At 50.8% G+C, this 142,511-nt stretch overlaps 1 protein-coding gene across 1 annotated transcript; it reads left to right on the top strand.

Annotated features, from left to right (window-relative positions):
• The first annotated feature begins 63,707 nt into the window (after positions 1-63,707).
• On the top strand, positions 63,708-139,884 carry SLCO2A1 (solute carrier organic anion transporter family member 2A1). The gene is made up of 14 exons (XM_028518324.2): positions 63,708-64,106; positions 99,282-99,419; positions 104,539-104,701; positions 120,028-120,255; positions 121,133-121,231; positions 122,701-122,837; positions 124,659-124,734; positions 125,237-125,401; positions 126,412-126,601; positions 128,319-128,484; positions 130,798-130,961; positions 134,385-134,449; positions 136,840-136,963; positions 137,888-139,884. The coding sequence occupies exons 1-14, from the start codon at positions 64,011-64,013 to the stop codon at positions 138,006-138,008; spliced, it is 1,932 nt and encodes a 643-aa protein (XP_028374125.1). The 5' UTR covers positions 63,708-64,010; the 3' UTR covers positions 138,009-139,884.
• The last annotated feature ends 2,627 nt before the right edge of the window (positions 139,885-142,511 follow it).

Raw genomic sequence — 142,511 nt, 5'->3', positions numbered from 1 at the left:
ATTTTTTGGTCAAAAACTGCTGAACACTCAATGCAGTGTGGGCAGGTGCACTCGTAAATCACCCATCATAAAATGGGCAAATGCATTGAAAGAGTCTTCAAGAAAAATTTGCTGAAGCTGAACACAGCCTCTCACAACAACACCAGCTGGCACACTGACACAGATGGGTTCCTAGAAAACTCACCTATTGGGAGAAGCCTATACTACAAGGGGCCTGCCCTCCAGAAGATAATTCCATTTTGGGGAGGGTCCCCTTGTTATGTAAGAAACCATTGCTTCACCCATGGTTGCAAAGATTTATTCCTGTGCTTTCTTCTAAGAATTTTATAGTAAAACCATAAGCATTTTCAAATAAAATAGAAGTACATAATATTTACATCTGTTACCCACCTTGAGTTAATTTTTACATGTGGTCTGAGGTAGGGGGTCCAAATTTATTCCCTTGCATGTATATATCCAGTTGTTTCCAAACCATTTGTTAAAAAGAATATTCTTTTCCCTATTTAATTTTTTGGCCACTTTGTTGAAAATCAAATGACTGTACATCTTCAGGCTTATTTCTGGGCTCTCAGTTCTATTCTATTGATCCATATGTCTGTCCTTATGCTAGCACCTCACTCTCCTGATTGTTACAGCTTTGTGCTGAGTTTTGAGATCAGAAACCGTGAGTCTTCCAACTTAATTCTTTTTCAAGATTGTTTTAGATCCCTTGTGTTTCCTCATGAATTTCCAGTTATCTTTGTTCCTGTCAATTTCTAGAATAAGTTTGTAATGATCGCAGAGCATGCTCTGTATGTTTTCATTCCTTTGAAATTTTTTTATGGCAAATTTTTGTAAATAATCCTTTTATACTTAAAAAGAATGTGTGTTTGCAGTTGTTAGCTGCAACAGATATGTCCATTAGATCAAGTTTGTTCACAGCTTTGTTCAAATCAGCTCAAAAGTATTGTTGATTTTAGTGTGCTTGTTCCATCAGTTCTAAATAGAAATATATTAAAATCAGCTAAGCCAGTTTTCTTTTAGTTAATCTTTACATGATATATTTCTCTCCTTTTTACTTAACATATAACTTATAAACAATATTAATTGTATTTTTAGTTAAATAGTCTGACAATTAACTGCTTTTATATTTCATTTTAGATCCACATCTGTGTGCTTACTGTTTGCCCCAGGGATCCCATACTTCATTCTCCTTTCTTTTCTTGTTTTTGACTAGGTACACATTTTAATATTTTTATTTCCCCTCAACTAGCTTCTATGCATATACTCTATTTTTACTCTGTTCGTTGTTACCCAGGCAATTATAACATTCACCTTTGATGTTATCAAAGATGAACGGCAATACCTTTGCCCACTTCCTGGACAATGAAATGACCTCAGAACATTTTAGTCCCATGTATCCCTTTCCCATTGTTATCAAATACAGCCTGTTCCACTACAATGTTTTTTAAATGAGGCTTAGTGTATACATGACTGGTAAACAATGATGTCAGTATAACTCAGACACTCTGCTAGTGTGTGTGTGATTTTCTATAGCACATGAATGTTTTAAAGCCACAAGAGGCAAGCTACTTTATAATTAAAACAAAGTTTAATGTTATATGAAGACCTCCAGGGAAAAAAGCTAAAAATTCTGCATACGTGCCTAAGTTTAGTGCAAAAACTGGCTGTTTCAGTGGCTTTCAGAACCTCTAACCCATTTGGTAACTTTATCTGCGTAGCTGAAAGTACAGATGAATAAGCTACAAACACATTTCCTTCTATATTGAAATAATGTTTTGATTGACTTTTTCTTAAATTGTATTTTTTAAAATTTTTCATTGTTTAGCACCCAGCAAGTTGACTTTTTTGGTGTGTAATCCTTTGAATTTTGATCCAAATATGTATAACCACTACCATAATCAGAATACAGAACAGTTCTTTTCTTTCAACATTTTCAAAGTGTTCTTCCATTTCCTCTGGCCTCTCTGGGTTCTGATGAGAAATCCATAGTTGTTTGATTAATTGCTTCTCCATAAGAAATGCATCTATCTCTTGGTTTAGTTCTCAAATCCTTTGATATGCACTTCAGATCCATGCATGCACAGTACAGAAGTGAGCCTAGGATTTCATAAACTTCCTGGGTTTATGAAATGTCCTCATGGGTTTATGAACCCCACCCATGGGTTCAAGGGTTGTCTTCCCAAGCTCCTGCTTTTCCGTAGCCTTCCCCATACTATTTGTTTCCCTGTGGCTTCCCATTGTAGTCGTCTGTTTAGGAAGCTAAAGCTAGGGCTTTAGTTACTCCACTTCCCACTCTTGCACTCCTGTCTTGGGCCAAGTGGCAGAAGGACAGAGGGGAAAGTACCAACAGTGGGGGCTTAAGTACTCTTTGGGGATTCTCTTGGGATCTCAGATACTCTGATAAAAGAGTAAGGTTCCTTTCCCTCAAAGTTTTAGGTTCATCTGTATATTCTTTCCTGAGAATTGACTGTTCATAGGTTTTGCTAACCTTTCCATTGGATGGCTTATCTTTTTTGTTTCTTCTTTTTACTATAATTCATTATATACTCTGGATATTATTTACAGTCTGATATGTTCTTTTTTTAAAATACATGTTACTGATTGTGCTATTACAGTTGTCCCATTTTCCCTCCCTTAATTCCCCTCCACCCTGCATACTCACTCCCACACACATTCCCCCCCTTTAGTTCATGTCCATGTGTCATAAGCTCTTTAGCTTCTGCATTTCCCACACTATTATTGCCCTCCCCCTGTCTACTTTCTACCTACCATCTATGCAACTTATTCTCTGTACCTTTTCCCTCTCTCTCCTCCTCCCACTCCGCTGCTGATAACCCTCCATGTGATCTCCATTTCTGTGGTTCTGTTCCTGTTCTAGTTGTTTGCTTAGTTTGTTTTTGTTTTTGTTTTAGGTGTGGTTGTTAATAATTGTGAGTTTGCTATCATTTTAGTATACATGCTTTTTATCTTCTTTTTCTTAGATAAGTCCCTTTAACATTTGATAAAATAAGGGCTTGGTGATGATGAACTCCTTTAACTTGACTCTATCTCAGAAGCACTTTATCTGCCCTTCCATTCTAAATGAAAGCTTTGCTGGATAGAGCAATCTTGGATGGAAGTCCTTGCCTTTCATAACTTGGAATACTTCTTTCCAGCCCTTTCTTGCCTACAAGGTCTCTTTTGGGAAATCAGCTGACAGTCTGATGGGAACTCCTTTGTAGGTGACTGTCCCCTTATCTCTTGCTGCTTCTAGGATTCTCTCCTTCATTTTTACCTTGGCTAATGTAATTATGATGTGCCTTGGTGTGTTCCTCCTTGGGTTCAACTTCCTTGGGACTCTCTGAGCTTCCTGGACTTCCTGGAAGTCTATTTCCTTTGCCAGATTGGGGAAGTTCTCCTTTATTATTTGTTCAAATACGTTTTCAATCGGTTGCACTTCCTCTTCCCCTTCTGGTACCCTTATAATTCGGATGTTGGAATGTTTAAATATGTCCTGGAGGTTCCTAAGCTTCTCCTCATTTTTTTGAATTCTTATTTCTCCATTCTTTTCTGTTTGGTTGTTTCTTTCTTCCTTCTGGTCCACTCCATTGATTTGAGTCCCAGTTTTCTTCCCATCACTATTGGCTCTTTGTGCATTTTCCTTCATTTTACTTAGTGTAGCCTTCATTTTTTCATCTAATTTGCGATCAAATTCAACCAATTCTGTGAGCATCCTGAGCACCAGTGCTTTGAACTGTGCATCTGATAGGTTGGCCATCTCTTAGTCACTTAGTTGTATTTACTGTGGAGCTTTGATCTGTTCTTCCATTTGGGCCTTTTTTTTTTTTTTTTTGCCTTGAAGCACCTGTTTTGTAGTGAGGGGTGGAGCCTTAGGTGTTCACCAGGGTGGGACAACCCAGTTACTGGGTTGTGATGCTATATGTGGGGGCAGGGTCCGATATGGAACAATGGCACTTGCTTTGCTCACTGTCAGATTTCAGTCCTTTCCACTGCTTTCCCCAAGCAAACTGGGCCTTTCTGGTGCTGATTCCCAGTGGGTGGGCTTGTGTACATTCTAGGACCCCGTGGGTCTCTCCAAAGAATTCTCCTGTGAGTCTGGGAGTCTCTCCCAGTACCTCAACCCCCACAGGTGTTTTCAATCAGTGCCCTGAGGCTCTATTTCCTGGTGCTGGGACCCTGGGTTGTGCAGTCTGTCTCACTCCCCAGTTTCGCCTGGTTTATCTGTGCGCAAATGTGGGACCACCTGGTCAGCTAGCCTCCTTGCACACAGCGCCTCCCTTCACAATTGCCGCCTCACTGGGTCTGCCCATTGCCACCCTGGGCCTAGGGTCTGTCAGCCGCTGCCTGTGCTCCCAGGGTCCACCTGCTGCAGTCTTGTGTGCCCAGTGCCACCACTTTTTGTGCTGCAACCCCTCTCTGCCTGGCTGCCTGACTCTGCTCCTCCTACTGGTCTGGATGAATGTGTCTATTTTAACTCCTTGGTTGTCAGACTTCCATACAGTTCAGTTTTGTCAGTTCTGGTTGTTATTTTGTTTCTAAATCATTGTTGTCTTTATTTTGGTTGTGCGAGGTGGCACAGTGTGTCTACCTGCACCTCTCTCTTGGCCAGAAGTTCCATCTTGATTGTTCTTGATGGTTTATGGCCCTGCAACAATGCGGGCTTAATCATATTCTTATTGCTTGGGTTTGATTGACCTGTGTAATTAAGATCAAAACAATACAGTCTATAGTTTTTTCTATTTCCACTTCCTTCTACAGCTCCAGACCTCAGGTATTACAGAGCCTGATATCAATAGATAATCAGAGAGTTAGGCTGGAAAGAACAGGATGGAGACTTATGGGAGATGAAACTGAGGCCTTGGACCAGAAATCAATATGGAATGACTTTATTAAGCTCTCCCACCCATACTCCAATCATCACAAAAAATGTATCCCATCTACACTGTGTACTCACCAATACTCTTTTGCATATTGAAACAACCCTGAAAGATAGATAGGAAAAATATCAATGTATCCATTTTATTGATTGAGAATTATCATTGTGATTGGCTGCAACACACCTTGTCCATTCATTATGCATGCCTCCTGTGTGCTTGGTTCTGTGCCCAGCCTTATGAACTGAACAGGCTGGCTCTCTGAGGACCCAGGCATGGGAAGGAGACAGGCTGTCAAAGGTCCACAGGAATGATCAGGGCTAATGCAGGTGATGCCAGGGGAGGGGATGGTGATGGAGGGTAGGAAGGTGGGCAGGCTGACTGAGCCCAAGGCACTCTTTGAGGGATCCAAGGCCATGAACAGGGCCTTAAAGGGTAAGACAGTGTTACAGGAGAAAGGGAGGCTGAGGCAGGAAGATGTTTAAGCAGAGGAAACAGCACATGTGGTGTGGAGCACAGCTGGATCCAGGTGCCTACTGGCTGTGGTAGGATGCAGGGCAGAGGAGCTGAGCTCACTGAGCTGGTGCAATAGCTGGCGCTAGGGTCCTGGGTGTCTGTCTCTACACCCCTGGCCTGTGTGCCTTACGCACCCTGAGCAGTCTGGAGGTCTCCATCATCAGACATGTTTGAAAAGATTCTAGGTGTCTCCCCATTCAACTAGAAGCTCTCCATTTCTCTTTCTGTGGATCATTTCTCTTGATCCTGGAGCCCTTTGACCCCTTCCCCCCACCCACCCCATTCTTGGGACAATCCTCCCCCTAGACATTTTGGATTGTTGTATGATAGAAGAGTCCCTTGGATTATCTGAGCTCTGTGAGTCAGGTTTTTGTTTGATTGTTTTTGTCACTTGCCACCAAAAGAGTGTTGAGGAACCTCTGAACAACAACCTGATATCCTCCAGGGCAAGGCATTTTTGAGAACAGCTGTTTATCAAAGGAGGCTTAGGTCTCAAGGTTCAAGTGAATCTAGGATGTCTGGGTATCCAGAGCAGGCCCAGGTAATGGCCCAGCCCCACTGCAGGTGTGGAGGTGAGGAGGCGAAAAGAAGTGCCCAGGTTCACACAAGGGAATGGAGGAAGGTGAGTGCAAAGTTGACCTTGAAGGCCAATGAACGGTCTAAGTTTTGACCAATCATATGGGTAAATCTGTCTCTCCTTTTGAGGAGCTAATAATCAGGGAGGGGAAGCAGAAGGTAGAAAATGGGGACAGAGAAGTCCTCCAACTAGAATTTGTTTAAGGGCAGACAGGTTGAAGCAGAGAAGCTGAGGGCTGAGTATCAGTAGAGAGCTGGGTTCTGTGACCACCAGGGCCAAGACCCCCAGGGAACACCCGTCCAAACGAGGACTCAGGCCCCTTTGCCCCAGGTGTTCCCCTGTTGTTTACCAGTGGCACTTGGCTAAGCTTAGCGAAGGGCCTGCTACGTTCCCAGCCGCTGGCTTTGCTCTTTTGCAGACTTGTTACTCTAAGTGTAGTCTTTATTCTGGCAGTATTAGCATAACCTGGGAGTTCCTCTGAGTTAGAATCTGGGTAATAACAACATTCTTGGGTGAAATTGCCTGCGTGTTAAAATTTAGGATGTACTACCCTGGGAGAACTTTGAACCTTACCACATGCTGCCTTGCTTTTTGGTTAGAGGTTCTATTGTTGTTGTTGGTTTGTTTTTTTAGCTCAGGGTCCTCATGGGAACCTTCTCTCAGCAGGCTAAGACAGAGCCAGTCAGTCTGTCTGTGTGCAGCAGGGTGGGTTCCTGCGCATCAGGTTTTGAAGCCAGCCTTCGGAGGGGAGCAACTGATGCTTGCCCCAGAGTGAGACTGGGGCCGAGAGAAAGTTCAGAGCAGGCAGGGAGGCAGTGGTCGGGAGGAATTGGCCATGGTCTCAGGAGCTAGAGGGATGGGGCAACCTCCCAATGGCCACCGACACCACCAGGAGGACACCCTCAGTCTGAGGACAGTCCCACCAGGCTTTGTGGGGCTTTTTCAAGGAGAGCCCCTTTATAGCAGGGGCTCATATCTTACCCCCTGCCTGTGTTTGAGACCTTTGTCAGAGCATGGCTGCCATGTAAAGGATGGAGACAGAGAGCAGTACAGCTCATGAACTAGAAGAGATTTGAGTGATGTCTAGGTTTCCACGACACGGTAGTAAAACTACAAGTATCTCCTTCTCCTCTGGGGAGACCTAAAGCTCAAAGACTTATCTATTTCACAAAAGCCTTCTCGACCTTCACTGCATTAAAGCCAGCCCCAACCCCAGCCCATTCCATTCCATGGCCCCCACAAGAGTATTACCAGGAATTCTGTTAGGTCAGGCACTGTGAGTCACAGCTCTGAGTACTAGTGCTCTTGGTGATCATGGCCCCTCGTTGGAGAAGTTTGCCCTCAGATGGTTCTTGTTAGCTCTTGGCATCTTGTGATACCACCCAAGCAGTGAAAAGATTTCCAGATAGATCTAATCATGGCACTGAGGGACTTGTTTGGGTCCTTCTTTTGGTCAAGTGTCAACAAGTCAGATGGTAACAGAATTACTCTGGTGACCCCAGGGCCATGCCTTCTCATCGGACATATTTGGAGTCTATACAGAATATATAGACTGGGTTGACTGACCATCAGCCTCCACCAAGCCACCTGGGATGCATCTGCTTTCTGACACCCCCATCTTCTCAACTCTCCCACAGTCCACTCTGTGCTCCTCTCATGGTCTTTTTGCTCCAGCTGTCAGATTCTCCCTGTGATGGAGCTTATGAGGGGACGAACCAGGGAGGGGGTGTGATCTTGCACACAGAGGTGGGGGATGAAGGACCACCCTCTTCCTGGGCCAGGCTTATAGAGGTGCATCCATAAGTCAACAAACTCTCCTGTGGCACCCCCAGGGGCATCCCTCCTGCTGACCTGCTCCCTGCCTGTCCTCTGCCGAGAGCTGGCCTTGGGACAGCCTGGGAGTGCAGCTCTGGGTGTAGACCATGTGATACAGAGAAGTAGGCCTGATACGTGGCAGGTGCCTCTTTTTATCTGAGTTTACGTCTATTTACTGTACTCAAGATAATACCTCCTGTTATCCCATCAGCCTAGCATGGTAAGGGCCAAAGCCACAGAAGGGAAGTAAGTTTGACACCTGTTCTAGGAAAGGGATGAGCAGGAAGAAAACTGGAAAACGCTGCCTGTCCACGTAACAATCCTGACTGCCGTGCAAGATAAACGTGGAGGTGACTCATTCTTAGACAGAGGGTTATGTGTGTTCTCATGCTGTATGCAGGCAGTTAATGACTTGCCGGCTTATTAGCTGGAAGGTCCATGAGGGTGGGGCCTGTGCAGACCACACTGGGTTCTCTGCACCAGCAGTGTGCCAGGTGCATACTAGGTGCTCAATACATTTGATGATGGTTTAGTAATTAAGGAACTGCTGGGTGAGAGAGGGCTCTACGCCAGAGCCCAAAGGGAAAGGTATTGGTGAGAGCAGTTCTGCCGCAGAACTTTCTGCTTGGGCAAGGAGTCCACGAGGCTTTTTAAATTCCAGCCGAAGGCCCACTCCACACAGGGCACCACGTCACCCACCCTTAGAGGCTGCCCTCCTTCTCCACATTGTCTTCCAGCTGTCAGACCTGTTCTGCTGTGTCCCAACTTTCAATGGCTGGAGACAAGTTCCATACACATATAACAGGCCCTGTATGTGTGGGTGTCCTCATTCATTGACCAATTCACTCATCTTTTCATTGAGCATTCACTGACCCTTTGCTAGGTGTCGGAGGTAGAGGGACAGATGAGGAGGTCTCAGAGTCCAGAGAGCAGCCACAGGACTGTGTGGCAGCACTGACAGCAGCCTGGCAGGATCCGTAGGCACCATGAAGCTGCCTATACAGCCAGCCAGACGCTGTGCTGGTAAATTGTTCGGCATGTTGCTGATTTGTGCTGGATTAAGTGAGGAAGGAGGAGGCCCTCTGCAGGACAGTCAGTTCTCAGAATGATGTGGACGTGAGAGCTGGAGAAGGCCAAGGGGGTTCTAGTCGGGGCTCTCCTGGATGCAGATGCCTGCTTGCATGGAGCCTGGCAATGCACTTCTATATGGGGGAGGAGAAGCCCAGTTTGGTGTCATACTATAGTGAGCACCTGAGAGGCCAAGGTCAGAGGCTCCCCCTCTGGTCCCCAGCATTGGAGCGACCTCTGTCTTCTGCTTCACCCTGTGCTCTAGCCTGGCAGCAGGATAGTTCTGTACTGAGAGGAGGAACTGGGGCTGAGAGGTCTGGTTCTGCTCCAGGTACATACACCCTTACTAGTGACTACAGAGCCACACCCTGTCTGAGACCCATTTTTCCTCTCTAAAGTGGGAAAAGGCCATGTACACAAGAACAAGAAATGGAGGGCAAAACAGTATGGTGCAAATGGTAGAAGAGAGGGTGGCAGAAAGAGCCAGGGAATTGGAGGAGAGAGGCTTCCAGGCCCAGGTTCAGCCACACGTATCCTGTAGCACTGGGTGGCTGGCTACCACTCCATCCCACCCTCGAAGATGTCAGTACTCAGCAGGTGAGTAGATGGCTGCAAGGAGATGGGAAGGCTGGCAGGTCAGTGGGTATGAAGGTAGGCACTTTGACAGTGCTGGGTAGTCACCAAGGCGTCACCAAGGCATTTACGTTTCCTTGCAGGTGTATGGGAAGGCTGCATTTCCCTGTGCCCCTTGCTTCTGGATGAGGCCATGTGATTAGTTCTGGCCAATGGGATGTCACTTCCTGGCCCAGCTTCTAGAATTTCCCTCAATCTCCACAGCTGTTCTCCCTGTCTGTGAGGTTGTAATCTGAATGCACAGGGCTCAGCAGAGGTCCCCAAGGCGATGGAGAAGCCACAAGGTGGAAGGGGCCACCCAACCAGGAATACCCACTTTGTTTATGTGTGGGGGGAAGCCACTGAGATTTAGGTTTGTTGTAGCTGTTAGTCCACCCTGACTGATGCAGAAATTGGTAAAGGAAGTAGTGTCTTGCTGAAATAAAATCCTACAATCTGTGACACTGGCTTAGTAGTAAGTGGTAAGCAGTGAGGAGGCCATACTGGGGGCTGGAGAAATGAAGATCCATGTTGTTTGAGAAAACCATTTGACGAAATGACCTCTTCTTGAAATGTGAGAAGACCACTTGCCTAATGAGTCCTAGGTACCAGGGGAAAGGATGGGGCGCAGAATCTCAGTATGTGTGGCTGTTACTGGCTGTGATGACAAGGTATTGCCATGGCCATATATATTCAGGAAAGACTTCACCAGCGTAAAAGTAGAAATGAAAGGAAGTTGAGAGATTCTGGAAACTTGGCAACTGGAAGGAAGGGAAAGGCTGATATTTTTAAAGCCCTAAGCAAGAAGAAATGGGATTTTTAAAAACTTTGAGCAACAAAGGCTTAGTAAAATGAATTAATTGAATAAAACACTCAGGGCAGCCCTGGCCAGGTAGCTCAGGTGGTTAGAGCATCATCCCTATGCACCAAGGTTTCAGGTTCAATCCCCAGTCAGAGCACATGCAAGAATCAAAGAATCAATCAATGAATGCATAAATAAGTGGAACAACAAATTGATGCTTCTCTCTCTCTCTCTCTCTCTCTCTCCTCCCCCCTTTCCCTCTCCCTCTCCCCCTACTTTCCCTTCTCCCTCCCTCTCACCCTTCCTCTCTCTCTCTCTCAAATTGGTAAGATAAAAAAACACTCAGGGCAAACATTGTAATTTTGGCCTTTTTGTTCAAGCTAGATGTGCTTAAGGTAGCTGCCTTTACATGGAGAGAGAAGCAAGCCAAGGAATGAGAAAGCACATTGAGATTTGAGTTCTGTGACCAGGAAAGAACCTTGGTCATGATTAATACATGAAACTGAAAGCAAATAGATTGGCAGCCCTGTAAGTGTGTGGAGGAATTAAACTTTGTAAGCTTCCACAAGCCCAAACAAAAAACAGCTTTGACTATTCAGGACTTAATCATCAGAGTGGCCATGGCGGAGCAGTGGAGGCAAGCCTGATACCCACATTCCTCCGCACACAGAACCTCCTGGGGTGTCCTGTCTGTCAGCAGCCAAGGTGTTGGCAGCAAGTGCCAAGAAAACAGGCACCACGGACTGACCATGTGGGCTTCCCACAAAGCCTTTGGGGATGTACATCTCTGCTCGGGTCACTAATGGACATTTTAAATGTGTAATATCAAAAGGTAAATATTTGTGACTTCTGATTCTGATGAAGATGGATTAACAGACCAGATTTACTTCCACCCAAAATAACTAAAAGCTGGACAAACATTGGGTTGACCAAAAAGTTTGTTCTTTTCCATAAGAAAGCCCTAGTAGTGCTTAGTTGTCTTTAACTTCATTCAAACCAATTTTGTTAGATTGTATTGTGACAGTTGTCACATCAGCATGCATTTAAAAAAGTCAAAACTGGTGAATTTTGTGTAGCCATTTTAATACTGAAGATGGAAGAAAATATGCAACATGTTCAGCACATTATGCTTTATTATTTCAAGAGAGGTAAAAATGCAACTGAAACACACAAAAAGATTTGTGCAGTGTATGCAGAAGGTGCTGTGAGTGATCAAACATGTCAAACGTGGTTTGCCAAGTTTTGTGCTGGAGATTTCTCGCTGGACAATGCTCCATGGTTGGGCAGACAAGTTAAAGTTGATAGTGATCAAATTAAGACATTAATTGAGAACAGTGAACATTGTACCACATGGGAGATAGCCAACATACTCTAACAATCCAAATAAATCAAGTTATTAGTGAAAATGAAAAGTGTGTCTTCTATTTTACAGAAAAAACTTAAATGGACTTTTTGGCCAACCCAGTACAAGAAACAATGTCATTAAAACATTGGATATTAGGCAGTGAAGAACAGTCCTGAAAGATAGGAAGCAAATGAGATGAACCCTATGATAGCCCCAGCTTAACACCTGGAGGGGAACTCAGGGAGAGTTTAGCAGTGTCCTCAAGTTGAGAAGATAGAGTTGGGAGACCAAAGGGACTTGAGTTTGCAGGGCAGATCATCAGAGAGGAGGAGCTGCACAGAGAGAGCTCGAGAAATCTGCATAAGTTCTCTGGAGTATTCAGCTGAGTACTAGCCATGCATGTATATAAGGAAATTTCACAAAGCAGAGGAAAGTGTCACTTAAAGGACCAGAGGAAACACCCCGTGGTTCACAAAGAATAATGCCTATTCTCAGCATTCAGAGAGGAAAAAATTCATAATCCACAGGACAACAGATAGAATTTACAAAACAGTTTGCCTCAGTAGTGGGGAAACACTAGCCCCAGAACAAACACTATTCTGGTCCTATAGAATAAAGCTTAAAGCAAGATCTGAAGACTTAAACTGATTCCAAGTGACTTAATCATGCCCTGTAGCAAGAATCAAACATGTATAAGAATACAAAAACATCTAGTACCCCCAAAAGTTAAAATTCAAAATGTCTTTCGCACACTCAAAGATTTCCAGGCACACAAAGAAGCAGACATGACCCACGATGAAGAGAAAAATCAATCAATAGAAACTTACCTGGAAATTACACAGATGATAAAATCAGTAGGTTGGGACCTTAGCAGTTATCAGAACTGTGATCCATATGTTCAGGGAGACAGATGAAATATTAAAATGTTAAGTAGAGGCATAGAAAATACAAAGAAAATTCAAATCAAACTTAGACATGAAAACTGCAATGTACGAGATTTTAAAAATAACACTGGATGTTACCAAAGGTGGATTAGATGTTATGGAAGAGAGGAGACGTTAGGGAAGTTAGTGAGTTGGAAGGCAGAGCGATAGAAACTATGTAAAATGAAACACAAAGTGCACCAAGACTACAGACAGCAGCGGTGAGCTATGGGGCACCTCCCAGCATCCTAACGTATGTACGTGTGAATGGAGTCCCTGGAGGGGAGGGAGAGGAGGGCGGTGGAGGAAGGCTTTCCCCGCTTTACTGAGCTGCAGCTGGCGTGTAACATCGTGGAAGTGTGAGGAGCACAGTGTGTTGTGCTGACACGCGTACATGCTGCAACATGACCACCACCGAAACTGACCTTAGCTGTGTGACCGGAGCCAGCACCTTCATCCCATCACGTAGCTACCTTTTCATGGCTGGAACATTTAAGGTCTCTCTCAGCGACTTTCAAGTGTATAATACAATGTTATTAACAATAACCACCACATTGCACATTAGATCCCCAGAACTCACTCATCTCAAAATGGGGAGTTCGGACCCATTGGCCAACATCTTGTCCGGCCCCTCCCCAGCCTCGGGTGACCGTCATTCTACTTTGTTTTATGGGTTTGCCTTTTTAGATTCCACGTGTGAGTGAGATCATCCAGTATTTGTGTTTCTCTTTCTGACGTATCTCACTTCCCATAATGCCCTCCAAGTCTGCCCATGTTGTTCTCAGGGGCAGGATTTCCTTCTTTGTCATGGCTGAGTAATATTCCAATGTAATTACACACACACAATGAAGATGTGACATCTTCTTATCCATTTATTGTCAGCAGACACTGAGGTTGTATCTCTGAAATCCTGTTTTCATTTCCTTTGTATATGTACCCAGAACTGGAATTTCTGAATCATAAGACAGTTTTATTTAAAAAAAAGTTAAGAACTAATGGCCAGTTATTTTCTAAATTAGATAAAAATGACAAACCCAGATATTCAATAAATTCAATGAACCCCATGCACAGGAAACATGAAGATAACTACACCAAGATTCTTCATAGTCAAATTACTCAAATCAAGAGATAAAGAGAAAAATCTCTTAAAAGGCTAGGGGAATCCCTGGCTGGCATAGCTCAGTGGATGGAGCGCGGGCTGGGAACCAAAGTGTCCCAGGTTCGATTCCCAGCCAGAGTACATTTCTGGGTTGCAGGCCATAACCCCCAGCAACCGCACATTGATGTTTCTCTCTATCTCTCTATCTCTATCTCCCTCCCTTCCCTTCCTAAAAATAAATAAATAAAATCTTAAAAAAAAAAAGTGTCCTTTAAAAAAAAAAAGGCTAGGGGAAAAAGAGACATAGATTTTCACGTAAACCAGAAATAGTCACACAATGTCTTAAAGTACTAAAAGATAAGAATTATCACCCTAGAACATTTTACCTAGTGAAAATCTCTTTCAAAAATGAGTGGTGTGGCATCATTTAAAAGTAGACTATGACAAATATTATATGTGTGCTACAAACTCTAAAGCAAAAGCAAAACAGCATAGAGTTATCACTGATAAGTCAACCAAAGAGGAGATAAAAAGTGCTAAATTGATCCAATAGAAGGCCAAACAGAGAGAGAAAAGAGAGCAATGGCCAGATGAGCTCTGGCCCTGTTAGGGCAGAGAGAGCCTGTCCTGAGTAATACAGGTGAGTCAGTAGGCAGGTGGGGCACATGACGTCAGTGGCTGGGAGGTAGGCAGATGGATAGGTGATGAGTTGAGGGTAGTTGAGCAGGTACCCTTATCCCAAGGTCTCAGATTCTTCCAGAGCTTGGAGCCCTGGTTCTTGGTCCCTCATACTTTTCATGACTAATGACTGCTTCATTGCAGCTCAGTTTCTTCCCTGAGAAACATCTGGAAAAGGCTGTGTCATGAAGGATGCATAAAATTTAGGCTCACAGAAAGGGGAGGAGGTGGTGTTTCAGAAAAAAAGATAAAGCATAAGCAAAGATATAGAGCCAAAAGAATTGTTCAGAGACAGCTTGGGTGAAGGGAGGTGTAGGATCAGGAAGCTATGAAAGCAAAAACAAAGTTGAATGATGAACCCTTGTACGCTGATTAAAATGACTGCTATTACTGTTTATTGAGCATATACTATGTTCCAGGAGCTATGTATGCTAGAGGTGTGACATGTTTTGTAGCTATGCTCTGAAGTTGGTATTATCCCAACATTGTAGGTAGGTAGATTGGCAAAGAGAATTCAGTTAACATGGCTGCGCACATACGGAGGGGGAACGTCTCAGCTGGAGTTCAAACCCAGGTCGGGGTGACCCCCCGCTGGCCTTCTTTGCTGCCTCATTGAAACAACCTTCCTCCTGGGCCTACCAAGCTGTGGTTTGGGAGGTCTTACTGTCTTCAAGGTACCCTGCCTGGGGATCCTTTCCCCCAAACCCCCCAGCATTTCCGATCCTGTAGAAGGTATGCCCAGAACAGTGGGATTGGCCTGGGGGGCCCCTGGGGTGCGAGTCCTCAGACACTTACGCCACAGAGTGGGTACCAGCAAGGGGACACTGCTCTCTCCAGCCTATGATTACGTCCTCTGAGCCGAGGGTCCCCCTTCTTTTGAGGTCTCTGGAAATCGAGGGAAAGCTTTCTGCATTAGCTTTGAATCCCAGGTCTCACCAGTTGTACAATTCTGGACTAGACCATTCGGCTTCCTTTCTATTTTAATATGTATTGATTGATTTAAAGAGAGAGGAAGGGGGACAGAGAGAGAAACACTGATTTGTTGTTCCACTTACTTTTGCATTCACTGGCTGACCAGAGATCAAACCCACAACCTTGAAATATCACAACGATGCCCTAAACAGCAACTACCTGCCCAGGGCACGTTCACCATTCTGAGCCTCAGTTTCCTTGTTGGTAAAAGGTGAGTATAGTTCCTAGCGCTTGGGTGAGCAGGTGCAGCAAACATTTCACAAGCTGGATCGGCCCTAAGAGAGGCTGGGGAGGGTGGCTGCCCTGGTTACCCTGAACCAGGGCTCCAAGGTGCAGTGGGGGAAGCTTGGAGGGGGCACCCTTTAACCTCAGACAGCACAGGGCTCAGTTACCTGCTTTGCCACCGATGTACTGGCTGTGCCTGCACTTTGTACAAGTTTTGAACATTTCTGAGACTGTTTCCTCACCTCTGAAGGGGATGGTCGTAGGCCTACCGCAAAGAGGTGCCAGAGGGCTCAATGAGCAGGTGTCTGTTGAGGCCTAGAGTTAGTGCCCAGCTGGTGTTGGTGCACTAACACACCTAATGCCAGGTGAGGGGCAGGCTGCTGGTGTGCAGCACAGGGAGCTTCTGTCCTTGCTCCTGCCAGCCTAGGGCTCAGCTCAGCAATTTCAGGGTCAGCAACTGAAGAGAGAGAAGCAGGAGGGGAGTGCCTTTTTTCTTTTGTGGCTAAAGCCTGCGTCAGAGAGAATATTGTGTGTAGGGGGTGGGTGCCAGGTGTCATAACCCTAGGAGATGCTCTGGGGGTCTTAGAGGGATCCCTGAAATTGGCAGTGTCTGGCTGGGCCTGCGCCCCTCCTATAATTCCGATTGGCTCAGCACTGTGTCCTGTGACCACTCGCCTACTGCCTCTGGGTTCGCCTCTAAGAATTATTTGCTTAACACTCTTCTTTAAAAGCCAATTAAAGACCTATTAAGAAGAGAACTGATAACGGGGAGTGCAGCCCAGATGGGGAGCTCACCCTGCCATCACTGTTCACTGCCCCACTGTTCCCTGTGAACCAACACATCATCCTTGTGGTTTTCCAGGGTGAGGGGCAGAACTCTGGGGCTGCTGCATCTAGAAGGGCCTCTGATGCTGGGACAAACAGCGTATGCAATCCCACCCGAAGAACCCGAAGAACCTCAGGCGTTCTGTGAGAATGGCAGCTGACATTACCTCAGGGGCAGGACAGGACGGCAGAAGCCAGGGGCAGGAATGCACACATTGAGCTGTGTCCTGCACAGAGAGGCAGCCCCCAGAGCTATGTGGGGCTTTTTTTGCTGCTAGTATAATAGCATCTGACATCAGCTGAGGCCTGGAATGTGCTCAGGCCTGTGAATGATCTCACCTGAGCCCCTCAAGTCAGCACTGACGACATTCCCTCCTTCGTGGAAAGATTGGTTTGAGAGGTGAGGTGGGCTGTGAGAGGTGGAGGGACTCCACCAGCTGGGCTGTCGGAGCGGCCTTACTGCTACCTTGCCTTCCTAAGCCTGTGTGTCTGGGAGTTTCCCTCTTCCTGTCATCAGCACCTACAATGTGCAGCTGGCATTTTGACTGGACTAGTAATGAATCTGTAGTTCAAGTGGGGGAGAATGGACATCTTCATGATGTAGGGTCTCCCAGCCCATGAACCCAGGACAGCTCTTTGTTTCTCCAGGTTTTCTTTAGTTTCTCTCTTTTTTAAAAAAGATTTTATTTATTTTTAGAGAGGGAAGGGAGGGAGATAGAGAGAGAGAGAGAAACATCAATGTGTGGTTGCTGGGGGTTATGGCCTGCAACCCAGGCATGTACCCTGGCTGGGAATCGAACCTGGGACACTTTGGTTCACTGCCTGCACTCAATCCACTGGGCTATGCCAGTCAGGTAGTTTCTCTCTTTTTTTTTTTAAAAAAAAGGATTTTATTTATTTTATTTTTAGACAGAGGGGAAGAGAGGGAGAGAAACATCAGTGTGTGGTTGCCTGTCACGTGACCTCTACTGGGCACCTGACCTGCAAACCAGGCATGTGCCCTGACTGGGAATTGAACCAATGACCCTTTGGTTAGCAGGCCGGGTGCTCAATCCACTGAGCCACACCAGCTAGGGTGGTTTTCTTTAGTTTCTCTTAATAATATTTTGTGATTTTTTAGTAAATAGGACTTGTACGTACATATTTTGTTAAATTTATTTCTAAATATTTCATATTTCATAATACTATTATAATTGGTAATTTTCTTAAATTTTATGTTCTAATTCATTTCTGGTAATAGAAATAAAATAGATTTTAAAAATGTTTAATTTACTTGTTTTTAGAGAGAGGGGAAGGGAGGGAGAAAGAGAGGGAGAGAAACATCGATGCAAGTGAGAAACATCGACTGGATTACCTCTCATAGGTGCCCCTACCAGGGACTGAACCTGTAACCCAGGCATATGCTTTGACCAGGAATTGAACCTGAAACCTTTCATTTTGTGGGACGACGCCCAACCAGCTGAGCCACACCAGTCAGGGCAAAATAAAATAGATTTTTGCGTATTGACCTTGTATCCTGTTACCTCTCTATAATTCTCTTATTCCTTCTAGTCACTGTTTTTGGTAGATTTTCTTAGGGTTTTCAACATATATGAGCATGTCATCTGCACATAAATGCAGTTTTACTTCTCCCTTTCTAATTTTTATCCTTTTACTTCTCTTTTTTGCCTTATTGCCTCAGGTAGTAGTACTTCCAGTATTATGTTGAGTAGAAATGGTGAGAAATACAGCTTACAGTAATTATTGGCTTCTTTCTTACTTCCCTGCATCATGGAGTTATTAGGTCACATTTATTCTTCCTTAGAAATACACCAGCAGCCCGATGACCTCTCACGCACTCCCTGGAGTGGGCTGGGTACATGCATCTGCAGAGCCAGAAAGCCGGTCTTTCTCCAGTCTTGACTTCCCCAGTTACTGGCAATGTGTATGTGGGCAGCTCACTAACCTCTTTGACTCAGTTTTCTGACTTATAAAAAGAGCATGGTTATCACTCGTGGTTATAATCACACCTACTTCATTGTTTGTTGGTGTCAGTGAGGACCAAGCCCTGGCTCCTGGGAAGTGCACCTCAAATTTCTCTATCGAGTAGCCTCTAAGTGGTCTCACACTTCCAGCCCGTCAGTCTATTCCCAGCATCCAGATGGATCCCATTAAAAGCTAAGTCAGAACTTATCACTCTCCAGGTCAACACCCCATCCACCCACCCACCCACAGCAGTTCCCATTTCATTCAGAGCGAAAGTCAAAGGCCTTCCAATCACTCTTAATCCTGGGGGCGGAGGTTTCACGGAAGCCCCCACCTTGCTGCTCAGACTGCAGGGAGTGGACTGCAGGGTAGTGGTATCGCACAGAGAGTTGGGTGCGGTTTCGGGGGGGGGGGCAAATGTGACTTCCCTTTCCCATCGTGGAGTTGCCCTGCCCTCCAGGAAGTGGGTTCTTTCCCAGACCAAGCTCCTGGTTTCCGCTAGAGGTAACAGGGTCTGGCCACTGCCACAGGCCAGTCTTAAATGAGCGTGGGCACAAAGCCCATTTCCAAAGGCCAGACCAGCAAGCTGGGAAGAGGCCAGAGGGCTCAGCCCCTCTGGCAGCCAAGCTGGCTGACTTCTTGGTGAGAGTGGCATGTCTGGATGGTCCTGGGGTCAGAGCAGCGCAGTGGCTAGTCCCTTTGCTTTGGAGGAAGAGAGGTGTCTGTCTGTCTGTGCCATCTGTGGGTCAGAGTCGAGCCTGGTGTTTGAGTGTTCTCCCTCGATATTCGGGGCCCCAGAGGCTGCATTTGAAGGGCCCATGTGCTGGGTGCCAGGGACACAGTGATGAATAAGACACAGCCCTCCCTCACAGCCCTCATCGTCTAGAGGGGAGACAGACATGTAAATGGCCAGTGGGCAAGGACTGGGGCAGCAAGAACTCGGGGGAGGGGTCCCATCTGATGCTGGGGATATGGCAGGCAATCAGGGAAGCCTGCTGGGGGGAAGGTCAGGCCTAGTTTCTCAGGCATAAAAGTTGCACCAGTCTTCACTGATATAGTTAGGGATGGAGATGCAGAGGATTTCCTTTCCCACAGTTCTGATAAGACTAGTGCTGTGACCTACTTCTTACCACACCTGCACGGACGTCACCTGGCCACTCCGTATGAGTCAGCATGGCTGGCTGGAAGACTGGCCCAGAGTTGTGGCGCTCTCACCCCCAGCCCAGCAGAGAGGAACAGGGTCCTGAGGGGCACTGGGTGTCCACTGTGTGCCCCATGCCGGGCTGGCCCAGAGACGTGTGGTCACTCATTGCCTGTCTGCAGCACTGCTCTGCAGGTCAGTATTATTACTTCCATTTCAGAGATGAGCAAACTGAGGGGTTGCGTTTATCCCTGCGTTTTGTCTGTCCCTGGCCACGCAGCTAGAAAGAGGCCAAGGCTGTATTTGCACCAAGATCTGTCAGCCTCCAAAAGGTGAGCCCTTCCCGCAGAACTCAGGATCTATTTCCATGCCCTCAGATACTCCCAAGCCCAGAACGGTGACACTGGCTGTCTCCCTCACACAGCCTCCGACATCAAAGTCTGAGCAGCCAGGGCTATAACTCAGAGAGCTGATGTAGGCAGATTCTTATTCAGCCTCAAGGGGAGATTTGGGTGGGCCAGTTCCTGTGACAGACAAAACTGGGGTGGGGCCTAGGCCCCTCACTGCCTGCCTGGCGCTGTCATTGGCCAGTCACAGGGAGACAGCCAGACCCACCCAAAGCCCCTGCCCCAAAGAGGCTGCCCTCACTGCTGGTAATATACTCAGCACCCCCGCCCCCCCGTACTCCCCCCCCCCCCCGCCCCCCTTAAGGGCAGTTTCCTGGTCTCCACAAGCCCTTCCCCGGTGCTGGCAGTCAGGGGCTCTTATTAAATCCCTCACCTCAAAGCCCTGAGGCAGTCAGAATTCCTGTCCGTATTTTATAGAAGAAAAGGAGGCCCAGAGAGGTTAATTTTTCAAGGGCTCAGTGTCGGGTTTGAAACCAAATTGACCCTAAGTCTGTGTTCTTACCCCTCAGCCCAGTTCCCCCTGCCCCCTTTCCCGTCCTCTGACACCATCAGGGGCTGGGGACACAGTGCTCCAGAACAAACACCGCCCCACTCAGGGCTGTCCTCCGGGCAGCGGCCCTCTGCCCTGTGCTAGGCCAAGGAATCTGTGTAATCTTGGAGACAAGGACAGTTAGCAGGACACTGTGTTAAGGCAGGTGGCCAGGATGTCTCATGGCCAGAGGCCCTCCTGCCAGCCTGCCTTCTTACCACCTTTCCACATTTCTGCTCAAGAGAAGTTGGGAGCAGGGGCTGTTAGAGCTGGGCTAAGCTTCCCAGTCCTGAAAGCACAAGGTAATCCCCTGACCCAGGTCCTACTCCTTGCCTTTCTCCCTCTATTCATTCACCTTCTGTCACTCAGGCCTCTGTGGCAGGCCCTCTGCTGCTGCTGCTGCAGCACAGGACTCAGGGGTGGGGCAGTACAAGCAACAGGCCCTCAGGGACCCAGACCACTGAGAGGCTGGGACTGTGCATGCGGGATGCCGTGGGGCAGTGGGAGCAGGGCACTCTGGCAGAGCCAGCGTGGGGTGCCAGTGTGTGCATTTGCTAGTCTGACCCAGTATCCCTGCCTTTGGCTGGCCCCTCTTGGATCTGACTCCCGGCTGAGGTCCCCATCTCTGCCCTACGGGGACCAGAGTGGGAGGCAAGGGGAGTGTTGGAGAAAGGCTAGGAGTGTGAGGGGCTCTACGTGCCTCTGAGGGAGGGGCGCTGGGGTTGCTGGACTCGCAGGTGTTTCCCGGGGACATGGTGACCCTGCAGACCTCAACCTTCCTCCTGTGCTCCCACTTCGAAAGTGGGGGTGGGGGCAGCTGAGAGGAGTCGGGTGGCAGAGCTTCTCCAGGGCAGAGTTCTGCCAGCTTTCACACCCACGGGCCCTCCAGTGGGGCGGATTTCCTGTTTGATCTCTCCTCCCCTTTGCAGGGGCCTGTGTCCTGGGAGACCCTTTGTTTTTCTCACCTCTCCTGCTCCCACTGTGCGGTCAGCACACCTTCCTGGGCAGGAGCTTGGGTGCTGGGAGAGGGCTCCTGTAATCAGGAAGGTTTGGAAATGCTGGGATGCTGACAGGGAGCTTCCTGCCGGTCACCGCGCTGAGCCCTGGTGAGGGTGCCCCAGGCTCTGTGCCCTGATGCGGGTGTCCAGGTCTGTGCTCTGGTTCTCTCTGGCCCCTCACACATCAAGTTCTGTTACATTTAAATAGAAGCCGTTGGTGGTAGGACAGTGTCACGGGCACTGCAGTTCAGCCAGAGTGATTTCAGAATGAGTGATCAGGAACTGCCCGGCCCCTCTCCCTCTTCCTGGCGCTGCTTGCCCCGGCACACTGATGGCCTCTGAATGGGGGCCTGCTGGCCACCTGCCAGACCCAACTTTTACTTCTGCGAGTCCTTGTAGACTGTGCCCTCTTAGGGGACATCTGAGCCTGTGCTTTTCCTCTCCCACATGCTGTCACCCCCCACTATGTCCCCTCCCAATCCATGTGCACCTCCTCATCCTTCTTCCTTCAAGGGCAGCAGCCTGCAAAGGATGAGGGGCACTCAGGTGGTTCCAGCCTCGCCAGCCCACCCAGGAGGCCAGCACGTTGCAGGACCTGATGTGGGTTTGTTGCTGAGTCCTTTGGAACACACAGGAGGCCACCTTTCCCAGCAAGGGTGGCGAAGGAAGGCCCATCCGGAGACCCAGAGGAGGAAAAGTGAGGGTGGAGGGCTGGACCCATGCTGGTGAGGGGCTCAAAGATCATGGCCCTTCCCCATGGTCTGGGAGGACTGGGGCCACTTCCTTTGGAGCAAATGCACGGTAGGGTCAGGGGCCTGGCTCCTTCCCATGCTGTGTCACATGGCAGTGCCTGCAGGCTAGGACACAGGAACTGGAGAGAAAGGGGCAAAGAGAGAGAAAGGAGGACCAACATGAGTAAGCTGGGCCCAGGGGGGCCCAAGGGCAGGATTCCGGTGCAGGCTGGGAGGCACAGTGAGGGCACCTAGCGGATTCAGAGAGGAGCTGGGACAGCACCTGAGGGGCAGCCTCCTGCTGCCTGACTCCCAGCCCAGTGGGCTCCGGGCTTCTCAAGAGTGTTGACTCCCTTCCGATATTCAAAAATCTGATGTCTTTCTCATGATTCACAGTTCTTTTACCTTATCTTCATGCTAATGACTTCCAGAAAGTCAGTTAAAAGCAGATTGTCTACTTAGGTTTGGGCATGGGACAAAAATGTGTCCCACACTTTGTTTGGGGTGAAATTCCACAGCCTTTAGAAAATCAGCCTCATTTCAACAGGTTTCATTCCTTCTCACATTTGATGGACTGTTCTAATCCTCTCAAATACGTAATTATTCTGTTTGGATTTCCTCAGCTGCATATTTAGGAAGCCCAGGAATAGTACCATCTTGCTTAAAAATACATGCATTTTTTTACTAGGGAAAATTTCAATCACACACATAAAGAAAATAGTAAAACAAACCCCCATGTGTCCATGAGCAGCTTTAATAATTCCTAACATGTGACAGGCCTGGTTTCATCTCCGGCCCCCACTCCCACTCCTGACGCATGTCATTTCATCTGTGAGTTCTCAGCCTTTTTTCTTCAAAAACATAACCACATGCTACTGTAACACCTAAAAGTTCACAAGTATTCCTTACTATCACCAAATATCCCACCACGTTTAAATCCCCCAGTTGCCTTTCATTAATGGTTTTTACAGATGGTTTGTTTAAATCAGGATCCCAACACAGTTCACACATGGGTTGCATCTGGTTAACATGCCTCTAGTGCTCCTGTCCTAACCAGCAACTCTGCCTCCTACTGTGTTTTCTCCTGGTCATTTCTTTACTGAAGAACCCAAGTCATCTGTCCTGCAGAGTTGCCCATATTCTGGACTGGGTTGGCTGTGCCCTCTTGGGAGCATCAACATATTCTCCATTCCCTGCCTCTCCTCTGAATGGCAGTTAGAGCTGGAGGTTTGATCAAATTCGTGGGCAATTTTCTATAAGAACATTTCATAGATGGTGCAATTTAATTCTTATCCCAGCAGGAGTCACATAATTGTTGTCACAAATCTGTTGTCTGTTTTGGGGAAACATTCCTGATAGAGTGATGCATCGTCCAATTTGCCATCAACATTTTAGCTAGTGGTTTTAAAAGACAGCCACTAATGACCATTGTTCAGATTCAATATTATATTAAATTATGCAAAATGATGATTTTCACATTTTACTCATCCCTTCTGAATTCATTCAAATTTTTCTCTAAAGAACTTTCCTACATCAACTATTGAGTTACCCTGAAATACAGTGTATACAGAAACTGCAATAAATTCTTAAAAAATTTTTTTTACCAATTTCCAAACTAATAAGCTGGTATTCTAATAACTGCCCATGGTGACTGGTGAAATGGTAGGTACCTGGGACCTTGGTTTCCTAAGAGCCACCAAGGGAGCCTGCCACACTTTCAGGGAGGTCAGCAGAAGACACACAACTCCTGGGTCTGAGACCAAAGACATTTACTCATCAAGCAGCATGAACTTCATATTCAGGTCAGTTCCCCTTGTTTCCCAAGTCCCTGGGTGGATGCTTCACATGCAGTAGGTTGCATCAGAGCTGAGAAACACAGAACTTTGAGGCTGAGGACTCACTGTTGTGCTGCAGGGAGATATTACTCAGATCTGAGGGGGAGTTTGCTCTCTGCCAATGGAACACTGATAACGGGCCTGGGGGAAGAGAGGCCGGGGCCTCCTGTTCCTCACACTCCCAATGAGAGCACGTAAAGGTGCTGAGGACCATGGCCTGAATCCTATTGTTTCTGTCTTTGTATTATGTATGAACTCAGTTATTTTTATTTATTTCCTTCCTTCTGTTCCAAATCATTGATTTGAATCCCAGCTTCCTCCCCTTCACTATTGGTTCCCCATGGATTTTTCCTTATTTCACTTAGTGTGGCTTTGATTTCTTCCCTTATGTTTTTGCCGTACTCAATACGTTCTCTCAGCATCCTGATCACCAGCGTTTTGAAGTCTGCATCTGATAAGTTGTCTATCTCCATTTCTTTTTTTTCTTAAAGATTTTATTTATTTATTTTTAGAGAGGGAAGGGAGGGAGAAAGAAAGAGAGAAACATCAATGTGCGGTTGCTGGGGGCGTGGCCTGCAACCCAGGCATGTACCCTGACTGGGAATCGAACCTGCAACACTTTGGTTCGCAGCCCGCGGTCAATCCACTGAGCTATGCCAGCCAGGGCCTTCTCTATTTCATTTAGTTCTTTTTCTGGGCTTTTGTTCTGTTCTTTCATTTGGGCCATATTTCTGTCTCCCTCCAATTTGGCAGCCTCCCTGTGTTTGTTTCTGTGTATTAGGTAGAGCTGCTTTGACTCCCTGTCTTAGCGCACCTGTTACATCGTATGGGGTGGAGCGCCCCTCAGCTGTTGCCCTGGTGGTGATTCCCAGAGTGGGTGTGTTTGCATATGTTCTAAGTCTGTGCAGGCCCCTTAATCAAACTCTCCTGCAAAACCAGCAGTTTCTCCCACCGCCATAAGCCCCATTGGTTTTTCCAACCAGAAATTGTGAGGTTTTATCATCCCAGCACTGAAATGCTGGGTTGTGTGGGGCTGGGATTGCTCGCTTCCAAGGTGTTCCTTCCAATTTGTATCTACCATGCCTGAATGTGGGACTGACCGCTCTGCTGCCACCACCACCACTCCACGCCACACCTTGTCCTCTCCACCCTGACTCCCCACCTCCGCCCCTCCTGCCTGTGTGGATGAATTTGGCTTCTTGAAATCCTTGGTTGTTGGACTTCCATACAGTATGATTTTCTGGCAGTTTGTTCTGTTTTGTGGTTAGTTGGGACTCTTCCTGTGGTTGTGTGAGGAGGAGAAGCATGTCTCCCTACACCTCCATCTTGACCAGAAGTCATATTGCTGTATTTTAAAGCCACTTTGATAATTCTCTGTATGGCTAAGCCACCAACTTGATATCCAGCTAGGTTCATTTTTTTAAATTTTATGTTTTATTTTTTTCTGTGTGCATTTCTCCTGAATTAATTTTGTGTAAGTATTCTGTAAAACATCTGCGTGATTCAAAGTCAAAGCTGTAAAGTCAGGTAAGCTCAGAGAAATTCAGCGTCCATTCTGTTCCCCTAAACCCTTTACCCTCCCTCCCCATACAGGAGACCATTTGCATGTTCTCTTCAGCTGTTTCTGCTTTTGTTTTAAAAATATAGGCAAACATGAAATGTGAATATTTCTCAAGTCCTTATATACCAACTCAAGATATTGTATTATACACATGATCCTGCAGCTTGCCTTTTTTCATTTAACACTGTATTTTGTACCCGTAGATTATACAGTGTGTAGAAACTCTCCTTACTCCTTTTTATAGACACATAGCGCTCCATTACACTGACATGCTGTGGCTTATTAAACCAGCCCCCAGTTGCTGAAAATGTGGATTTCCTGTCTTCTGCTGTTATAAGAGTGTCTCAGTAAATCGTCTTGCAATATGTCATTTTGTAATTTTTGTTAGTATCTTAGAGGTAGATTCCTAGAAGTAGGATTGCTGAGTGAAGGCATAAACATGTAATTTTGCCAGATATGGCCAAGTCATTATCATTGAATATATTTAAAGAGTGATGTGGTTGTTTTATTTAAACTCAGATTATACACACACACATATACATATATATACATATATACACACACACTCATATATATATGTGTGTGTATATATATATACATATATATATATATATATATATAGAGAGAGAGAGAGAGAGAGAGAGAGCAATTTAAGCATATGATAAAATACTTTAGTGATGCAGACCCCCGCTCGTGGGGTCCACCACATTGTAGATGAGACATGAGACAAATTCACATGGACTACCGAGTCCTGTGGAGGGAAAGGGACATCATGGCTTTTCTCTCAAGAGGAGCAAAATCTGTGGCTCTTGCCATGACCAGACCAGCCTTTATTGAGTTTCCCCACCCATTACATGATGGTCCTCATTTACTATGCACAGGTTGGCTTTAGGTGGTTACCTTTTACAGAAAACAAAGGAGATGATGCCACCAATCACATCACAGAAGAAGGATATTTGCAAATGAAAAGGGAAAAGTAGTTGAACTGGTTACACCCATCTTCGGAAAGTTCAGCGTGGATTTTAGGAAGTTACTTTGCAGTAAATGTTTGCTGCCTCAATTCAGGGTGAGGGAGTTTTAGCAAAAGCAAGTCTCAAAGTGGCCTAGGCACATTGCAGGCCTGATTCCCCATGGGAGAACCTATCCATGGGTCCTGTGCATCTGCAAGTGGGAGCTGGGCCCACGCCACACAGAATGGTTTCCTACACTTTAGAGTTTAATTTCGAGAAAATACAAAGCTTTTCAAAAACATTTTAGGGTTTCCCGAGCAAAATTTTGAGACAGGTGGAGTAAGAGAGTGTAGAATAACTGGTTTCCATTCGTGCTGCTCCTGTGTGAAAGGTGAGGTTTTGCTGTCAGGTAGACCTGTGTCCCCTGCCCCCTCTCTCTGCTGGCTGAGTGACCCTGCACACATCTTCAACGTCTCTGCAACTCGTGGGGAAGGCACTCTCAGATAGTGTGAGTGAGCTAAGGCATGTGCCACCTGGCACAGAGTCTGGAGCAGGTGGACCACCATGTGGGAAAAGTTATAATTGCCTTGTTCTCGCCAAAACCTCACTGCCCCTCCCCATCCTCATGGGTCTGAGTGGAAGAGGCAGCTATGTTGGGGCTGAATGATCAGGCAGTAGGTTGAGCAACTTGTCCTGGTTTGCCCCAAACCTTTCTGGTTTTAGCTCTGAAAGTCCCATGCCCTGGGAAGCCCCTCGGTCCCAGGCAAACTGGGATAGTTGGTCACCCTCTTGGAAAGATGGGCGTGTGATGAGGGCTGCAGGAACATCTGACGGAAGTTGGGAACAGCTCCATCCGACTGTTCTCAGAAGGCCACATGGCAGAACAAACAGCCACAGTCACAGGGGAACCAGAAATGATTTCAAGTTAAAAGGGAGCCCTCACCTTGAAAAGCTGAACTGCCAGGGAAATGCAGGGGTACCTGGTTCCTTTCTTCTAGTCTGGGGCTGGGAATAGCTTTTCGTAAGGCCTTTAGATTTTGGGTATTGACTGTGACGGAAACCCCCCTTGCTTGCCCCAGAATGGCTGAGGTTAATACTTTCTTGCTAACAATAACAAGATGTATAGTTAGCCTACTCACTGTTATAGAAAGCAATCCCATGAAACCATGTTTAGTCATCTCTAGTCACTGGGGTAAGTCATTGTTTAATATTGACCAAACAAGTGAGAACATTAGTAACTGACAGCCTGGGATTCAGGATTCCCTGCAGGAATTTTCATGCCAGATTTGTGTCATTCGGCTCCAATTATTTCAACATTTTCATAAAAGAAAAATGTCCTCCCATATTGCTGGATGCCCCAAGATTGCCAAGAAGTAGGCCCACTCAGCCCGAAAGTGAGGGAATGCGCCAGGACCCACTGACCCGCCTCTGCTGTTCTGGCTGCTGAGCCTCCCCAGGAGCACGGCCTGCCTCAGCTCTCTCACTGCTGCTGGGGCCAAGGAACAGTCTCAGGGCGGGGCATGCCAGATACTCAGAGGTCTTAGTCCTGATGGACTTATAAGTGAGTTATGCAACCAAATCTCGTTGATTGCCTCTGAAATTGTAATTTCATGTTCAGTATAGTTTACCAGTTCTTCAAGGGCACTCTGTCCTCGGGAAGGGCCTGCAGTCGCTTATGGCCCATTATTCATGCCCCTGCTTCCTCTGATCTGACCATCCACCATTCCATTCTCGACCCCTCCCCCCGCTGCCCAGTTTCAAGCACCTTGTGTCCCATCATCTCTGTGGGAGATGTTTGGCCACTTGTGGTGGCCTGCCACCCGACAGTGTCCAGTAAAATAAAGTGAGTGACACTTTCCCACCTTGGGCAGCCCTAATAGGGCTCACTGCAGGCCTGTGCAGGATGCCCACTCCCTGCCCAGTATCACCCAGGTGCAGCTGAGGTGGGCACCACTCCCTTGAAGGGTACTTCCTCTCCTGGGACCTTGATTCCCCAACAGAAACATTCAAGCAGTGAGCAAATATTTGGACTTCAGCCCCCTCCACCTGTGACTCTGGCAGAGGCTCAGATGTGACCTGGCTCTCCAGGCCCCCCACCTCCCGGGCTCCCACCTTCCTTCCAGCCGGAGCTGGTGGTGTGCCTGGGCCTGCAGCACTTAAGTGCCTCAGTGGTGAGGGAGGTCTGTGAGCCACCACTCTTGGGAGCTTGCTCATGAAGCAGTCTGGTTACTCCGAGTTTAGGAATTTAAATTGTTTTGTATTAATTTTTTATTTTCATTAAGTAATATATGCATATATAAACCTGGAACAAAATTCAAAATGTGTATTAAACCCTGTGAAAACAAAGGCTGTGTCCCACTCTGGTCCCCCACCCCAGGCCAGCCCCGCCTTTGTTTCCTTCCAGAGGGAATCTGCACATCCATTGTTATGGTAACTTAACATCACAAACCGACTCCACCTACCTACACGCTATTCCCTCTACAAGCATATCTCTTAGAGTCTCAGAGGTTCTGATGGGAGGAAGTAGCTGGGTGTTTTGCTGGCGAGAACAAGTACACACTCAAAGGGACTTGTTTTAAGGTGGGAGGCTGACCTGCAGGGCTCTACCACCAGGAGCTGGGGCAGCCGGTGAGTCACCCTCCAGGTCTCCCAGTGCCGCTGCCTGCCTGCTGTTGGGAGGAACAGTTTCAAAGTCCATTGCTCTATGTCTCATTCAAGTGTGTCTTCTCTGTGAGTGTGAGAGTGCGTGTGTGTAAGTGCAAAAATGCATGCGTGTGTAATGCTGTCTGCATGCGTATTTCTGACACCCTCACCTTGTGCACAGTGTGAGAGGGTGGGGAAATCAGGCCTCGTTGGCCTTCTGGCACTGAGAGCAGGGCCGGCAGACAGACGGCAGCTGCTCCAGGGCATCTGACCATCTCTTCCTGGTCCCCCAGCACAAATCCTACACTTTAGCCAAGCTCAGCCATTGTTTCCCAGATTATCAGTGGTTGTTCAAGAAACAGTTTGTTGTTTCTTGTTGGATTTTGTTTCTTCTACCTGGAATATCCTCCCGGGTTCATTGTCACCTGTGGAAGTCACGAGCACGCGTTCTGGCCCTCCTTCTCTGGAATGCTTTCCCAGAGCCTCTGGACCAGCCAGAGGCCACTGAAGGCCTTCCTCTGTCTCGCAGAGGACAGCCTGGACCCCAGCACTTACTCACAGCGACCTTACCCTGACCCTAATCCCAACCCTGACATTGATGCCAGAGACACAACATTATCTGGGTGGCACCATTCCACCCCGTCCTGATGGGTCCCATGGCACCTGGAGCCAGAGGGCCGGGATAAGCCTGGACCCTCACCCCCAGGTCTGCTGTCTTTCCATGGAAGCCGTGCTCTCTGAGCTGGGAACCCTCAGCGGGTAATTTCTTTTTCTTGCTATCTCCTGGTTAGTCTTTTCTCTAAACTCCTGAGAAAGAAGGAGCTGGAGGCTGATATGAGATTGGCCCCTGGATCCCCGCCATGCACTCACGTGGCCTGACCCCATCAGCTGTGAGCAGAGGAGAGAGATCACGGCTGTCGGGAGCTGCTCTCTCGGCACTCATTCATTTAACCACCACTCACTCAGCTTACTGATGGGGCTCCTTCCGTGGGCTGCTGGGCGCTGGGGATAGAGCTGTGAACAACACCATGTCCAGGCCTGAGGAGCTGATGTTCTAGGGAGGGAGACCAAGGATAAACAGATAAGCAATAAACATATAGCTAATGCATCAGCAATGCTGTGAAGCACACAGAGGCTGTGAAGGCGTGCAGTGGGGTGGACACTGCTGGTTTGTCGGGATGGTCAGGGAAGGCCTGTCTGGTGAAGGGGTCCAAGTAAGGAGGACTGTTTGGAAGCAGAGCCAGGGGTGGGGGCAGAGGGAACAGCTGGGCTGTGCTGGGGGCCTTTAGGGGAGAGGAAGGGCCCCATGGGCTTGGGAGGAAGGAGTGAGGGGCAGTCATAAGAGATGAGGTTCAAGGTAAGAGTGCTTGGGTTGGGGTGGAGCAGGCAGCAAATTGTTCAGGCCACAGAAAGGACTTTGGATTTTACTCTGTGTGTGCCGGGAAGGGTCCTCTGGACTCTGGAACATTCTAGAAGAGTGACAACATCAGAGTTACATTTTAAAGTGACTGTTCTGCAGCTGTATAGAGAATGGGTTGTATATGGGGCAGAGGCAGAAGCTGGGAGACCAGTGAGGAGCCCACGACAATGACCCATATAGGAGAAGATGATGCATGGGCTGGAGGAGCAGCCAGGCAGGTGATGGAGGTTGGCTGATTCTGGATCAATACTGAAGGAAGGAAGAGCCAGCAGGAGGTGTTGATGGATGAGGCGTGGGGAGTGTGAGAGGGAGAGAGGAACCTGTGGAACCCCAAGGTTTTTGTCATTGGCACCCGGAAAGTAGAGGCAGGGAAGGCGGTGGGAGAGGCAGCCGCTGAGATGTCAAGGTCAGACCCTAGGCGAACAGCCATATGTTGGTGGTGGTTAGAGACACAGGCCTGAGGAAAACCCAAAGTCTGGCTCCCATCCGGGGCCCACAGTGCAGTAGAGCCCCCACTGGTGTAGGGCACCTTGCAGGGCTGCGCTTGTCCTCCCGACAGCCTGACCAAGCCTGTCCTATCTTGGCAAGAACAGCATCCATAGCAAGTCAGCCCAGTTGTCATAGTTAGACCAAAATTCTCCAATCTGATACTAGACTCTGCTAGTTAGCTACTTTGCTAATTGCTCACTTTGGTTATAAAGAAACAGCCCAGCTTCCATCCTCAACTGAAGGACATGAGGAATTCTGACACCCGCCATTGTTGTGGGAAATGGCCACACTGTGTCCTTCAAAACAGCAGAGCCCACTAAAATGTAAACAGCACCCTTTCCCCTTGGGTGTCCTGGCTGGGACATCCCTCACCCCTCCCACTAGGTCTCTGCACATTGAATATATTCTCCAAGGGGCGGCTCCTCCCCTGAAGTCAGAGGTCAGGGCCGAGCCCAGAGTTCCTCTAGCTCCCAGGCAGGACTCTGGCTTCCGGTGAGGAAGTGGGAGGGCCTTTGCAGGTCTTTCTGCAAGCCTGGGGAGCACAGAGATCCTCAAGTATCTGAGTCTCTGGACACTGTTGCTTGAGGCTTTCTGGCCACTTAGCCATGCCTCCCAAGAGGCTGACCACTGCCTGGTGGGTGCTTCTGCCCTCCTCCTTGAAGAATCATGTCAGGGCTGTGGACCATGAAGGACGACAAGGACCCAGTAATCTGGAGGCCAACAGGTGTCCTCCAGTGGCCACTTCTGATTGGCAGGCTGCTGGACTCTGCAGGAATATAATGATATGGTGGCTACCATTTACTGAGGACTCACCATGCATCTGACACCATTTTAAACACTTGGCATGGACTACATCACCTAATTCTTACAGCTGCTACTGAGGTAGGTGATGATGTTGTTGCCATTTTACAGTTGAGGAAATCTAGGTTTGCTGGAATTGGGCACTGGTCACACAGTCTGGGTCACACAGTCTGGGACTGGTGGGGCCAGGGTGGAAGCCCGTGCAACCCAATGGGACAGCCCTCGTGGGGATGGCTGCCCTGGGCCAGGTAGGGGAGTACCAGCAAGTGGGGCATCAGCCGTCTTGGCACCACAGCACAGAGGTCTTGCAAACACATGAGAGCCAGCTCCGGGTTCAAGGGCGAATGGGGACAGTCCCTGCACTCGGAGAGCTCATGTCCTAGCAAAGCAAAGACCATGGGCTAAGCCCACCACCCTGACCAGTGCCCCAGCCCAGTCATTGTTCTGTAATGTCCCCGCCATGGGCAAGAGTGAAGAAATGACTTCCGCTGGGATGCTAACAGTATGGGCTGAGCTACCTGCCTTTTGGGGCTTGGACACTATAAAAAAAAAAAACCTTCTGTATCTTGGTTAACTGTGAACTTGAGGGTGGGGGGTGAATCCTGAGTGCTATTGACTGTTTTGCTCACAGGCCAAGCATGGGGACTGGCACATTGTAGGTGTATGGTAAGACTCAACTGAACGAATAACGTAGATCATTGAGGGCAGGGGGAAGGGAGCTGCCATATCATCCATCAGCATGGCCTCCCTGCACCTGGGTCACCTACGTGAGGCTGCTGAATGCACAGGTGGGTCCTGTTGATGACTCATGGGGGCCTGTCCCGTGTCCTTGGGAGGGGGTGGTACTTTTGCAATAATCCCCAGTGTTAGAAGCCATGGATGACTGTGCCTCTGAGCACCAGCCCAGAGCCCACCAATGAGGCTCTTAGAGGAGTGCATGGGAGGTGGGGGAGGTGGGGAAGCCTCTGAAGATGGACAGGAAGGCTTGAGGCCCACTCCAGGCAGTGTTCAGACCAGACAGAGGACTTAGAGAGGGGAGTGTGCCTATGATGTCCAGAGGCTCTTTCAAAGCAGCCAGTCTCCTGTGAACAGATGTTCAAGACTTTCTCAGGTGTGATGTACCCAACCCGGCCAGGAATGGCAGAGCACACAGGGCCAGGGCTCTCAGGACAGCCCAGCCTACCTTCCTGCTTTCCAAAGGGGTCAGTCAGGGAGAACTGCAAGCCTTAGGAGACACTGGGAATAAGTCTTGCTTTCATCCATGAATATTTAATGAACACCTATTTTGTCCATGCACAGAGCAGATCAAGCCCCTGCTTGCAGAGCCCACACACCAGAGCATGATAAATCCCCTTCCCCCCATACAGGGCAAAGGCTCGCGGGAGGGGCTGTGTCTCTGCTGCAGCCGAGAGGGCGAGGGCTGCTGGGGAGACAGATGGGAACTGGAGAGGCAGGCCGTCAGCAGTGCAGTGAGGCGCAGCCCGGCCAGCGGGTCACGGACTCTCTTCGCTACAGATTTTTGTTTTTAAAGAATCTTACCTGGAACCCTATATAAACAGCGTTTTATTAAAATAACTTCATTTGATGTCTTCCTGATTGTGGTATTTACTTACTAAGTCCATGGTGAGATCAATAAGGCAGTTTTGATCAATATAATCACTTAAAACCCAGGGTTAGGGAAATCAGCCAGAGTCTTGTGCAACCTAGGTACCCAATGACTTCCCATGTGTCAGGGTTTCTTCTGCTCAGCGCCATTAACATTTGGGGCCAGGTAGTTTGTTGTCATGGAGGCCTTTCCTGTGCATTGTAGGACGTCTAGCAACATCCTTGGTCTCTAGCCACTAAATACAAGTAGCAACATTCCCCTCAGCAGTGAGAACCAAAAATGTCTCCAGACACTGCCAGGTGCCCCTTGGGGCAGGAGGTGGGGGGTGGAAAAATCGCTCCAGCGGAGAGCCACTGCCGTCTGTTGTGATTGCAAAAGTACCTGCAATTGGCAAGAGGGGGTTGTTTGTTTGTTTAATCAGCTCTCTTGACACTTCTAGGACCCCCTTTAAATTAAATACAAGTTTCACTGTGAGGTCTGCACAAAAAGCAAGTTAACGAAACGGCCCAAGTTAATGTGCTGTTGGCAGTTCTCAATGTACTAAATTTGTATGTGTTCCATTTGTGTGGGTGTGCTGTTTTTATTAACAATTTTGAACAACAGTTAAATCTTCATATTAAAAGCATTCAAACCAAATGTTGGCAGACCCCCTAAGCAGGGGTGTCCACCCCCATGACCCACAGGGCCAGTGCAGCCCAGGATGGCTGTGAATGCTGCCCAACACAAAATCGTAAAATTATTCAAAACATTATGGGATTTTTTTGTGACTATGTGTTGCAGTGCATTTAATGCGTGGCCCAAGACAACTCTTCTCCCGGTGTGGTGCAGAGACACCTCTGCTAGCCGTCTGGGAGGCAGGTCCGAAGACTCCAGGTTCAGCGGCTGTGAAGAGGCCAGAGCTGCTGCTGGTGCGGGCTGGGGAGGACAGGGTCACTGCAACTTCTTTCGCCCCAAAGACACCAAGGTTTTGTCAGACAAAACCCGCAGGAGGCAGGGAGGGCACTCGGAGGACTGGGGGCCTCTCAAGACAGGACCCCGAGCTGGAGACAAGACAAAGAAGATGGACTTGGGGGGGGGGGGGGGGGGCGGCGAACAGAAGGAAAAAGGGCCTGTTGCCCCATGCAGTTTTAAGAAAGGGCCCCGTAACCTTGGTGATGCAGGGCCAGGAGGTTAAACCCAGAATAATCATAATGAAACCAATCTGTTTGCACTATCTGATGCTTCCAGAAATTCCTGGGAGCAAGTCCAAGGTAGAGAATCCCAGCGGAAGTGCTGCTGGTTGGAACGGGGAGGGTGGCGGTGGATGAGGGGGCGGAGGAGGGCACCTTTCCCAGCTCCCCAGGGTAGGGGGTGCTGGCCACCCTGGGGGTGGTGGGGTGGGGGGCCTGCAGGCTACAGAGACGACAGCTGGCTTTAATATTCCAGAGAAAATCGTTCTCCACTGGAATCAATTTGTTCTCCCTTCTCTGAAATCAGGAGCCAATCCCAAGGCTTTTTCCTGCAAAGCTGGGGTAAATGCGGTGGGACAGCCGACCACAGGCCAGTAGTACTCACCACACCCGTGGGATCAGTAACAGACACAGCAAAACATGGCAGAGGCCCTACCGGGGAACCGACAACTACCCATGGCCATGGTCTCAGCTTCTGGGGCAGTTCCGGAGGGAGCTGGGACACGCCCCCCAGAGTGCAGGGACCTGGTTTGCAGGGCACCCTGGGTCCCTTTCTCACCTCCTTCACCGCAGTCACTTTGAGAAATCTCGTTCTTGTAACACGACTGACCGCTTTCCACTGTCAGCTTTGGGTGCTGAGAGAGACCTCAGCGATGTCTCAGTCCAGCTCCTCATTTAACAGACGGAGACTCTGAGGCCCAGCACCATGTCTTTCTGAGGTTGTGACCCAGTGTCCTGACCACCAGCTCAGTGCTCTCTGAAACCACTGCCTGCTTACTGCAGGGGGAGGGCGACTGGTCCAGAGCGTCCCAGCTTTACCCTCCACCCTGCTATCTCTGATGCACACACACGTGTGTGTGTGTGCACGTATGTGCTCGCGCCCTGGTGTGACTGAGAGAGTGAATATGGTGCCTAGACATCTGTAAACAGCTGACTACCACTGTATGGACAGACACTGTGTGACGTGCTGGGACCAGGTATGGGCTGGAGAGGGGCTGCGGGCCAGGGTGAACGCTGAGACTCAGGCAGCCTTGCATGGGACCCTGGAGAGTCCCTGGTGCTCTGTGACTGGAGTGGTGCTGGGTAGGGGCCGGCTGGTCAGAGAAGGTGACCCAGGAAAGGTCCTCAAAGGACACTCAGAATGTCAGTTGCTAATGAGGGGCCTGGAAACATCCCCTCCCCCTGACACACACACAGCACAGGAGGAATAATGGCTGCCAGGTGAGAAAAGAGAAAAATTTGGTGAAGGTCCAACAGTCCATGTTGACTGTGGGGTAGGGTTTATTTGGGGAGCAAAAAGTCAGCTGCCAGACATTGACTGAGCACCAACTGTGTGCAGAGGCTGTGCTAGGCACCAAAGACAAAGGTAGAAGAGTCTTGAGAGTTTTCCAAGCATCAGTTCCCTTCCTTTTTCCAGCACACTCGCAGAAACCCTGCTCTGACGCACCTAGGGTTCTGAGAAGATGAGGCATGGCCCATGCCCTGGAGAACTCACTGACCTCAGGCAGACACAAACAGCTGCCTGGGAGGGCACCTGCCTCATTCCAAATCCCTAACCCTGACTCCCACAGGCCCACTCCCAGGGGTCCTGAAGCCTGCATCCTTGAGCATCCCCCACCCCAGGGAGTGTCTGAACTCCCAGCACGTGCGTGTGGACTCCCTGTGCCCATGGAAGTTTTTCAGAGGACTCCTTGAAAGCCACCAGCCCTCCTGCAAACCCAAGCCTTGGTCTGACAGGAGAAAGTTCAAAGCGCAGCCTGCCCGCAGGCAAGGACCCCTGGGCAGCTGCACCCACCCTCAGGGGTGCATAGGAGCTCTCCAGACTTTGCCTGGCTCATTCCTCTGTCCCCGCTGTGCCTCAGGGCAGAAGAGCCCCAGCTCAGCAAATTGCTGCTCCACACTGAAGGCTGTCAGCAGTGAACCTCAGGATCTGCACCCACATCGCCGCCGGTGACCGGAGACTGATAAGAAAGAGTCTTGCCTCCCATTTGGAAAGCACCTTACATGTTCCCACCTCAAACCTCCCCTCTGGCGTTGGCAGAGAAACTATGGTTTCCATTGTGCAGAGGAGGCCACTGAGGCTCGGAGAGGGCAAGTGGGAGTCTGGACTCCCCCTGAGGCAGTGGGCCCCCTTTGAGGTAGGTGGGCTCCCTCTGAGGCAGGTGGGTCCCCTTTGAGGCAGGTGCTCTCACAGGCTGAGGCCCTGCTTTGCAGCTTTCCTCACAGCCTCACCTTTTCCAGCGGGGGGAGGGGGACATCTCTCAGAGGACACATGTGCCCTGCTCCTTTGTGACAGGAGTGGTTTCCGAAACTAACTGTAAAGTTTCCTGGAAGGCGCTCCAGGGCCTGTGACTTCAAAGGCCGTGCAAGGCCCTGCTCAGGAAGCGCTGAGCCTATACTTCCCCAGGATGACCCATGACCCACGTGCTGACCCTGGCCTCAGGGACCTTTCCCTCCTCATTAGGGGCCGATGCTGGGGAGGGTGGAGGATGCTCTGGGAAGAGCCCAAGCCCTTCTGGGAATCTTCCTAAGAGATGTGGACACTCCTATGTGCCCTGCCCAGTGCCGGGCCCCACTCCCCCTTTGCCTTCAGCAGGGCACTGGCTCTGGAAAGAATGCATCTTACTTAGCTCCTGAGTCTTGCAGGAGGCAAAGGTCAGCACATTCCAGGGCTCAGCCTTTCCACCCCAGAGCAGATGGAAGGCCTCCATCTCCCCCTGAGCTGTGCCAGAAGCTGGCAGTGGACAGGTGTGGGGACCAGCAGCCTCCTCTCTACCAGGCAAAGTGCTTGCAGCTGCTGGCCTCAGCTGAGCAGGAACTGACCTGGGAGCCCCCTCCCCAAGGGTACAGTGGGGACCCCCACCACTGCCTGTTCCCAATGCCTGGACCCCAGTCGTTGAACTGGCTGGGGGAAGAGCTTGCTTCTCTGCTAGTGGACAGGACACACAGGTCTTCGTCCTGCCTCCCTCTCTGGACATCTCCAGTCATCCTGCTTGGTCTCCCTCGAAGCACACAGGCCTTCTCTGTTCCTCATAGCCTCTGCCCCACTCCTTCGTGGGCCCTGGGTGGCTGGTCCCTCCCTCATAGGTTTTGGCCCCTTTCCCCCCAGAGTGTTCCTCATGCTCAGGGTCAATGACCTGAAGTTGATCGATGGACCTCCCCTCTCCAGCCACAGGGAGGCTAGGACAGTGCCAGGCCAGACACAGTAGGAGCCACTCTACTGTGTTACTGGGAAGTTGAATGTTTTAGCAAGATTGGGGTTTCCAGAAGGTGCCGCAGTGAGACCCTGCACACACCTGGGGTGGGAGGAGGCATGCAGGGCCCAGAGAAGGTCGCATGGGACAGGTCAGGGCAGGGGAGCTTGTGGGGCCCACACAGAGTGCAGGCTGAGGTGGGGTGTCAAGGGCGGCGCTGGGTGAGGAGTTCAGAGGGGCAGCTGGTCCAAATGGTAGGAAATGTCGTCCAATAGGTTTGACGGGAGAGGAGAGCGCTGTGGAGGAGACAGTGCCCAGCAGGAGACAGCCAAAGCCTCTGTGCAGTGCCAGCAAGGGTCTCCACCTTACCGCAGAACTTCCTCCTCTCGGGGAGATGGCAGTGGGTTCAAGTCCACTCCCCACCTTCTCTCTGGAGACCCACATTCCTCATCTGTAATGTGCAGATGACAGACCCAACTGTCAGGGTTACTGGGAGGCCAGCTGAGGGAAACGCCTTGGAAAGGTGAATCACACGTCATTATGCTTTTTCCTTCCCTGCGGAGTTGCAGGCCAGAAGGGAGGCTGGGGGGAACGGAGCCCTCCTGACCCATGGAGAGTGGTCATCACTATCTGGGCAACCGCCATTCAGCTGATGGTAAAAGGTTGCAGACTCTGCTCCTGTGACTCATGGCTCTGGGAAGGAAGCAGAAGCAGGTTCCTGAGAACTGTGCAGAGGTGGGGAGAGTTTCTCTTGTCCTCCCACCCTGTCATTCACAAGCATGCAGCAAGCTCTCCCAGGCACCGGGCACTGAGCGAATGCATGCAGACGCATGACACAGCTCTACCCTCCACAGGCTCCCACTCCGGGGCCCAGCGAGGCCCGGCCCTGAAGGGAAGCAGACTTGGGAGTGAGGCTATAATTTTCTCGACATCTGACCCTAGTGACCTTTTAGTGTGGGAGAGCCAGGGCCTAGTCATCACTTCCACTTGCTTTCTGGAGATCCAGCCACCCCCTGGTTTTCAGGTCTGCATGTCTCCAGCCCAGACTCTCCGAAAATCCAGACTCCCACAGCCAGTTGCCCCCATCCTTTCCCACGTGGGGAGCACTTGATGGCTTGTACATCCAATCTGTCCACCGATCGAGTCAGCTCTACCTTAAATAGATGCAGAAACAAATCGATAGTGGTGGAAAGCAGACCTGTGGTTGCCTGGAGTGTCGGGTGAGAGAGATGACAAAGGGACACCAGGACACTTCTGGAGGTGAAGGAAATGGTCAGTATCTCTACTGTGGAGAGGATTTGATGGGTGTGTAAGTATGTCAGAACATCAAATTGTACGCATTGTGTGCAGTTTAATGTACAGAATGGGATGCAACTCCTGCAAATAATAGGACGAGGAGAGTGAGCACCTCCGTACTTGATTCAGGTGTGCAGCTGACAGAGGAAATCTTTTCTTCCCTCCTTGGAGGGAAATGCCTGGTGCCAAACGCCGTGAGTTTGGAAGAACGTTGCAGAGGAGCGAGGGGACCTAGTCTCAGCCCAGCTTGTTCCTTTCCTAGCGGGGGGCCATGGGCCACCGACTTCACCTCTCAGACCTCTGGTTTCTCGTCTATGAAGTGAGACAAGGATACTGTAGACTTCAGGGAGTTGGAAGGGTTGAGGGAGAAAGCATGTGTGAACATCCTTGTGGGAATGCGGGGCTGCCTTTGTGGGTGGGGCAGCTCTTGCTGGCGGCTGGGATGCGGAGCTGCTGGTCCTGCATAAGACCTTGCTCACACGGCAGGTGTTTGGGGTGAACTGTATCCCCTGAAGTTCACATGCCCAGCACACCACACAGCACGATTATACCTGGAAACAGAGTCTTTAAAGTGGTAATTAAATCAAGCGACATCACTGCCCTGACCCACTGGTGTGGCTCAGTTGGTTGGGCATCATTCCTCAAATCAAAAGGCCACCAGTTTGATTCCTGGTCAGGGCACATGCCCAGGTTGTGGGTTCGGTCCCTGGTCAGGGTGTGTATGGGAGACAACTGGTCAATGTTTCTCTCTTACTCTTTCTCTTTCCCTTACCCTCTCTCTAAAAATAAATAAATGAAATCTTAAAAAAAAAAAGAAAACAAAAAAACAATCAACTAACCAAACAAAACAACGTCATTAGTGTGGGCTCTAATTCCGTATGACTAGTGTCTTACAGTACTAGGAATTCAGGACGTACACACAGATAGAAGACCACACGTCAAGGAGAGAGGTCCCGGAAGAATCCAACCCTGCCAACACCTTGATCTCAGACTCCCAGCCTCCAGAATTGTGAGAGCATGCATTTCAGTTGCTGAAGCCCAGCCGGCGGTGCTCTGTGACAGCAGCCCCTGGCAACGAGCAGGGTAGGTCTGGATGGGATTCAGCGAGCGGTAGCAAGCCCTGAGAGCCGAGCTTGTCTGTTCCTCTCCTTCTTGGAACTCCTCCAGCCCACACACGCATGCACACGTATGTGCTCAACATGCACACTTTGGCCCCAGACATCGGTCCTCCCCTGATGGAGGAGGACCCCAGTGGACCCCGGTGGTCCTCCTCCACCTCCCTGTGTCCACCCCCTACCTCCCCGGGCCTTGGAGGTGTCTGGCTAGGTCCCTCAGCCTGAAAGTAGCTCAGGAGGAGTCCTGATGGCCCCTAGGGGACCACCTCTGGGCAGAGACCCTCAGGGGCACACTCTGTTGAGGTTCCACGAGGAGGGGTTTCTGGAAGGATCTTGGTCTCATTGAGTGAGATAGAAGATGCCGTCTCTGCTGGACTTTTTTGTGTGTTTTTTTTCTTCTGTCAGTTGGAGGAGAGAAGACGTCTATACCCTCTGGAACAGGCTGGGCAAATGCCTAGGGCCCTGTGCCCAAACCCCTCTCCCATCACACGCTCTGGAGATCCTGTCAGGGTGTACCAGGCTGGCGGGGGCGGGGAGTGTTTGTGTCAGGAGGTTGCCTCCAAGCCACAGCAGCTCAGATTACACCCCCCTCCACCACCCTCTGAAAGCTGGGGGCCCCAGAGCCACCAGGGGCATCCTCACTCCTCTCCCTAGGGACGCCGACCGCTGGGCCAGCTCATTTCCAGATGCCCCTTTGCTTGCACTGGGCTTTCTTAGTCATGAAATGCACTGGGGTCTGCTGGCCTCCCCCAGAGCCACCCTACCCTGTCCCCGTTTCAGGCCACTGTGCCCCCTTAACTGCTTCAGTTCACAATACAGGAGAATGGCCAGGGAAGTGAGACCCACACATCCACGTTGTGACCACTGACCCTCCCTGAAGGACTTCCATGTTGGATGCTGGGGCAGAAATCCTGTGAAACCATGGAAGAAAACCTTGTTTCTTTCTTCTGAAAAGAAAGGGGGAGAAAATAAACAAAACAAGGTTTTTCTCAGCAAAACAAGGCCACCCACGCATGCTCCCCTTCCAACTCTAGGCCTGCCTGGCGAACTGAGAGCTGGCCGCGCTCCTGCAAGTGTCACCCTGCAGTAGTGTTGGAGGCGACCTCCTCGAGGGACCCACTGCCGACTTAGGAAAGGGGAGCTCGGGGTCCAGGCCAACAGCCCCCCAACCTGGCACATGCCCCACACCAGCATACCTGGGGCCTGTGAGCAGAGGGGTCTGAATTCCAGCCCCACAGCCTGGCTCCCTGTTGCCTGCCACATTGAAGAAGACTGAAGGTCAGCTGCCCTTGGGCAACTTGGGGGACAGGCCCCGGAAGAACTAACTGTCCTCTCCAAGCCCAGGCCCCATAGTAGCTGCTGGCACGTGGGGCTTCAGATCCACAGGCAACCTGTCTGACCTTGGACTGGTGCTCAGAATTCAGACTGTAGCTTTGGGTGTGAATATCTGGTCTCGATCAAGCTCGTTCCACGAAGGGATTTGGACTTTCGCTCCTTCCTTCATGCTTCTCCATAAACATGGTTGTCTTCTAACAGAAGCTGGACAACACGCAGATGTCAAGGTCTGTGGCCTCTAATCTGTTTGTGCAAAGGGTCAAATGAAAATGGGCTTTTCCTGACAGTTCCAAGGGTGGATTAGCAGCCTGGGCTTGTGGGTGTTATAGGGCTGAGTGACCTTGAGACCCCATCTTCTGTTTCTCTGGCAGCAGGAAGGCACCCCCGCCCTGCATGTCCGAGGAGTCCCCAAAGGCCCCTTAGTGCAGACTACCCTTGGCACCCCGAGCTGTGAAGTCCCAGGAGAAGGAAGCCACATGCGCCCTAGGTCTGCCCTCATTTTGGCCAATCCCATGAGGATGCCCAAGTTCACTAGAGCCCACTGCCAGGGAATTTCCTTCTGCTTCACATTAAAGGGAAGGCACATAACTAATCAGGAATATATTTTAAATGCCTCTTTAGGGAGTTTCCTCACTGACACCACATATTAGCCCTCTTCGCCTCCTGCTTTGTTGCCTGTTCCAGTGGGATTTCAGAGTGATGTCCCAGGAATCAGAAAATCCTAATTTTGAAAAAATTCAATTATGCTTATTAGATGAATCTTACAAAGTCAGAAGATGAAAAACATGTTCAGTAAAGCTTTCCAATAACAGCATTTGAAACCACACTGGACATCCTGTAGTCAGTAGAGTGTCTGCCCCACCCGTGGGGGCTCCTATATTGACCTACAGTGGCTGGCTGCCCCGGCTGCAGCTGTCTGTCCCACCCAAGGCAGCTGCTCGCTGGTGAGAAAGAGAGGAGCTGAGCGCACAGTCTGGCCAGCGCAGTGCTCTCAGAGTGGATCCACACTGGCTGGAAGAGAGGGAGAGGTGCTGCAGAGGTGTGGGGGAGTCATCGTGAGAGAATGGCAGATCCAGGGTGGGAGCCCCCAACGCCAAACTCAAGGGGCAACAGCATTGGCTTCGCCTTGGTTGAGCAGTTCTCGTGGGCTGCATTTACACTGCGTGCTCTGCACTATCAGCTGCACTACTAGCTGTGGGGCTTCGGGCAAGGCACAAACCTCTCTAAGCCTCCTCCACCTCCTCCTCCAGTGGACAATGGTGAGAGCCTCTTCCATAAGGCTTTGGGCATCTCATGATGATACACACAGAGAATCTGTCACAGGCGGGCCCAGGTAACCAGGTTCTTGGTGATCGTGGACAAAGGATTGAACCAAACACACAGAGAGTTTATAGCAGAAAGAGAGAGCAGATTTATTAAGCAATAGTACACTCCACAGAACATGAGAATGGGCCAACTCTGAGCAGAGACTGACCTCCGGGGCTGGAGGAATTCTGTTCTTATAGGGCAGATATTTCCTGGCTGCTTTGGTGGGGTTTTACTGGGCACGTGCAAGTAGTTATATTACTTTGAAGCTACTGTGCATGTGCTCTCCCGTGATTTTCCTTGATTGGCCACTGGGGAAGGGGGTCCCACAATGTTAATTTATTATAATGCTATTATAATGAAGCAGGGGTCGTGTGGCATCTTCTGTGCAGATGCATTCATGAGTCACCATGAGTCAGTGCTTTTCCAGGAAGCGGGAATGACCAGTCTGAGAACAGGGTCTCTGTCCTGTATCCATGTTCTTTATCTTAGCCTTGGGGCATCTCTGGAGTTTCCTCCTTCCAGACTCTCTCCTGACTCACACCTAGCACCATGCCTGGGACCCAGGCAGGACAAGCACTCAACAAACACTCGCTGTCATCATTGTTAAGGCTGCTTTAGTATTAAATCTAAACCTGAGCCCTGACTACAGGGCACTGCTGGGGTCCTGCTGATGTATCTCTGTCTGTCTGTCCTTTCTTCTTCTCCAATAAACAGCCATCACTCTATTAACATGAGCATGTCTGTGTTTCTTGCAACTTGGAAGAGCCTCTTTAACATGGAAATACAAAGAATTGTATCGATTTGCAGAGCCCAGGAGGCCAGGATGCCTGGCTCCCCCAGCTCTGTGTGTCAGACACGTGGGAGAAGCAGCGGGCAGGGGGTGGCTTGGTGGGCAGTGAGTCTCAGTGCCCGTTGGGTCAGTGCCAACAGTGAAATGCAGTTATGATGCCGCCCAGCTGGTGGAGACAGGGCACCGATGTCCTGGTCCATCCAGAGAAGGAACAGCAGCACCCCAGGGGCCTCATGTCCATCAGCAGTGAGGCCATGCATCTCTGTGAGTGTGTGTGTGTAAGTGTGTGTGTGTGTGTGAACTGGGCATGAGAGTGGGCAGGGATGGACAGGTGTGCTTGTGCAAAGATGGATGTGTGTAAGGGCAGGGCTGGACGGATGAGGAGTGGGTTGTCTTGTGCCTGGGAGAGCTGGACAGGGAGCCCTGAGTGTGTGTGCCCGAGGATGGGTAATGTGCACATGAGTAGTGCAGTCTTGTGTGCAAAGGGACATGCGTGTGACTACATGTGTGTGTGGCAAATGTGTGAGGAAACAACCCTTTGCCTGCAGGGGCTCAGCTGGCCTCAGTGCTGAATGGGCGCAGCAGGCCCACTGGCCTCCTGGCTGACAGGGCTGCAGTGATGGCCTTTCTGAGGCCTGCCGCATCCCAGGAACAAGAACCGTGCAGGAATGAGGAAGTCTCAAAGGTTTCTGTGTGTTTTCATTTCAAAGGACACAAAGTAACCTTTGCATCTCACTTGGACTTGCTACTGCTTCTTTGTCCCTCCCCCAGGGAGGGGGAGAGGTAACTTTAACTTTTCTTCCAGTTGTTTTTACTTTCAAATTTCCTTGATTAAACACCGAGAAAGGCGAGGCAGCGGCAGCGGGATGTGCCTGCACAGGTGCCGTGGGGAGGTCCTTGGCTGAGGGCCATCCTGCACGGAGACCGTGGGCTCAGGAACCAGCCTTGGGTGCATACCAACCAATGGCTGCAAGGGGCCCACCTGGCCGACCCTGGCAGGGAGGCTGGGACTTCCCAGGGCACACCACACTGTGGCTCTGTGGGCCCTCTCACTTGTGCTGCTGAGAAAACAGTGCCCAAGAGGCGGGGTTTGTCCAAAGTATCACAGAGATCAACACGGGAGCTGGGACTGAAGCCAGCTTTCAGGCCTGGTGTCGGTGGAGAACATCTGGCTGATTGGCCGACAGCAGGTAAATGTGGGAGCTGACAGTCTGTGCCAGACAGTGTGGCTCCCCACACCTTTGTCTACCCATGCGACATTTTGGACATACTTATTACTAAAAAAATACTTGTTGTTTATTGGAAATTCACATCGACATGGGTGGGCGGGCATCCAGCATTTTATCTGGCAACCCTCACCGGGTGTGTGCTGTCCAGCGTCAGAGGCTCTGCAAGGAACCTGTAACTAGTAGTAAAGAACTGAGGACTGTCACTGACCGACACGTGAGGACTGACTCGGCCTCTCCTGGAATCATGCCTCTGTCTTGGGTTCTGCAACAGGAAATGCACACAGTCTCTGGCCAATCTTACTGATGCTCAGACCCTCCGTGTCCTGGAGGTCACTTCAGTGCATTAGCTTATGTGGCAGTTACCAGCTGCGCAGCGCTCCAGGCTTTCTGCTTCTACCATTTCTTTTGCTTTTCTTTCTCTTCTGTGCTTATTGCTATGGGCTGAGTGTTTGTGTCTCCCTCAAAAGCACATGTTGAAACCTAACCTGCAAGGGATGCGTTTTGGGAGTGGTCATGAGGGTGGAGCCCTCGTGAATGGGATTAGCACCCTTTCAGAGGGCACACCAGAGAGCTCTCCTACCCCTTCCACCAATGAGGACACAGCAAGAAGACAGCTGCCTGTGCAGCAGGAAGTGGGTCCTCACCAGGCACCCAATTTGCTGGTGCCCTGATCTGGAGTTTTCTGCCTCCAGAACTTCGAGGAAGACATTTCTGTGGTTTGTAAGCCAGCCAGGCTGCAGTGTGCTGTTGTGTCAGCCCAAGTGGACTGGGACACTCATGAGTACATTTTTAGAAAGGACGAGGTAAGCTTGAAGATGAGAGTTTGGCAAGAGCACCCAGCTTGACATTGAACTTGGGCAAGGATGATGCTGTGAACGTCTTTGTGAGTGATTCCCACATAAGAGCAGAGCTGGACTTCGGTCTGACAATATCCAGGTTAATGACATCATCACACACATCTGTAAATTAAGTAATAAATAAGGTTTCTTTATTCTTAGCCTTCAATGACACTTTGAAGCCCAATTAATAACTTGTGGGCTGGAGATACACAAACAAAATCAATGTGTATAGCAAAATTATTCAGTATTTGAAAACTTAGATTAATCTTGTTCATTTATCCTGCAAATGGTCACATTTTAGGCTGATTTGTTTACTCATCTGCTTGTGAAATGCTTTGGGACGATTGCTCCAAAGATGATGCCTGCAGCACGCTCTACCCCGCTGCCCTGCCCAGTGTCTGGGGATGTGTCAGCAGCTCGGTCTGCCCTGGGAGGGGACCACGGATTGCATTCCTGCCTGCTCCCCAGCTTGGAGCAGGGCCAGCAGCCACATTTCCCTCGACATCAGCCTTGGCTGATATCACTGGCTCACAAACCTGCTAGAACCTTGTGCTTCTCCTCGTCAGTTTCCTGAGGCGCCAGGTCACAAGCTGGATAGATGTTGCAAACACTAGTGGGAAAGATCGGAGCGACACTGCCATTTATTTGTGCAGGCAAAGGGCCACGATGGGAGGGCAGCAGGCGGACCCGGCCTCAGCAGGCTGCATGAACAGACTTCCTGCCAGCTCTGCGCTCAGGGGCTCTGCTCCAAGAAGTCATTCTGACATCTGAGCTCAGAGAGGAGAACCTAGGCCTGTGACTTCGGGACACTCGGCCCGGTTGGACAGCACTGCCTGGCCCCACGCAGGCAGCATGAGCCGTGTGTGCCCCGCCTGGCTGGATGGGGGAGGGGGTGGAGGGGACAACTCCCATCTCCTGGAGCAACACATGGGGGTTCTTCTGAAACCAGAAAAGCCAGCATTCATGCTGCCTGTCACTACCAGATCCAGTAAGCAGAGACAGGGATTGAACCTTTATGGGTGCTTTATTTGGATAGTTGACGATCTGAGAAGATGGCAGGTTTGTACCCTGATAGATTGTCTTAAATTCCATTTTAACCGGGCCATTTTTACAAGGAGAAAAAAAGTGTAAGTAAGGGGATTGGAATTCAGGGAAAAAGTTAATCAGATAAAAAGCTGCAACATTCTTTCATCTGTGCCTTGGGCTGTGGTCTGTGTCTTGCCTTGGGTGGTGGGTGTCTCACCCTGGAGTACTCGGTGCCATCTTGACGGCTTGCAGTCCTCCTGGGGTACAAAGGTGGGATTGCTTATGGTCTCCTGGAGTCGGGGTGGGTCATAGCTTCGGTTCCTGAAATAATCACTTTTTACATGCATTGATTGCCATGCTTATTAGCTATTACCTGAAACTAAGGTTTTTCCAACATTTGAGTCCCCATCGTTTCCATGGCCCAGGACCTGGGACAACATTGCTCAAAGAAAGGAGGGACACTTGGTGTGATTTTAGGTACACAAACTTAGCATTTTTGTAAGTAGTTATGAAATTCAAGTTTATTCAGAACTAGAAAAATGTGACCTGAACTCCACAACAATCGCTTGTTATGCCACGGCACACTGTAGAGCGATTCCTTTAACTTCTGCCACATCATCACATTACTTAGCCACTCTGAGCAGGTGTGCGGTCTGCCCAGAGAGCCTGTGCCTTCCTTAAGTTGAGGGCCTGAGCTGTGTCACTGGAAACCTGGCCTTGAGAGCCTGGCCAACAAGGCGAATGAGCCCAAACAGAAGCAGAGCTGTGAGAGGATCTCCCCCACTCGGCTCCGTGAGGCAGGCTTGTTTTACACATTGGTGACTAAACCAGTTCTTTAAAAAACATTTTTCATCTGCCTTTTATTGACCCCTGACCCCCACTCATTGCCCTTCTTTGTCCTTTACGGCTCCTTTGAGGCCCCAAATCTTTTGAGGCTTGGGGACTGGGGGCACCATGTGACAGGACATCACAAGGAGAGGGGCACCTGCCCTTGTGGCTCCTGGAGCCTTAAATCTCCAGAGAAGGGGAGGCTGCCCATACATCCAAGTGGGGGGCCATCAGAAGGCGAGGTGGGGTCAGTGGTGGGAGGGCTGGGTTGGCTGGATGGACAGGGAGCCCGTGGCCGGGGAATCTCACTTGTGCCTTGCTGAGCGAACACTCTATTGTTCCCAAGTGCAGGATGGAAGACGATTTGTTTTTTGCCGCATCCGAGAACTTTAAAAAGGGAAGAGTTAAAAGAAACAGGAAGAACTCAGTTTAGATAAGAGTAGCTAGGATCTCATAAGATCTTCTGGAATGCGCAGCTTATCCTGGAATAAATGCATTCATTTATTCAACAAATATTTATTGAGCATCTTTTGAGTGCAGAGCCACGATCCGGAACTGCTCTATGGGCTTTGTGAATGTGTGGTTGTTTTGAATGATTGGATCAGATATGGGTCTCGGTAAGGAAGCCAGTACCCATTTTATTACAGTATTTACAAAAAAAAATGGAATATTTTTAGCCTTCATCCAAAGAAATGCAATCCCTGCCCTGGCAGCTTCATACGTTCAAGAACACACACACGTCAGCCCTCTGAAAATGAGCCCCCTCCTTCCTGCGCAGATATGATCGCCCCTGTAGACTGTGGGAAACAGGGCCGGCATTTGGCAGGGGTCTCCAGGTAAAGGCCCTTTATTTAGTCCTCAAACAGGCAGAGGGCAGAGAGGAAGGAGCTGGGTGGTTCTGAGTATTTAGTCCTCAAACAGGCAGAGGGCAGAGAGGAAGGAGCTGGGTGGTTCTGAGACTCTGCACCTGGGGAGCGATGCTGGCCTCACTGCTGAGACTGTCCTCACACTCCTAGCTCAGCAAATGGGTCCACACCATTTCCTCTCCCGGGCTGGCATCTGCTCTGCGTGGATAGCGCTTTTGACTCTCAGCCCCGAATGGGGGTGCTGGGGAGGGAGCTCAGGGCTGCTAGAGGAAACTGAGAAAGAACTCCAAATGTAACTGATAACATTCTTAGGCCTTTGCGGAAGCATGGCTTTGTGCTCTTTTAAAACACACATGGATGGGGCACAGAAAAAATGTAGCTGTCAAATAGGAACGTCTGGCCCTGGCCAGCTGGCTCAGTTGGTTGGATCATCATCATCATCCTGTACACCAAAAGGTTGCCAGTTCAATCCCTGGTCAGGGCACATACCTAGGCTGAGGGTTTAATCGTCAGCTAGGGCACATACAGAGGCAATCGATTGATGTTTCTCACTCTCAAACTCTCCTTCTCTCCCTTCCTCCCTCTGTAAAATCAAGAAACATATCTTAGGGTGAGGATTTAAAAAATATAAATAAGTTGAGGTTTTAATAAAAAGGAAGGAAGGTCTCCATCTAACCTGGGAGCAGGCAGAAGCCCCTCCAACGGCCTCCGTGCCACCGCCCTGCACCGCGCACACCCCTGATGATTTTCTGTACTCCAGCCATATAAGCAATGACCAAGGGTAAGCCAGAAAATGAGCCAAGAGTGAGTTCAGGCACATGAGCAGGCCAATGGTTCAGGACTCGCCCTTGTCCCTGAGCCACAGTGGAGGGCCAAACCATTCCTCCAGCTCAGGGCGGAACAGCCCATGTCTGTGAGAGCCCACTGAGGCACTTCCCTCTAAAACAGTGGTTTTCAAAGCGTGGTCACCAGGCCCGCAGCGGCATCACCTGGGAACTGTTAGAAACACAAATTCCCAGCCCCGACACCCCCCATCCCCAGGCCCCCTGCCTCAGAAGCCTAGGGACCTGTTCCAATGCACCCTCCCCTGTGAGAGCCACTGTTCTACAAGGACATCGAGTGTCAGCTACACATGAAGACACCAGATCCCAAGGTTCAGTGAGTGACCTGAAGCTCTGGATTCCCCCGGGGTGCTGCTGCTGCCTGCTGGCCTTTCTCTTTACCAGCGTTCCCAGAAGCTCCTCGGTGGTGAGAGAAGCCGAGCAGCAGCGGTGACTGGACCCTGAGACGTGCCCCTAGGGAGACCGCCTGGGCCAGCTGTCTGTATGACCCGGGACACTGTCTGTCAGGGACAGGTGGAAGAAGGAAGGCTTTGCAAGGTATACCAAGCTCAGGGAAGAGACAGATGGCCTGTTTGCTAGGGGTCTGAATCTTGCGTCATTGCCACAAGAGCTACACAGGATGTACTTGAGGTCTCAGACACACTGAAGTGGAGAGAAGCAGCTGGAGCAGAGGACGTTCTGACAGCTTTCCCCCCTCTTCCATCAATGGAGTCTGAATGGCTCCCCCCACCCCACCCCCCTTCCACTGTAGTGAAGCTGTCCTGCAGAGAGAAAATGGCCCAGACTCACAGCCCATGCAATCTGTGGGTGTTTACAAGGGCGTGAACACGTGGGCCTCGCTAACTTCCGGGGGAAATGGGAACCTGAGGGAGACAGAAGGAGTTTTAAGAAGACAGAAGGGGAGGGCAGCGTTTGAGGGTAGCATGAGGTGCAGAGAGGGGGCCATGTGGTCAGGTAAGGCCCATAGTGGGGAAACTGCAGTGTGGGCAGTGAGTCCCCACCCCTGACACCTAGCCTGGCTCCAGGAGGAGGAGTTACCTTAGTCTGGGATGCACGGTGCCATGAGCGTTATTGCAGCTGCTTGGCAGTGAGGAGTGTGCGGGTCTGGGGGAAGACTCAAAGATCTTGGAGTTGCTGGGGAGCGGAAGGGTGAGGAGGTCTGGAGAGAAGGGTGGATGCACTCAGCTCAACTCCAGGCATCTGGAAGCTGCCTGGGTGAGAGATGCGGAGGCCCCTGGGTGCAGGGCTTGGAGGGCAGAGAGGATCTAGGTTAGAGAGCGTTGGTGTGGATCCCTAGCAGCCACAGGTGGTAGGGAGCTGAGGTGGTGGAGTGAGACGCTGGATCGGAGCCCCGGAGCACTGGTGTCCGAGGGGTAGCTGCCGCACCACGGGTGCTGTACTGATTCTCAGGCCGGAGTGTGCAGCAGGAACATAGCACCATGGCTGAGAACCAGGCGGTGTCGCAGTGGCAGAAGCCGGAGGGTGTTGTGTAGACCTGGGAGAAGCAGCCAGGCCGTGGAGGGGCAGCACTGTGAGCGGAACCCAGGTGTCCCAGGCACACACGAACACAAATACGGCCCTCTGGGAGCTTGTCAAGGGCAATTCCACCAGGACGGTGAAACCTTGAAGCCAGAGCACAGCGGTTTGAGCCCTGAACAGTAAAGGAGAAAAACAGAGACGATCTAAGGAAGTTCGACCATAAAAGAGGACAAAGAACAGAGCAGTGGCAAGCGGAAGCCAAGGGGTGAAGAGTCGCTCTGTTATTACTGTGGGGGAACATGGAAACGTAAGCAAATTTGCTGCAGGGAGAAGTTCGAAATAGAAAAAGAGTTGAAGGTGCCAGGGCGAGGGAGGAAATGTGAAAGAGCGAATGACTGCCCCTGAAATGCGAAAGGGGGCGGACCCAGAGCACAGGCCAGGGGGTCGGTCAGTCTCAGACAAGAAGACAGACAGCTCCTCCAAGGACTTCTCTGGGTTCTAGACTGAAAGGAAGTGGAAGCAGGTGGGGACAGACGGGTGGGAGAATCCAAGGCGTTAAAGCACTGAGTTTCCTCTGTGAAGGGCGAGGTTGGAATGGGCCCAGAGTAGACTGCCTGCGTTCCAGAGGTGGAGCGGCTTCTGGGGGAGGAGGCGGAGGCCGATGTGACCGGGAGGTGAAGACCTCCAAAGTGGTGGAGGTCAAAGACTGAGGGTGTGGGGACAGGGGAGTGATCACGTGGTGTGGGTGGAGGCCTAGAGGAAGAGCTCTGGGTCAGAGCAGCAGCCTTGAAGGATGAGCAGAGGGACCCAGAGAGGGATGGATGACGGAAATGAGGGAGAGGCTGAGGGGACCTGACCTGGATGTCTGAGCCTCACAAGAGGCAGGGCTCAAGGAGCCGAAGCATGGAAGCATGGAAGCAGGAACGCAGGAGGAAGCCCCCAGGCAGGCACCCCACACCCGCCCCACCCACTGCCCCATCCTGGGTGTTGGAGAAGGAACAGCTCGGCTGAGGAGGGCACAGGGAGTGGGCCCTTGAGTGCTGCCATTCCAGCAGAGAGGTAGGTGGAAGGAGCAGAGGGGACAGAGGCTGAGGAGCTGGGGGATGGGGACAAGACCCAGGGCGTCTCTGTACTCCAAGGTTGTGGGTTCGATCCCTGATCAGGGCACATACAAGAATCAACCAATGGATGCATGAATGGGTGGAAGGGCAAGTTAATGTTTCTCTCTCTCTCTTCCTTTCTCTCTCTCCCTGTCTAAAATTAATAAGTAAAAATTAAAAAAAAAAGAAAAAGAAACCCAGAGTTCCAGGTGGGCAGGGAGGGGCTAGTAGACATAGGGCAGTGGGAGTGGTAGGTCTGGGAGGAAACTTGGAGTGGCCTGGGGGTGGAGGAGCTTGAGCCGAGTCCCAGAGCAGGCTGGGGCCTGGCTGTGGGACTGGGTGGGCCCAGGCTGGAACCACAGGGCTCAGAGGCTCGGCAGGGCTAGCTGATGCTCTGCAAGCTCCGAGGCTGGGGAGGAGGCAGGTGCAGAGGGGCCCTATCCCATTTCCTGAGTTATGCTGGGTACATCCCCCGATGAAGCCTTGGATGGCTACATTCTTGGTGCCCTCAATGCCCTCTTCCCTCTTTCGGCCTGGATAAGGCCCACCCATCTTAATGGAGGCCACACCCTCTCTACAAGCATTTCCCGATCATCCCGATGCGCATTTTTGTACGTATAGACTCAGATACATTTTGTGGGTCTTTTCTGATTATACACCAATCAAATATTTATCACATATGTTTTATGTGGGTGTTACTATGTCAATACATCATGCATATTATAAATACATAAAAATAGAAATTAAAATTATGAGACAGAAAATAGCTCCAAATAGAAGTGGTGATGTATCCTGCCCACCGCCCTCAGGATGGTCCTGGACCCTGACCAGGGTACACCAGCTCCCCTTCCGGACTGCTGAGCTGTGTCATGAGCTGCTGCGGTATGCTGCTGTCTCATGCTGCCTCCGTGTCTGCTTTGTGAACAAGAATCAAGTCATGTGCACAGCAGGTGCTCAGTAAATATTTGTGAAAGGGGTAAATAAACAAGCCACCCAGGAATGTTTGGGAGTACAGGGAGTATCCCAGCATGACCAATGGCAAGGTCTTTGGAATCCGATGGGTTGTATGTAGTTCAAGTTCCAACTCTGCCCCTCACTAGCCCCGTGACAGAGGGCAAGTTCTTAGGCTTCTTGAACCTCAGTTTCCACCCCCCCCAGTGAAAGGGGCTCAATGACTGGGGCCCCCGCAGGCTGTTGTGAGGATGGAGCACACGGCACAGGAACTGTGTTCTCAGTGATTCTCAGTGAGGGGACCACCGTGGAGCAGCAGCGCGTCCGCGCATGCGCCCGTCTGACGTGAGCGCTCCAAGTAGCCGAGCGCCTACACGAGGGTATGGCGTGAATGTGAGTTTCAGCAGAGGTCAAGTCTGGGCTGGACCAGGAGCGGCTTCCCTGCTGCCCATCCAGACAAGGGATTGATTTGGTTTCTGTTCTGAAAATGGTACTCATGGAAAATCGCTACGTGACTGAGTGATTACTTTCTCCTTTTGTTTTTCACCAAGTTTATAATATTTGATTCATTATAAAGCAATATCTATCATAAATATTAGAAAGATGTTGAAAAATAAGATTAAAAAAAACCCCTCATATTCCCACCATGGAAAGATCATCTTTATTAACATTTGGGTATATTTTCTTTTAGTCTTTTTTAAAAAATAATTCTCACCCAAGAATATGCTTACTGATTTTACAGATAGAGAGAGAGAGAGAGAAAGATCAATGCAAGAGAGAAACCCTCACCGGGGATCAAACCCACAACCTGGATATGTGCTCTGACTGGGAATTGCAACTTTTTGGTGAACAGAACGACATTCCAACCAACTGAGACACTCAGCCAGGGCTATTTTCTTTTAGTTTTAAAAAATTCACCCTGGCTGCTGTGGCTCAGTGGACTGATAGGTCCTATGAACTGAAAGGCTGCCGGTTCAATTCCTAGTCAGGGCACATGCCTGGGTCGCAGGCCAGGTTTCCAGTTGGGGGCGTGGTGAGAGGCAACTGATATCTCTCACACACTAATGTTTCTCTCCCTCTCTTTCTCCTTCCCTTCCTCTCTAAAAGTAAACTAATCAAACCTTTTTAAAAAGTTTCTACATATCAGCTTTTTGAAAAACATAATCATGAATATTTTGTGTGTGTGTGTGTAATCTATACATTTTTCTGATTTTTTTTTCTTCATGACAAGCGTTTTCCTCATCATCTTGAATTCTTCATGAACATAATTTCCAGTGGCTGTTTACATGCACGAAGCTGTTTCTCCATGTGTTTTCAGATCCCTCTGCCGCTTGGCCATCTCCCCGAGGTGCTGGGCAGTCCTGCCTGTGGCTTGTGCCTTCAGGGCCTGACCTCCTCCACACAAGGGGCCCAGCAGAGGGACAAGGTCTGTGTTCCGAAGACCTGGGTGCAAGGCCGCACTAACCTCTCACAGGATGGGTGAGCCCCTGACCTCCCAGCCTCAGTTTCCCTTCCTCGGAACAGGGGTAATAACAACCCGGCCCACCTTGTATGACAGCTGCGAGATTCAGTGAGACCCTGGCTCCGAGGCCACTCTGGGAATTGCCTGGTGTTGTCCAAACCTTGGTCTATGGATGCATCGGAATTCTTCAGATGCCAGCTCTAAGGGGAGGAAATCCAGCTCAATGGAACTTTAACCACAAAGAGGATCTAGTGGCTCGTAGAATCGCCAAGTCCAGAGGCAGAGGCCTGAGGGGACCCAGAGCCTGAAGGACATAGGCACAGGTCTCTGCCTCATGTTCCTGTCCCTTCAGTGGCCCCATCCTGGGGCAGAGTCTCCCCAAAAGCTCCAGACCCCAACACTGAGGGAGGTTCCCGCACTGCCACACATTGTCCTGACTGCTTCGGCAAAGGGCCCTCAGAGCCAGCCTGGCCTGGCGCCCTCCCACCCTGGTGAGGTCGGCCCACCCAGCGTCAGCACCTGAGAGCGGGGACATGGCACCGCAGAGGAAGGTCAGGTGCTTCTACCAGAAATGGTTCAGACTCAAGGAGGGGCCAATGGCAGATGTCCACTTCATGGACCATCATTCCTAACACTGGGGCCCGAGGGAGCTTCTCAGAGCCAGTGAGGCTGGGCACCCCTGGGAGATTTCATCTCTGCACACCGGTGTAAGAGAGCTTTGGTCTCCCCAGCCTCAGGTCCAAATGCTCCCTAAGCACCTTCCTCGGCCTCCTCTCCTGCTGGCTGCACAGGGAAGCTGTGAACATTCTCTACCTGAATCCCCAGCAGTGGGGCCACACCCCCAGGAGCTCCCTCCCTGCGACCCATGAACTGGGAGGAGGCCTGACTCCCAGTGACCTCATCAGGTGACTCAGCACATGGTGAACATGTCCTAGGGTGTGCTAGGGACCCCAGGCCCAGGGCCCTACAGACCTTTTATAGGCCCCAAACTTTACAGCTGAGAAAGCAGAGCTGATGTGGCTACCTGGAGGCGGGCACAGGGAGAGGACAGAGCTGCAGAACAGGTGATTATCAGAGTCCTCACTGGCTGCTGGGCTGACCTGGGAGCTGGGGCCGTCCCGGCATCCTTCCCCAACCTTTGTTCAGTTGGGAAATAAGGTATGAAAGTCATAAGCACGTCCCCACCAGCCCCTCATACCTGAGCCAGGCAGAAGCAGGTTCCTCTGACAGTTGGGATCCTGCTCAGTCCCTTGCAGTCAGCATCCAGCTTTCTCACCTGTGTTTGCACTTGGTCCCTGCCCTGAAGTCTCACAATCCAGCTGATATGGGGTCAGTCCACACAGCGCAGGAAGGGCGTGTGCGCAGCAGGCAGGATGCTTGCTCCTCCTCCTCAGTTAGAGAGAAACAGGCCTCAGGCTCCCCCTGGGAGCCAAGGAGTGGGTGCCAAGGGTGCAAGGGACGAAAACAGAGAGTGGGAAGCCTTTCTGGTGAGGAAGCTGCAGACCAGAGCATGTAAAGGGGTGAGACACAAGACTGAGGAAAGAGGAGATTCTTCCAGAAATGAAGGGCTGTGTCAGGTGGGAACGGGAGCCCAGACCTAGATCCAGGACGAGGGAGAGGGCACGGGGCAGGATACAGGTGCCCCAGGGTGAACATCAGAGTAACACAGGCCATGGGGAGCTTTAGAAAATGGAGGAGATGCTCATGAACCTCCCTCACTAGGGCTTCCCTGAGCAGACCCTGCTATGGACAAGGAAAGGGAGAGTTGAGGGTGGGAGGGAGGGGCACCTCTGAGCAGGAAATGCCAAGAGGACTTTAAGGAAGCCTGTGTGTGTGTGTGTGTGTGTGTGTGTGTGTGTGTGTGTGCGCGCGTGCTGCAGCCATGGACTTGGGCTCCCAGGAAACAGGGGCGGCACTCCAGGGCTGTGCACATAGAGGGCAGGAGAGAGGACAGCAGAGCCTGGGAGGAGGCCAAAGGGATCCTGCAGTTGCCCTCTGGATCCCCAGCTCCACCCCCATCATTATATGAGGGTGGGGCTCCAGCGAAGCTTGCTTAGGGATGAGTGCAGACTTGCTCCTGCCTTCTGCCACTCTGTTGCACCCTTTATGCCTTCAGTGACTTCTGGCCTGGGATGACAGGTGACAGCCCCCCTGACCCCAGATTCAGCTTCCCTAGGTGGGGCTTGGATTAAGTGTCTCCTCAGGCCCACTAAGGGGAAGCACCTGGGGAGATGCCCTTACGAAGAAAGCAGGGCCTCCTAAGGAGAAAAGCAGGGACAGCTGAAGAGGGGACTGGGGACCACAAGGAAGCACTGCTGAACTGGAAGAAAACAACAGTAACGATGGCGACCGTTACTGAGGACTTGGAGTCCAATTCTCTCCTCACACAGTTCTAAGAGGCAACTGTTGCCCAGAGAGGTTAAGTGAATTGCCCTAGGTCACACAGCTAGTAACTTAGAGCAGGGAGAGAACAAGAGGAGAACCCCCACTGGACCATGAAGTCCAATGTCTTGATTACGCAGGTGAGGAATCCAGCTCTCTCCAGGAAGGGGTCCATACAAGGCTTCCAACCTACAGTACTGGGGGCTGAGTTCCTTCTCCAGAACTAGGGGTAGAGGACACAGGTTTGGACCAAGGCAGCCACACCCCATGGCATCCTTGGGTCAGCTCCTGAGCTTGGCTGTCTGAGCTCCAAGGCTTTGTCTAGGTTACTGTGGTCAAGGGAGACTTCAGTGCCTGGGTAGACTCTACAGCTGGAATAGTCACGCCGTTCCCCCTGGGGTGCTGGTCTCCCTCTACAGGTACCCAGAGGGGTGTCACATGTGAGAAAGAAGAGACCGAAGAGGTGTAAATTCAGCATAAGGAATAACTGACTATCACAGAGGACACTTTCTGGAGGCATTCAGATTACACTGCTGGCAATCAGTTGTGAGGCAAAGAACTTTTGCAAAAAGTTACCTATCAGGCCACTATTTGTTCAATGCAGGGATGAGAGACTTCTCCAACGTTCAGTATGAGCAGAGGTTTGAATAACTGCTGGTTGCTCATGAAGCCATTCAGAGAGATATGGATGCACCTGCCTCAACATGGAACAATGCTTATTGTAAAAGAGTAGGAGATGAGCGGTATGCTATGATTTTTTTTTAAAGTAAAGATGTGATCATGGGAAAGAATTAGAAAAAATAGAAAATTGAAATAGTGATCTGGAGTAATGAGTGAACTGAATATTTTCTCTCTCCTAGGAGAGTTAAAAAACACAGTTTAAGCATTTTGAAAGAGTATAAAGATTGCCCTGACTGGTGTGGCTCAGTGGATTGAGTGCCAGCCTGCAAACCAAAGGGTTGCCGGTTTGATTTCCAGTTTGATGCCTGGGTTGTGAGCCAGGTCCCTGGGGTGGGGCACGCAAGAGGCCACCACACATTGATGTTTCTCTCCTTCTCTTTCCCTCTCCCTTCCCCTCTCTAAAAATAAATAAATAAAATCTTTTTTTAAGAGTATAAAGATTAACAAAGTTGAAAAACAAACATCATGGCAAAGAGACCAAGTGCTAATTTTCTGTTTACTTGGCAACATCCAGATGCCAGGATCCAGAGGGACCCAGGCCTGCACGTGGCCAAGGACAACAACTCAGGGGCTCGCTGAGTGTGTGTTGCGTGACCCTAGCAGGACCTGGAGGCGGAGGCGAAGTCCGAGCTCTGATTATCGAGAGGGTTGGTGATGAGCTCGAGATGACCTGAACGGAGTGGGTGGAGTGCAGGGGCCAGGGCCAGGCTGGAACCCCCCGCCCACAGGGAGGAGGCCGCTGAGACAGCAGATGTGGGAGAGGTGCAGGACCAGGCCTGCTGGGGGTTCTCATTTTCCTACCCCTGCTCACCTCCTGCCAAAGCAGTGAGTGGCATCCACTGGGTGGGGCGTGAAGCTGGGGCAGGACAGCCGGGCCTTAGGCAGTCTTTCCTCGAAGAAAATGGAAATCTCATCGCTGTGCACCCTGCCCTGTGCCAAGCATTGGGGGACCCCAGGTAACATGCAGGGGAACCAGAGTCCCAGGACACAGGACACCCTGGTGCCCCTCCCTCCCCTCACAGCATTCTCTTAGGGCAGAAGGGGCGAAGTCAGCCTCAGGCCCTGAGAGGGAGGCGTGGAGGGGATAAGGGCGTGTGGCCGATGCTGCAGGGGTGGCATGTGCACAGTAGAGAAGAGCAGGATGGAGAGCAGTTTTGGAGCTGGCCCCAGGAGGCCCCAGCAGCCCAAGCTCAGATGCTCATTTAGGGCTGGGCGTGGTGCTGGCAGCAGAGGTTCCAGGATGCAGGGGTGGGCACCAAGGTGGGCCTCAGACCCCCGAAGGGTCATCCTGTGGATGGGGTTGGACTGGGCCTAGCTGAGGCTGCAGCTCAGGCTCTGGGAAACAAGAGCCCCAGGCATGAGGCTCTGCACCTGGCTGCAGGGGATTGAATCCTGGCTCTGCCACTTACTACCAATGTGGCCTTCAGCAAGTCATTTTAGCCTCTGTGCGCCCCAGGTGCTCCAAATAGAAAATGGCACTAACACAAGTCACCCTTTTCCTTGGGTTGCTTTGAAGATTACACGTACCGACACTGCAGCAGTCCCAGGCACAGACCGTCAGCATTGCGTGTTTGTTAAGCATAAACTAGTGACCAGGGCAGCCCACAGGGACAGCCTGCTGCCCCCCCTCCTATGGACAGTGGCACAGTGGTGGAGCCCTTAGCAGTAACAGTCACTGCGGGACCCCTCATACCTGCCTGCTGGGGCACAAGGACCCAGGAGGCCAGAGTTAATCCATGATGACATTCAAGTATCCAAAGTGCCAACGGACCTGCACCAGCTGCTTCAGGACTGGAGAGTGTGGCCCGTGGACTGCTAAACACACCCAGGGGCCATGGGCAGCCACCAGTCAGGACAGGCTGATGAAGAGAGGTGGGGCGGGGTGGGGTGGGGGGTGGTCAGAGGGGATGAGCCTGGAAACACAGGCAGTGGGTGGGCGGAGAGTGATGGAGACAGCAATGGCCTAGAGGCCTGAGGACAACAAGTCCTCCCCCAGTCCCTGGGTCTTTCTGGAATTCATTTCAGCTCATTTCTACTTTCCTAAACATTTTTAAGCCACAGGATATTATGGGCCAAATGATGGACACAAGGAGGATTAACACAGAACTTGGTCCCAAGGAGCTCACCTCTGAGCCGAAGGAGAGAGAAAGGGTTGGTCCCGCCTGGCACCACAGCAGTGGCCAGCCCTTGGAGGTGGACATTAACATCTCCACCTTAAAGAGAAGGACTGAGGACCCGAGAGGTTAAGCAAGCCACCTCAGGCAACACAGCTGACATGAAGGGTGATCCGAATCCCCTATCTGATCGGAAAGTCTGTGTACTCAGCCGCCTCACATATTGTCTGCACCGTGACCTGTGATAATAAAGGGAAGAGCCCTGAGCCTGTTCACTCACCTGTAAAACGGAAACAATGACCTCTGGGTCCTGAGTGACAAGGGATAATGTGTGTAACAGGTCTGTACCAGTGCAAGACATGTTTCTACACTTGTGAAGGGGCCAAAACAGGTAGTCACAGGAGCTGCTCTGGAAGAGCAGATGCCAAGCACTGTGAGGCAGCAGCCCAGGCAGGGCCAGCAGCCAGTGCAAGCCTGGAGGTGTGAGCTGTGCCGGGACCAAGAAAGCCAGGGACAGTTTGGCAGAGAGGACAGCCTGAAGCTGCCCAGCTCCTCCCTCTCGTCCTCCTTCCCTCCGCAGCACCTGGGAAGTGGCTGGCGGCTTTCTCCTTTCCAGTTCCTCTTCCACCCCTTTATCTGGGCCTCTGCACACATCACCTGTGGGAAACTCTTGCCAAGGTCCTCAGTGCCAGCCTGTCACCAGCCCAGGGGTCATCCTCAGGTCTCATCTTACCTCCCCAGCAACCTACCTGTGTTCTTGGGACCTCCTTCTCTTTGAAACACCACTCCTGGGCTGCTATACCTCCCTCCATGGTGGACTCTCCCCTCCGTCTCCTTTGCTGGCTCCATCCCCTGTGCCACCCTGGATGTTGCTGTGGCTGGTCCTGGACCTATTTCTTGTCAACACATTCTCACTGGCAGATCCATCCATTCTCAAGGCTTACTCATTGCCTCTGTGGGGGGTGTCCAAGTTGCCACCTCTAGCCTAGTGTCCGCCTGAGCCCTGGATCCCCACACACCTGCCTTGCATGTACCCCAGGCAGTCTGAACTCAAAGTGAGCCCAGGGGACTCAGTGCATTCCCCCCATAGCTGCTGCTCCTTCTGGGCTCCTTCCACCAGGGGCTGGCCTCACCCATGCAGATCCTGGGAATCATCCCTAATGCCTCCCTCACTAACACCTGGATGTCCTCTCCTTTCAACATCTCAGCACCTTTCTCTCCTTCCCTGCTGCACAACAGGCATCATTTTAGCTCCTGGGTTTCCTTCCACAGACTGCCCCTTTGCACTCTTATCTAAATGTCAGAGAGGTGTCTGTGAAATGCAAATCTGCCCAGGTCACCCCCATTCAGAAGCCTTTAATGGCTCTCCTTGCTTTTCGAAATAAGACCTACACTTCATAGCATGACACTCGGTATTCCAGCCTCTTCACTGCACACCTTCCCACTGTCCCTGGGTCTCATGCTCCAGCCAGACTGAAACCATGGAGAAGACTTGCCTTCACCACATTCCTCCTAATCCCCTAGTCCTTAGGGCTCAGTGTGAGAGTCACCTCCTCCAGGAAGCCTTCGTGCTGCCCCAGGATGAGGTAGGGCTGCTTTGTGCACAACAGCTCTCTTCCTACACTGCACTGATGCTTTCCCTTCTCACTTCCCATACAAGACGATGCAGTCTTTGAAGTCAGGGATTGTCCTTGTGGTTTGTTTTTCTACAGTGCTAAGAAATATTTGCTGAAATCAAAGGATCTGGGAAGGGTTTTGGAAGCAGACCCTGAGGTGCCTTTAGGGAAATGGGTACTCCATGTGCAGACGCTGAAAGTCAAAAACAATATACTTTCTTCCCTTTCTCCTAACAGAGACGCAGGTTTTTTTGTTGTTGTTGTTCGGGAGGCAGAAGTAGCGTTAACTACATTCCTTAGCCTCCTTTGCACAGGGTAGCCACATGACCCAGTGTGGGCCAACAAGACTTAGTGAAAAGTAGCTAAGCATGTTTGGGGGAGAGCTGCTTCCCTGATGTAAGCACAGGCCTTTCCTATACTTCCTGTCTTTCATTTCCTTCCTGGAGTGAGGAGAGGAGGCTGGAGGTGCAACAGCCATCTTGGGATGATGAGCCAGCCTTGAGGATGAGAGCCACACACACCAAGGAATCCTGCAGGGGCCTCGGTCATGGCCACTCTAGACTAGCTACTAGCAGGCTTCTTATTATGAGAGACAAATAAATCTCACTGAAGCCACTTTGCTTAGGTTTCCATTACATTTAGCTGAACTCCACCCAGTAAAATAAAGGCAGGTGAAGGCAGATAACCACCTGCAAGCATTTCTGCATTGGCCCTTCCTTTGAAGAGGATGCTGGTCCTGACAGTGGGAGGAGGGCAAAGTTAATGGAGCAGGATGAGTTGAGGGTTGGAGAAGCTGCCCCTGCCTGGGATTCCATCAGAGGGCCCTGGCAAGGCTTCAGGGTTTGAGAAACAGGCTTCGGTCATGGCAGCCCTAATGTGCCTGTGACCTTGGCCTTCTTTCTTCTCTGCTTGGTTTCACTTGTGAAATGAGGCTGCTGGAATAGATAACTTTTCAAAGGGCACAGGGCTCAAGTCTGGGCTTTAGAGTCGGACAAAGCTGGGTTCAAGTTCCAGCTCCATCACTTAGTAGCTATGTGGTCTAGTCTTCCTGGCACTTTTTTAAGTTGACCTACATAGCACCATCACCTATGAAATCCAGACGGTAATAGCACCTGTAATTGTGGGGTGAGTGCTGGGTTCTGTGGAATCACACACACGTGGATATTCAGCAGAATGCCTGGCACAATCCACCGGGGATGTCACAGCCCAGTGCTCAGTACACTTTGAGTGCTCCATCGTGGCAGCTGTCCTTGTGTTCCAAGTTTTCTAAGAGGGCAGAGTGGTGACCTGGAGTTTCACGCCTACCCTGGCTCTCAGGCTGATGCCAGGCTCAGGAAAGCCTCTCTGGATGGCCTGTGCTCTGTGGTGGGTGAAGTGGCCAGAGGCTGCCCACTGGCCCATGGCTTTTCCTTCGGCACTGCATGCTGTTGTGTCCAGGGCCCTAGGACCACAGGACACGACAGCATGGTGGATGGGAGATAGGAGAAGCCCCAGGACACAGGACAGCCCAGACCAGGCCCAGAAAGGCATCAGGTGTTGGGTAGAAAAAGAAACCTATGTAGTCCATCCATCCTGCGGCCTTCGTTGTAACCAACACTTCCTGGTATTGATGGTGAGCTCGCTGGTGCTTTTCCTGCAAGTAGGGTGGGCTTACCAAGCTTGGCTTTGCAGGGGACTACGGGAATTAGGGGAGCTGGAAAAATACCCCTGCCACTGGCTTTCTTACTGCAGCTGCTTTTAATAGAACTTTCTTATTTTTCTCTTGAAAAGCCTCACCTATCTCTTTGACACACTGAGAATCCTGGTGGGAAAAAAATCTTGGGGAAAAAAATAAAGCCACTGCTCTACGCCAGCCCTGAAAAGGAGGTCAGTGGGGTGCGTCCGTTTGCTCGGTCACCCCCTCTCCCCATCTTCCCCGCAGCACTCCAGGCCAGCGCGGCGGAGCTGACACTTGACAGCGTCTGCAGTTTACCTTGGCTCGGGTCCACTGAGTCTGGCCCAGCCCGGGGCGGCCCCCACTTCTCCACCTTGTTACCGGCCCCCCTCGCCAGCGCAAAGAACAGTTTAAATATAAATCAGTCCTTGACACAAACAGAACCTCGGCGAGCCTCAGAGCCATCACCGGAACTGAGTGAGAGTCCAGGTTCTCTTTCGGCGAGTGCAAACAAGCAGAGACTGGCTCAGTAAATCTCCCCGAGTGCATCGGGAGGGCGCGCGGGGGCTCTCCTCTCCTCCAGAAACCGCGGCTCGCCTCCAACACCCCCGGCTCCCGTTGGCCCCTCCGGAACCCCTCTGTCCTTCTCTGGCTTCCTCCTGCCCCCATAGCCCTGCGGACCCCTTCTTTGCTCCCCTTCGGTCTCGCGCCAGTGTGTTCCCCCCTGCACCAACCCCCGCCCCCCCAGTCCCACCGGGGGACCACCCTCCTGCAGCCTCCTGCCCCTCCAGCCACTATCTCCCCCCACCCCGCACCCCGGCCCGCCACACCCCCAACCTCCTCCCCGCGGGCGGGACCTTCACCAGAGGCGGTCAAGCCTCGCGGGTCCCCGCAGAGCTCCTGGAGCAGAGACGCAATCCCAGGCCCGGAGCGAAGCCCAGTCAGGCGGTCTGCGGCGTCACACCTGTCCCAGCGGTGGCAGCCGCGGGGCGGGGGCGGGGGCTCACAGCGCCTTTGACAAGCTAGGAGAAGGAGGAGGGAGAGCGCGTTTCATCGTAGGCGGCGCCGGCAGCCGCGGCGGCCACTTATAAAACTTCTAGGCGCGCACCCTCTGGCTCAGTCCCTGCTCTGCGGACCTCCTCCGGCCACCGCAGTCACGCACGCCACCCCTCCGCCGGGCCGCACCAGCCCGACTCCCGGCCCTTGCTCTACTGGCCTCCCGCCCCGGGTCCTGCCGCCAACGCCCTAACCGGACCGGACAGGACGCCGCCCCGCGCCACCGCTGTCTTTCGATCCCGCCACAGCCCCGCCGTTGCCCCCCACCATGGGGCTCCTGCCCAGGCTTGGTGCGCGACAGGGCAGCGGCGCCTCCTCCCGCCCAGCGGGTCGCTGTCCCCGCTCTATCTTCAGCAACATTAAGGTGAGCGGAGAACCGGACACTGTCCGGACCCGAGCAGCGCCGGCGCACCTTTCCTGGAGCCCAGGAGGCTGTGGATGCGCCCAGGACTCCCCGCTCCAACTTGGGTGCCGCGCTCCGGGATGCATCCCCCGGATCTGGCACAGCGGGCGAGGGGACGCCTGGACAGGCGAACGCGTGCGGGGGGTGTGTGTGCGTTGTACAGGACAGTCAAGTACCTGCTTATCAGGAAAACTCTATTCAGATCTTGGCACCAGCCCAGGGAGTTGTTCTGTTCTTTGATCGAAAAAGAACGTCTCGTGGAGCACTTTTCGAGATCTCTTGCAGGCAGTTACTTCCCAAGGGGGGTGTGCTTGGAGGCGCACGCCCTACCGGGGAAGGCTGTGGTCCCTCCCGAACGGAGGAGGTGAGGGCCCAGCTCATCTGCGGTGGGCATGGGAGGGGATGTTCTCCTTCCTCGGGCTTTTCTCTCCCCAGGAGCAGCAGCATGGGGGCTCCGCTACCTCCCTGCCTGCAATGTTCAGAATTCCCCCAGGATGGCTCTCAGTCCCATGCATTCGGGCCAGCTCTCCAGGTCCGGACGTGGCCCCAGGCAAGCAGTGGGTTCTGACAGTCTGTTCGGTGAGGGCTAGAGGAGTTCCGGGGAGTGGGTGAAGGCCGGGGTGGAGCAGCTGCGTGGTGAAGACAGTTTCTTCTCTAGGGGTCAGGAATGCTGTCCACTCCCTCACTTGTCTAGGAGGACTCGAAAAGGTTGAATCCACCCTCAGGGTCTTTTGCCTGTTCTGGCTGGTCAAAGCAAGTGAGAACGCCCCTGCTGAGGGGGCAAAGCCGGTGAGAGTGCGGGGGGTTGCAGAGCCCACATCAGGGCTCCTCGGGGTCAGGGTGGGGATCGTGGGGCAGGGCAGTTGTTTCGGACAACCATACAATCAGGTGGGGCTAAGCAGAGCCTCCAGTGGGGCAACGGTGGGGGGACCCAGATGTGAGCATCCAACAGAAAGGGATCTGGAGGTCACAGTGGATCTCACCTACCATGTTTTGCTGTGTATAGTGCACGATTTTTGCCCGAATTTTGAGGGAAAATGAGGATGCGCATTACAGTATATGTGGGCATAATAAATTCATATTCCTGTGTATAATGCACACAGAAATGTGGGTGCGCATTATATATGGCAAAATACGGTATACGCTTATATTGTTGGCAGTGGACCAGGATCCTCATTCCTGATTCTGTTCTCTCCCCACACAACAATATATACAGGCTGAACTGATGCCATGGTTGGATATAAATAAGACACACAAATTTTGAGATTATTTAAGATAATCCTCAGATGTCCTCACCTTTGGCCAGACTTGGAGGAGAACGCTGTGTGTGGTTTTGATCCCACCATTTAAAAGAGTCTTGGAGAAGTTTCAACAGAGAGGGGCGGAAATTTTGGTGTTTGTAACTTAGGAGATGGGAGGAAATGGTGGGGGAAATGGTTGGGTGGTCTGAAAAGACAGGGTCTCAGGAGGGAGCCAGGGTGGGGGCAACTTCCACTATTTCCATGCTTAGACCCTCCCCGAGTCCCTAAAATAAATGCATGTGTAGCAGCAGTTTCTTTGAAGAACTGTAAGAATAAGACAATTTCTCACGTGCTGATGCTTTAGCCATGCGTGCCTGGGGCCTGGACCCAGGCCAATTGGCCTCCTAAAGTCTCATACCAGTTGAGAGTTTTCCTTCACTCTAAAACCCAGATTTTCTTAATTATTGCCTCTGTTGATCCATTGTAATTCTAAGAGTTTGACAAAGACTTCATTTGGTTTCCCGTAACAGTCTGAGACCAAGTACAAGGTTGGATAATCTTAAGGCAAATATAGGGCCTGGAATGTCATTGATTGAACTTACTGGAAGCCTGTTCTTCCAGGAGATGCTACTGGCCATCTAGGGGCTTTGCTGTTTGATGGGAGATTTTGTCCTCTCTGTGAGAGGTTGGGTGGCCTCCCTGCACCCTCCCAGTGGGGTACGTGTGACATGTGATGTATGTGACATGGGGTGGGAGAGAACAGGGGCACCCATCCATTTCCTAGGTTCCTTGTTGCTGGGACAGGCGTACCATTTACTTTGTGACATTTCTGCAAACCCCCACACACTGTATGGTTTAGGGCAGGAGTGACGAACTCATTTCCACCGGGGCCACATCAGCCTTGTGGTTGCCTTCAAAGGGCCAAATGTAATTTTAGGACTGTATAATGTAACTACTCCTCAACTAGGGGCAAGGAGCTCGGCGCTGCCGCTGGGTAGAAACAAGGAGGAGGGCCCAATTCAGCCCACAGGCCTTGTGTTTGCCACCTGTGCCCTAAAGGCTGTGCGCCCTGGCCCTCACCACCACACAGTGCACTCAGCTCCAGGTTGGCACTTGGGGACACCATGGGTATGCCTGTTTCCAGTGGTCAGGGCTCTCTCCAGGCCTGGTAACCCACACAGCCTGGCCACGACCAGGGCACTGCAGGGGCTGCAGTGTGGCTGCTCCCAGTTGCTAACAGGCTCCTACCTCTCCTTCTTCACAACTCCTCATCTAAGGAGCCCAGCTGCTCTCACTCTCGGGGTGAGTTTTTCTGCCTTCTTCTGCAGGAGTAAACACAAGAGCAGTTAATTTAGAGACAGCCTGTTGTCTCTGGCTTTGCAGGATTCTTAAAAAGTAGGGGGCCTGCTCACCAGTCACTGTCAGAGACAGCATTCGGCGTCCAGAGCTCTAAAACTCTAAATTAAAAACGGGTTCATTCAACAATTACTGGGGCGGTGGTTGAAGGGGGCGAGGTAGGAAGGAACCTTTGTGGCTAATTCATCCTGGCAGCCTCACAAAGATCTGTTTCTCCTTAAAATGAAACTTCTGGGGCCAAACTGAGGTTATCTTGTGAAAGGAGTGGCTGACTGATGACCGCTGCCCAAATTTCAGGCACTGACACACCCAGGGCCCCAGTGGAGTGAAACAGTGTATAGCCAGTGAGTAAGGGAACATCCTGTGGGGCCGGAGGGAGGGACAGGGAATAGCAGTGGGATGAGAAGGAGAGATGAATCTGGCCTGAGTGGCCCTGGTGACCTCTGACCTGGGAGGGGAAATGAGGGAGGGGTACTTGTCCCTGGCCTGTGGCTTTAGCTTCCTGAGGTCCCTGAGGCCCAACCAGGGGCTTACCCTCCCAGTTTCCAGAGGAAAGTGCTATATCCCAACAACCTGTAATGTGCGCTCAGGAAAACAGACTCAACAGGATGCTAAGGGCCAAAGAATTTCTTAAGTGAGCCCATGGGGTAAGACATGCCCTCTCCCCGTCAGGGGTGGTTTCTCTGACTCTGAGGACGGAATTTGTTCTATTTTCCTGGCATGTGTCCCAGCCTTGCCCCATTTGAGGGGGTACAATGGGAGAACAATGGGAATGGATGGGGTGGGGGCCACAGGTCACTTGGACCCCTTCCTCCTGTCAATGCTCCAGGCCTTTCTTAGCTTTAATTTCTCTCCTGGTGATGAATTTGTGACCTATGCTGCCACAGAACAAATACCACAGGTAGCTCATTCCATCTCTCTGATCATTGTCTTTTGCCTGTGACAGTGACTACTCTTCTTTCCACTCTGGGAGGCCCAGATGCTGGGATGTTGGGATGGGGTGTGGGTTCCCCTCACCTTCTTCTGTTCTGCTTGGGGGATAGGTTCTGGTCCACACAGAGGAAGATGGGTGGTCCCCCAGTGCAGGCCTCACCCCTTCCTTGTTCTCCGTCTCTGTGGTTTTGACCGCATCCTGCCTATATTTTACCCGCTCTCTGTCTGTGGAGGCGCTGGCCTGCAGGGAGCCCCAGTTATGTGCCAAAGCCCGAGAGATAGTAATGGCAGAGCTGAGAAGCCAGGGCTGTGCCTGGGTGAGTGGGCCCATCACAGGACCTTGTGTGGGGCTGGGCTAGTTCGGCCCTCATTCTGCTTTATAAGTTCACTGACGTGTCCCTGGGCACTGCGCTCTCTGTTTCTGTTGAAGAAGGTGTGGAGAAGTAGCTGTGTGCATTTGCACGTGTCTTTACCCCACAGGACCAGGACAGGTGTGTTGCCACTGAGGTGCTTGGTCTCCTTATGAGGGACCATGGGGGAAAGCTGGGTTCTTAGTACCAGGCAAAGCTTAATTTATTTCTGAGTTTTTTAAAAATTTATTTTGAAACAATTATAGATTCACAGGGAAAATCGTACTGAGAGGTCCTGTGTACCTTTCACCCAGTTTCTCCCAATTGTTCCATCTTGTAAAACTACAGGACAGGGCTGAGAGCAGGAAGAAGACATTGCTATAAAGTGTAGCTAGAGCTCCATGCCATTTTATCAAATGTGTAGCTTCATGGGCCCACCAGCCCACCACTTCAAGACATAGAACTATTCCATCGCCACAGAGATCTCCTTTATCGTCACACCTGTCCCCTTTTGGCTGCTATTCCCAATGCCTCGCAGCCACTAATCTGTTCTCCATGACTGTAATTTTGTCATTTGGAGAATGTTTTATAAATGGAATCACACAGTGTATGACCTTCTGGGATTGGTTTTTTAAATTCAGCACAAGGCCTTGAGGTCTGCCCAGGTCGCTGCATGCATCCACCATTTGTTCCTTTTCGTTGCTGGGTAGTTTCCCATGGCACGGACCTGCCCTGATTTGTCTAGCCAATCACCTGTGCAAGGACATCCTGGTTGTTTCCAGCTGGGGGCTGTTACAGATAAAGCTGCTAGGAACAGTTGTGACAGGTTTTTGTGGGGACATACATTCTCATGTCTTTGGTGTGAATGTCCGGGAGTGCATTTGCTGGGTCCCAGGTAGCTGCATGTTGATTTCTTGTTAGAGACACTGGCAGATGATTTCCAGAGTGGCCGTACCACTGTATGTTTCCCCAGCAGTGTACGAGAGATGCATTTTCTCTATATGCTTGCCGGCATTTGGTGGTGTCACTACTTTTTATTTTAGTTATTCTAATAGGTGTGTAGTAACTTCTCATCGTGGTCTTAATTTGTATTTCCCTAATGGCTAGGGATGTGGAACATCTTTTCATGTATTTATTTGCCATGTGTATATTCTTTTTATTGAAATGCCTGCTCATATTACTTTATTCATTTTTAACTGGATTTTTTAAACTATTGTTTTGAGAGTTCTCTACACTCATAAGTCCTTTGTTGGGCATGTAGTTGACAAATATTTTCTCCGAGGTGGTAGCTTTTCATCCTCTTAAGATCTTTCAAAGAGAAAAAGGTTTTGATGCTGATAAAGTCTAACTCACCATTTTTAAATATTCTGGATCCTGCTTTTGGTGCGATGTATAAGAACTCTTCACTGAACCCTAACCCCCTGAAAGTTTTCTTATTTTGCATTGAAATCTGTGATTCACTTTGAGTTAATTTTTGTAGAAGTGTGAGGTTTAGGTCAAAGTTAATTTTTTTTTTGCAGGGAGGGGCTATGGTTATCCAATTACTCCTGCACCATTTGTTGCAAAGACCAACCATTCTCTACTGAATTGCCTTTGCAGCTTGGTTGAAAATCAGCTGGCCTCACTTATTTGGGCCTGCTCTGGGTTTTCCATTCTGCTCCACTGATGTCTGTGTGTATCTCTGCCAATGCCACACTGTCTTGATTACTGTAGCTGTATGGCAAGTCTTGAAATCAGATAAAAGCTTGATTTTTATTCTGCAGTGTTATGTGTTTATCTTGTACATGCCAAATTTTATAAGCCATTCAATTTCCCTTCTACTGTACTTTGCCTTTTAGGAAGATTTAAGGACAGATTTACAGCTCGCTTTTAGTAATTGGATGGGAGTTTACACCTAATGTGTGTTCCAGCCTTTCTTCTGAACTTTGCTTAATGGTTATCTTTTCCTTTGAGCTTGATTTTTTTAAAAAGATTTTATTTATTTATTTTTAGAGAGGAGAAAGGGAGGGAGACAGAGAGGGAGAGAAACATCAATGTGTGGTTTGCCTCTCGCATGCCCCCCACTGGGGCCCTGGCCCAAAACCCAGGCGTGTGCCCTGACTGGGAAGTGAACCAGGTTCAATCTACTGAGCCACACCAGCCAAGGCTGAACTTGATTTTTAAGTTCCTAACTTGATTTTTATGTTCCTAACCTACAATATAACAGCCCACAAAGGAGGTATCAGCATCTCCATTTAAAGCAGAATTTTCCATCTGAAACCTTTTCATTCCCCGTGGGTGCAGAGTGCCAGTCAGTTCTGTAATCTCTAGCCCGGTGGGGCGGGGAAACCTTTGGGCCTGAGCTCAGTGATCCCTGAGGTCCTTTCAAGTTCTCAGATTCTCATCTCATTGCTGTTCTGTTGCTGATTGAGATGAGAATAGGAGCAAGGCCATCTTGGTCTGGGCTTAGCTGGGAGATCTGCCTGCTGTGAAACCTGGCGAAAGCAGAAGGTGCTGTCTGCCAGGTTGTCTTGGACCAGCCCCCAGCTCTCGCTCTCGGTTTGAGGGCCTAGATTCCCTGGGTGTGTCTCACTGTTTGGGATGGATTGAAGTTGACCAGGGGTGGGGGAAGAAACCCAGGCAGGGCCCAGCAGACTCCCCTGCAGGGCTGAAGGGTGGGATGATGTCACCCAGGGGGCAGCCGTCTTTCCGAGCTGAGCTGTTTTCCTGCCCTCTTCCCCCTGTTGCATGGAAATGTTAAGGATGCCCAGGGGGAGACCCTGAAGGCTCTGACACAGCACCATCCCAAGACTTGTGACTTTTGGGACACAGTCTGGTCAGCACTGGCACTGAGCCCCACAGGGCTGTTCCCTCCACCTCTAGAAATGTGGGCAAACTCACCCTTTCCTGCAGACTCAGCATGTACCTGAGTCCTCCCAGAACCTGGAGGCCTGATGACAAGCCTCACTGTGTTTACCCAAACATCAGGAACACCTATTTATTTACGTTCTGAGCAGGGCTCCGCCCCACATGCCCTTAGGAGCTGTGGCCGAGAGCACACAGCCTAGGTGAAAATGCCAAATGCCGATGTCTGGGCAGAGCCAGTGTGGTCAGACGGCCCACATGACGCCCTGAATCCTGGAAGGGGGTGAACCAGTGTCCACACAGGGGCAGGGCAAGGGGAGGAAGCGAGTATCTGGAAGTGTGGCCTGATGAACCGTGACTATGACATTTCTGTGATAGTTTGTTTTATTTTTGCTTTCCAATTATTTTATTGTATTCTGTTTCTATTTTTATTGTGGTTTTTTCCATTACCATTTACCCAGCCCCCCATACTCTCTTCTGCCTCCACACCCTCCCCCCTACAATCACCACACTGTTGTCCACGTCCACGAGTCTTTTCGCTCAACTCCTTCCACCCCCAACACCCCCGCCCCACCGCTGTCAGCCTGCTCTCCGTCTATGAGTCTGTCTCTGTTTTGCTTGTTAGTTCGGTTCTTGATAGTTTCTGTTTTATCTTAAAATTAAATGAATGTTATAGTTTTCCCACAATATCTATATGCTTCCAAGTAGTATGTTGTCTTTCCCTTCAAATCTTGGCGTAACACCAATGCTCCAGGAGGCTGTCGTGTGTAGCTCGTGGCTCCCAGGTGCGGCTCCCAGGCGGAGCGTACCCATTTTGGGAAACACATCACAAGCAGACGCATGTGAGAACTAGTTTGTCCGGTTAGTTCTCCCAGCCAGCTTGTTGGGTGCAGAGGGGACGGGTACCCAGAAAGTTTAAATGGGACAGATGCAGGGCGTGGATGTCAGATAAGTCCTGGGCTGGGCCCCGTGGGACACCCCAGATCAAGAGTGTCCTAGAGAATGCAGTGAAGCCCCTGTGGGCCTGGGGGGAGGGGAAGGTGTCCAAAGGGAGGGGTAGGAGGGACAGCAGGGATCTAGAGTCACATTTGTCCTGCTACCCGCTGAAGAGATTTGCAAGATTGCAAGGTAGGATTAAACTGACCACTTTCTGAATCTGTTTTACAAGCCATTCCTGCCTGCTGCCTCAGGCCTTTTCGAAATCGTTCTGTTTTGCCTGTGAGTCATAGTGCCTTAGAAGTGGTGGCAGCTGAGTGTTGGTGCTGCAGCCCCGGGCCTCCCTCGTGCATAAACCTTTACTGAGTGTTTCCCATGTGAGGCTCTTTACCAGGTGTCACTGTTGCCACATCACAAGCAGGCTCCCTCAGAGGCTTCCAGGCTTCCAAGAAATAATTGCCTCTAAGTCCCCTAATCCCCTGTGCGACCAGCTGCCAAGATTTGCCCAGGACTGAAGGAAGGGTTCCCGGGACCCAGGACTTTGAGAACTGGGAAAGTTCTGGGCAGATTGGGACGCATGGGTCACCCTACTGCCTCCTTTCGTGTGACATTTTACCAGAATAGAATGCCACCTTCTGACCATGGGGTGGGGGAGGCCCCCAAGGAGGGTCAGGACGGTCCTGGGAATGGAAACAAACCCCAAGGATCTGTGGCAGGAAAAACGGGGGGCTTCCCAAGAGCAGAGAGCGACAGAGCAGCAGGGCCGTTTCTCCCTCTTGTGTGTGTGGATGGGGAAGGCCTCCTGCCCCGTTCTGCCTTCATTGCCCGCCATGACTTTCATGACAGTCTAAACTTTTATCTAGAATCTATGCACATGGTGAGAAAACTGAGCTATAGAAAGGGGGTACTCCCTGGCTTATAGAATTATTGAATTTTAAAATTGAAAGTGACTAGAAAGCATGTCTGCTCAAAGAAGCAGGAATCCTCTGCCTACATAGCCCCTGTGATGGGGAGCTCACCACATTCCAAGGCAGGCCCAAAAGCTAACTGGTAGCACCACAGGCTTTAACCAAGTCTTCCCTGTGCTGAGCTGAAATCTGCCCTTGATCTTGCATGGAAATCCCCCAGTCTGAAGCTGGCAGAACCCCCGTTTCTGGTCACTCTCCTCCCTGTTTCTCGTAGAAAGCAGTCTCCCTGCTCCCACACGCCCCTGTAACTGAGGAGCTGCTCAGCAGGGCTGAAAGGAAAAGCCACCCTTCTCTAAAAGCTGAACCAAGCCCTGAAGGCGGGTGTTACTGAGGGGTAGGTATGGCCTGGGACCTCTGTTGCCCCAGAGCACAGAACTTTCTTGGCTCCTTCTGATCACTGCCAGGAGCTTGGTTGTCACTCACAAGGAGACCCCAGGCTCAGGGTTTCCTAGGACAGAGGAGACCACCCTTCGAGCCCTGCAAGTTTGTTCCATCCTCATGGGCTCCAAGGCCGGCTCCCACCCCACCTCTCACACGCTTCCTCCCTGCCCCCACCTCTGTCTGTTCTCACTGCCCAGCTCTCACTTTGCCCTGATGTGGGGAGCTTCATGGAGTGTCCCCACCAAGCAGGAAGAGCCCCAGACAGGCTGCCGAGCCCACCCTTAGCTAGATGACATCTCTCTGAAGGAAATAAAGGGGCTTGCTGGGGAGACCATGTGCCTGGACTTCATCAGCAGAGGGCCCAACAGAGACCCTTACAGAGGGATCTGATTAATGCTAGAACATACATACCTGTGGATTCCAGCCTGAGCCCCAGCACTGCACCCCACATGTCTGACTCATCCCAGGCTGGAGGGGCCAAATGAGTGTAGAGCCAGCCTTGTCTGTGGAGCCACCTTCACCCCTGGACTTTGTCACTGACTTGTGAAGAGAGCCTGCAGGGCCTTGTCCTCCCCTCCTCACTAGCACATTGCTCTTGCTGTCAGGAGGCGGACCTCCTGGCCCCGCTGCAGTTCAAGCCTCCTTCTTAATACTGTGTCCCAGGAAAGCCTGGGCCCTCGATCAACCCGGGAATTTAACAAATACACGTATAAAGTTAACAAGGAGCGGAGGCAGGCATTCATCAAGCCCGTTTGATTGCCTTAAAGTTACACACACTCTGAAATCCCACCCTCAGCATCAATACATATTTAGCAGCAATTAGGATTTTCTGAGCTATCATCACAGAGATGGATGCATTTCACTAGGACACATGTATGGTAACTATATGGGGGCATATGGATATTTAGTTATGAATGCAAATGCTTTTGGGGATGCCCATTATGTGCCAAATTTAGTGAAGTAGTAAGTGGACAAGATTAGGTCCTTTCAGAAACGCCATCTGACTAAACCCTACCTGCAGTGCTAAGAGGTGTATATTGTCCACGTTTTGCAGCAGAGGAGATTGGGGGGCAGCCCATGGGAATTGCCACCTTGCACAGTGACACAGTGAGGGCTTGTGGACTCTGTCTTAAGACTCCTCTATGGCCACTGCCTACATCCCAGCACGAACCCCAGCCGAACCCCAGCCAGCTGAGCCAGAGCTTTACGACTTCAGTCCTTCGTGCTGACAGACACGGGCGGGGCTGCTTCTTTATCTTTACCATTTTATTTTCCCCAGCCAGAGTTTGGCCGCAGTAGCTTGAAAGCCTTTGCTCCTCGGGTTTCCTCGCTGGCTGCACGTTCCCTCACCCATGGCCACGGGCTAGACCAATGCTCCAGCTGTATAGCACACAAGCATTGGGCCCAGGGACCGGTGTGGGGTGAGGGCCACAGTCAACTGGCTTAGAAACACCTCCTGGAAAAATAAAGGGAAACTCAGTCAGCTGAGCAATGTTTGATCATGTGACTCCTTCACTCAGAAACGTAGAATGAGGACATGGCTTGTATATCTAACAGCTGGTGAGCCAGTAAATAGACCCTGGGACATCCATCAGGGGAATATTTATTTACAAATCATTTCTAAAAGTTTTATTGAGAAACTTTCAAACTTGCAGGCAGGGTTTATTCTATAATATTAAGTAGAGGTGGCAAGATGGACAACATATGTAGAGATGATCCATTTTTTTCTAATTTATTGATTTGAGAGAGAGACATCAATTTGTTGTTCCACTTATTTATGCATTCATTGGTTGCTTCTTGTATGTGCCCTGGCTGGAGATCGAACCTGCAACTTTGGTGTATCAGGACAATGCTCTGACCATCTGAGATACCTGGCCAGGGTGAGATGATCCAAATTCTTAAGAAGGCTTGAAGACAGTATACCGAAATGAAGATAGTTCTCTGTTTTAGAAGCCTGTAGTTTTGTGTTTCTTCTTTGTGACTTTCCATGTTTTCCATTTTTCTACCATAAATATGTCCTGTATTTAGAATTAGAAAAAACTACCAGTTAATGTCTGTGGCCACCCCTGCATCCCCCTTTGCTGGGTGCAGTGAGATAGCTCATTGTGGCAAGAGAAATGCCATGTAAAGCAGGAGGTGGCTAGTCTCCAGGTCCCTGAGGATGATGGACCAAGGATGCGGCCAGGATGGCAGCCACAGGAATGGGGTATCTGGAAGGGCCATTCCTGCAGTGCCTGTCATGGTCCCCACTGCCCTGATACACAGGGTCCAGCAGAAGTAAGGCCTGCTTGAGTGAGGTTGGTAGGGTAATGATATGGGTGTAATAATTTATAGCTTTAATTTGAATGTTTCACCTAAAATGCTGTATGGTGTGCTTGAGTGTGATATTGTTATGTTATAGAATTACATGCTTATGATTTTGTAATAAACGATTTTATAATAAAAAAGGGGGGCATTATTCATGCTGGACCCTGTATATTATCGCATTTGAGCTTATGGCTCCGCAGCAATGGAGGGAAAGTCAGATCACAATACTCTAACTCCTAAAGAGAGGTGACACTATGGAACATTTTCTCTTCTGGAAACAGTGAGAGGTGTTTGTGTCCAGGAAGCCCTTTCTGTTCTTCTGGTGCCCTCTCCCAGGGCTGGCTCAGAGTTTGGGAATCCAGACCAAAGCTCTGGCCAAACATCTCAGGGAAATGGGTGTATCTGACTGGCTTTGTGCCATTAGGGGGAGGCGCTGTGGACAGAGGCTAGGACAGGATCTGCTAAGTGCCACTTGGGGTCTGGTGCTGAGCCTAGAGTTTAGCACCTGGGAGGAGGTGGGGACATCCCTGGGTGGGCTTTCACCCAGCCACTTGGTGAGCCTTGATTGGCCACCCACTGTTTGCAAGACAGTGCTCTGCTCGTGTTGTAAACAGGTTTTGAACTCCGAGGCCAGGAATGGTGTCAGAGCGTCTGCATGAGACGGATCCATTTGTCCCCTCATTCACATGGCCTGTGATTATTGATCACCTACCATCAGCCATTGGAGGTACAGTAATGAACAGAACAGAACAGAATGGGCCATGAGAGATATACGAGGACTGTCCAGAAAAAGTCCAACCATTGCTAATACGTATGACTTCTGCATAGGGTACACAACCACAAATCAGACTAGGTTTCTATCTTCCAAAGGTTCCAGTTAGTTGGGATAAGATGAATCTTAAAAAACTATAGTGAGCTATGGTCTCCATCAACATGACAGGTTCCCACAGCATGGGACCCTCCTACCACAAATACCTAGGAATGTTACGGAAAACAGAACACCAACAGATATTTAAATACATAGCTGAGCTTGAAAGAAAGAGAGTGAAAGCTTTAGGTGCAAGAAATGCAGAATGAGTTGAACACCAAAACAGTGGGTGCACCAGCTGACTCTGCAGCAGGGGTTGGGCCGGGGGTGGAATGTGTGTGATGTGACTGGACCAGTAAAGAAACCCTGAAGAAACTCCTGGTGCATAAACCTGGGCCCCTTGGTGAAAAGGGAACTAATAAAAGTCTGCCCACCACCCCAGGGACAGCAAAAAGGCTTATCTCTAACGGGACCTCTGGGTGAAATAATTCCTTTGGGAAATCAAAACCCTAAGTCTTTGCCATATGGCAATGGAAACAGGATTTGTCCTATGCATGTGGTATGGGAATCTCTAAGCAAATAAATTAGCATAAACCATTGTTTCTAGGCTGGTGATAACACTGTGCCATCTGGTAAACACCAGAGTAGAACCACGCTGGAGGGATACTTCCACAATCCAGTCTAACTGGAATCCCCAAGAGAAGACAATGCCCATGGAAGAGGAGCTTACACAGTTTCACAAGAAGGTCTTGGCCAAGTAGCTTAGTTGGTTGGAGCATTGTCCCTTTATGCCAAGCTTGTGGGTTTGATCCACTGTCAAGGCACATACAAGAAACAACCAATGAATTAATAAATAAGTGGAACAACAAATTGATGTCTTTCTCTCTCTCTTTCTCTCTCTCTCTCTCCTCTCCTCTCCTCTCCTTTCCTCTTCACTAAGATCAATTTTTAAAAAGTTATCAAAGGAAACAATGCACCTTAAGCAAAAAGCAGTAGATATACAATGAGGAAGATTAGCACTGCAAGATTTTGAGATAATGGAACATTCTAAAGAGATTATAAAAATACATTAAAATGTTTAAAGAGGTACAAGAAGAAAGATAACACCAGGAAAGAACAAATGCTATGAAAAAGGAACAGGCAGATTTGAGAAAGGCATGAGAATTCCAATAATAAAAAATATTGACGTAGAAAATAAAAACTCAGCAAATGGTTAAATAGCAGATTTGAAATCCTTGATCTCATCTGCACTAACTGATAATTAGTGTGTGGAAGATAGGATTGAAGAAGGCTCACTGAAGGCAGCACAGGGGAATAAAGAAGCAGGAACTGTGAAAGAAGGGTTAAGAGATATTTAGACAGTAAGGACCAAGTCTAAGGTGAGTCTCGAATGAGTGAGAATAGAATGAATATATGATAGGTAGTATTGGAAAAATTGTAGAGAATTTCCAGAATTTGCAAAACATACAGTACCTTGATCTAAAGACGGCACAATAAGTTCTGATGGGAATTTGCCCCCACAGCACACCTACACATCTTACACTGAAGCCAAAGAACAGAAAACTTTTCATATCCACTAAATAAATTACAGCTTACTTGTAAGAAGCAATAACTAGACCAACAAGAGGCTTCTCAATATAAATTATAGATACTAGAAAATAATGGAATAATTTTCAGAATGCTAAGAGAAAATTACAACCAAATTGAAATTTTATAACTAAATATTTAATTCAAGAGGACAAAATAGAGATTTTTATACCAAGACAGAGAATTTAGTTATTGTGAATCCTCACTAAAACTATTAAAAGGTAAAATTCACAATGTAAGAAATCAAACACAGAAGGAAAGGGTAGGATGAAACAAGTGGTAGTAATTATTGATCACAGATAGAAGGAATATTGACTGGTGAAGGGCAAAAAATATGGAAAGGAAGATTGGAGTTAAAATCTGAAGTCCTAGGTTTGTTTGGGAGGAAAGTGGAAGAATTCATTAACTTTAGTCTTTGTTAAGTCAATTATATCTGTGAAAATGTATGGGTAATCATTAAGAAAAAATACATGGACTTTATACCTTCCAAAGAAGAAGGTAAAAAGTAGAGACCTAATTAAACTAACAGAAGCCTGGAACAGAGCTAATGAAAGGCAAAAAACAAACAAACAAAAAATGTCATGACAAGTAGAAGCATAATAAAATGAAGTAGATCTGTATTTCTCAGAAATCACAACACATGAAAATGGACTACTCTTACCATTTCAAAGCTAGAGAATCTCAGGCTGGATAATGAGGGAGGGGGAGAGATAGGGGGAGAGAGAGAGAATCTGGTTATATGCTCTTTAAAAAAAAGTTGAAAATCAAAGGACAAAAGAAGATATATCAGGAGAATGCCAACAAAAGAAAGATTTGTCTACCTTAACAGAAGAATGTTTCTAGAATATATAAAGATCTCTTGATAATCAATAAGAAAAAGATAAGAAACACATTAAAAAATATATGAAGGATTTGGGCAGGTGGACTGGAATGTCAACTGGGCTCTGTCTACCCTCTCTACTTTTCTCTGGATGTCACTGTTATTCTCTTCCTTTGTAAAACTTTGTCTTTTCCATGGCTCAGACATGTTCAACAACCAGCATACCTGCTGCCCTTCCAATGTGAAAAAATCCTGGGGCAGGATTCTGATTGGTTCAACTAGGTCATGTGCCCCTTTCTGAGGGGTTTGCTTCTCCTGACGGAGTGGGAAGGGTGTGTTTCTGGAACCATGTGATTGAGTAGGAGCCCTTCTTTAAAACAAGGGGGAGTACTATTCTCAAGGCTGAGAAGACAAGGCAATTGAGACTTCCTATGGAGAGGGAAAGAACAGACTCGAGATACCAGAAAGGAGGAGGTGTGGTCCTGCTGAGGGAAAAGAGTCAGCCTGAATGAGGGCATCAGTAGTGGGGAAGAAGGGAGGGTTTGGTATGATCCAGAGTTTGTATTACTCTTCTATTGCTGCTATAAGAATTCACCATAAACTTAGTGGCTTAAAACAACATGAATTTACTATTGTATAGTTCTGGAGGACTGAAGACCTAACATTGAAGTGTTAGTAGGGCCGTGCTTTTTTTTGGAAGCTTTAGTGGAGAATCTGTGTCCCTGCCTTTCCTAACTGCTAGAGCCCCCCACATTCCTTGGTCCATGGCCCTTTCCTCCATCCTCAAAGTCAACAACTTACCAACCTGAAATCTCTTTTCCTCTCACCCTTTTTTTTCTTAATGACATTCCTGCCTCCATCTTATAAGGACCTTTGTGATTACATTGGGCACACTCAGCTGATCCAGGATAATCTCCCTATTCTAGAGCCTTAATTTAATCACATCTGCAAAGTCTTTGTAGCCACATAAGGCAACGTAGTTACATGTCATGAGTATTAGGACATGGACATTGGGGAGGCCGTTATTGGGTCAATTTCAGGGGCCAATCAAACCAGAGCCAATAGAAAACACACACACACACACAGCACAGATGTATATGTATAGACATTAAGAGATTTATTACAAGGAATTAACACATAATTGTGGGGGATGGAGAAGCAAATCCAAATTTCACTGGGCAGGAGGTCAGGAAAGGATGATCACAGGCACGGGCTGAGGCTGCTGTCCACGGTGTCTCTTGCTCTCTCTCCTCTCTCTGTCCTGCTTCTAAGGCCTTCTGATCAATTGAATGTGGCCCATGAAGATTTTCTAGGATAACGTTCCTTACTTAAAGTCAAGTGATTATACATATTTTTAAATTACATCTGTAAACTCCTTCCACAGCAACACCTGAATGAGTCTGGCTGAATAATTGGTGACTCATCAAGAGCGTTGTCCCAGGTTCAAAGGACAGTAACATTCAGGACTAGTATGGGACAAAAAGTGGCAGCAGTTGATGGAGAGCCCCAAAAGGAGTGTACACCAATGGGCAATAGGAAGCCCCAGAAGGAGTGGTGCAGGGATTAGAGGGGCTCTGCTGATGTCACTGATGGGAGGAGGGTGTGTTTAGAGGTGAGCTTTTGCTAGGAGGCCTGGAATAGGGCATTCCTTCTAATCCTTCCCAGAGTCTGCAGATCCCATGGCAAGGGTCTGCTGCCCTCCTGTACATGGCTCAGATGCCCAGCATGTCATCAGTATCCATGTGCCCCTTCCTTATGTTGTCTTCCAGTATTGTTCTGTGACCTGCTGCTGAGAGGTCACATGCCCCTGGGCTACAGACATGAATTTACAGTGGTGTTGGGAAGGTGAATGAGCTCACGTCTGCTGCTCCTAGAGCTGCAGCTGGTAGTCGGTAAGTACTTGTTTAGCTAATCTTTCCTATCTAAAACATCTTATTGATGATTTCATGTGGGAGTCTCGAACCCTGCAGGTATAAATCCCAGTCAGAACCAGCCAGGTATGAATGATGAAACCACATCCCCTTGCACTTGCCTTCAAGAGCTCTAGGTGGGGCAGTGTGGAGTGCTCAGAGGAGCTGGGAGGTAGATGGAGGTGCACAGCAGGGCTAGTGGGGGCCTCGCAGCCAACCCTGACAGTACAGCCAGATGCTCACTGAGCAAGAAGACCCTGTGCCCAGAATCAGTAGATGGTCAAGGGAGAGCAGAGATTGTCTTAGTTTTACCTCTTTACTTTGGGCTAAAGCTTGGGCCTTGTCTCCAGGAAAGGGATGTCTGGAAGGAAGGATTAGGTTGGAGTTTAAGAAAACCTACTTGAGCCTAAGAATAGTTCCCACAGTGTGATCTCCATGCCCGCAACATCAGCATCACAAGAGAACTTGTTAGAAATGCAGATTCTTGGGTCCCATTCAATCCAAAACTGGAGAGAGGGCCAGCCCGCTGTCTCAGCAAACCCTGTAGGTAATGCGGATGCATCCTAAAGCCTGAGCACCTCTGCTCTGAGGCGAGTCATGTATCTGGATACTGATTCACATGCAGAGATCACTGAAGTGGCTGTGATATCCTTGTCCCCAAGACGTTCATTAAAATTGGGAGATAATCATCATACTGAAATGGTTCCCAGGAAGTGGAGTCACTCGTGTGAAGCTGTAACTGGTGGAAGAACTTTGGGGAGCATTCTTAATTGGCCAGTGAAGGCCTCCTGGAGCTTCCTGCTGTGTGTGGATGGGGGCCAAGTCAAGGGCTGTGAACCACAGGCTCCAGAGCCCTGCCTCTGGCCTGGAGGAAGGGGGATGGGGAGGATGTGGAGAACAGAACCTTCTCAGCCAGGAGGAGCCCCGAGGGCCACATGTTAGAATTCAGGGAATTTCCGGGGTTCTCTAGGCACACAGGCTTGCTGGGCTAGGCTGAGTTCCATGTCAGTCATTTTTTCCCCAGGTAGCCTGGTGATGGCAGATGTGCTCAGAGGGTGAAGTCAGTGGTGTTCTTGCTACTGATATTTATAGCTTAAAGTGAAATAGTGTAGGTAAACAGGGGATTTGAGAAGTTGGCTTGCTTTCCCCCTTGCCTCCACTCCTCCCCTCATTTCCTGTGTCTAGACTGAACATGCCATGCTCAGAGAAGACCTTGGCATCCCGAATGACCCCTCCCAGCAATGGGAGAAATCACTGTGGCCCACTCCCCTTGTGGCTCCCTGGGGTCCTTGGCTGTAGGGAGTGCCAGAGGGTGTGGGTACCAGGGAAGGAAGTACCAGTTGCTTTTATCTCCACATAGCTTTCTGGTGGGAAAGAGGCTAACATACCTTTCCTGACTTCCTGCCTTGACCTCTCGGTGTCCTTTCCTCGGTCACCTCAGCCTGGGGCTTGAGGAACTGTTTCCAGGGAAGGCTTTGGGCATTTTCTGCAGGCATTTCCAACTGAAGCCCTCTCTTCTCTCTACCTGAAGACTGGGTCCCACTCAGTTTCCTTACCTTTCCACATCCAGGCCCTGCAAATGCTCCTCCCTCTCCCCTCCTTCTCATTCTTCTGAGGAGTGGAAGGGAGAGGAAGGCAGACAGAGGGGAGGAGAGAGGGACCACCTTGGGAGATGCATAGGAAAGTCAAAGACATGAAGCTACAGAAGGTGCAGCCCTTTGTACAGAAAAGACCAGAAATGAGTTGCAATGATGGAGAGAGTAGAGTTGAAATAGAGGCTGGCCAGGGATGACCAGAGAAGACCAAGCATGTGGCCTGAACACCTGCATCCTGATGCAACCTTTGCTGACTAGGCCGCCCACACTGGGACAAGGGCAGTGGACTCCATGGGCAGACTGCTACCTATCAAAAGACTAGACAGAAGACTCCACGTGGATCAAAACATGTCTGTCATTTGAAATCAAACAGACTCCAGATCCTTCGTCTTTCACATCAGCATCAGACATCCCAGGGAACCTTGTCAGAGTCCCCTTTGTCCTCCTGATTCTTCTGCAGACTCAGTAGGCAAAGTTCCGCTGGCATCCCCCTCAGGCTCCACTTCAGGCGCCCCCTCCAAGAGGCTGCCTGCAGCTGCACCAGAAGCTAAGAAGGCAGGAGGTTCTGACCTCAGGGAGCAGGATCAGATGGGAACAGAGATGAAGTGGTAAGACGTCATCTCACAGCTGCAGTCTTGCTCAAGGAGTGCCAACATTGGGTGGAGCCCAAAGGGGATTTATTTCCAGGCCCCAGATGCAGCTTGTGAGTCACTATTTTAATTTGAGGATTGGTCCTTGGATTCTGTATGGTCCTTTCTTCCTGGACACCTGCTGCTTAGCCTGAAACGCAGGAGTGGCTCCCTGGGTATTTGCTTGGGTCTTCTCCAGCTCATAGTCTAACTTTGCCTCCCACCACTCACCCTGCTCCCCTCTGTCAGTTGAGTTCATGCTCCCTTTACCTTGCTCTTCAGATGCTCACTCACCATCCCCCACCTCTCCTCAATCATCAAATCATTGTCTTCTCCATAGCTTCTCTCCAGCCCCTGGTCAGAGTCTCCTTCTACTTCCTTCCAAGACCTTTCATTGACCTTTCTGCCTCTGGTCTGTCTTCTCTTTCCTCTATCTCTCACCCTGGTACAGAATGACCTTTCTGAAAAATGTTCAGTGTGCATTATCGCTGCTCAGAAATCTTCAGTGATGAATACACAGAGACAGTGTTCTCTTACTCCCCAAGCCTCTTTCTTGAGGTGGTTTTCTCCTCTCACGTAGCCGAAACTTTCTTAGACTACCCAGACCACTTTTTGAGCCCTAATCATACTTGTGTTTTTCCATTCTTCATCTTGTCTTCAGGGCCAAGGATGACCCCTTCTTCCCTTTACACTTTCTGACATTCCCCTCATCCTCAAAAACCCAGCACCAGCCTCACTTTCTCCAGGGCCCTGTTCCTCACCCTCTTACCGTCTCGGTGCCTCTAGCATAGTACTGTATTGCTCACCCACCATCTGCCATGTGACCTCAAGAGTCGCTACTGCTATGGTGTACATGCACCTCATCTATAACACGCTGCCTCCACGGGCTCTAGCCTGTTTGGCCGTTGGTCTCCCCTGGAATGTGCTTGGCCCATAATGATATTTAATAAGTATCTGCTTATGACATTATTTTAAATGTTTCTTTTGGGCAAAATTAGCAATAATGCACCCCTCCCCATCACCACATATACACCATCCTCAGGAAAATCTGTGAAAGTTGGCAGGCCAAGGGAATTGTAAATTGTGTCTGCACCTTCGCCAGAGAAGTGTGTTATTTCAGCTGTCACCAGGAAACACAGCATCCAGTGAAGAATAAGTCTTGAGTTGTGTGGTTTGAACAAAGTGATGTCTTCAGAAGTAGATCCCCGTGTAACTATGACTGCCCTGGAATCATAAGCGTGACAGCATTGGAGACAAAGGCCCACAGGTTCCTGTGGAAATGTGCCGGCAAGGGAGTGGCCTAGATAAGGGACTGAGAAGCTTTCCTGGAGAAGTCATGTTCAAACAGAGCTCAAGAGAGGAGTCAGAGTTAGGCAGTGAGGCAGGGGAGGGGGCAGGAGAGGGGGCAGAGGGCAGCATGCACAAGGAGTGGGAACCTGGTTGAAGAGGCTTGTATTCAAGGAATAGACCCAAGTTCAGTGTGACTGGGCTGCAGCTGTCTCCCTGAGGCAGCCATGCAAAATAAGGTGCTCTTATGGGTAGGTATGCTGGTGGGCACAGGCTTAGCATGAATCCTTAAAAGTCTAGAAAAGCAAATCTGTCTAGAGCCTTGACCTTTATAAAGTCTAGAAAAATTGTTGAGGAGACAGTCTCTGGCCTGTGGAAAAATACCGGTAGAGGGACTCTGATACTTGTGAGAATTTTCCATCAGCCCAGAAGGCAGAGAATTCTGCACAATAGCTTTGAAAGTCAGGAGGGGAAACAATTCCAGCTTATGGAGAGAAGAAGGAAGACCCCTTCCTTTCACGTGGGCTTCCTGTAACTACGTGGCTCACGCAGAGCAGAGGTCTGTGCATTTGGGGAAAATTCTCATGGAACTTGAGCATCAGGGCCCTCCAGCCGAGGATAGAAGGCAGAAGAGCCTGGGAATGAGAAAAGGGGACCCCCAGGGTGGGGATTGGAGCCCAAAGGCGGGACAGATCAAGGGTGGGAACAGGAAATGGGTGACCCACACAGGAGGCCTTGGCTGTCACGGTGTGTGTCCACAGTGAACAATGAATGAGTAATGGAGGAATTAGGAAAGTAGCTTGGACTTGAACAATTAAAAAACTAAAGCAACCTGCTTCCTCAGTCACCTGGAGAGCAGGGGCAAGCAGGAGCTGGAGGAAGAAATGTGGTGGGCTCAGGAAAGGCAAAGCAGGTTTCTGGTAGGATCAGCCGAGGACGTCTGGGCCAGAGGGACAGGATTCTGTTATGAACTAAACTTAGGGGATGAGGACCAAGCAGATCCCAGAGCCTGTCCCTTGTGCCTCCAGTGATTGCCAGAAATCCTTGGTGCTCCTTGGCTTATAGACACCTCTCTCCATTCTCTGCCTCCATTGTCCAGTATTTCTCTGTATCCAAATTTCCTCTTCTTCTTTTTTTTTTTGGTCCTTGCCCAAGGGTATGTTTATTGATTTGAGAAAGAGAGGCAGGGGGTGGGGGGAGCATTGATGTGAGAGAGAAATATCAATCAGTTGCCTTTCATACATGCCCTGACCAGGGATCAAACCCACAACCTAGATATGTGTCCTGACTGGGAATCAAACCTGCAGCCTTTTGGGGTCTAGGACGATGCTCCAACTCAGGGAAAATTTCCTCTTCTTATGAGGACACCTGTCATTGAACTAGGGCCTACTCTATTCCAGCATGACCTCTCCTCAATTTCATTACCTCTGTAAATGCCCTTTTTCCAAATAAGGTTACATTCATAGGCACCAGGTGCTAGGCCTTCAACTTACCTTTTTGGAGGAACACAGTTCAACCCATAATATCCACCACAGACGCTGGGCAGCGTAGGTGGGAGGGAATGTCCTCAGCCTTTTGCTCTAGTTCCAGGGACAGCGGGAGTAAGGTGGGAAGAGGCATGACATCAGGCATGGGGACCATAACAGAGCACTGCTGGGGGACCAGTAGAGTTGAGCAGGGCTGGAAGGGAGGGGGGCTTGTGGGAGGTGAAGTGGAGGTACACGGGGCCTTGTGGGGATACATATCTTGGTTTCCCTGCCCAGAGTCATTTAAGGTAATGTAATCTTTGAGTCCATATTCTTGGCATTTTGACTGCTGTCAGTCAGTGGGGAAACAGAGACAACCAAGTTACATGTGCCTTCTACAACCAGCAGGAGGTCAAGTGGTGGAATCTGGAGCTGAGCTCATAGCTTACAGTTGGGGAGGACATTTCATTCTCGTAAGTTATCTGATAAGAAAGAGATTTGAATGTTTCCTCGTGACATCCTTCCATCTACCACCAGAAAAACAGAGGGAGGGAATAATCACAGAAGTACACCCCTAGGTAGGGCCAGTCTGCTCTGTTGCAGGATGGGGTCCCCCCACCCTGAACATCTTATCCTGGCTGCCAAGGGCCTGCTCTACCCAGAACCGAGTCTTTAGGGGACTGCCATTGCTTTTGGGACGATGGGGTCTTGGGAGGGAGCGGGCGTCTGTGAGAACAGTCCATGGTTGTGAGTCCCAGGTTCCTTGGCAGGCAAGGGAACGCCAAGGTGACGGGGATGGTGTGTGAGAATGTTCCCAGGCAGGGGAAGGTTTCTCTGCCAGTGACAGGCATGGTACAGGAAAAACCCCCACGCCCACAGTGAGCACACGTGCTGGGAATGGCGGGCTGAGCGCGCCTATCTGTTGCAGGTGTGTGCAATTCCAGAATGCTGTAGCCTCAGGGGGCCCTCTGACACCATAGCCGTGAGCAGGGACAGTGTCGACAATAAGCAGGCCCGTCACTGTGTGGCCAAAGTCAAGGTTGACAAGCATCCATGCGTGTCTGTTCCCTGACCTCTCGTGGTAAGCAGCCTGCTCACCCTCCTCTCAAGTGTCTGCTGCTTTTGATTCTATTGTAGGTGCTTGGGGCTTTGTTCTCAGTCCTCCACTGTGGCTCTGACCGGGCTGGGTGGGCTGTGGTTTATGAGACACTCAGGAGGAGCCTGGGAGGGGGAGTGGAGTGGTCCACTGCTGCTGAGGCCAGGCTGTGAGTGGGTGGGAACAGGCTGCTGAGCCGGGGCTTGCCCTGGGGAGGCCTCCTTCCTCGTCCTGCAGGACCCCCGCGTGTTCCCTCCTCAGTCTTCTTGCTGGCAGTGCCAGGCAAAGGCCCAGATGTCCTGCCTCGTGACTCCTCAGAATGAGTCTCCAGCCTCCTCTGCTAAAGAACCAACATGGGCCCAGGGTTTCACTTCTCCCCATGGAGATATTTGGGAGCTCTGATGTGGAGCAGGCCTTGGGCATGGTTCTGACGGACGTGAAGGAATTGACAAGGCTTTGCTGAGTAGTTCGCTAGCCTGTAGAACTTGGTGGGGGGAGGGGACAATAAATGAATGCAGAAGGGGGAAATGACCCATTTCTACAAGGACTCTACAGTCCACTTTGGTAACTTTACATCTGCTTACTCACGGGTGACTAAGGAACCGTCGGTGTTGCTGTTTTCCCTTCGCACCGATTTGTTCAACAACAAATATTTGCCCAGCGGATTGCCTCTTCCTCATAAAGCAGCAGCTGCACTTCTGCGGTCGTCTCCCTCCTCCACCCTGCAGGCCGACTAGACAGGCACCTGTCGGGTGCCAAGATTGCTGCACTCAGGGTGGTATAATTGCAGTCTGGGCTCGATGCCCTGAAGGAACAATAGAGGACGTGTAACAGGAGGGACTTTCTTTGCCGCCAGAAAGATAGGTGGGTAGAAGCTGTCCAGGGAACAGGCAGGAGTGAAGGTGGAGAGGATAGTTCCACCCCCAAAGGCTCTGAGGCCACACAGCTCTCACACGGCCATGCGTTTTCCCCTCAGCTACAAACTCCAGCTGATCATCAGCACAGATGAATGCAGGCGGCTTAGTGCCCAAGAAGACACCAAGGCAGGTGGGAGCCCGGGGGGAGCCAAAGAGGCTCGGGCTGGAGCAGGAGGGCCCTGGAGGTGGGGATGCCCTGCCTGGTTTCCACCTGAGGTGGTGGGAGTTCACTGGAGGGCATTTTACAAGGTCAGGACGGGCCCTGGTCTCCGTTCTCAAAAGATGGCGCTGACGTGCTCTGTGCTTCCATAAAGTGCGAAACAGGCGAACTAACCTGTGTGGCTAGAATTCAGAAGAGGTGTTACTCTGCAAGTGGGCGGTGACTGAGAAGGGCACTGGGGGGCTTCGGGGAAGCTGGGAATGTGCTATTTCTTGACCTGAGTACTGGTCCCTCAGGTGGGCCCGGTCTGTGAAGTGTTATCTAGCTGTGTCTGTAGGACTTTTGTGTGAACATTGTATTTACAGATTTTTAAAAGATTGCCCTGGCTGCTGATTGAAGAACAGATTGGAGAGAAGAAGGGAAATTAGGGAAAAGGCAGGAACCTGTGATGGTGGCCAGGTGGGATCTGACCACAACCTGGGCACAGTAGAGATGGAGAACACAGGGTGGATTCGAGGCTTGGTTTGGAGGGTGCAGCACCCACCAGTGCAAGAACTGGAACTGGGGAGACCATGCGGGGTAATGGTGATGGCTTGGGGCAGGAGTTTCGGAAACTGATCAGGAGTTGAAATTGTGGGATGGAGTTTACTGCAAGGCCTGGGGTGGAGGATGGTGGTCCACACTCTGGCTATGGGCCACAGCTCCAGCATGCCCCCCACTTCCGCCGGGATGACCCCCTGTGTGGATGAGTAGGACACCCAGGGCAGGAGTGTGTAGAGAAATAGGCAAAAGGCCCAAGGACAGACCTGGATACCATCTGCATCCTGTGGGGAGAGAAAAAAGGGCTCCCACAAGGGTTTCTAAGAAGGAACAGCCAGAGAGAGCAAGAACACTGGGAAGGCAAGTGACATCACCGATGGGTAGGGGGAACAGAGTGTCACATGCTGCCACCCCTGGCTAAAGTGATGGTGGGAGAGCCCATCGATCAGGCAGTTATAACTGGCCATCCTGGTGAAGACAGTTTCTGTGATACCTCCTTCCCCAGCTCTCTTGAGATTGGGCAGCAGGGTGGAGCAGAATGAGCATCTTATTTGGAGTTGGTTGCTGCTATCATTTACCAACTGTGTAATGTGAGATGGTTTTGTAAGCTTCCCTGAAGTCTCTTCATCCATAAACAAAAGGAGCTACCAGATACTACCTCTCCGAATGGTATATGGATTAATTTTATGCAACAAATATTTGTTGAACATTTTATGTGTCAGATAGTCAGAAGGAACAGGATAACTAAGACTGACAAATGAGGAAACAGAAATTAATACACAAAAAAACAAACAAGATATGTGGAGAAAATACTCAGCCCCTCAGTACTTCCCTGGGCCATCTCACCTGCCTTCTCAGACGATGGGGTCCCTCCGTCTTGGCTGGCTTCCTGGGTGTTGGCTCCCTGGGGTCCTGGCTCGTCCGATAGGACATGCCCAATCCTTACTTTCTCTCCGTAAAACTAGCTTCCCCTTCCTTGAGTAGGGGAAGCAAAGGGTATAATCTCCAAACCCTTCAGGGAGGTGAAGGAAAATATTAACATCCCATCTTGTAACTGCAAAGACGTGGGAGAATATAAAATACATGAGGTTTCCATATTAACACAGTCTGAATGTTCTTTCCCTGCCAGAAGCAGATTCAAAGCGGCTCCCCAATGGTGCCTTATTACAGCCTAACAAATTACTCTTGTGACAACCTCCAAAAAAGACACATAGCACTTGTCCTCTGTGAAGGATGCTTCTCTGATTTCAGAGAAAGAAATGGCTTTGGGATTTTCGGAAGAAGTGTTTAGACACATGCTTACAAAAATGTCAACGATGAGTTTGTTTTGAAGTTTTTATTTTTCTGGGAAACCTTGGGCACCAGGCTTCCAGCTAATAAGATAAATTTGTCTAGGCTTATGCGCCCATGTTCCATTTCTTCCAGAACCTTTTTTTAAATCTATGATTTCCGAAGATCAGACCACAGATCTTGGTCGCCTCAGACCATCGGCTGCCCTGGGCTCTGTTTCATCCTCAGGTCGGCCCAGACATCTGCCTTCGCCATCTCCAGGGCTGAAGTCAGGCACCCCAGAGGAGGAAACGACAATAGAAAACAAACAGGACAGACATGCTGGGGGGTTACTGAGATAAAGAGCTAGAAGGCTCGCCTGCTTCCTTTTATGTGTCCTGTGTCCCTTCCAACGAGGACACCGCACTGGAAATCCGAGTTTCTTTATAGATGGTTCTGATCTTTCTACTTCTAAGGGCCCCTAGGACTCTGTCTCAGCCAAGGCCTTTTCTAACTCATAATGCAAAATGTGCATGCACTAAATAACATTAAAATCTACAGTGTTGTGGAGATTGGGACTTCCATGTGAGATATATATATATATAAGTATATATACATATTTTATCCTCACCTGAGGACATTTTTTTTTCATTGTTTTTAGAGAGAAAGGAAGGGAGAGATAGAAACATCGATGTGAGAGAGAAGCATTGACTGGTTGCCTCCTGTACATACTCCGACCAGGGATTATATGAGTCTGGACTGGGAATTGAACCCCACAGCCTAGGTGTATGCCCTGACCGGAACCGAGCCCATAACCTTTTGCTTATGGGACAATGCTCCAACCAACTGAGCCACCAGCCAGAGTTTCAGGTGATATTTTATCTAATGGCTGAAAGATCCTGGTTTAATCCAATTTATTTGGGACCTGGCTCCAAAGACATGCCTTGGCCAGGACCCCACAGGCTGTGTGAAGGGCGTGAGAGAGCCCACTTCAGCATGGTGCTCCTCGGAGCCCGTGGTGGTTTCCTGTGGACTCCAGACCTCCTCAAAGCAGCTGTCACAGGCCTCAACGAGTGGCCTTTCTCGGTCATATTAGGAGAACCCTGACAGCAGTCAAGTGACTCTGTAGACAGCAGGGGCTAACAACGGGGCACTGGAGGGAAAAGTTAAGCTGGGCAGTGAGAACTGTCAGGGTCAGCCTCCACTGACCTCCCTCCTAGTTCTAACTCTCCAACTGCCTTCTTCAGGAACAATGAAGCTGTGATGGAAGTCTATGCTTTTCTTTTCTTTTCAGAGTGTTCTGACTTTTATACCTCCCAGGCCCCACCCCCCAGGACCTATCTTATCAAAGGCTTTTACTAGTTTATAATGATACTAATAATATTGAGACACCTATTATTATTGTTGCTATGAATACCACCAACTTTGACTCTAGGCTGGCTATTTTGAATCTTGAACTTTATCTTGCTCAGGCATTCTTCCTGCATGGGAACATATTTGATTTCCTGAATCACTTCTTAAAAGAGACGTCCTCCTTTGGCACCCCAGGCCATGATTTCAGTCCAAAGTCACACCCTGCAGAAAGTACCGGAGGGTAAGCTGACTGGCTGGTTGAAGGAGGCCTTCCTTCCAGGACGCATCTGAATCTTTGTTTTCTTCTTCTTTTGGCAGGACAGGGGAAAAGGGTCCCCCTCTTCCCTGCAGCTCTGAGGGGGCCTCACTGGTGGGCCTCCAAGGAGCCAACCCAGACATCCCCCGGCCCCTTTCAAATGCCTGCCTCTCTGAGGTCATTGGGAAACTGCCAGAAGTCACCCTTTCTGAGTTCCCTTTGCCTCCATTACATCGGGGCATCTTGAGCACCAAACTTCCCCTCCCAGTTTGTACCCATTTGGTGACCTGCCAACTAGGACTGAGAATGGGCTATGGGGGTAGAGATACTGAAAAATAGAAATGTAAGTGGAGAGAGGTAGACCCAACACCACTCTGGCCACGTGCTTTCCCTTGGAGACACACCAACCACTTTGGAAGATTCAAGTAAAATAAATGAGTTATCAAGATGCATGAGTGTGGTGGGACGGGGCAGGAAGGAGGGTGGTGGAGAAGGGCTTGTGTCCACTTTTTGGTTTGACTACTTAGTCCGCTGACAAGTGTGTGCTACTGTCCCCCCCCCCCACCCCCCGCCACTGGAAAAGTGAGGACAGAATCATTCATTTATTTGCTAGACTTAGCATCAGGAAATAAATTGGGTTTATAATTCAAGGTGACAAGCTTAGCACATATTTGTCTTCCCTTATCTCCAACACCCTCATTAGAATGAAAGTATTCAGAGTTGAAAAGTGGTGAAAACCAGTAACAGAAAAAAGAAAGGGAGAGAGGGTATGAGTGAGTGAAAAGTCAGCTGGTGAGGGTGTGTGCGCCCAGGAGGGGAAGTCTGCTCCTCTGGCTCCCAGCTGGCTTGCCACCAAGTGAAGCCATACAATCATGACACAGATACTGATAGAATGATTAAACGTCGGGAGCAGTAGGGAGAGTGGTGGGAGGTGCAAGAACAAGTAGCCTAAATCTTCCTCTGTAATAATGGCTTCAGTCTCAAGGGATGAATGAAGAAATTGCAGAGCAAGCATTTTGCTTTGAGATGTGTGCGGATAACCAATAGAAACACTGAACACAGAGGTGGTCGTCCCAGTACTTTTGGTGGGCTTGATCTGAGAACAGGGCTGAGTCTCGTCATGCTAAGCTCTTTCCTATGACTCAATTTTTAAGACATATGCCTGTAATACATTGGTGGGGAAGAAAATGAAACAGTGAAACTAAGTGTGAGTGGATTTATGATTACTAAGGAGGGATTCCAGCTGACTGTGAGAAGAAGCTTCTGAGTGCCAAATGTTGCTCAAATTGAGTTGTCAGCGTAGCTGTGCTGTTCCGGGGTTTCCCACAAGATAAGCATGCCTTGGAGATGTTCCTGCCTGTCTGGGGTGCAGTCAGCTCCAGCCTAGAGAGAGAAGGAACGAAAAATTCTGGGGCCAGATTTTGACTCCCAGAGGTTGGCAACACTAAAGCAAGAAAGAGGCGCTTGGAGTCTCCTCCCTCACTCAGAGAACTGCAGTGGCCCTCTGCAGCCAGTACACATGAGACACCCCCTGCATTGCTGGGGAAGGTGACAGTCAGGTTTCACTGTGCTCTTTATTTTTCTTCTCTCTCTCTTCCTCCCTCTTTCCTTTTCTTTCCTCCCTCCATCCCTTCCTTCCTCTTTCCCTTCCTACCTATTTTTTCTTCCTTCCTTCTTTCTGAAGAATAGTTCCATTTACATTGCTGACAGATGTCATTTATAGATAGAAGCAGTTGTTCCAAGCTAAGAGGTCACAGCCTATGTCACAGTCCAGCCCCATCTCTTGCTTGTGAATGGTTTTCTCTGGACTCCTGGGATCTCTGATGTGTTAAATAATCTCAGACCTCACATTCTAGTGGACACAAGGCATCAGGTGACTTTTCTAGAGTTTTACCTTCCCCAAGATGCATGTGGACACAACCAGCATTGGGTGACTGCAGAATCAGTGGTTAAGGAGGTAATAACCCTATGGGGATCACATTTCAGAATTTCTGCCCAGTGTCCCTATCACCATGATTACATCCCTTGGGCCGTGGTTCCAATGTTTAGTTTGGAAAGAGGACCATAAATGTCTAGAGCAGAGGAAACCAGGTCTGCACTCTGACACTTCTTATCCACCCTGAGTTGGGACGGTTTCCGTTCTTGTCCTATGGTTCCCCCTTTATGGCACTGTTCACATCTCTGAACCTTCACTTGGCCTCTGAGTGCCTGTTCAGCCTTTCTTAGCTCTTTGGCACAGGTGGAGAAAAGATTTCTCTTTATTAGAAGAAGGATCTGTATGACCACTCCAATTTCCCTGCCTCCTTCCTCTCCAGATTTCCTCTTCATGCTCCTAGGTTTGGGGAAAGATGGAGCTGTGGGCCCGAGTGTTTGAAGTCTCCAAGCTTCCCACCCACCCTGGCTCACAGGAGTGCTCTCTCCCAGCTTCCATCTACAGCATGTGCCTACAGACATGGAGTTTTAATACGCACAGATGCACACACACAAACTTAGATATTGACATGGTTCGGACCCTTTCAAAGTGGGCCCTTTGGATAAAGAAATGTATACTAATGACATTGCCAATGCTCCTAATATTCTTTTTTGTTAGAACTGTGGAATTCCCTTCAAAGCCTCAGAACATTATGTTGAATACCTTCATGGTTGCAGATCTTTTTTAAAATTAACTTTTCCTTAGATCGACTTTATTGAGGTATTGTTTACATACAATAAAGTGCACAGATTTTAAATGATTTGTGGGCTTGGACAAATGTATACACCTGTGTAAATATCACCACAATCAAAATATAAACTATTTCTACCACTCCAGAAAGTCCCTTCAGACATAATACAAATCTTTAACTTTTTAGTTTGCGTTTAGAAATATCCAAAAATAAGTTAGGGTGGAGCCAAGTCAATAAGCAGGCAGCTAACTTGACAACAGCTGTTTTGTGCCTTGTAAATTCCGTGGCTCATAGACCAGTGGGAGGCCACGCTGAAGGGGGAATTCGTAAATGACTGAGGGTAGATCATTGGAACCAACAACCACTCTGAGGGTGCATATTCTAGAGCAAGGGTTCATCAGTTCGAGTATTTAAAGACACATTTCATTCATCTGATAATAGCTGAGCCCCAATTTCAGATGAGGCAGCCAATGGGGAGGTGGCGTCCTAAAATGCGTATTGTCTTTCCTTCATGAAGTCTACACCCCAGTGAGGGGAGAAGTCAAAGACTGAGAAATCAAATGCATGATGTAATTATAGTAAGCAATAGTGCTCTCAAAAAAGAAGTAGAGTGAGGAGATAGAAAATGATGCTGTGCTATTTTAAAGAAGATGATACAGCCCATGTAATATATCTTTATTTTCTTTTTCTTTTGTGAAGAAATCGCAAGACTCAGATTCTACCATAAGCTGCTTTCTAAAAGGGACTTGGTATCTTTCCCTAAAGTATATTTTGCAGAATACTAGTCATATATATTTTTTCATAAAATATATGTATATTTTTAATGTGTATATGTTCCATGGTTAAAGTATGGAGAAATTTGGATAAAACGAATTTAAGTAGGTCTTTACTGGAGGTTTCCTCAGAGTCTTTAATATGCAAACATGAATTATAAATATTCATGTGGGAAGATGATAATATGCAAACTTTTCCAAAGTTTTTTCTCCTGGGAATCCATTCAACTCAGAGAATCTCAAGCAGGTGGTATTCTGGGTACATATTGTGGGAACTTCTGTTCTAGAGTTCTCATGCCACAGGAGACTTGAAAATCTCAGAGAGGCTCAGTTACTTGGGCAAGAGGAGGCAGTGGAAGAGCTTAATAAATATCCTTCCAGTAAGAGGGCAGGAAGGGTGCCAGGTGCTTTAGGCACATTCTCTTGTGCAGGCCTCACAACAGCAGTGAGAACAGGTGTTCTCATAGCTCTCATTTACTGGGGAAACCACCATCTGAGAGGACAAATATGTAGTTGAAAGTAAGGATTTCCATCAGGTAGGTTTGTTTGACTCCAAAACCCAGACTATCAAAACCCTTAACACTATACTGTCTAAATGACGGTGGGTGGCAGGGTGTAACCCAGCCAGCAAACCTTTTCCTTCTCCCACCATTCCACCTACATACACTCTTAAACCCCATGGTCTCCAGGGGTGGATTTCTGGTTCTGCTTTGTGTCAGGAGTTTGTCGCTTCACCTCATGCTGGCCCTGGATGGGGTACTCCATAAGTTTGAGCAGCCTGAGTCATAGTCCCAGGGTCCTGTCCACATAAGCTCAGTAGTCAGTAGGTGGAGTCACATGGCTCTGATGACCCTGAGTGACCCTGGTCAGAGAGCTCTGTGGGAACTGTCTGTTCACCTCTTTCTCTTTTCCTGGCATTTTTCTCCCTGCCCACCCCTCTCTTATAGCCATGTATCTTGCTCCTCTCAACCTGTTGAATCCACTGGAAACAGGAGACTCAGATATGTGCCAGCACTTCTGCCAGGACACCCGAAAGGCACCCAGATCTAATGGGGCCGCAGTGGCTAACGCTGGCTGTGAGGCTGGTTCTGTGAAGGGGTATGGGATGTGGAAAGGTGCCAGCTGACTCTAGGTGGAGTCTTCCACCTAGTATTTGCGGGGAGAAAATGGGGAATTTCTTTGTTTACTGGAAAGAGCAAAGGCATATCTTTCAGGAAAAGATCTGAGACAGTTTTTTTTTTCCTTCCACTGTCTTCACCTTCCTCTCATGAGACTGCTGGGGAATTTGGTAGAGATTAGTCACTCCTGTTAATTCATTACTGATTTAGTTAGAGGAAAGGCCTTCTCAGGCCTTTTCACTTGAGCTTCGTGCCCAGAAATTCAGGTGTTCCAAAACTGTCCTTCCTCGCCATGTATCTGCCACTTCCTGGACCCCTGTCTCCATGCATGGCCCTGCCCCTTTCTGGCCCTCAGGTTGGAGCACTGGCCCTCAGGTTGGAGCACTGGCCCTTTCCTTCCACCTTGAATCAGTGACACCAGCTGGTGCCGCACAGTGGAGTGAGCGCCGGCCTGCAAACCAAAGGGTCGCCAGTCCTATTCCCAGTCAAGGCATATGCCTGGGTTGTAGGCCAAGTCCCCAGTAGGGGGTGCATGAGAAGCAACCACACATTGATGTTTCTCTCCTTTTCTTTCTCCTTCCCTTCCTTCTGTCTAAAAATAAATAAAATTGAATCAGGGACAGCATTGTCAACTCAACCTCTGCAAGAGCCCCCTGTGGGCTCCCTTCCCAAATTCCTATTGTCCCAGCCTTTGGTCCAACCCTCACTGTGTCTCCCCCAGGCTGTTATGATAGCCCTCACTCCTCTGCTGAATGCTTACCTTAGTGCCAGCCATGTGCCAGGATGCCTCTGTGCAGAAGTCAGCATCAGGGTGCTTGGATTTTTGTAAGCAGCCTTAAACTAGACACATAACTGAGCCCCATGCTGGGCAAGAGAACCCCTTAAGGACAAGGAAGAGTTATCCAGACAAATAAGGGGAAGATGATTCTGTGCAGATTCTGAGCAAATACACAGGCAGTGAATGCATGCTATGGGGAACTTGAGTAGTATGACCTTGAAAAAGTTTGAAAGGCAAGGTGTGTGGCAACAAGTGTTGCAGCTACGTAGTGCTGTGTGACAAAGCGACCCCAAACTTAAAACAATGACAGCATTGCCCTGGCTGGGTGACTCAGTTGGTCGTAACATCATTCCATACACCAAAAGGCTGTGGGTTTGATTCCTGGTCAGGGCACATACCTAGGCTGCAGTTCGGTTCCCAGTCAGGGTACATACAAGATGCAAACAATCGATGTTTCTCTCTCACATTGATGTTTTTTATTCTCTCTTTATTCCCTCTCTCTTGCTTCCTCTTATTCTAAAATTCATAAACATATCTTCAGGTGAGGAATTTAAAAAAAACAATGATGGCATTTACTTTGCTCATTAATCTGTCATCTATCCAAGGCTTAGTGAGGATAGCTTATGTCTGCTCCACTTGGCTTTGAAGGCTGGGGCTGGAATCCTCCAAGGGCTCGCTCAGTAACGTGATACTGGCTGCAGGCTGAAACTAGCTGGAGTTGTTGGCTGGAACGCCAGCCCTGGGCCCCTCCATGAGCAGGAGAGACTGGGCTTCCTTACAATGTGATGTCTGTGTTCTAAGGGTCCCAAGAAAGAAAGAGCCAGGAGGATTTTCTATCAACTTTCAGAACTTAGCCTCGGAGGTCACACAACATCGTGTCTGCTTCATTTTCTTCATTTAGAAGCAAGCAGCTAAGACTGGCCATATTGAAGGGGAGGGAACAGAGACCCCACCTTTTGATGAATGAATGTCATTGTCGCATCATAAGGAGTGTATGTGGGGCAGAGGATGATAGTGTAGCCATCTTTGTAAAATACAATTAGCCACTACAGAGTATGGAGCCAGAGTCTGGCAAGGTCTAGGGCCTGTAATGTCTTGGATACCATGCCAAGGGCGTTAGTTTTTACTTTGTAGGAAGTGGGAGCCAGTGAGAGGTGTTAATTTATGTGTCACCTGCTCATAGTTTGTGTCTGAGAAAGCTCTGTCTGGAGTTGGGGGTGGAAGAGTGGTGGAGCAGACAGGAGACAGATGAGAGGCTATTGTAGTAAACCAGTGGGGGAGAAGAGGGCCTGAGGCAAGAAATAGCATGGAGATGAAGGGCAAGTCAAGACTGGAAGACACCAAGAAGAAATCACAGGGCTTAGCAATGGCGCCACATGCCAGGGGTGGAGGAACAGGGGCATCTAGGATTCCCAGTTTCTGGCTTGGGGACTGAGCGAAGTGATGAGGGATGAAGGAAGAACAGAGGTTTGTGAGGGAGGATGAGGAGCCCTATTTGGGAAGTGATTAGTCTGAGGGGTCTGAGAGTGTTTGCATGGGCACATCCAGCAGACAGAGTGTGTGAGTATTACCCTTTGAGGGATGGCAAGACATCCAAGATCTGAATGGATTTGGCCTGGACCAGAGACTCAGGGCTTGAGCATGCTCAGATGCCCGGTGGCCATGGCAAACAATCAGGCCTGATCAAACCCCGTCATTCTCCCCCTCACTATCTGTTGGGAGCCCCAGGCTGGCCTCACAGAGGCTCTGTCCTGGATGGTGGAAGAGGGAATGTCAGCTCTGATCCCACAGCCCAGAGCAGGGCCCCTGCAGAGGGTGCAGGATTAGCTTTGCAAAGAGACAGAAATGAAGGTGGTGCCCCAGTTGCTCTCCTGAGATGCCAGCCATTCAATTAAGAAAAGAACTTTGGCAAACTATGAAACGTAACAACACCCCACCCTTTCTTGAAAGAAAAGTGCAATCTCCAGAAGGGGCACCTTCCAAGGGGCTCAGGGATGTATAACTCCTGGCTCTGAACCTGCTGTGTCCCAGCCCAACAGCTGAGAACCCAGCGGGCCCAGAGCTCAGCGAGGAGCTGATTCCAGATGCCGCAAACTCCTTTCCTCCCTCCCTTTTGTGTATCTGCCCCCATCACCCACAGAATTCACATTTAGTCACCCCACATGACAGGGTGTCTGGGGCAGGATGGGATGCAGACACCCTGGCCGGGGCCTTCCTTAGGCCTTTTCACTCAGCCAGGGCAGGAACCAACAACCGACACAATCACCCGTATCCCTGACAAGAGGTGATAACAAGCTTGGGGACATTCATTAAAACCAGGTGATTTGGGAACCCATCCTGGTGAGTCATTGAGTATTAGGGGTGGGCCTTGGTGGGTAGGTGTTGCTGGAGGCCAGGGAATGGAGAACAGGTCAAAGGAGTGGAACATCGTGGCCTGGGGTGTGCTAGTGCCCTGGGAGTGACTTGGACAGGAGGGAGGACACAGCAGCAACCCTCGGGGCACCGTGGTGTTGACAGAAAACAAGTCAAGAATGTGGCTGATTAGTCAGGCCTTTCCCAGGGGTGCTTCTCCAACCCTGTGGTTTACTGGATCATTTACGGCAAGAGTGTTAAGAACGCCAGGAATGGTGGAAATGGAGGGCTGATGACGCACTGAGTGACTCCCAGTGAAACCACGATGGCATTTCACCCTCAGAACCACCTGATACAATCAGCATTCCCAAGCAATAGATGAGAAAACAGAATGGAAGGTCCCGGTGGCCAGCCAGGACTCACTGTCCAGGTGTCTCCCCCAGGTGTTCGTGCTCTGTCAAGGGCTCCTGCAGCTGTGCCAGCTCCTGTACAGTGCCTACTTCAAGAGCAGCCTCACCACCATTGAGAAGCGCTTCGGCCTCTCCAGTTCTTCCTCAGGTCTCATTTCCAGCTTGAATGAGGTAAGCAGGATGTTCCAGTCCATCTGACCCCACTCGTGCACCCCGGTTACAGGGTCTGGGAAGGGGTCCAGGAAGAACAGAGGAGTGGGGATCTGGGAGAGATACATGGGGAAAGGCAACAGCCAGATGCAATGGGCATGGTGAAAGAAGCTGCATTTCCTGAGGCTTTCTGACACTGGGCACTGAGCTGAGAGCCTCGGGTGGCTCCAGGTAAAGAGATGAGGTTCCCAGGCCCAGCTCCTCTCTTCCCTTTCCACGAGGTCCACTGCTCTGGGATGGAGGCATGGGCCTCCCCATCCCTGACCTGGGCCTCCTTGCCACAGCCCTGTGGCAGATGCCCTGCTTGCTCCTCTCACCTGACACACGAGGGCATTGGGACTGCGCCAGTGTGCAGAGCTGTTGCCTCCAAACTCTGAGCTCCTAATTGAGTTGTGTGACCACCCACGAGTGCATGTGACCTCTGCTCGTTCCCATTCTGGGAGGAGATGAGCCCAGCATGCAGCTGGGGAAGCAGCACCAAGCCCAGCAGCTCCTGTCTTATGAGCGTCACAGGAGCCAGAGCTGCTCAATGGCCTTGACCCCCAGGAAGGTCAGATCTCTCTGACCTCCCAGCAATGTGGGTTTCACACTGTCCTCGAAGTTAGAGAAGGTAGATTGGGTCAGAGAGGTTGAGGGTGGGAGGTCAGAGGGCAGGGTCTCTAGGAGTCACTGGAAGCCGATGAGAAAGAGGCATGGGAGGCAGCAGAGCCCCCCTACCCCCCACATCATGGCGGCAACCCTGGTGCTCCAGGCAAGGAGATGGCGTTCTCAGGCCCAGCTTCTCTTCACGAGGCACACTGTTCTGGGGTGGAGGCAGCAGCCTACCCATCCTGGGAGCCCAGCTGTTTCTTTGGAACACAGTTAGATCTTCCCTTGGCTTAGTGAATTCAGGTATTAATTTAGATGTAGTAATTTAGAGACTGGGACTCTCTAAATGACTTCTAATATGGAGCTATGAAGAAGGCAGGCTATGTCCTCACACCCCCTCCAACCACCGCCTCCCAATGTCCCCATCCCCCTGCCTGCTCCCAGCTGGTGTTGCTCCTTTGCCCTTCGCCCCTTGGGGATGCTTCCCTTGTGCCAGATCCCCTGCAGTCCTAGGAGGAGGGATTTCTTCACAGTCATGTTTTCTAGACAAGGAAATGTGCCTCGGAAAGCCCAAGTGCCCCTCCCAGGTTGGCCACATGTGTGTACACGGTGCAGCCAGGATCTGAGCACAGGCTGTCTGGCGGCCATGTGCTGAGGCCTCCCTCTGGACCCCTAACCTGCCTCTCCTACCACTCCCGACCTGGGCCCACAGACCTCATCTTCCAAACACATCGCTGGAATCTCTACTGGTATCCTTCTCTGCACGCACTCCCCACCATGGGCTATTCCCCCACTCCAGTGACATACATGTACCTGTACGCATACAGCCCTGTGGCCCATCCTGATGCCTAATGGGCTCACGCCCCTCCTCTGAACCCCCAGGCCTATGTGTATGCCTTCACTGCATTCTGTGTGTGTGTGTGTGTGTGTGTGTCAGCACGCATGTGTCTCTGTCTCTTAGGGTGTGTGTCTGGAGCTCCAGGACCCAGTACTGGGTCTGCCCCTCCATGTAGGTTGTGCTGTCCTACAGAACAGGGGCCTGGCACCCCAACACAGAATCCTGAATGTTGGCCTGTGATTGTGGTGATGCCCCTGGTACATGCTGTCCTCACTTGTGAAGGACACAGGGAAAATAAGTCTCTGACACTCAAGTCACTGCAGTCCTATCCATGACCCTGGAAGGCACCCTAACCCACCACAGCTTTTTCCTGCCGAGCCCAAAACTCTGAATCCTTCTCAACACAGCAGCCCAGGCGCCTCTCCTGGTCAGCGTCAGAGCTGCAGTGTCGCTGAGGTCATAGATGAATCAATGATCTTCCATGCTTCAATTTTTGTTTATATTTTTCTAGGCTTGGAACAAAATGTGGCCCAGGAACAACTGGATTTTCTGGGGGGTGGGGGGGCAGGGAACAGCTAGCTGGGACATGTGGCAGAGCCTACAGCAGGATGTTGATTAGACAAATAAGGAACAGGATATTTCCCCAGGCTATGGTTAAATAAAAACTGAAAATAATTCACCCATTACCTCTTCTCTTTCCTAAACTCAGATTAGCTTTTCCACAGTCTGGTGTTAAACCATGTCTGTGGGTGTGTTTTGAGACAAATACCATGAGAAAGCTCATTCTTTGGACCAACAGTCCTGTGTCTGTGCCTGTCTGTGTGTCTGAATATCTGTGCATGACTGTGTGTGTCTGTGATCTGTGTGTGTATTTATGTATGTGTGTGTATGTCTTGTGTGCATCTGTGTGTGTCTGACTATTCATGTATGACTATGTGTGTATCTGTGATCTGTGTGTGTATTTGTGTATCTATGTCTGTGTGTGTCTGTGTGCATCTGTGTGTGTCTGTTATGGGGGTGTGGAGAGAAGGTAAGGCAGGAATTTAGCCATAGAGCTTTCTATTTTCCTGTCGATTCTGCCCCAGGCATTTAGAAACGGACCAAGTAGTAAAGTAAGGGTCTTGCCAGGAGAAGAGAGGGCAGCTGAATCAGGGGGGACCTCCTAGCCTAGCTCCAGGCTCCCAGGTTTTGTGGTAGACAGTAGTTGCTATGGCTCCTTGAGCAGAGCAGGGGCAGGAAGAACAGTCTCGTGAAGATGAACCCTCTGGAAGAAGACACTGGGAGACACTAGCAGTGAAGGAGAGTGCACCCAGAAGTTGTCTGGCTGGGAGGCTGTGCCACTAAGCCAGGCTTGAGAGGCTGAGGGAGAAGAGAGCCCCAGCAATACCCCAAAAGGAGAAAAGGCAGGATTTGGCAGCTGCCTGAGTACAAGATTGAAGGCGTTATAGACCACACCTGCCAGAAGCCTGAGGGCTGTGAGATGAGACCCAGGTCTGATGGAGGGGGAAGTGAGGCCACCTGGGCACCTGGAGTGCAGGACCAGCCTCCAATGGGGCCCAGCGGGGCTGGGGAGAGGGACAAAGGGGAGACAGGGCTGGGTATGCAAGGCCAGTGGCAGGAGGAGGAGCTTGGCTGACAGGAGAAGACATTGGGCGTCTTGCCCTGTGAAGCAGTGGCTTCTCTTAATTAATTAACGCATTATAACAATGAATTATTATTGTTAATTCTTATAAATATAAGTTATATTTCAACCACTCCTTTTTATTGAAATATACTTGACATTTAACATCACATTAGTTTCAGGTGTACAATGTAATGATTCTGTATTGGGTATACCTTGCAAATGATCGCCTCAATAAGTCTAGTTAGCATCCAGTACTCAAGTAGTTATAGGTTTTTTTCTCATGATGAGAACTTCTAAGATCTCTCTTAGAAACTTGCAAATATTCAGTACAGCATTATTAGTTATTGTCACCAGGACTTCCTTGTATTACAATTGGAAGTTTTTATCTTTGGACTCCCTTCACCCGTTTCACCCACGCCCTTTTTTTTTGAAAGGTCCCACCTGAGCAGAGGCCTGACGCAGGTGAGATGAGAAGGGGGCGGCAACGCACAAAGGCCCGAGGGAGGCATGGCTGTGCTGTGTTCACAGAACAGCTGGAGACGGCGGCCAGAGTGGAGGGAGCAGGAGGGGGAGAGATAGGAGCGCAGACGAGGGCAAGATCAGGGAAGGGGGCCAGGCTCCACAGGGCTTTGCAAACTCTGGGACAGACTTTGCCTTATACTCCTGCAGGTTGGAGCTAAGGGAACATGGTCTGACTCTTCAACAGCACCTCTCTGCTGCTGGGCGGACCATAGACTGCAACGAGACAAGAGTAGAGGCAGGGAAGCCAGTGAGAAGGCAACTGCAATAATTTAGACGGGATATGGCGGGGAGGTGGGGAGAAGTGGTTGGCTTCTGAGGGGCTATTGAAGGTCTGGTTGGTGGGATTGGCTGATGGTTGGATGTGGATGTGAAAGGGCAGGCAAGGAGAATGCTCAGATGTTCTGCTTGAGAATGGGGTTGCCATTTACTGAGATGAGGAGGTCTGGGGAGCGGGGACCAGGTTTCTGGGCAAAGACGAGGAGTGAGATTTGGAGTGCAAATTAGAAGCACAAGCAGAATGAGTAAAGCCACGGGACTGGATGAGTTCACCAAGACAAGAGCAGGGGCACGGGGACAGAGCTTGGTGAGCTGAGAGCTCAGGGCAGTGAGGAGGACTCAGCCAAGGAGGCTGAGAAGGAGCACCCAGGGAAAGGAAACTGGGAGAAGCTGGTGTCATGGAGAACCAGTGAAAGAAGAAGAGTTGTGGGAGTAAAGAAATGGCCGACTGAATCGAGTGGGGCCAAGAGATCAAGTAAGAAGAGAACTGAGAACTGATCGGTGATTTGGCAATGAGGGGGTCATTGTGATCTTGGCAAGAGCCATGGCCCCTATTTCCTGAGACAGGAGCCCTGCTTTTCCAGCCAGAGGAGACTGTGGTGTGTGCAGGGCAGGGGCTATGTGGGTGCTGACACCCAGGGCCCCTCGAATCTAGGTGAACACATGTCCTGGGGCAGAAGGTCATGTCTTTGGATGCTGTTGTACTCAGAAGATCTGCCAGCACCCCTTTCACCACTTTTGACCCTGCTCCCCAAGCTGGGCCTTTGGTCCCTTCCCTGGCTCTGGGTGGGGCCCAGAGAACACACCTTCCAACCAGCACCAGGAACGTGGAATTAGTGGTGTGTCCAACTGGGAAGGGACTTAAGGGTGCGTTAGTCCTCCTCCTTCATTGACAGGCATGCAAGCAGGCCCAGGGAGGGCAGGGGGCATGTTAGTAGCAGAGCTGCTGGGACAAAAACCCACTCCTCCAAGAGGCCGTAGACTAGCGTAGTTAAAACTTAGTGTCTGTTCAAGCCACCACCTAACCTTAGGACCTGGGCAAGTTACTTAATACCTGGATCCCCAATTCTGCCATCTGTAAAATGAGCGCTGTTGCGTGAGGAAAGGAGATAGCGTGTGTTGCTCAGTGGTTATTCTGATGACCAAGCCCATGTATTTAGGGAGTTCAGTGAGGGAGCACGTGCCGTCTCCAGGAGTCTCTGGTCTCACTCAGCCCTCTGCTCTCTCCACAGATCAGCAACGCCATCCTCATCATCTTTGTCAGCTACTTTGGCAGCCGGGTGCACCGTCCGCGGCTGATTGGCATTGGGGGTCTCCTGCTAGCTTCGGGCGCCTTCATCCTCACCCTCCCACACTTCCTGTCAGAGCCCTACCGGTACACCACGGGCAGCATCGGTAAGTGGCCTCCAGCCCCTGCAGGCCCTGTCCGTAAATGCTCTTCCTTAGGCCACTGTCTTGGGGTCGAAGATGTCTGAGGATAAATGCACCTCCCGGGGGTGTGCTGAGGGAATAATTGATTCCTGTGTGTCTGAGTACCAGGCTTAAAAAAAAAAAGTCATATGGACAGATCAGGCTCAAGAGATGAAGCACTTAGAATGATAGGAGGGATGCCTTTACGGGTTGTGAGACCTGCAGGGGAGACAGATCGGTGGCAGGACTGGAAACAGATGGAGCAGGAAGCAGGATGCCAAGTGATGAGATGTCAGCTGGGTGCTGGTCATGGGAATCTGCCCCCCCACCTCTCTGTAAGCCACCTGTGAACTAGTCATTTCTCAAGTGCACTGTGGCCTTGCATCCTTCCGGGCTGTCGAAGGGCCGAGTGCGGCTTCACGTAGGCAAAGGAGGAAGACAGACCTGAGCCTAGGGGTCCTGCCGTGCTTTCTTTCCCTCGGTCTACATGGGTCGGGGTGCGAGGCTGGCTCTGAAGGACAGTCAGGAACTGCTGGCCACACTCTCAGAGGGGGCGGTCAGGCCCACTACACTGCTGTCTTCCCAGACCTGAGGTCCCTGCCTTTCTCCGGCAGCATGAAGGCCAGTGTGATGAAACCAGCAAGGAGCCTAGGGCGCTTTGGCCAGGCCAAGGGGAGGGCATCCTGCCAGGTGCCACACATGGTGGCCTGCTTAGCCTGATGAGTCGGCTCCCCACAGCCCGGACCGCATCCCAATGGCATTTGCCTCACACAGAGTGGCCACCACAGAGCACAGTTAAAGACAGGGGCGGGGGGCTCTGAAAGCTCTCACTCTGCTCCTTGTTAGGGATGGCCCCACAGCTTGGTTCAGCCCACCAAGATCCTCCTGCTCTTTGCCATTCCTGCATCAGCCTCAGTGCTCTGAGCCAAACTCCACTGAGAGAGAAACCCGAGGGGACTTTGAGGGGGGCCACGCTTGCCTCTCAGGCCTGCAGGGAGGTGAACTAGCCAGGAAAGGGAACAGTTTGGTCGTGGCGCTGCTCATGTTGTGTATGTAAATTCTATTCGCAACAACAGGACACGGCAGTCTCTCTCGCGTTGGCTGGGCTCAAAACAGCAGCTGGAAGTGCTCAGGGTTGCGAGACCTTCAGGACATCCTCCTGGTGCCAGCAGATGGGGTGGGGAGGACTGTGGCCCAGGAGCCCTGTCTGTGGGTCTAGCTGGAGCTGTGCACCAGCTGGGTGCTGGGGGCGACAGGGGTGTGTGCCCTGCTAATATGTACAAACAAAGATGTTCACGCAGTCTCACCTCGGTGGAAAATTTGAAATGCGACTCCTACTTCAAACATATTCCTCCGGGAACTTGAGTTTTGAAGTATGCAAGGTCACCAAGAACAGATGCATTTTATTAAAAGCACCCCCCACCCGAGGGTGTCATGAGTCTGAATGGTTTTCTGGAGTCAGGTGGTCCGGGTCTGAATCTGGACACTGAGGTTCCCCAATACCAGGGGAACCTGGTGTAGCTCTGAGCCCCAGTTTCTCCCTGTGCGAGATGGACCCCCTCTTGCAAGGCTGCGAGGGCTGAGAGGGGGCACATTCAGAATTTAGCCCAGTGGCTGGCACGTGCAGCAACCATTTAAGTGGCGGTTCTCGTCACTGGTGGTGGTAGGGACAACCTGTGTTGTGCGGGGTACACTAGAGTTGCAGATGAGGAAGTGCCCTGCCGTGTCCACACAGGGGAGCGCGTGGGGTTCCTCTCTGTGGAAGCTTAGACTGCTCTATTCCCAGATCCTCAGGCTGGACGAGCCTGGTGTGACGGGTAAGAACATAGATTCATTCCGTTCCCAGCTCAGACCATTTCTTTGCCAAAAGTCTCCTTAGGCAAGACACTGTTTTGCCTTTCTAAACCTCAGCTTCCTCATTGTAAAGTGGGAACAACAATCCCTTCTCTTTCAGGGTGCTCTGGGGAGAAAATCAAAACAAAATAGTCTAGGTCAAGTGCCTGGCCCGCGTCAGCGGTTCAGCGTGCTTCCCTCCGCTGCCCTTGGTGTGGTTTCTGAAATCTGTTACTCATAAGGAATGACCCCCAGACTACCGTCATGTCTTGATTGAGGATTTCTTCCCCTTAGAGTGGACACGCTCCAGAAACGAACATGGGAAATGAAGAGTAACTATGCATTTTAGGAAAACAAATTAAAGAGGGGCTGAACAGTGTGGGAATCATGGAGACCTTTCACAGCTAATTGCCGATTTTAAAAAGGCCAGGCAGGCATTTATGAATGTTTAGATTTTCCAAATGTCAGTGGGGTCCAGAAATGTGTCCTGCTGGTGTTTTTAGAGAATAGGCAAGCTGCCCGGCCAAAGCCTCTAAGACCACTTCTGGAAGGCTCGGAGAGGTTTCTGTGCTCGGGAAACAGGCGGACACGAGACCAGCTCTCCCAGGAGACAGGAGGAGAGCCTTCGGAAACCAGTGTCTGGGAAGACTAGGTGTAACCTGCGAAGAAGGCTCCTCTGCCAGGTCCGGGGGAGCCTGCCCCCACGCAGACAATGGACATGCACAGGCAGGGAGCTTCCTGCAGGATAAGCAGGAGAGGGCGTCACTTGTATTTTTGGAACAGCCAAGGAAAGAAAGGGAGGGAAGAGTCACTTTCCAGTCCTTTATTCACGAAGGTGCCTGACCCTCACCCCCATGCTCATTCATCCCCAGCGTGTCCCTGGAGAGGAGGGAGGTGCCGGGCATGAAAAGGGCGAGCCTTGGGCTCCTGAGTGCCTGTGTCCCTTCCTCAGTGGAGGGCACGCAGGACCTGGAATCAGCCCCCAACCCCCAGAGCAGAACCCACGGGAGCCCCGCAGGGTCTGTCCAATGAGGGAACTGCTGCCGGACTGTGAGCTCAGGGCTGTTCAGTGCTGAGCACTCAGCCGAGTGTAAGGTGAATGTGCCCAGAGGTCGTGTGCAGGGAAGTGTGAGTGTGTTTATAGGGTAATCGTGTGTGTGTGTGAGAGAGAGAAAGGGAAAGGCATTTCTATGTGTATGAAGTGGAGTAGTGAGGAAGTGCACAGGTGTGGAGAGGAGTTGGGGGGTACGTGGGGATGGGGAGGGCAGGGTGGGCAGGAATTCAAGAGAAGTGGGTGCATAGTGTGGGTGGGGTTCTGTGTGGAGCTGTGGAAGGTGGAGCCCGGGATGTATGTGAGGGAAAAGTGTGTGTGGCGGGACTTGGTGTTTGTGTGTGGCGGCGGGGGTGTATGCGGGGGTCAAGGGGAGTGTGTGTGTGTGTGTGTGTGTGTGTTAGGAGGTGAGTGGGTGGGGGATGGCCAGGGTGAGAGCTGCACAGCCTGGCCAGTTGGATCTATGCAACCTGAAAAGGAAAACGACAAGAGGGGTAAAAATAAATTACAAAACACATGGGTATTATTAAGTCAACAAAGAGAAAAATATCCTTGAACAGATGAGCACAACAAAGCCTAATGAATGAGATTTGATGTGGAACGTGTTTTTAGTGCATAGTGTAGGAAAGAATAGAAACCAACGTGGGGAAATGGTAGAACCCACTAGGCTGTTGTGCTGGACGTGCGGGAAAGCCAGGGAAAGGGCTGGGGCTCCGCAGCCAGGCTGGTCATCTCCATGGCAATGGCATTCGGCCTCTCTGAAGGCCCCAGCAGTCGTGTAGTGGATGTGCTGTTAGACTCTCTTAACATCTGTTTTGTGAACATGTGCAGTCCCCGCCTTGGCCAGCCTAGAAACATGCCACCTTGTTCCGGCTCTCCCGCTCAGGTCTGGACCGAAACGTGAGTGTGGCTCCCCTCTCCGTCACACCCACACACACACCCCAAAGTTGTTTAGTCATTTTCTGATCCCAGGAATGCGGTTGGGTGACAGGCCTGCTTGGGGGCTGGTGGGGGAAGGGAGGCCTCGGCAGCAAGCTGCATCAGGGGCCTGCTCCCCTGCGGACAGTCACTTCTCTGGGACCCCTGGCAGACTGTGTGTCTTGGGCACACCTACGGCCATGGGGAGGGTCTCCTTGGGGGAGTCAGCACCCAGGGTGGAAAAGGAAGGCTGATTACTATGCCAGTGGCTTTGGGCACCCCAGAAAAACTGATAGATGGGGGGGAATAGCCCCCAGAAACAGGGTGCATATCTCTATCCTTCTGAGGAATGCAGTTGATTTGGTCTTTTTTTAAAGATTTTTTTTTTTATTTTTAGAGAGAAGGGAAGGGAGGGAGAAAGACTGGGAGAGAAACAATCTGTGTAAGAGAAACATCAATCTGTTGCCACCCTTCTCACACACCCAGCTGGGGACCTGGCCCGTAACCCAGGCATGTGCCCTGACTGGGTATCAAACCAGCGAGCTTTTGCTTTGCAGGCTGGTGCTCAATCCACTGAGCCACATCTGCCAGGGCAGGAATGTGGTTTTGAAGAAGCCATTGGTCCCTCCCTCCTGTAAGAGTCCTGGGGCTCCCCAGAGGACACAGGGAAGAACTCTGCTCTTCTTGCCATACTTGGTGGAGCTAAGGCTGCTGGCTGTGCCCAGACACAGCCGACGGACCGATGGCTTGAAAGGGGAAGCACCAGACACATTGGGCACTTTGCTCCCCAACCAAGAGACAGGAGACCAGTGGGAGCAAGTTCTTCCTCTCAGGAACAAACGGACTTTTCAGGAATCAGAGTTTGGACTTGCCACCATCAGAGAGGTGTGAGGCTCAGATATCTAAACATGGGGAAAAGAGCAAAGATAAATCAAGACTGACGTGACAGTGTTCGGAGGTAGGGCCTTTGGGAGGTGATTAGACTGTGAGGGGGAGCCCTCAGGAATGGGGTTAGTGTCCTTGTAAGAAGAGGCCAGAAAACCAGGCCACCTCCTTTGGCTGTGTGAGGCTATAAAAAAACGTCTGTTGTCTGTCACCCTCGAGGAGCTCTCTCCAGTACCCGAGCACACCAGCACCCTGGTCTCAGACTTCTTGCCTCCAGAGCTGTAAGAAACAGATTCCTGTTGTTTATCGCACACAGTCTCTGATGCTTTGGTGCAGCACCCCAAACCGACTCCGTTAGCTTCCTCCTCCTCGGTGGGAGCCCCTTCTTTCAGTCCCGGGTCTAATTTTGAATTTTCAGCCTCTGAACTGTCCTATTGGCCATTCTTCCCAGCTTTGTGTCATTCATAAGTTCATCAACTGTTCCCCACTTTCACCCGAGCCCATGACAACGATGAGAGGCCCACAGCTGGGCCGCCGTCTTCTAGGTCACACCGGCCCGTCAATTGGCCCCTGCACTGAGCACGCCTGGAGCCGCTTCTCCCAGCGGACTCCCTGGGCACGTGTCTGCAACTTGTCTACCAGGATATCATAACAAGCTTTGTCAAAAGGCTTCCTTCAGTCAAGTAACACCATGTTACGGCTTCCTGCTGGTCTGGGCGCCCTGTTAACAAAGGAAATGAGCTCGGTTTGGCATGGATGGCTCCTGATGAACTCATGTTGGCCCAGCTAATTGTTTTTTTCTTCTTCTTCAAAGAGCTCCACATCAGCCTAGTGACTAAATTGGTGAACAGTAAGCTCTGCCTCACTCCCAGCTGGGGGGTGTGAATAAAGCACTAAGTAACAGTTTTGATGATGAGCTCAGCCAGGCAATGAACGCCTCCTTCTTTGGCCTAGGGGCGATTCCTCGGGGTACAGGCCTGTGTGTGGGAGCAAGTGTGTGGGTGAGGGAAGCCCCTTGCCAGCAGTAATGCCCAGTCTCATTGTTCTGTGCACAGAGGACTGCCCTCTGACTCCTGGCTCATGGGTCACATGGACACCTCAGTCCAAACAGGCATTTTCCCCTCTGGCCCCCTCTAGTGCCAGGGCCACGGTGCAAGAAGGAATGTGCAGCCTCAGCCTCAGAACTAGCCTTGGAAACTCAGTGCTGGGAGCAGAGCAGGGGAGCTCTATCCTCCCGCCACCACCCCCGCACTTGCTCGATTCTGCATGGATGTGAATGACCCTTGAAGCAGCCTGCAGGCCTTACAGCTCCTCTACTACAGTCCGTCCACTGCTGGTAGCCAGCACCGATCTTACTTTTTCTACTTTCTGGATCCCGTCCCCAGGTTCTTACACACCTGGGCGATATTGCTTGTCTCCAAGGATTGGCCACCTCCCTTAACCATTTACATTTCTCAAAATTTCTGGCCTCTGTGAATGAAAATTGGCCATATTGTATGATCACTATGTTTCAAATTATAATGTACTCATTATTTTTAATCCAAATAAGAATATGGCAAGGTAGCTATTATTATATGTTTTTTTAAAGAGTTATTTGTTTGTTTGTTTGTTTTCAGAGAGAGGGGAAGGGAGGGAGGGAGAAAGGGAGAGAAACATTGTTGCCTCTCACAGGCCCCCAACTGGGGACCCGCTCTGCAACCCAGGCATGTGCCCTGACCAGGAATACAAACCAGACACCTTTCCATCTGTAGGACAACATCCAGCCCCCTGAGCCACACCAGGCAGGTCTATTGTATCTGTTTTGGAGATGAAGACACTGAGGTTCTGAGAGGCCCCTAACCAGTGAGCCATAGAACCGAGATTTGAACCCGGTCTGCCTGGCTTCAAAATGTGAATTCCTCCCATCGCTCCTCGATGTGTCTAGGGCTGTCGATCTCAACTGTGTTGGTTTCGGCTTATACAGAAGAATACATTCTACTACTTCCCCAAAAGGAAACCCAGAATGCATATGCCCCTAGAAATTACAAGGGGAGGCTTAGTCTCGCTGGAATAGAACACATATTATTACAGGAACGTTATGGATCAGTAAGTCTGGGTGGACTCCCCTGGGAACGCCGTCACTTCTGATGTTTGAACAGCTCTCTTTGCAAACAACTTACAGATCTCAAGTCATGAGTGAGACAGGGACAGCCTGTTCCAGGCCTGCTGGTGGGAGCAGCCAGAATTTCTGGTAAAACTGTTGAGTGGCTGGATTTAGAAGGATGAGGAAATAGGTCCTTCAGAGTGGAACATTCTGAGTGATGTTCCAGGAGTTTGCTGATAGCCCGAAGGCTTGGCACCTTGGTCATGCTTCCAGAAAATTCTCCGGAAGCACCCCTGCCTTTCCCTATTGTTCTCTCATAGATTGCTTCTGAGATGTGGGTCTTGCTGATCTCCACCTCATGTGACCCTACTCACCCACGAGCTGTGCCCCCTTCTCACTGGAGAGGATACGGTGGTGTTCGAGAACCACAACCTGAAGGAGAAGTCACTGCTGCCCTCCTATTTCCTGGCAGAGTTCTTTCTCTCCTCTGCCAGGATGATGGGAATGACTAGTCAGAGGAAAGCCCATTGCCATGGCCTGACTATGTTGCCTGACCCTTCCAGGGTTCTCTCTCGGCCTCGTATGATGCCCTGACAGCCGTCCAGCCCACCACATCCTGGCCACACAGGGATCGTGTGCCCTTGAACAATGGTGAGGCCAGCCCATGGCTGACCTGGATCTGCCCCAGCTCCGTGGATTCCATTCCAGGGAAGCAGACCACCAAGCCTGCTGAGGGGTGCAGAAATTAGAACCGAGATTCTGCACATTTATGTTGTGGGGTGATGAGTCACAGGGTTGACTCCGTGCAGCTGGGGTAGTGGGAAGGAAGAGGGCCCAGGCTGTTTCTAGTTAGCCCTGTGAAAACTGGCACAGCCAAACCTCTGGTGTCTTGTGGGTAAAAGAATGTGCTTTGATGAACTTAATCCTTCCAGAAGTCTGCCTCGGGGAACATGAGAAACAGACTGATATCCAACTAATGAGTAGATTCCCCTCCCTGCCTTTCCCTGGGCCCTCCAAGATGGCGGCAGGCAGCCTTGGGTGGGCAAGCGACCTTCGGAGTCTGGTGGCTGGAACCATCAGGCATTTTTCTTAGTTTGCATGGTAGGGAGGTCAGAGCTAGCAACCTCTGGGGAGGAGGGCGATGTGCTTCCATAAGTCCATGGAGAGTAACTGGGCACTAGGTGTTTGCTAGAATGCTTGAGAAGTGAGGGGGAGGGGGGAAGAAGCAGGTTCCACTCCAGGCAGGAAACAAGTGCAGTGAGGCAAAGAAAGCCCAGCCCCCCAGTTCTGAGAAAGGCTCCTGACACAGGTCTTTTTCTCCCCCTATTTCTGGCCCTTGGGCTCACCTCTCCCTGTCCCCTTATTTTTTTTTAGAAGAGCCTAGTTAATGGTCTAAATTCTAGAAAACTTTGCTCTTACCACAATGAGGTGGCCACAGCCCCCCACTGCGGGGAGTCCCAGGCATGAGCTCTCAGGAAGCCCACACTTTGTCTGTCTCACAGGCATATCCCATTTTATTGCACTTCACTTTATTGAGCTTCACAGACGTTGCATTTTTTACAATTGAAGGCAAGACCCTCCACTGACAAAAAGATTACAACTAGCTTTATTGCCATACTCACTTCTTTGCAGTAGTCTGGCACCAAACCCACAATATCTCCAAGGTATGCCTGTTCCTGTCCCCACATCAAGCCAAGGATCAGTGGGTCCTACCCACTGCTGAGCCCTGCTCTTCCTGGCCTCCGGGCTCTCTGCCTCCCTGGTTCCCTGAGGACAGTGCTCCCAGGTGAAAGAAGCATTGTCCTCTGTAGACGACTAAAGCCCTTTCCCATCACACATGTCGGATCCCGATCTGGGAAGGATTTGGCCCCATTCAAGGCTGGCGTAATGAAAAGAGAGTTTGTTAGAAGATCTTGTGCTGATATTGAATACAGAATAGGCAGAGGAACTCAGTAGACTTGGATTTAATTGGGACAATCATGTTTTAAAACATATATTTTTAATAAAGGCAGTTTCTGACATAGAATCTGACATTTTAAAGGTTAATAATAGCCCTGGCTAGTGTGGCTCCATTGGTTGGAGCATCATCCCATGCACCACAAGGTCTCAGGTTCCATCCTGGGTCAGGGCACATACCTAGGTTGTGGGTTGGTACCCGGTCTGGGAGGCAACCAATCGATGTTTCTGTCTCACATCAATGTTTCTTTGTCTCTCTCCCTTCCTCATTCTCTAAAATCAATTTCTAAAAAGCTAATAACAGTTAAACAGTCTCCAGAGAGTTTGGCCTCCTGGACACTTCATTCGATGGAATCACATGAATGTTGTAGCTTCGGCAAACCACACAACGTGCCATGTAAAGACTTAATAAGGGATCTTGTTTGCTGGCTGGCATATGTCATCAATTTGGCTCAAATAAACTCATAAAAATCCTCTAAAAAAAGAAAGACTTAATAAGCCAGTTAACATTTTGATGATTTTCGATGGCCATTAAATGTCCCACAAAAAAATATAATTTAGCCTTCCAAGACAGCAGTGATGTTCTAATAAATAAGAATTTAGTGAAATAATAAGAACCAGCAAAAGCAAGAACTAGAATTCTTAAAAGCAACACTTATTCTCTGGTCCTTTTGTCTCATGTGCTCCTAGGACCGGCCTGGCCTTGCGCATCTTCCTCATGCCCGCTCCGGGCTGTGCATCGCCGTCTGCACCTCTGTGTAGCCGGCCAGCTCTCCCCGCCCCTCACGCAGGCGCAGCATCACATGTTTTACCACTGGGATGTCTCTCGACCGGGTCATTTTCCCTCTGTACTTCATGGGCCTTGAAAACTGGCCTTAATGTTTCCAGTGTGTTCCCTGCACCGCCCCCTCCCCCATGTCGTCACCCTTCTGGGGTTTTTCTTAGGGTACAATCCAGGCCCCCTCCCGGGGGCACACGTGCCCTCCAGGAGCGGCCATGCCTCACCCTGGTTGAATTTCGTGCCGACCACAGTGAGCTTCATGTTGTGTTATTGAGGGGCTTCCCACACCCCGAGCCCCTGCACAGTCTGCTCTTCTCTCCTCCTCACCACCAATCTGTCTACTCCCATTGATCCTTCCCAGCTCAAAGGTCCCTTTCTCCGGGAGTCTTTCCTCAGACCCTCTCTCCGGCACCACGGGGCTTGTTGCCTCCCCCACCGGCTGCCTGACTCCCTGTCCTCTTCCCTGCTCAGTGTGCACCTACTCTCACTGGGCTAGGTTTTTATTTATGATGAAATATATACAACATGAAATTTACCATTTTAACTGTGTGTTACTGTACAGTTCAATGGCGTTACTGCACTCACACTGTTGTACAACCATTATTACTACCCATCTCGGGGACATTTTCACCTTTTCCAGCTGAAACAGTACCCACTGAAACCAAACTCCCCACCCCTCCTCCTCCCAGCTGCTGGCAACCGCCATTCTACGTTGTCTCTATGAATTTGTCTATTCTAAGTTCCCCGTGAGTGGAATAATGCTGTGTTTGTGCTTTCATATCTGGCTTCTTTCAGTTCGCATAATGTCTTCAAAGCTCACCTACTTTTTAGGTAGCCCATGTCAGAATTCCCTTGTTTTTAAGGGAATTCTAATATTTCATTGCATGTATATATCACGTTCTGTGTAGCCATCCATCCGCTGATGGACATTTGAGTCGTTTCCACCTTTCAGTTATTGTGAATAATCTTCCATGAACGCTGCCAGACAAATACCTGTTCAAGTCCCTGCTTTCAGTCCTTTTGGCCATGTGCCCAGGAGTGTCAGTGCTGGATTAGATTGTCATTCTAACTTTTCTGGGGAACTGCCATGCTGTTTTTCACAGTGGTTGCTCCATATTTCATTCCTACCAGCAATGTACAAAGGCTCTAATTTCTGCACAGCTGACCCAACTCTTGTTTTCTGGGTTTGGGTTTTTTGTCTTTTGGGGGTTTTTTGTAATGACTGTCCAGGTGGGGGTGAAGTGATATCTCACTGTGGTTTTGAGTGGACCAGGCAATACCGTGATTGCCTCTTCGATGATCAGTGTACCACAGTAGACTAAAGCTTTGTAATCTCATCACCTGCACCTGTCTTGGTCCCCTCTACTTCTTCTATACCCACAGAGGGCCTGCCCACAGTCAAATATGGCCAAATAGCTGAACAGCCAGGCATGAGTGGAATTTGGTTCAGGCGTCTTTTCAGAACTCAGCATCCAAGCCATGCCCTGTGAAGCAGGCATCAGCCACAGGGCTGGAGACCGGCCAGGGCGTGTTCCATCGGTGGCTGAACTGGGAACGAGGGCCAGTTCTTTGCCTTCAGGTGATCTTTAAACCACTCCTGTACCTAACATAGGTGTGGCCCTGCCACCTCATAACTGACAAAATGACTGTCACTGTGACACACAGAGACAGAGGAGATGGGTGACTTAGTCCCGCACATTGGCAAGTGACAGGAGCCCTTGGCTTTAGGGACCTTCAAACTTTTCTCACTTCTTTATGCAAGATATGCTCAAAGTTGTTTGGACCTTCTGGAAGGAAATGCCATTTGAAATCTGGGCAGCATCCCTCATATTTGTGGGTCCTTCAGAAATGCACCCGCCCGGCAGACCTGGCCTAGGGAAGTGAGCAGACAAGGGTGCATGCTGGTCCGTTTGAGTGACGGCACCGCAGCGTTTGGTCAGTTGGTGGAGTGGTTCAGGGCGGTTTCCCAGACCAGGCAGCCTGTGCTGCTGTCATTGTTGAACATTCCCATTTGGTTTTGAGAAGGGCATAGGGGTCTCAGGACTTGCCCATCACTTTTTCTAAAGGCCAGCACAGTCCATGGTGTGCAAATGCCCATGCGCCTGGGGTATGCCATGTGGCTGCCGTGCTGAGGGCCGGGAGTGGGCAGTGAGCCTGGTGTGCTGTCTGCTGGGCCCTCCGGGAGCTTCCCCCTGTCTTCAGTGCTTGGGCCTTTGTAGAATCCTCTGAAGTCTCTCAGAGTCAAGGTCACTGGTATAGGATGTCATGGATTCAGGACTAGAACCCAACTCCCGAGCTCCCAGTCCAGTCCTTCCAACATCTGTTGGCCTTGCCTGCCCATGGCCACCTGGACCTTCCTGTGGGGAGTGGTGTGAGTCTGCAACACCACACCCCCATTCCGGGTGTTGGATGTGGGTCAATGTTGGTGGTAGGATTCCCTAGTGGGGTGGAGAGTGGGCTACATAGCCCCCGTGGTCTCTGGCACAGCAGAAGTACTTCACAGTTGTATGCTGGGCTGCCAGACCCAGTGACTGCCCTAAGACTCAGACCTTTGCAGCAGTACGAGCCACACCAGCCTTCCCTCAAGAGGGCAGGCATAGCTGTCACACCTGTGGATGGACTGGCAGGGTCCAACTCTTCACGCCTGCACTCCTTTCTGGAGCCATAGGCTTCTGGCTCTTTACTTTTTTAAAAAAGATTTTATTTATTTACTTTTAGAGAGAGGGGAAGGGAAGGAGAATGAGAGGGAGAGAAACATCAATGTGTGGTTGCCTCTGTAGTGCCCCCCACTGAGAACCCAGGCATGCGCCCTGGCTGAGAATTGAACCAGAAACCCTTCACTTTGTAGGCTGGCACTCAATCCACTGAGCCACAGCAGCCCCCTTCTAGCTCTTTAACGACTCATGTGGAGTTTCTGTATCCAGCCACTGTGTGGTCTCTGCCTCAGGGGAAACTGAGGCTCAGAAGCATTTAGAAACTTGCTCAAGTTCACACAGCCACCTAGAGTTAAAACCAATTTCTTTCTTCTTTTCAAACTACTTTTTTGAGGTATGGTTGACATGCAAAAAAACTGTACATATTTAATGCATACAATTCAGTGAGTTTGAGAATAAGCATATATACCCCGACACCAACACCACCATCAAGGCCATAGACATATCTATCACCTCCCACAATTTCCTCCCACCCCCTCTTTTATTGTGTGTGCATGGTGGCGGGGTGGGAGGTAAAGAAGGCTTAACATAAGATCTGCCCTCTTAGCAAATTTTAAGTATACAACTCAGTATGAAGCTATAGTATCGTAAAAATCCAGAACTTATCTTGCGTACTTGAAACTTTCTACCCTTTGACCATCACCTCTGCATTCCCCTCCCCTCAGCCCTTGGCCACCACCACTCTGCTCCTACGAGTCTGACTTTTTTAGAATCCACATCTAAGTGACATCATACAGTATCTGTCTTTCTGTGTCTGGCTTATTTCACTAAAACTGGTTTCTTGACTCCCTATACTGTGCATTTGTTTCATCTCATTGCCTCCGATTTCATCAAACTCCCAGCAGCCAGCCCCTTTCTAGGAGACCTCTCCTGGGGAGAAAGTAAGTGGGTCCTGGCCACCTGCGGAGTTTGGGCAGCCCAGGTGTTTGCATGCAGCCAGGCAAAGGGGGCTCCCCCAAGCCCAACTCCTCCATTCCTGCACAGTGTGAGCTGTGTCTTTTCAAAGCCACCTTTTCAGGTTTGACTTTACTGTGGGCTTAGAGCAGACACATGAGGGTTCGAATGCCCACTCTGCCTTCAACCAGCCACTTAGGTAGACTAGCAGCTGCTGTGAACAAGAGACCATGTACGTCACCGCCTCAGCAGAGTCTGCCTGTGTGATGAATAGATGCTTAGCACTCCTGGTGCTAGAACTGGGTCTCTACAGTACAGCCTGTAAGTTGGGGAAAGGCTCAACACCCCACTGGGGAGAGAAGGTGGGGTGGGGGACAGAGAAACACAGCTCTGGTCGAAGGTCGAGGCCGGAAAGAAGGGCAGTGGTTATGTCAGGAAGACACAGGAACTGGGAGAGACGTTAAATTTTGGCTGCATGCATTAATGAAACATTTTAAATTTAAAAGCTTTTATTGATGCTTTATTTTTAAAGTATCATGTGTTCATTATAGAAATGTTAGGAAATACAGAGGCACACACACACGTCACCACGGCCCCATCACTCAGAGAGCCATAGTCTTCCTGAGTTTTTCTCCACATATTCAATTAGTCCCTGTAAGTTTTCTAAATTTAGGGATTATACGCTTCTCCAAACAATGAGTTATTTTTTTGAACCTCTAAGATGTTACAGCTGTCTTTCCAAGTTAATAGGGCTACATCTCTGCCCTGATTCTAAGACGCTGCCTCCTATTTCGCCATGAGGTTGGACCACCCTCTATTTGAATTCTGCATTGAAAGGTGGGACAATGGGCATGGCATGAGAGGAGAAAGGCACAGAGGGACACTAACCCAAGTCCAGGGGCTGGTCACTCTCCTGGGTGCTCCATCCTCTGCACACAACTGGTGTCAGGTTTGGATGACCTTGACCAGACAGGTGTTTTGGCCCCCTTCGGCCCTTCCTGGGACAGGCCTTTCTAGCCTGTGGGGAGCCCCCTAGGCCAGCAGTTTTCTAGTGGGTCCTGTACAAACAGCAGCAGGGAGGACGGGCGATGGTGGGGCCAGGCTGGGTGCAGCATGTGCGTCGGTGCGTCAGCCCCACGGTCCAGGGCAGCCTGAGCACAAGAGCACTGGACAGAGTCCAGTGTGTGGGGTGGATCTGGTCCACAGCCCTCCGTGTTGCTCTTGGTGGGATTTTGAGGCCCACCTACTTCTGGGCTCTACCCTGTCTGAGATCATCACAAATGAGAACGAAACTGAATCCCACGAGTGCTAAATGGAAAAACCCACAGAATAAGGTCAGTAATGCCAATGGTTTCCATTGGCCTGGATGAAAAGGCAGGGAAAAAAGGCATCTCGTGGAAAGGAGCCATCAAGAACCTTCAAGATCTTGGAGGGCTGACAATACTGACTGTTTGGTGTGGGCCAAATTACAAACAGCCTAGCTATGTCCCCACCGTCACAGGCATCACAGCGCCCACAGACCACACTGGGGTCTCTGGGACCCTCACAGAAGGATCTCAGGGTGCAGCCTGCTCCTGTGGGTACAGCCTCAGCTCTCTGTCTGCAATAGGAGGGGTTGAGCTAAAGGGTCTCAAAGTCCCTGCCAGCTTCCCATGATTCTTGGGAGCTGCCCAGGTTTCCTAAGGAATTAAAGGCCTTTGGCAGTAGGCTCTCCAGTGTGATCAGTGTTCATCTAAGAGCATGGCCTCTGGATGACCTCATGGGAACATGTCCCAGCCAGGATGGCACTGCCTTCTGTGGGACAGACTGACTTCTGTCTGCTAAAGAGAGCCACAGCCTGTGGTCCCGAGCCTGCAACTGAGCACAAGGCACTGACAGCCTAGGTTTTTATCTTGGCTCCTCCTTTTCCAGCTGGGGGTTCCCTTCCTCTGGCAATGATGGTATTGGTCCCTCCATGCTCAGCTCCCTGTCCGGACCCATAGAGAAGGGAGAATGGACACCCAAGAGAGGAAGAGTCTGCCCTGCCCCCAGAAAGGGCTGCGCCTGGAGCAGGGAGCCCATGTGCTCACCTTTCCCTCACCTTTGTCTCCAAGATCACTCCCAGAAGGCCTGAGGAAAAGGCCCGGTTTGGTTCAGAGGTAAGCGGTGGAACCAGGAGATCAGGGTGGCAGTGATGGACATGTACTCTCATTACAGGGAACAGCAGCCTCTTCCAAACTGAGCTCTGCACGCAGCACTGGCAGGACCTGTCCCCCAGTAAGTGCCGCAGCAGCACCCAGGACACCCGGAAGGAGACCAACAGCATGTGGGGCCTCATGGTGGTTGCCCAGCTGCTGGCAGGCATCGGGACGGTGCCCATTCAACCATTCGGGATCTCCTACGTGGATGACTTCTCAGAGCCCAACAACTCGCCGCTGTACATCTGTGAGTCGCAGGCTTGAAGAGAGCTGAGGAAGAGAGGGGTGCTGTGAGCAGGGTGGGGGCTGCGGTGACCCATACCTAGGCCCCACAATGCTGCAAATGAGTGCAGAGCCTTGGGGATCAGATGGACTGGGTTTGAATGGCAGTTCTGGCACCTGCCCACTGTGGGATCAGGGCAGTTGGCTGAGCGGCAGGGCCCCAGATCCCTCCTCTGCAGAATGGGGCTGACAGTGTCTATGCACTGGGCAGCTGTGGCATCACATGTGGCCATGTATGTAACCACTTAGCCCCATGACAGGCACAGGGATGCTCCTTGTCCAGCAGCAGCTCCTGGTGCTATTCAGTCCTCCAGGCCTTGGCCAGGATGCACTCAGCTTTCCGAGCCATGCACCGATAGACTGGTGGGTCTCAAAGAAGCACATGTGAAAAAGACAGATGACTGTCAGAGCGCTCAAATCCTTCTCCTAGCTTACACCACACTGCACATCCTTGGGGCCTACACCCTGGACATGGCAGACCGGGCCCACGGCTCTGTGGCCTCACGAGCTCCTGCCAGGGCCTCTGAGTTGTCCCTGCAGAGAGCTTTGCCCACCAGCACTGCTCGGGGTGGCATCTGTAAATGCCAGAGAGGTACTTCCCTCCTGGCAAGTGGATCTCTTGGGCAGCTACCTGGAGGAGAGACAGCTTTGGTTCCTTCCATACATCTTAGGATGTTGAATGGCTCTGACATTGTCTATGGGAAATGCCATAGGTGTGGACTTGTCAGCATCAGGAGACAGATGGGGTGACATCTCAGGCATCCTTCAGCTAGGGAAAGAGCCTGAGGCTGCCACACCCACTCAGCCCCCCTCAGCCTCCTTTCCCCCGCTCTCCTTTCCAGCCATCTTATTTGCCATCTCTGTAATTGGACCGGCTTTTGGGTACCTGCTGGGCTCCGTCATGCTGCAGATCTTTGTGGACTATGGCAGGGTGGACCTAGGTGAGTGTGTGTGATGACATCCATCCCATTGCCAGTTTAATGAAACCGCCCATGGTTTCCTCTACCTCCCATCCCCAGCCAATCAGGGCAGAGAATGAAGCTTCAGCTGCAAATGCTCACCACCAGGTGCATACTACTGCTGTCCTTCAGAGAGCTGGGAGCAGATGGTGTGTGCCTCCCCTCACCACGGCACACGCTGGATGCTGGGAATGAGGGGGGCACACTGCTGAAAAAAAACACACATACTTTCTGACCTCAATAAGTTTGCAGCTCAGGTTATTTGCAGAGAAATCTTGAGATATAGGAAGGGCCTCAGGTATTGCCACCACAGGTGCCTATCTTGGTGGTGGTGTTAAAAATCATTCCTGCCAGCCAGGAGGTATGGCTGGGAGGCAGGTATGAGCCAGACCCTCAACATGACCCCCCTACCCACGCCCGCACACAGATCCAAGTCTGCCCACCTCACAAAGAATATGGGCATGTGTTAAACCCACCCATGATCCACAGACTCCTGTCTCTGGGACCACCAGACCATGATGTCACCTGCGTGGTGTCCTCTGCCTGTACTTCAGACAAAAGGGGAAAGCCAGCAGATCTTTGTGCTTCAGTGTCAAGCCATTTTTGACCTTTCACTGGCACTTCCTGCATTGGTTCCTGACTCTCGGTTAACCGGAGGAGGACTCGCAACCAAGCTCCTGGTTCACCAGGAACAGTGGCCAGGAATGCCGGCCATTGTTTGGTTGAGGGCCTTTCTGCCCCTTCTCCTCCCTCCATGCCTAGGGAGTATCTTACAAAGAGAAACACAATGCAGACTCTTAGATGTGGGTGGGAGACTTGCTAGGAGAAAGCATCTCCTTGGAGGCCAGGCATCTGACTTTGGGGAGGGCTGTTGCCTCGGGCTCCCAAGGATTATGAGGCCTCCTTCCTTCGGGACCAAATACAGCTGGGCAGCAGTAGTATTCAGTGGTTAAGAGCTCAGGTTTGAACACCCAGAAGACATAGGTTTGAAACTGATCAATAACCTTTACCTTAAATAAAGGCAAGGTCAACCTCTCTGAGCCTCAGTTTCCTGATTGGCTGGAAATGGGTTGACATAGCTCCTACCTCATAAACTTGTTGGGAGAACCCAACAGGATAAGAAACATAGATATGTGGTCTCGTGCCTGGCCCGTGTTTAGCCCCGAGAGAGTCACAGCCAAGGATTGGGAATAAACTAAGGTGAGGCCAAGGCTCTGATACCTTCAGCCTGGGGACTCTCTGGTGCTGTGATTCATGCTCAGTGGTCTCCATTTCCTGGGAAGACCAGAATGGCCAGGATAGGGAGTGTCTTCTTGGCCAAGGTTCCAGCTCAGGGCTTTACCTCTTCTCTACCATGAGGCAAAAGTGCCTCTAATCAGAGGGTCTCTTCCCAGTAAGGTGAGATCATGCATTCATCCAGCAAACATTTGTGTCCTTCACTTTCTCTTCAGCCTCAGTGAACTTGAGCCCCGGAGACCCCCGATGGATTGGAGCCTGGTGGCTGGGCCTGCTCATTTCCTCAGGCTTCTTGGTTCTCACCTCCTTCCCCTTTTTCTTCTTTCCTCGTGCAATGTCCAGAGGAACAGAGGTAAGGTTCAGAGAGCCCACAACTCTACCTATAGGAGTTTAAGAAAGGGAGGTGAGAGCAGCTGAGAAGCGGCAGCAAGTTAGGCAAATTCTGGGTGAAATCTAAATGGATCTCAAGATGCAGAACTTCTCAGAGGCTTTGGGAAGTGAGAGTGCAGGAGAATCTACAAAAGATGGTATCTCATCAGTGTGCACTTCCCTGTGATACATCCAGGGATGTGGTTCAGGAAACACTGAGCTCATCTACACTGGGATAAAAAGGGAAGAGCCAATGAAAACTGAGTATATGACCTGGTGCAGCTGACGGTTGTATTGCATTGGGCCCATCGTGTCTGAGCCCGAAGCACTGAGAAAGCAGGGAGTGCTTGCTTGTGCTGAGGAGGGTGAGGGTGGGCTGAGGGAGGCGCACAGTTTGAGCAGACTGACCTTCCACAAACCTTTCAGTCTTGTCTGTTGGGAAGGGAAATCAGAGAAGAGTGAGAATGGAAAACAGAGATGGGAAGTGTGGGTGGGCACTTGGATGTTAGGCTGACGGGTCTAGAACCTGTTCTGATCCCATGAAGTTCTGGGGTGCTGCAGTGATGGGGTTACCAGTCAGGTGGCAACATGGCAGTTGGGTTGAGGTTGGGGTTCAGGAAGGAGGGGAGACTGGAAATCTGAAGAGGCCAGTGTAGAGATAGGGGAGGCAGAGGAGGGCCAGGGAATGGCTATGGCGGCTGAGGCCAGGGCGGGGATAGAAGTTCTTGGAGGCGCTGCTGAGAAGGACTCGGCAGCAACCTGGATCAGAGGAGAGGAGGGGCTCCCGTTAGTGCCAAGGTTTTGAACCAGATGCAGAACTTGGCATTTGGCACTGAGATGTATGAGATCTTGGCCTAGCCTTGGGAGGATGGGCTGGGATAGGAGGATATGGCCCTGTTTTGGGGGAAAACTTCAGAGGTTGGCAGCACGTCGTGGTGTTTGGGGGGTCAAGCACACCTGTGTGTGAACCCAGCCCTGCTACTTATAAACTAGATGAGTGCTTTTAGGCATGTTTCCTTATCCCTAAGTTTCCACTCCTTTGAAATCCTGGAGATGGAGTAGGTGTCTCAGAAGGGGGTTGTGAGGGGTGGGACCATGCGTCTGGAACACTAGGCACAGTGCCCAACATGGAGCAAGTGCAGATGAATGGCAGCTCCTGTGCTGGGTGTTGAGTTCCGGGGGAGGAAACTGACAGCGTCAGAGCTGAGGGGCCTCGCGTCTGAGTGGTGGTTTGGAGCCATGTCCGCTGAGTTCCAAAGAGGTAGGAGAGTTCACTGAGATGAGGTAACATGTATGCACAGAAGGTTCAGGCCCAGGGCCAGGATGGAGCTCTGAGCAGGACCCAACTTTGGGCCCAGAAGGAAGAAGGGCCCCCATCGAGGAGAGAGAAAAAGAGAGCTGGAAGCAGAGACCTTCTAGACTAGAGTGTCTCGGAAGCCCACGGCCCCTGGACTCTGCAGACAGGGAAGAATTGTGGCCACAACAGGCAGGCAAGGGTTGGGATCCAGTCAGACCCTTTTTGGCAACAGTTGTGGGAAGGGTAGATGTGAAATACTATGCCCAGAGACATGTTGAGAGGCATCAGCATGGAAGCACTCTGGTCCACAGCCAAAGCACTGGGCTCACTGACAGACAGGTGGCATTTACTTCAAGAGACTATTCTCTGGACAACTCCTGCACTCACACCTGGGGCAGCTCCATGCTGCCCAGCCCTGAGCCACTGAGACCAAAAGGGTCAAGGGTCTAGGAAGTGTGGCTGCAGGGAGCCTGGGCCATTAACACTCATCTCCTTTGCTGCCTTCAGAGGTCTCCTGCCATAGCGGACGAGGCGGGCAAGATGAAGGCCAAGCCAGGAGGCTCCCTGGTGGATTTCATTAAACGTAACTGACTGACCTGGCAAAGCCCTGGGTGGACTGGCTTGGGTGGGGTGGGGGGAGGGGCATCAGGGAGTACCCGAGCCCATATGGTATTGTGTGTAATAGGGCGTTAAGAGCAGGTGGTCTGTAACTGGCCCATCTCACTGGAGGGGTTCTGCCCGCAGACAGATTCCAGCAGAGCCAGCCCCACCCATGTTCTTTCTCCTCCCTTCACATGGAGGTGGCTGTCAAGTGAGGCGAATGTCTCCACTGTTAGTCTGTCTATCCACCCGCTGCCTGATTTCTTCCAGACACAGTCTCATTTTATTTAACCCATGGACATGTTGAGTGAATGTCTGAGAGGCTCAGTGCCCCTGGACAGGCCACCGAACTCCTTGGTGCCCAGATTCTGCCCTGCGGAAGAGGAGCGCTGTGTGGAGGGAGGAGGCAGGCAGTGGCCAGCGTCAGTGCTCCCTGATGACCGCGGCCCTCGAAGGCCTGGCCCCTGATGGCAGTCTGTTTGCAGGCTTCCCCCGCATCTTCCTGAGGCTCCTAATGAACCCACTCTTCATGCTGGTGGTCCTGGCTCAGTGCACCTTCTCCTCCGTCATCGCTGGCCTCTCCACGTTCCTCAACAAGTTCCTGGAGAAGCAGTATGGTGCCTCCGCAGCCTACGCCAACTTCCTTATCGGTGAGTCCCAGTCAGACCAGATGCACAGGAGCCAGAGGAGGACTTGCCCAGGAGAACGAATTTTAAGGACAAGTTTCTTCATTAACATTCTAGAGTGCCTTTAGCAGATATCTGGGATCCCTTTCATTCCAGGCTAGGGGCTGCCTTCCTCCCTGTCAGAGGGGCTGGAAGCCTGGCAGCCCCCATCATCGGGGGCAACAGAGGAAAGAGCATCAGTTTGGTGTTAGGTAAAGTGTTCCTGGTCTTGTTCCTTCTTCTCAAGGACTTGACGACATTTACTTGGGAGGGAGGAGTATGTGACCCAGGGGTTCTCAGCTCTGGCTGCACTTTAGGCTCCCCCGCAGAGCTTTAGATAATGCAGATGCCCAGGCCCCGCACTCTGTCAGTGAAATCAGAGTCTCTGGGTGGGGCCCAGCTTTGGGGTGTTTTGCCAGTGAGGTTGAGGAGCACTGATGTGGTCCCATCAAGTATCCAAGTGAATTACTGGGCCCAATCCACAGGTGAGCTTGACTGTATAGATGGGGCACGGCGGTCAGGGTGTGAACCCTGATGTCCTGTGTGGCCCTTGGCTGTGACCTTACCCCTCTAGCCTTAGGCCTCTGACTAGCAGGCAGAGGGTACCACCAGAGCCTTGCTTATCCCTTGTGGTCACACTGAGGATGCAATGAGGGGTCAGGCAAGGAAGGGCACTAAATAAATGCTCATTCAACCCACTTCTGTCTGACTGCAAGGGTCCCACTTCCTTCTTTATTCTTTGCACAGGCAGGATAATCTTCTAGGTCAAGATCACTCTGTGGATGTGCCTGGAAAACAGTAAATGCTCGAGTAATGTCAGGCAGCACATTGTAACGGAACCTATCAAATGTTCCTTCAGGAACTGTGCCCCTTCTTCACGGTCCAGCTCGGTGTCTGTGCCCACACACACTCCCAGGCCTGTGCACACAGACCAGCCTCTCTCTCTCTCTCTTTCATACACACACTCTCTCGCCTCTCCCCACCCCACCCTCCAGGTGCTGTGAACCTCCCTGCTGCAGCCTTGGGGATGCTGTTTGGAGGAATCCTCATGAAGCGTTTTGTTTTCTCTCTGCAAACCATTCCCCGTGTGGCTGCCATCATCATGACCATCTCCATCATCCTTTGTATCCCTCTCTTCTTCATGGGGTGCCCCACCCCGGTCGTGGCGGAGGTCTACCCACCCAGGTAATGGGAATGCGGGGTGAGAAGATACCCTTTGCTGAGGCCAGAGCCTGGATCTGGCTACCATACCTCCTCCTTTCTGCTTCCTCAACTCTCTTCTCTCCTTTTTCCCTTTTGATCTAATCTCTTATGTGAATACTTAGAACACTGGGTCTTGAATAAAATGATGAATTATAATAAATCAGAAGGTCCTACTGGACCACCAGCAGTCAAGGTGAGGGTTCTGTTTTGTCTTGATTTGTTTTTTGGGTTTTGTTTTAAATACCAAAAACTAATTATTTTGGTTTTGGGATGAATCTGAGGGGCTGTGAGCCTCAGGAACCAGGAAATAGGCTATGTTTAGCACCAGCTTCATGCCAGCTAGAACTACAGAGTCTCATTGAGCTGCTAAAGAAAGACGAGAGGAGACTTGAAAAGATCTGGAAAAGAACAATGAAAGTGATGGCAGACTTAAAAATAAGGGCAGGCAAGGGAGAGGGCAGGGAAACTAGACTTGTTGGTTCACATACAGCAACAGGTCCTAATTGTAAGTCTGGCTTTCTGTTTAAGAAGAGATTTAGAAGCTTGTGAAGGGGGGACACTGAGCAGGGAGCATTTAAAATGTTTTATTTCTAGGTGCTACCTTTCAACCCCTTCTTCTGTTAAACTTTGCCTAATGTGGTTACAACATTTGGAGATGCCACACCTTTCAGCCTTGGTGTTTTCTCCATCTTTCTCTTTGAAATAACCTCTTCTGTCTTTGGTGGGGAAGGAGAGATGGGGTGAGCAGGAGGGGAGGGTTGCTGGGGATGGGGACCCCCTGGCTGGTATCGGTCTTCTGCAGGCTGACTGTAGATTGAGAGAAGCTGGGCAGGCCCTGGGCCTATCTGGGGGCTTTCACTAGGAGTTACAGGAGTCAGCACAGGGCTTTGTCATCAGGCTGGGTTCTAGTGTTGTCCCTGCCCTTACTAGTTGGGGAAAATTGCTTAACTTATCTAATCTTCAGTGTTCTTATCCATAAAGAAAAGCATTGTAATTATAGAATTACTATAATGACGTGCATGAAAAGCCCCTGGGCGCCATGCCTGGCACAGAAGAGACGCCCCGTTAATGTTAACTATCATCAGTATAACTATTTTTAGCAGAGCTCTGGCCTGTGGTTTGTCAGCCCTATCCCAACCGTCTCCAAGATCATGGATATCAATATGAAGAATGGTGGGAATAGTGAGGTCAGCTCGTGAAATCTCACTGGTGGAAGCTCAGGGAGACAGAGGGCCCTGGGCGACATCTGCATAGCCCTAGAGACAGCAGCCATCAAGACCCTGGATTGCTTCAAGGGGCCCAGCCCATCCCCCAGTCTGAGCCCAGGTAGAGGAGAAGGGAAGGGGAATATTGCCTGTGACATTTGCATAGCATCTGCTGTCTCCGTCATCAGAGTCCTGGGTGGTTATTTGTCTCGACCACTTCTGCAGCGGGGGGTTTGCCAACCAAGCCCTTCTGACCAGCGGTTGGTGGGTGTGGGCTCCCAGTGGCAGAAGGAACAGAGAAGTGCCATGAGCACCAACTAGCAGCCAGTTCACCATTGGGCCCAGTAGGCATGATTCAGACCCCAGGGTGGTGCTGGCCCAAGACAGAGCCTCATAGGCACGCTGAGCAGACGGGAACTCGCACTGGGCCAGAACGGGGAGGTTTTCCTTTGGTCTTGCTTTGTTTGAGTCCCTGTTTCCTGTGTTTCTGGCAGCACATCAAGTTCTATATACCCGCAGCCGCCTGCCTGCCGCAGGGAGTGCTCGTGCCCGGACTCCATCTTCTACCCGGTCTGCGGAGACAATAGGGTCGAGTACCTCTCCCCATGCCACGCGGGCTGCAGCCACGTCAACCTCAGCACCATAGCCTCCAAGCAGCAGGTAAGGGCAGGAGGAGCCCTGGAGGGTCCCTGCGCTCAGTGTGTGCCCTCCAAGACGGCTTCTTGGCTCCAGGATGGGCAGGGCACCAACCACACCATCCTTATTGCCCCCATCCTGGTCTCCAGGCCTTGCTCTCCCTCTCTCTACCTGCCTTTCCCTAAGGTCATGACTAGATGCCTACAACCAGAAGTTGATTAAAGGTTGGCCAGTGTTCAACAGATGCTCATTCCTGAGGCTCAGGGCAGAAATCAGCCAGAGCACTCCTTCAGCAGAGGCCTTCCGGTCTCATCCCAATGGGTCCTAATGGGCATTTTTGGCTCCTGCCTCCTGGCTGTGTACTAAAACACATGGATAGGCCCAGAAAAATCAAGGGCAGAGGGTCCTCTGGGATGTGCACTTGGGAAGGTTTGAGCTGGAAGTGGTGATCAAGGGCATTATGTTCACCCACTCAGCTCCCAGGTGTGGCCACACAGCTGACCCAAAGTCATGCAGTTACTAAGGGGCGGATCTGAGTCTAGAACCCAGGACTGTGCCCCCATCTGGAGGTGCATCTGTTCAAGGTCATGTATTTCCTGGCTACCAGCCTTCCACGTGTGCAGCCCACATTCACTAGTTCACTTGGAGAGGTCCTGTCAGCCCTCTGAGCGCTATGGCTCCTGGCCTTCGAGGATCAGCCAGCAGCAAACTAACTCGGGTCAATTCAACAAATAACCAACACCCGACACGGCTACACATGCTGAGGATTCAGTGGTGAACCCATCAGACAAGGTTCTGCTCTCGTGGGGTTCACATTCTATCAAATACATGCACAATTTAGTTTTAGGAAATAACTCATGCCATCAAGAAACTTAATGGACAGAGTGTGTCTGGGGGACCTCCCTGAGTGGGTGACATTAGAACTGAACTGCCAGAAGAAAACCCTAGAAAGACCCTAGGTGAAGCATTCCCACTGAAGGAACAGCGAATGCAAAGCCCCCAGGCATGGATGCGCCGGGCATGGGAGAAAAGAGAGAAGGCCCAGGCTGGTGCTGAAAGGAGCGTCTCAGCCAGGCAGCAGGCCAGGTCTAGGAGTCAGTCGAGTGTTCTTTTTCCTAAGAGCAGTGGGAAGTCTGTGAAGTCTCCCTAAGGAGCGGAATGCACCTCATTCCCTTGAGCCTGTATGGAGGTCGTGGGCAAGGCTAGCCCCCACTTGACCTCCTCCTGAGGATGAGGGAAGGCTGCTTCCACGGCGCCTCTGTGTGCAGAGCAGCGTGAGTCTCAGGCCGACGGAGAACAGGGAGCTTGGACAACGTGTCCCTTTAGTCACCTTCTGGCCAGAGGAGGTTTCTGTGGTTTTCTTATCTTTATTACTTACCTCTGACTCATCTACTTCCAGAAATAATCTTGACAAGTTTCCAACAACAGCACAAGTCATCACCACTAGCATACTATCAAGGAAAAAATAGAAAATTATAAGAAAACTATGGAAGTAGCAGCCATATTATATATAACATTACTGAGCTTCCTAGCAGCGGAAATAAAGAAGGTGCATAGTTCTTGTTGTCTGGTAGAAGAAAGCACACTAGCTCACTAGTCCCAATCCTGGCTTTATAGCTGCTTTGACACTTAAATGGGTCTCAGCTAGTCCATCAGATACTGTGAAGGGGGTGGTGGCTGAGTTGGACAATAGTGTTAAGCCATATGGACTTGCAGGCTTGAGACGGGCACCTCCTTCTCTAGGGGCCTTCACAGGTAGGAGGATTCCTCTCTGGCAAAGGTCCCGGCAGATGAAGAGCTCAGTGGATTCCATTGTGTTTCCTCTGTTGTCTCCTATTTGTACCTTCCTCACTGTCCCTGCATAAACACACAAACAGCGACTCACAAAACCATGGCAGGGGACAGGGGAGTGAGGGTGATGGGGGAGAGGGGAGAGATAGGGAACAGAGGGGGAGCATCTGGCTCAGAGAAGAGCCTTCCCAGCCCCTGGTCCCAAGTTGGGCTTGCGTCACTCACCTGGCATTAGGACCCTGCCTGTGCTGAAGTGGGTGTAACTGCTGGAGGAGCCCAGCCCACTCCAGGCGGCTGGTTTTGGTGAAAATGTTTTGCATGGCCAAATAGTGGCCAGAAGTGGAATCCACGGGACACCTTGAAACACTGAGCTGATCTCTTCTCCCACCTCCGAATCCAGCCTCACCCAGTTCCCCAGGGGACCTGGAGGGCAGAGGGTTAAAACCTGAGGGACTGTAGGGCAACAATGGGTGCATGTGTTTGATGTGTGTGCAAGCAACATAATGACAACACATTTTTTCTTTTTTCTTCTCTCCCCTTTTCAAGATCTACTTGAACTGCAGCTGTGTGACCGGGGGATCTGCTTCAGCGAAGACAGGATCGTGCCCCATCCCCTGTGCCCACTTCCTGCTCCCGACCATCTTCCTCATCTCCTTCGTGGCCCTCATCGCCTGCATCTCCCACAACCCCCTCTACATGATGGTTCTGCGGTGAGTGCGCCTCCGTCCCTGCCTTCGCCTTTGCTTTGTGTCCAGCCGCCCATTTGTCATCTCTACTCCTTTTCCTGGTCCTCAGAGCCCTTTGAACACGATGTACAATGCTCTTTGGATAAGAAATAGGGAGAGACACTAACACAACAGCACCTGGGCCCCGCCCGTGCCGGGCTGTGTGCAGAGCCCCTCACCGCGTCTCCCTCTCCCGCAGCCCTGTGGTGTCCCCACTCTGCACGTGGGAGACCACTGGCCCAGGACGGCAGAGCTGGGAACAGCTGAGCCATGTGCCAGAGCCAGGCCACCCGGCTCCACAATGCAGAAATGCCTGTCGATTCACTTATTTTTAAATCCTAAAAGAACTGAGAGGAGGGAGGAGAATTCAGTTGGATGCATGAAATCGGGGATGGAAAACTGGGACAGTTCCAGAGACAGAGCGAAAGCTCTGGGAAAGGATGAAAATGAGAAAAGTGCAGTGACTGGGAGCCAGGACTCAGTGCTCAGGTCAAAAAGGAAAGACGGACTGGGATGGGGGTGGGGGGAGGGCACAGGTGTCCTGTTACCGTGGCCCCTGGAGGAGGTCTTGAGCTTTTGACAGGGAATGACCCTTCCTTCACCTCACTCTCTGCAAAGGAGAAAACAACATTTCAACCAAATTCACCTCACCCACCCCTGCCTGCTTCCCACCTGTCCTCACCTGCCTCACAAGCAGAGAAGGAAAAACACAGAATTTCATGCTGGCTTCGAGGGTCTAAGGCCCCGCTCTGCCACACACTGGTCGAATGTCTCTGGGTGTTGCCACTCTTGCTGAGTGTCAGTTTCCTCATTTATGAAAGTGGGTTAATAATATGGACCTCAAAAGGTTGGTGGACAGGATTATATGGTAAATTGCTTTGTAAATGCAAGGTGCTCTACATATTGGTTAATTATTACTATTAACCACATAATAATAATAGTTGTTATTATTATTAACAGCTAGTTAGGTGCCAGTGACCTATTTTCCCCAGATGCCTAGGTGATAAGGAAGAAGCAGAAGCAGTCACTTGTCAGGGTCTGGGATTTTACCCTCTGTACAAGTTAACTCGAAAACTCCAAGCTCCTATTCTGCTACTGTTTCAAGGATGCTGGCAGAAGACAGGACACTCCTGGGTCAAAGGCCAAGGACTTTGTTCCTCATAGCACAGCAAGGAGCATGGACCTCATGCTGTGTCATCAGTCCTTGCCCCTCAAGTCCTAGGGGCTGACACGGAGGTGCCCAGTGTATGTTTCCTAGGCAGCAGGTGTATGTCGCAGCTGAGGAACACTGAGCTTGGGAGAGCCACCGCTTCTGTGGACCAAGGCTGCCCTTGGTCTAGGGGGAGATTTGTCCTCCTGGTTCCAGGTTGCTCATTGCAACCACAAGCCTGAGAAGTGGTCCAGGAAAGGAGCAGCCAGGACCCTGCTTTCTCAGCATCCTTCTCAAGAACATGTAGGGTGCTCGGAGCCCACAGCACAGTGCCTCTCCCAACACTGGCATCACCCTCTTCTCTGCTGCTCCCTGTCCCGTGCATTCTAAGGATCTGCACTTTCACCTAAACCTCTTGAGGGACCTCCCTTCTTGCACCCCAAGTCAGATGGACCGTGGAAGACACTAACCCTAAGAAAAATCTGTGGGTGACCCTGACGAGGAGAAGGGACAGGATGAGGAAATTTCACGGGGATGGGAGGTAGTCCCTGTCAGACCACATACATCCCAGAGGACCTCTGTCAAACCCCAGGGACGGGGCAGTCATGGGGGAAAGCATCATTTCAACCACAGGATAGGCTTTTCCAGAAAAATCTCCCCCTTCCAGTCTAGTCAGGGGCTGGAGTGAAACTGGAGAAGAGGGCCCAGGACCCCAAAATGGACTAAAGCTAAATCCCACTGGGAAGCTTGAAAGAATGGATGCTACTTAGTGTGAAGAAGGTGAGGCTTCAAGAGGACTTTGTAGGAGGCCTGGGCAGTATCAGTCCTGGTCCCCAGTGGGCATGGGGTTACCAGCAGGGAGTGAAGTTTCACGGAAAACGTGGAAGCAGAGAGAGTGGCCAGAAAGCCAGCATTCATTCAGGATTTAAGGGGGCAGAGACCCAAAAGGGCTCAAGATCTCCATCAAAAGTCAAATGAGGGTGCCCAGGTCCCAGTCAGTGGAGCATCCAGGGGAATCTGCCCAGGGATGAGGGCCGAGGCATCTGTTATGGATCAGGCCATCGGAGGGATCTGTAGGCTCAAGGGGAGCAGACATTAGACTGAGATGTGAGACCCTTCCCACTGTGGGGGAAGGTCCCCAGCAGATGCCTCAGTCCCCTGCTATACCCCAGTGAGCATTGCCCTCACCGGGCCACCCCTCACAGATGCTAGGTCCCTTTCCCGTTTACTTCTAGTTCCCTTCCTTGCTGTCTCCAAAGCCCCAAATGCTTTTCCCCAACAAGCACCCACAGAGGAGTGTGTGTGCTCACAGCACAAAGAAGCCAGGTGCCTCTGCTGCCCAGCTCCTGGTCCCTCACCTTGCGTTTGGGGCAGGCAGCCAGGAGCTGGCCAGCGGGAGGCCCCACCCACCACTAGCCCTGGTGCATGAGGAAGCCTTCCATGCCTTCTGGGATGGCCTGGCAGGACCACCTCCAGATACAGCCCCCTGTCTCTCTGAATCTCCTTCCTCAGCCAAATACTTTTCCACTTTTGCAGGAAGAAGCGGGAGGGTCAGGACTGGCTGCCTAATTTGCAGGACCCAGTGCAAAATGAAAACGCCAGGCTCCCAGTTCCAAAACTATGAAGAAGTTTGAGACAATCACAGCAGAGCATTAAACCAAATAGCCTTGCCGAGGGCGCATCCCTTTGAGGCTGCACAGGCTGCACACCCAGAAAGCTGCCCCCAGATAGAGGATTCTTTTAGTCACACACAGAAGCCAACAGCCCAGGGCCCTAATTACACTGTGCATCGGACTGCCTTTTATTGCTACAAAACAGGTTGTCAGACCTGCTGCTATGAAAATATGCTTCATCACCCTTTCCACTTCCAGCCCCTTCTGCCCATTACCCCTTGAAGGGGGCGGGGCCCAGGGCAGCCCCCAAAATCAGAAACACCAGTAGTTCTCAAACTTGAGGTGCATCAGAATCCCCTGGAGGGCCTCACACAACACACAGATCACTAGGCCCTGCCTCCAGGGTATCTGACTGTTAGGTCCAGGGTGGGGCCTGGGGACCTGCATTTCTAACAAGTTCCCAGGGGATGTTGACACTGCTGGTCCAGCGATCAAGGTGTGAGAACCACTGATACAAACCACGGAAGCACTTGGCCAGGGCGAACCCCGTCTGCCAGTCTGCTGAGGCCGGCTGCCCCGACCCCTGCCGAGGGAAGGCGCAGCCCGGAGTCCTCCTGCTGCTCACTTGCTGTTTTCCCTTTGCAGTGTGGTGAACCAGGAAGAAAAGTCATTTGCCATTGGGGTACAGTTCTTGCTGATGCGCCTTCTGGGTAAGTGTCTGAGGCACCCCCTTTTTGAGGAGTGGCCCTGGGACATCTGAGGGGGATGCGGTGCAGCGTGGGGATGGGGAAAGTCCTCTCTCCTCTCTGTTGTACAGAGGAGGTGTGTGTGATCGGTGCAGCCCCAAATGCCGAGACCCTCTGTGGGCAGTTTCCTTGTTACTTGTGGTTAAAAAGACTTCATCTATGGCATTAATTCCAAACTGAATTATGTAAGAAAAGTGGACACAGCTGAGAATACCTAACAGAGAACTGAAGGCAGGTATCTTTTAATCTCTAAGAACTCTCCATCAGAATAAAACCTTACATTTCTGTCCCAGCCAGAATGACGGCTGAGCCCAGCCCTGACTTCCCGCCCGTTTTACAAAATTCACTCCTCCTACTGCCCTTCAGCAAAAGTTCCTCTGTGCATGTGGGGTCCTGTGCGAGGAAGCCCTGCCTGCCATCAGGCAGCCCAGAGCTGTGCTCACGTGGTCAGTAGTGCCCATGGGAAGGCCAGCCGCTTTTGGGAGCAGGGCACACCAGCCCTCCCCGGTGCATGGAGTGGAACCAGGCACCCGTGTGCGAGTCTCACTAGTACATTGCAGGCTCACTGCATGAACGCATACACTGACATGTCCCTTCTTAACACATCCTGGCACTAAATAAACACAAGGCACTAATACAGAGAGCCTTGCAGGGACACTGAGGAAAGGGACTGGATTCAACTGAAGATGTGTCTATCAAGGACCTAGTGGGCGCGCATTGAGCGGGAGGATGGCAATTGCAGTGGAGGGACTTCGGTTACTACCAAGTGTACTTTCCGACCTGGAACGCTGAACTCCTGCAGAGAGGCGCATTGCTCTCCAGGAGCCCGGTCTGCACTTGGCCCTGCAGCGTCTTCCATTATCATTCTGGGCTGTGCTGGGGATGTGACCTCCTGGGCCTGCTGAGTGGGAGCCTTTGCAGGGCCCTCACGCACCAAGGTTGGGTGAGGTGTTCAGATGATGAGGAATGAATCAACTTCAGCGACATTTCTTGGCTTTGGGCCACTTGCCCCTCTCGTCCCGATTCAGACCCTGTATTCAGACCCTGTATTACAAGCATAGAAGACTCAGGGCAGCGGGATCCACCCTGTTCTGGAGGTGCCATGGTCATGCCTGTTTTCATCTATAGCTCATTCATGACTTCCCATAAACCTCCACTGGGAAGGAAACCTTGCATTCTGCCCTGCCTGGCCAGCAGCGGGATGGGCTGCAACAGCCCCGGCCTGCCTCTTCCAGCCACCCTGCCTTTGTTTCTTTATACAAGCTCCATGTGCGACCATGTTAGAAAATGCAGGCCTGGGGGGGGATTCCATTCATCACCCAAGAATGCAATCCCACTCTGGGATTTTAAAAAAGAAAAGAGGACTTTGTACTTATAAACCCCAGCAAGTTTAAAATCACCCGCTGGGATTTGGTTGGACATTTTCTGGACTTTGTCTCTATTTAGGGAACACCATTGGAGGTCAGTCAGTCCTCGTGGCCAGTTTCAGGGTTTTTTTTTCACTGGGTAGAGAGGCTGGTTCCAGAAGCTTCCCACATATGGGTTGAGCCCCAAGCAGAAGACTGCAGCTTCTCACAGGGCCCTAAACAGAGTCTGGGAGCCTGTTCCCAGCACAGTGGTTCTGAGAATGGGATGGCTGGCCTGGGTGGGGACCCCTGACGGCCCCTCCCCAGTCCAGGGACTGCCTAGAACTGTAGCAAGCAATGGAGGGGCCATTCCAGGACATATAACAGCAGTAAGACATAGCCCCTGCTGGACCAGGTCACTACTCAGCTTTGAGTAAGTTTGGGGGCCCTGGGGTAGAGCCTTTGAGCAGCCAGGGTGTTGGGGTTCTTCTGGGGGTATTGCGTGAGCTTGGGATTCCAACCTCATAAACTAGGGCTTACAATCCAGCCCTGCCTCCTCTGACCTATGTGATAGTGAGCTCACCAAGCCACCTTCCTCCTCATTAAAATGAGAGCACCCACCCACTTCTAACTGTTGTAAGAACCTGAGGAGCTATTACCCTGAAGAGCCCCCTGCCACACTGCAGAGGTCAGCCATGTCCCCGTGGGACCAATCCCAAGTGTGGGGGCTGTGTTGTCTGTGAGCAGGATCAAGGTGACCTTACTCTGCCCTAAAAGGATCGCTTGGGTCTCTTTTCTCTTCTAAGCTCTAGAGAAAGAGGAATTTGGGCTCCACAGAAAGTTATTCTGCTTCCCAAAGTCACTGTGATTCCCAGGGGTGGGGCAGAGCTGTTCTCACACCTGTGACCTGCACAGGTGTTGGGGGGCTGGCTCCCCATCCTGCTGGGCACCTCTGCCTGCAGCTCCATGTGACCTGAGCTCTCTGAACTCTCTTCCCGCTGGTGCCAGCCTGGCTGCCCTCTCCAGCCCTCTACGGCCTCGCCATTGACTACGCCTGTATCCGGTGGAACTCGCAGTGCTCTGGCCAGCAAGGAGCCTGTGCCTACTACAACAACGACGCTCTCCGAGACAGGTGGGTGCCCAGCATGCCATGTGTCCCAGAGGCTGGCCCTCAAACCTGAGCAAAGGGCAGTCACCTATTTTGGTAGCTACTGTGGGGGGTTCAGGCGTCTGAGGCAGAACACCAGAGGAATGATGCCATAGACAGGAAGCAGGGGCCCCTCTGGTGACCCATATCTCAGGGCTCACAGAGAGACATCCAAGTAACAAGACCCAGGGGCTGCTCTGGGTGGCCCCCAATCTGCAATCCCCATAGGCCCCTGGGAGGGACAGCAACAGAAAGAAGTGTGTCAAAGGGGAAAAGGGTGGTTAGAGTCCAAGGGAGAGGACGTGGCTGTGGAATGATGAAGCTAGGCCACCTCCCACTGCTCGGACAGAGGTGGCCCCATCTCAGTTCCTAGAAGAGGCCAAGGACAGGCTTGCGTGGGTCTGAGCCCAGCTACAGTGCTACCGAGTTCTGCATCCCTTCTAGCCACCTCCCCTGTTGCCATCATCACACAGACCAGAAACAGCGGGGACAGGGGGTTGAGGGGCCTGGTTGCACCTGGGAACAGTGGCACAGTGGCACAGAGGCTGGGAAAGGGGTGGACCAAGGGGGCAGAGAGGAGGTGCCCCTCTTCTTCAGGCTTATTGGGAGGACAGGACCCTCAAGGCTGGTGGGGTTGCAGTGATGCCTTTGGCCCTCTAGGGGGCGGCAGTGCAAGGATGAAGACCAGAGCATTAGGCTCTGCCTACTCACTGGGAGGCTTGTATCCCTGTGGCTCAAAGGATTGAGGAAAATGGTCCCCACCTGGGTGGTGACAGGTCCTTCCCTGAGTGGTGACAACACAATCCCTGGGCCACTGTGAGAATGATGCTGCTCTTCCTGGAGGCCCTGGGACACAGGCTACAGAGCCTCCGCAGCCCCTCACCAGCCTTGTGTCCTCCTGCCCCACAGGTACCTGGGCCTGCAGGTGGGCTACAAGGTGCTGGGCACGCTGCTGCTCTTCTTCATCAGCTGGCGAGTGAAGAAGAACAAGGAATACAATGTGCAGGAGAAGGCTGCAGGCCTCATCTGACCCTTGACCCTTAACCCTTGGCCCGGAACCCTCCAGCTTCAGAGTGTGGACCTACCCTTCCACACCCGTCTGTATTTACTAATGTCAATATGTCATTTCCTTTTTGTTTTTTAAATAAGAAAACAACCCCAGTCACCATTTGCCTTCCCTGCCTCCTCCCAAAGGCCCCTACTCAGGGTTCCTTAGGGCCGCTGTGCTCCTGGGCTGGGTGGGCACAGCTGTGGGGCTGCGTCTTCCCTGGCTCCTTAAGAGGGAGCCCCACATGCCTGCACTCTCCTCAGTGCTGGGTCCTCCAGTGAGGATGCCCCCTCAGGCAGCCCTTGCCCTGACCGGTCCTGTGGGGGGTGGTTTCTGAGCAGAGAGAGAAAAGGGGTATCTGTCCAGAGAAAGAAGGAAGTGGGCTGAGTGGGCTAGGGGATGGGGGAGCCTGACTGTAGCCCCCTTTTGTATCTGGGTTCAGCATCAGCACAGAACCCAACAGGGTCCAGTTTCCCTCCTCTTCCATCCTTGCCTCCTGCCCCAAGAGACTACTTTGGAAGCTGCCGTGTTGGGAACTATGGCCAGCTGGTCCCCCCCAGTTACCCACACTCAGGCACTGGAGCAGGCACCAAGACACCCCAAGGACGGTCCTCTAAACACTGTTCACATTAATTCTAGACCCTTCTGTACGTGCGTCTGTGCATGTTTGTCTTTCTGGGGTATGTTTCAAACTAAGAAAGCCACACCACGGTGGAGACCTGAAGAAGTCAGTGAAATTGCCGTGGTGCCTGACCCCTCCTCCCCCACAGTGTGGGGACAAGACTCCTCATCTCAAAGGGATGGGAAGACCGTCTCCGAGTTTCCCTGGGACCTGAGGAGGCAGCTTCTCACCGCTTCCCCGTCTGGACTTCAGGTGCCACTGAATAAAGAGAAGCAGCCCGGGATGCCAGCAAAGCCAGTGACAAAGCCAAGGGAAGGCCACATGCTACCGGGCTGGATGGTGAGCTGCAGCCCTCAAGACAGGCTGGCGAGGCTGACTTTGGAGGTTTCAAGCACACTGGTATTCAGGGATGTTTCCTCAGCCCTGAGGGGTGGCGCCCTCTATGGGCCTGAGTGGAAAGACACTGCAGCCTGGCAGTAGAGGTCCAGAGTTAGAAGCCAACAAAGGAGGCCTTTTATCAATAAATATATTTACTGGACTTTGTGCAAGACAGTGTGAGTACACGGTTCTCCACTGAGCTTCACGGAGCTCCCACCTCTCCCCATCCACACTAGGGCTCCCTCCCAGACTGTGCTCCGAGGGCAGTGAGGGGATGGGGAAGGCAAAGCAGAAACCCAGAAATTGTCAACAGGATCTTGACCACCCATGCCTGCCCCTCAGACTGACCCTGCACCTGGCCCTTTGCCAGACAGAGGCCTGGCCGCACTGTGTCTTCCGGAGCCACTGGGTACGGGCCACTGCCACATGTGGATCCCGTGAGTGCCACTGCTCTTGGAAGACTCCTCCAAAGACATATCAGAAGCCACCTCCAGAAAGGCCAAAAAATGTATGGCCATGTCCAAACTGCCAAGAGACTGAACTCTGTGAAAGCCACTGTTACAATGGCCTCATTTCCAAAGCCAGCAGCCTTATTTCCAAAGACCTCACTCAGGGAGGAAGGCTCCATGCAGCCTCAGGGGCCAGTTTCAGCACTGAAAATGGTCCTGCTTGGAAAATGATTCCCTGCAACTAACCCTGGTCTTTCCTTCCTGCTGCAGTTTAAATTCTGAAGGCGCTGCCTTCAGCTAAGCTCATGAACAGTGAATGCCAACCTTCAGATCCTGGAAGATTGGTTGCCCTCCCAAGCCTTGATTCTGCTATGATATTGCTATGAATATATTATAATTTTGCTATTGACGTAAGTGGGTCGTGAATTTGTGCTGCCATGTGTATCGGCCAGAGCGCAGGCTGAACCTGCACCTTGTGGCCGGAGGAGACGTCTGCACCACAACCCGCAGGGGCCGTGGTCACAGGGATCAGAAATAATGCAGCTCTCAGCCCATTGACCTGGTACAGAGCAGGCAGCGGGTGCCTCTCGTTCCTTCAGGAAGCTCTGCGGGCCCCTGTCAAAGGCCCACAGTGCTGGGCTCTCAGGAGGCCTGATCCCAGCCCTCGAGTTTACACCCAGAAGCAGGGTTGGTTCGTGGTGAACAGCTGAGTCCCGAATATGAAACAATTAATATCACAGTTATCATCGACCATTTGGTCACAGCCACCCCCACCTCTCCCAGAGCAGATCTTCCCTCCCGGCTGCCAGCAGGGCGTCTGACCGTGTCACCTTCATTTTGAGTCCAAGCAAAGCTTGACAAACTTCCTTGGCTCTCAGGCTCTCATAGAGGACGTCATTGAAATGTAGATCCCCAGCCCCCTCCACTCATCCTCAAAATCTATTTATGGGGGTGTCAGGGGGCCCAGGAGTGGCACTTGTCACGGGACCCTCGTGTGAGGCCTCGTGGGTGGCTGTCAAGCCCTGTGTGGTGGGTCAGCAGCACAGCATGGCCCTGGGGACGCCCACCTGGGCTGAGGCCCTTGAGGAAGGTACAGATGTGACAGGTCTTTGGTGAGCTCAAGTGTGAGTGAAGGGTGACACGGAGAAGGGGTGCCTGCCCTTCTGAGTCCCTGGGTGACTGGGGTCAGGAGCTAGTGGGCACGTAAAACAGCCCAAGAGCTTACATGTGTATTAGGTTCTCACCAGTGCTGGGAATGGAATTCTACCTCTCCAGGCCTGAGAGTACCGAATGTGTCACGGTCATTTCTTTAAATCAGTGATGTCTGGCTTCCAGCCCTCATCCTGCTGGCTGGCTGGAAAGTCAACATCAACCACCCTCGGAGCTGGCTCCCAGAGCTGTCTGAGGGCTGCTGGGTCCTGCCGTGGTCGGGTTTTGCTTCTTCCCCAGTCTGAGGCCTCTCCCCCTGCTTCTCCCCTGAGCCTGGAGACCCTGCAGAGGCCAGAGCCCAGGGCTGGAACCGCCTCCCAGGGTGCGCACCACCAATGCCGTCCTTCCTGGCCTGTCCCAGGAAGCCAGCCCTCCGCTCCATTCCTCTCCCAGCCCCTCAGGGCTGACCGGAAAAGCCAGGAAGGAATGGTCTGCAGGAGGCTTTTTATCCCATCCTTCCTTGGCATAAGAGAGGAAAATTCAGTGAGAAACAAATGCCATAGGTCCATAAATTATTCTTTGACTCAAAACCCTCTGGAGTGATCCTCACCATAGCCCCACAGTGCAGACCAGACTGACCTCAGGAGCCCATCTGAGGACAAGGAATCTGAAATCCAGGAAGTGACCATTGTGGCCAAGTTCATGCAAACAATAATGGGTCAGACTTGAATTCAAACCAGGCTGTCCAGTTTTCTTTGTCTGGTCCAGCTCCAGCATCAGCTCTGTCTCCCCCACTGGAGTCATTCTGAACCTCTGTTCCCACTGGAGTTCCTGGCCCATGGGAGGGAGGCAGGGGAAAGCTACCAAGGACCACGTGGCAGAGGTAATGGAGGTGGGGAGAACCGGGTGATGTTTCATTTACCCTCCTCCTTACTTCTTCAAGTAGCCAGGTCCTTACCACGGCTCACTAACCAGGGCTACTTGAGCCTGGCAGCACCATGCCTTGAAGGTCGGTTGTGGAGGAAGGGACAACAAGGAAAAGGCCTTTGAGAGAAAAGGCTCTGAGTGATCTACACGTAGGCTGACCTTCAAGGAAACACCCACACCTGGTGACGGGGGTAGCAGATTCTTGTGCAGGAAACAAAGCCGTATTGTGGGGGTTTTTTTCCAACCAGTCTCAAAGATGGATAGATACAGTTAAGCTGGGGCTGAATCTAGTCAGGATCAAATTGACATTAAAATATTGTATTACAGATTCCCAAAGAGATTGGCAGGGACTGTGTGAGAGAGAAAGAGAGAAATCTTGTGAATCTAAGAGAGAACTCCTATCTTTTACAACAGGAATTAAATATCTAGGAGAAATGTCCACCTCCTACTAACAGCACCAGAGTCATTATAACCTTTCCTCAGAGATTAAATATGTAAACAGGTCCCAGGCAAGCCCTTGGCAAATCGTGAGTGAGAGCAAGTTCTCCCCTTAGGACACACCCAGCCCATTCATCCACTCTTCACTGCCCCCCCCCCACCCCTGCAGCAAGGCCACACTACACAGGGGTCACCCTACCCTGCTGAAGTCCTTGCCCCCAGGCATCTGCTGCACCTTGAAAATAGTGGCTAAAATGTGCACAGATCTTTACAGCTCACAGAGCCCATCCATTTAACCAGCTCCTGTAAGTCAGATAGGCTTGGCCAGTGTGTGGTAACACAGCTCACTAATCTGCCACATGACACAAGAGGAGTTCATATTTGCCAACCTGAAGTCCACTGTGCGTCCAGGTGAGTCTGCAGGGCAGTGGCCTCCAAATGGTGACTCAGTGATCCAGACTGTTCAAGTTGTGAGGTTCTTCCATTCCTTAACACGCCGCTGCGATGGGTAAGGCAGGGGCA

Source organism: Phyllostomus discolor, chromosome 7, assembly GCF_004126475.2.
Source record: "Phyllostomus discolor isolate MPI-MPIP mPhyDis1 chromosome 7, mPhyDis1.pri.v3, whole genome shotgun sequence".
Lineage (NCBI taxonomy): Eukaryota > Metazoa > Chordata > Mammalia > Chiroptera > Phyllostomidae > Phyllostomus > Phyllostomus discolor.
The sequence above is the reverse complement of the archived record's forward strand: the minus strand, read 5'-3'. Positions and strand labels throughout refer to the sequence as shown.

Bases quoted from the DNA above. Each gene is read 5' to 3' on its own strand.
- SLCO2A1 (XM_028518324.2), top strand. From the start codon at position 64,011: ATGGGGCTCCTGCCCAGGCTTGGTGCGCGACAGGGCAGCGGCGCCTCC. The intron at 122,838-124,658 runs GTAAGGTTCAGA...TGCTGCCTTCAG, and splicing joins CAATGTCCAGAGGAACAGAG to AGGTCTCCTGCCATAGCGGA. The intron at 136,964-137,887 runs GTGGGTGCCCAG...CCTGCCCCACAG, and splicing joins AACGACGCTCTCCGAGACAG to GTACCTGGGCCTGCAGGTGG.